The sequence below is a fragment of the Siphateles boraxobius genome, unplaced genomic scaffold, assembly GCF_051911475.1.
Source record: "Siphateles boraxobius isolate OS27281-9 unplaced genomic scaffold, OSU_SipBor_1 46, whole genome shotgun sequence".
NCBI classification, from domain to species: domain Eukaryota; kingdom Metazoa; phylum Chordata; class Actinopteri; order Cypriniformes; family Leuciscidae; genus Siphateles; species Siphateles boraxobius.
Genome location: NW_027509097.1, coordinates 12,084,676 through 12,228,854, shown reverse-complemented (window position 1 = coordinate 12,228,854; position 144,179 = coordinate 12,084,676). Strand labels below are relative to the sequence as shown.

General features: G+C 39.0%; 2 protein-coding genes and 1 long non-coding RNA gene across 4 annotated transcripts; 2 read left to right on the top strand and 1 right to left on the bottom strand.

The window, feature by feature from the left end:
• Nucleotides 1–7,881: 7,881 nt before the first annotated feature.
• On the top strand, nucleotides 7,882–18,063 carry LOC143710278 (uncharacterized). Its single transcript, XR_013194510.1, has 3 exons — nucleotides 7,882–8,506; nucleotides 17,374–17,631; nucleotides 17,843–18,063. It is a non-coding gene; the product is annotated as an uncharacterized LOC143710278 (long non-coding RNA).
• On the bottom strand, nucleotides 11,042–14,376 carry zfp36l2 (zinc finger protein 36, C3H type-like 2). Its single transcript, XM_077200839.1, has 2 exons — nucleotides 14,059–14,376; nucleotides 11,042–13,461 (listed from the first exon to the last, which is right to left on the bottom strand). Exons 1-2 carry the CDS (start codon nucleotides 14,098–14,100, stop codon nucleotides 12,364–12,366), a joined length of 1,140 nt encoding a protein of 379 aa, XP_077056954.1. The 5' UTR covers nucleotides 14,101–14,376; the 3' UTR covers nucleotides 11,042–12,363.
• A 34,267-nt stretch (nucleotides 18,064–52,330) lies between the features above and the next one.
• Nucleotides 52,331–112,989, top strand: ppm1bb (protein phosphatase, Mg2+/Mn2+ dependent, 1Bb). 2 transcript variants are annotated; one of them, XM_077200838.1, is made up of 6 exons: nucleotides 52,331–52,714; nucleotides 102,564–103,409; nucleotides 105,351–105,468; nucleotides 105,985–106,096; nucleotides 106,780–106,837; nucleotides 110,898–112,989. In XM_077200838.1, the coding sequence occupies exons 2-6, from the start codon at nucleotides 102,579–102,581 to the stop codon at nucleotides 110,925–110,927; spliced, it is 1,149 nt and encodes a 382-aa protein (XP_077056953.1). In that variant the 5' UTR covers nucleotides 52,331–52,714; nucleotides 102,564–102,578; the 3' UTR covers nucleotides 110,928–112,989. The 2 variants fall into 2 exon arrangements, with proteins under 2 accessions (XP_077056953.1, XP_077056952.1); XM_077200837.1 differs by lacking the exon at nucleotides 110,898–112,989 and adding an exon at nucleotides 107,502–109,644 and having other exon boundaries at nucleotides 52,338–52,714.
• Nucleotides 112,990–144,179: the final 31,190 nt, after the last annotated feature.

The following is a 144,179-nucleotide window of genomic DNA, read 5'->3' as shown; positions in this document are numbered from 1 at the left end:
GCTGCCAAGCGCTGGGAATTCATGATTGGGTTTTCTTCCTCCTCATTGGCAGTAGTTCCTGCTTGAAAAGAAGGTCGAGGGGGTAAGTTTGCTTGAAGCGACAGATTGCAGATGTCTGTATTGGAGTCTTTGAAAGTGTGCCCCCCTCCTCTCCTCCACCCCCAGGAGAAAAGCTCCATACAGTACTGTTCTTTACTCATTCTATCACAAGAGCGCAGGAGGACCAGACACTTTTCTAAAAGAGTTACCCTTGAAAATCCCCAGAGCTGAACACAACATAGGATTTTAACCCTAGCTTAGTATGCTGACAGGGCCATAAGCACCATAGAGATCGAGAGGGACACGTTCCCAATGCTCAGAATAGCGGTAGAAGTATAGGTGGTTTCTTCTTAAATAATTACTTTTGGTCCCCCGATCTAAAATACGTGGTTTAATCCTCGTCTGTTGAGATAATATACATTACATTTATTTGTACTTTGCTATAAACTAACATTACATTGAAACCACAAACTAGTCTACTCAGCCCTCTTGTTCTGCATGCTTTTGAGCAGTTCTCAAGTCCGTGTGTACGGCACATGTCAAGTGTTGACAGTGTAACCCAGATAGAGGGTTGAGAACGCAGATCCCAGTTAACCTTTCCCCTACTTTCACACATACTACAAAACCCATGTTGCCATTTCAAATGCTAGAAAGGTAAAAGAGACTAGTCTAAAAATGTGTAATTTTTGCACAACTAGTGGCACCAAACAGAACTGCAGTTTGTTTGTTTGAAACTTGTAGAAAAAAACAACAACAGTACACTATTTTTTCTGTTTGGTTGCGCAAATTGCATTTTATTAAAACAGATCTGACATTTTCACGTCACATTAAAACTGACTTAGACATTTTACCATTGCTTCCTGTAGATTTTATTGTTTTACTTGCCCCAGAGCTAGAATTTTTAATCTTACAATATGAACAACCATCATAAAAAATACAGACTATTACAGGTTTAAAACTAATCTAAAGAATGAAATAGACATAAACCATTTCAATACTTTTTATGTGAAAATGATTTATTTAGCCCACAGGGACATACTTGAAGAAACACCTTTTTTAATCAGTACTCCTGTGCTTAAATCTCTTCATGGATGTGTGTCAAATAAGTTGTGTGAGGGATGATGTGGTGGCATTCTACTGCAAAGCCCATCGGGCTGTTGGCCTGAAGTGGTTCACCACTTAATTTCACACCCCCTGAAATTACGAAGGCAAGGTGAGTAATGGCAGCTTCCTGCAGAAGTCCAGATGGTAAGGCACCTCTTGGAACGGAACAGTATTGCTCCACTGAAGGAGCCTCTGCCACACTGCCTCAAGAGTCATGACACACTAATATTTTCATCAAACTGCAACACGGATTCTCACGGGGTTTACAGTTCCTCTCCATTCATCAGTGGTGAGTCAGCAGACCAGGTTCTAATGGCATGACAACTTCTTCTGATTAGTGGTTATCTGGATGATTCTTTCATGCCTTATCATCACTCTGACCACAAGACTCTTTGCTTCTGCTTCTCCATGTGCCATGTGTTGCAAACAATAATCATGGCCATTTAGTCTGTGAGTTGACCTCTCATATTATCCCACTGAAGAGCGACAAGAGTCACCGGTGCAGAGAGATAAAGAAAGAATATCAGAACAAGTGTGGACAGACACACAGGGCCTTAGATGTAAAAATAGAACAAGAAATGTACACAAGCTGAGGGCATGCAAGGTCATGAAACGACACCCCAAACATAAGTCACTCACAGTAAACTTGTGTCTCACTTCCTTCTGTCCACAAGTGCTAGCAATTCTATCTATCTATCTATCTATCTATCTATCTATCTATCTATCTATCTATCTATCTATCTATCTATCTATCTATCTATCTATCTATCTATCTATCTATCTATCTATCTATCTATCTATCTATCTATCTATCTATCTATCTATCCAAAAATGTTGTTGCCTTACATTTTTAAGTACAAACAATTTGGATGTATAAGTCATTTCAATTTAATTTACATTTAACTATTTTTTAAAAAATTAGTTGAATCTTGTATAACTTCTATAAAAAAGTTGAAAATTGCTTAACTTGTTCTTCATGTTGATGACTTGATACAATGTAAAAACGTATGTTGTCATAACTTATTGATCTATTTTCTTTTACAGTGTATACCGTTCTGTCCATTCTGACGTTCCATTTTTTTTATCTTTTCATAATTCCTATAAATCTTCAAACTTCAAGGCTTTTGAAACTTTTTTTCAGATTTTTCAAACAAAGCTTTGTCAAAACAACATACATTTTTTTGTCCTGACACACTTTGCTCTTCTAGTTTAAAATTAAAGTCATATGAAATCCTAAATCAATTGACTTCATTCTACTTCTAAACATTCGAATTTGATTTACAATTCTGTTTCCTGTACCTCATTTCTAATTAACCCTGCATGGAAAGTTTTGCTACCATATCAAAGCTTGAAATAAACCTAAGGCTTGATCCATGAGGCAGATCTTTGTTGACATTATACCAGGATTAAATCCAACAGTGTAGTGTTGTTCCTTGCAAGAGATTATTACAGTAACACTGTATGACCTTTATAGTCAAAACTGTTATTTTTCCTCAGTATGTTTTTTTTTTTTTTTTTTACTCTTGGTCTGAACCCAAGTTTGATTCTACGCTCCTCCCCCCATGGAGACATTGCAAGAGTTGTGAAGTATGCGAGCTGCTCTGTAATTTATTTGGAGACAAACAGCAATGAGAAATTAATCGGATCTAATGGGGAGAATGCAGAGATGCAGATTATATTATTTGTTCACCACATTCATATCACATTCAACTGTGAACTGTTTCAGAGTTTATATGAACCATGCTTCAGACAGCCTTTTCAAACGGTCTCAGGTGTGGTTCACTGGCATGCAACCAATGTTGAGAAACCATCTACACATCAATCAAACGAACTGAACTCTGACGTCAAAAAGACTCTGGTGTAAAAGTGCGAGAGGGATTAAATGATCAGAGAAATTGAAGAGAAAATGTGACCTTTCAGAACAGATGTTACCATGGTATTTTTCCATTACTTTATAAAAAAAAGGTCCAAGCCAATAAAATTATTTGAATTGCTTAGACATTCTCACATCATGTACATTTTGTCTGGTAATAATTTACCTGTCATGAATTTTGTACATACGCACACAAAAGAAAAGCATGTGGACTCAGATGTCTGGACAGAATTATTCACAAAATTACAGCCACAATTGAACTGTTGACCTGCAAAGGTTTACAATTCCATTATCTCATGGTCAACCATTAATCATGGGTGTACAGAGGGAATAAGGTTACAAGGCTTAAACTACCTGGCATACCTGAAAAACCAACACTCTGTCTTGCAACGCAAGTCTTTTAAAAACACTTAAATGTCACAGGTAAGACATGCACTTGACGGTAATTCATGCTAATCTTCGTCCAGTTGTAGTCCACTAATTCCCTGAGTGCACTAATTCACTTACCACAGCTGTTTCGCCATTTTATGGTCCTGCAATGACGGCAGAGCAAAAGTTTGTCAGTCTAGCCTCAGTGCTTATCAGGTGAGGGAGATATTATGAGACGGGCCTGTAAAAACAAGTGAAGCGGCAGCAAAACACAACCCAGAATCCAGACAACACTGTACATGCAGCGTGACTACACCATAAAATTCATATTTGCTTTGTAAATATAATTTCCGGATAAAATTAGTTATATTGCAAATTAATGAAAGAGTTAGACATTTATACTGGTGCTGCTCACTGTTTTCATTATAAGGCTTTGTATGCAAAAAGTACTATATTTTTTTGTCTAGGAATCTTGAACATTTCCACTATATTTCTAATAATGTTCTTTCTTTATTAGCATTCCGTGATGGGAAAGACGATGGTAGTGATGGCCATTCTATAACGAAATGTTTACAATGTCAACTCATTAGTCCTAATATGGCTACTTTTATAGCTAGATATATGTAACCTAAATAAACACAATTAAATAATAGTTTTACACTTTGTGCATGATTTGACAAATTACAGCTTAATTGCAAATGAGGAACAATAAACACTGAAAATAATAATGCCTATATGGATGCCTAGAGTCGGTATTTGACTGTCAAGCAAGTATTTTCACCTTGTCAGTTAACTGAAAAATAATAATTAGTATTGTTGCAACCAAAGCTGCAACTTTAGCTCTGCTTCAAAACTTAGCGAGTACCTAATACAAAATATAAAAATATCAATACATGAAACAAATGATTGATTCTAACAGAGGAAATATGAAGGGGAACAACATGATTCTCATAAAAAGCATTAATATACATGGCACACATACACAAAAAAAACATATATTAAAATAAATAAATAAATAAATATAGGCCTATATATTACAGTAACTGAACTAACTTTTGTTTTCATCGTAAACAATACTAATTTATTTTGAAACTTTATTAGGCCCAAAATTGTTTGTTTTGAAATAAATAATAATGTAATCGTTTTATTTTTGTTTTATCATGTTTTTTTCATATTATTTTCATTAGTTTTTTCTTACATGGATAAAACAATGAAATCAAAGTTAATAGTGCCTGTAGATTCTGATTTCTCTACATGCGTTGTGTGCATGCATGTATACACATGCATGTATACACTTCCACACAGCCAGCTTATGTAGTGTCAGTTCTTTCAAGTTCTCTCCTCAAAGTTGTAATGACTTTGCGGTTTAGCCTATAAACACTTCAACGTGTTTTCATTTCTTTATCATTACATCAGATGTGTGGTTTGAGACACATCCAGTTCAGAACAAGCCTCCCCAAAAGCAAATATAAAGCCTCAGTCTAGTTGAATCCAGAATTATTCAAAGTAAAGACAGGTGAGTTGTTCATCGCCTTAGCTAGTAACCTTAGATTAGACTCATCTTCCCATCTCTTCTCCTTCAAGGGTGAGGTGCTGTGTGTACATGTCCTACCTGATGCTCAGATGAGCTGTCAGACTGACTAATACAGCCTGGAAGCCCTGAGGGGTTTGCTAATGTAAATGCAAAACATGTTATTTAGTGAAGGCAGAACTGTAGTTCAAACCAGTGACCAAAATACTATGTGAAGCCAGTAACTTACATTGTTACAATACACTGTTCTTTGGAACTTTCTACTCATCAAAGAAAAATGTATCACAGTTTCCACAAAAATATTAAGCAGCACAAATCTTTTCAACACTAATAATACAAATGTTTTCTTGAGCACCAAAATGCTTTTAATGTAAAGCAAATTAGAATGATATGGTCATGTGACACTGAAGACTGGAGTAATGGCTGCTGACATTCAGCTTTGACAACACAGGAATAAATAACATTTTAAAAAATATATTTTAAAACAGTTATTTTAAAGTGCAATTATATTTCACAATATAGTACAAATAAATGTAGCTATGGTGAGCAAAAGAGACTTGTTTTCCCCAAACGTTTGAATGGTAGTTTAAGTATACACACAGATGAACCAAAACATTATGACCACCTACCTAAAATGCTGTTGGTCCTCCGGTGTGCTGCCAAAACAGCCGAGGCATAGACTCTACAAGACCCCTGAAGGTGTCCTGTGGTATCTGTTACCAAAATGTTGGCAGCAGATCCTTCAAGTCCTGTAGGTTGCGAGGTGGTGCCACTGTGGATCAAATTTGTTGGTCCAGCAGATGCTCAATTGGAATAAGATCTGGGTGATTTGGAAGCCAGGGCAGCACCTTGAACTTTTCATCATGTTCCTGAACAAACCATTCCTAAACAATATGTGCAGTGTGGAAGGGTGCATTATACTGCTGAAAGAGGCCACTTCCACCTCGGAACATCATTGTCCTGAAGGGGTGTACCTGGTCTGCAAGCTTAGGTAGGTGGCATGTGTCAAAATTACGTTCACATGACTGACCGGACCCAGGGTTTCCCAGAACATTGCCCAGACTAGAGCATCACACTCCCTATACTGGCTTGTCGTCGTCCCAAAGTGCTGGTTCCATCACTTCCCCAGGTAAACGGTGCACACGTACACAGCCATCGACGTGATGTAAAAGAAAACGGAACTCATCGGACCAGGCGGCCTTCTTCCACTGCTCCAAGGTCCAGTTCCAACGCTTGCGTGGCAATTATAGCCGCTTTCGACGATGGATATAGGGGTCATTCAAATTTTGTGTGACTTGTGTCACAGTAGACCTTCTGTTGGTTTGGGCCAAATGGGATAGCCTTTGTTGCCCTCTTGGATGAATGAGACTTGGATGCCCAACACCGGTTTGTGGTTTGTCTCTCCTTGGATCACTGTTGGTAAATTTTCACCACTGCTGACCAGGAGCAACCCACAAGCATTGTCGTTTTAGAGAGACCCAGACCCCTTTTCAAAGTCACTCAGATCTCCTGCATCCAACACATTGACTACGAGAACTGATTTGCTTTCCATCTAATCTACCCAGACTGTTGGAGATGATCAACCATATTCACTTCACCCATGACTGTTCATAATGTTTTGGCTCATCAGTGTATATTATACGCAACCAAACCTTCCTCTTTATTATGGGATAAATGTGTGAACTGTTGAGCTGGCTAGCAGTATTACAGAGGAACCTCAAATGGTAAACCTTTATATTAAATCTTAAAAGTTTCCATAAACCAAAGCATCTATAACTTAATCACAGGGTGTTATTGTCTATTGACTTTATCTTTTACATGCAATCAACTCAAAGAGCTGTAAAAGTGTTTTATCCTGCTCTCCTCGAGGACCAAAGTCCCAGATTGTGAGTCAGACAGGAAATTGTTTATATGCACTGATATTCGCTCTGAGCTCAATCGTCCTCTAGCCGTCTCATGCCTGTCTGTTGATTTGTGAGGGCTAAGTCACAGTGCGATGACTGTGTGGTGTTAGGTTTCTTTCCAGTCCCTGGAGTATGCGAAAAATGAAGCGCATATGCAGCACAAGTCCAGAAGAACATTCAAACAGCCTGAGTTGTGTAAACATGAAACAGAAAGGATGGAAGAAGTATTTGAACGAAGCCTGAATGTGGATTCAAATAAACATCTGTGGAGTGGTCCAGACTCAGTGTCTTTGGCTCTCTCCCTGTTGGTTTTTACCACTGAGCTGTTGCAAAAGGCTGCGGCCAGCACTGTGGCCTTCAGATGGTGACTGTTCCTTATTGTTCAAGAGTTGAGAAAGAGTATGTCTATTCTCTTTCAATAATATTTTCGTGTGTGTGAATTATTTGTTGACAGATGCCTGGGTGTACAAGTGAGTATCATTCAGAAGAGCGAGGTATGTACAGAACATCTTGTGAAATTCAGAATATGTCCATCGCTCAAGCCTACAGATGCCTAGAGTTACTGTCAAGCAAGTATTTTCACCTTGTCAGTTACCTGAAAAATAATAATTAGTAATGTTTGAGTCCAACCCAAGCTGCCTACAACTTTAGCAGTGTTTCAAAGTGAGTAAAATATACAAATATCAAACTATACGTGAAACAAATGATTGATACTAACAGAGGAAATATGAGGGGAACAACATCATTCTCATAAAAAGCATTAATATACATTGCACAAACACATTTTGGGTAAAATAGTCAGTTTTAAAACTTATATATATGGATGAATCCTTGAAAAAAAAAAGTAGAAAAAAAATGTTTATATATATATATATATATATATAAATATATATATATATATATAAATATATATATATATATATATATATATATATATATATATATATATATATATGGTAATGTTCTGTATATTTTTTAATATATTGCTCCAAAATATATTAAATAGTGTGTTGTATTATAATTTGGCATTTAAAGTTTTTTAAAGTATTTAAAGTATTTGAAAAATATATTTCCTTAAATTGCATTGTTTACATCTATGTAGCATGTATTTGAAATTAATTTTAGCCAGAATAAGCAGATTATTGTTTTGCTTTATGACCTTGTCTTGTCCTTGGTCCTTGAGCTTTCGTAGTGCATTCTGGGATTGCCTACATGTCAACATGAAAAATATACATGTTGCCTACCTTTTGAAAAAGCACATTTGTGCCAATAGTGTATTCAAATGCAGCCTATGTATGTTTAACAACAAAAGCAGTTACTCGTTCATTAAACACAAATTTGGACTTTTTTTTTTTTTTTGGTGTTTGTCTGCAAACTACACATCCATGCATCTTTCTTTACCCCACAGAAGTAGGTAGGTAATGATTACATGTGAACATCCCATTTCCAGTCAGAAGAAACAGAAAGGCTATTCTCTCTCATCAGCCTTGTGCTCAAGGTCAGTTTCGTGTACGCTTCATACTGACGTCAGTGTACACTCTAGCATAGCAAACCGTATGATAATGTGTGTGTGCTTGACCTATTTAACAGCCAGGATAGCAGGAGGATCAGAAAGGTGACTTACTCCTGTACGAGTCAACTTCATAAAACTCAGGGATGAGGCTGGAGAGCTCCATTAAATATACGGTAAGTAATTTTAAACTGGCATAGTGAAAAAAAAGCATCTGGCAAAACACCAATCAAAAGAGTCGATCAAGCTTTGTCTAACAGTGAGATTTATTAAGTCACTAACTATTAAGTCACTCCACATCTGCAAGTTATGGAAGTTAATTTCCACCTCAGAGTATGTAAAAGAAAAAATATATTTAAGTTAAAATGAGAAATAGTCACAAATTATGAAAAATAAACTCTTAATTTCGAGAAATAGTCACATTTTTGAGGAACAACGTCATATTTGTGAGATCTAAACACACAATTCTGAAATCGTAGTTGTTTTTGTAACACTTTATTTTACAGTGTTCTTGTTACATATGTTACATGTACTTACCATAGTAATATTATGCATAATTACATCCTAATCCTACCCTATCCCTATAGTAATTACATGTAGTTGCTTAATATTACTCAGTACTTAAATATATAATTACACTGTAACAATGGCACCTTAAAATAAAGTGTAACCTTGTTTTTTAATTAATTTTTTTTTAGGTGGCAACAGTCTTCCGTAGCAGGCAAACATCACCACATGAATTCTGTGGAGTGAACAGGTTGTGCCATTGTTCTGTGCTGTAGTATTTTGATAAAATCCCAGACGGGCCTCTCATTTCCTTTAGTTTAGACCCCTACTGAGTGCGTTGCTCTTTATGGGGTCTTTGAATTCATTGTTTTGCACTGAGGGTACTGCGTGACACGGCAGATTCATCATGCTCGATGGTTTATTTCTGTGTCCCTGATTCTATTATGCCAGTGAATCCATCCACTGTAGAGATTTCCTGTCCCCTTGAGTCCATATGGTATAGTTTGTGTCAATCCAAGCATCACTATTGCTCCATTGGAATCAAGCCCATCTTGGAGGGAACTAAATCAAGGAGGGCGATATCAGGCCAGTAAACTCTTAGCCCGCCACACCCCTCCGATTTCGTGTTTATGGATGTGATTTGCTGTAACTTTTCTTATGACTCACTGAACTATATTGTGTTGGGTTTCCCCTGGTTGCTCTCAGATAACGCTTAAGACAATACGGCTACTGCGGAGGCAGAACACATGAGGTTATGAGTATAGGACTGTTTGCACAAGGAAGGAAGTGTTCACTTAGTGCTTTTTAGACTCCAGCACTTGAGGAAGAGGAGGAGGAGGGTGGGACTTCCTTGCCTTGTGCATGGAGGCACTGAAACTAGCACCAAGCATACATTTCTGACAACAAAACAGGAAAGGCACAGACCAGTTGGTTTGTTTGTCACAGGTGCTCAGTTGCTGAAGATAAGCCTGAGCCAAAGTGGAGCCTGTCCTCTATCCTTCAGTGCAACAACCCTGTTTCTCAAAATATAAAAATAAGTGGTCTTGTATTAAAAACAGCATAAATACAAATCAAATCATTTTCAAAACGATTAATCTTAGTTAATTACATACAACAAAGGTTTGTATGTGTATATATATATATATAACGATATATGTGTGTGTGTGTACGTATATATATATATATATATATATATATATAATGTATAGAGAACTATGAACATGGATTATAATAAACCTCAAATTATTATAATGAAAATAAAAGACAGATTTTTATCTTTTGTAATGACTTTTATTCGAACTCAAAAGTTTGACAGAATGTATGCATTCATATATGAAAAATGGCTCTGTGCCTCAAGCCTACTCCATATAAATCACAAAAGAGGGGTAGTGGAAAATATCCAAGAGGAATAGCTCTGCTCCCACGAGTCCCTAATCAGCGAACAGAGTGGTTTCCTGCTTTTGTGAGATGTGGTTCATTAATGGCTGACAACCTTTCTTTTACACATGCACACTGACACGCAAAAGACCCCCACTACTCTCACACACAAGCACATTGGATCCAGACATAAATGTTCACATATAGGCTAACGCAATCAACTTGATCATACATATGCTTGTGAGAGGCCATACATTAAGCACCCTCTAACTTAAACAGCTTTGTCTAAGAAGTTCTTAGGATGTAAATATTTGCAAAGCGCCTTATCTTCACGAGCAGACCCTTAACACTGATACATATGTCTGCATGCGTTTTCCTGATTCCATTTCTTACCAGCATCAAGACGTTCAAACATTGGCATGCCGCAGGAGAGTAAGTAGCTTTTATATGATGATACTGAACTCATCTGCATAAACCAATGGTTATTTCCAGTGAGGAGACATTGGACATTGTTGCATTTATAACCGGGAGGGTCTATAAACTTCCTCCCACAGATCGCTGTGCAAGGCCACTGCACCACTCTCATACTTCACTTTCTGCCATTCACACAATGCAAGCCTCTATTGAACATTCTGCCAGGAGAGACCAAACTCCAGGACATTGTAATAGCCATTTTTCCTGAAAGTAAAGCAGGAGGGCGGGAAAACAGACTAGAATAGAAAGTAGACAATCATTTACAGGACACTGCATGAATATGCCCTCTCTTGAGCAATAGACAACTCATATATTCCACTGTTGACTGAATAAAAACTCCTCAAAACATCATCTTGTTCAAAAATGCCTTTATTAGAAGTTCTATATTAAAACAAAAAAAAAACATACAGTACAACTTTACTCTGCACACTTTCTATACACACTCAAACTCCAGCTGACGTTCACTTATTACATTCAGTGTTGCTTTACTTCATCAAAAAAGTTAAAGTAATCGTTATTAACCAACTACAAACCTTAATATCCCCAGTCAGCATGTGTATAGAAGCACAGTTGAAAGGCAGAGTTTCTTTCATTAGGAATGGTGTGATCGAATGATCTAAATGTAGAAAAATAAACAATGAAATAGCATCTCGTTCACCATAAAAAAGGCATTTTGATCTATGAGCTACATTCAATTCGATTGGCTTTAGATATACACCAAAGCGACTGCTTTATTAGGTTAAGCTATGTGGGATCCTCAACCCCAGCAGGGACATATTAGCTAGTTATTAACCTCTAGATAGGAAAGTGCTACATTCTCTGGCACTAGACAGCAATCGTCATGCAACTGTGTGCAAATGGATACTTTTTTTTTTTTTTGGTTGTCGTTATAGTTACCATTGATAAAGAAAAAAAAGAAAAAAAGGAAACAGTCGTAGGTGTGAAGTCAGTTAGTTCTTTACGGCCAAAAAGACCTCATAAGACAGGCTACATTCTACAAATGCCCATAGATCCTCTGACGCTCCCCTCTCTCCCAAGAAATCACAGCGTGACCTCATCAGACACTCCCACTTTTTAATATAGATACACACACAGTAAACAATATCGAAATAAATAGCATACAATCTTAAATTATTTACCTATTTACAGTAAAATAGACAAGTTAACAAAATATATTATTGTGAGACAAACCCAACCGTTTCCAGATTAATATTGGCGATCACAATTTAAACAGGAATATAAGTGTATTGCTTTAGATTTGATAAATACCATACGGACTCAATTTATCCTTGAAGGCTATACTTTCAAATGACAATAAATAAGTTAAATAGATTTCAAAGCATGATGCAAAATGCAATGATACCACACAGTTTTAAAAAGAAAAAAGAATCTGCAGTGACATTCCATGGCCAACTTATGAGTCCCGGTTCTTCTGCGCTCACTCCACTTTCAAACGTATGGAATGTTTCCTCAAAAACTGGCTTCTAAATAGGCCTTTTTTCCTGTTTTAGACTGTTGAAGCCATCATCTTGGTATGTCATTGTTAAGGAAAAAACGAGAAAAGAAATACATAATCGCATCTCAATCATGAGAAAACCAACGGCTGAGACTGATATTTGACCTGAAACTCATGTTGGCACTATTTTTTGTAAAAGGCTATAACAATAATAGCAAGTCAATCGTCTGAAATCGACAGCCTGCTGAAGATTGGCAAACGTCTATTGGCGTCCATACTGGGCGACTCCGAGCCACTGATTGTGCCGGAGGAAGAGCAAGAGCCGCTCAGGTACCCCTCGGGATCAGAGAGGGAATCCGGCGGGCTCGGTGGAGAATCGAACACGGGAGACTCGGAGAGTGGATGCATGGAGGGCAAGTGGCTCATTTTGAAAGGTGGCGACGGGGGGCAAGTGTTGGTCTGAATGTTACCGTACAAGCCACCGCTGGTCTGATGGGTAAAAGCACGTTGGGTCTGAGGGATGATGGGGGCAAGAAAAGCCTTAAGATCCTGATCTGGGAAAGTAAACGCATTCAGACAGGGTGAACTGGGAGAGAGTGCACAGGTGAGCGGTGGGGGTGTGCGGGATGTTAGGTTGTCGGTCAACCCAGACTCGTTGATGCAGGAGCTGGAGAAGCCGGAAAAGCTCAGGCTGTGATGCAGCTTCGGTCTTTCCCGCTGTCTCAGGAATGGGTTTGATGACTCCTTCTCTCCCAGGACACCACTGAGCCTCGCTTGAGTGTTACTCGTAGCAGCTCTGCGCTCATCTGCATTGTGAATGAAATGGCAGCGGGGGCCGTACGGGCAAAAACCGATAGTGTGGAATGTGCGACACGGCTCAGTCTTGTACTTCGGGTGGCGGGACAGGTTTCTTAGTTCGTGATAGCCGTGAGCAAACTGACACTTTTCTCCATACTTGCATGAGCCATTTTCCTCAAAAGGTCTGCAAAGTTCAGTTTTGTAGCGGGTTGAGTTGATCTGAGAGCCGGGCTTTTGCTGAAGGATTTCCTGAAGTTGTTGACTGCGTTCACTTGAGTCACTGAACGCACGGTCTCTGTACTTGTTTTCTTTATTCATGAAGGCAGGTGTTGAGCTCTCAAAACCAATCTGGAGCCTGTTGCTCATGTTGAAGTCCATGTGGTTTGTTGAGTTACTCCTGAAATAACCAAAAGACCTGGTGCTGTTGGTATTGGTATTGGAAGCAGCAAATGGGACCCCGATATTCCTCTTTTCCAGCATATTTTGGAGAAAGATTGCATTTGAATTCGGGACTTTTTCCTTAAAGAAACCAAAGAAAGAAATTCCTAAGCACAGATGTCAAATAATTTTAGTGGGTACATGTTTAAACAAATTAGAAAAGAACTCCAGAAGTGAAATCACTATTGTACATGACCATAACCCTCCTGAGGTGACAAAAGTTATAAGATGCAAGTGTAAAAAATATTCAAGATTGACAAGACCAAAAACACATTTGAATAGCAAAATGTGTGTAAAACGACAAAACTGATCTGAATCAGCTTGTCTTGCCATTAAATTTACAATTTGTGTCTAAGAAATAGATTTCAAGAACTACCTTAATTTGTTGAATACAAATATGTAAATATCATAGAAAAGTGTGTGATACATAGCGGGGGAAAAGGAATTAAAAAACAGAATTCGTTACTCGCGTTCTCCCTTTAGAGCGCGTCATGTGCCACAAAAGCCAAGCGAGTGGTAACATTTAGTAAACATTGAGCTCTCACGTTACAAGTTTGCCAGCGCGGATAAATTTAATAAACAAAACAAGATCAACAAAATATCAAAATAAGTTGAGAAAACAAACAGAAGTTAATTTAAAACAACTTCTAGTACTCGTTTTACAATATAAACTCTTACCCTGTCGAAATCATATATGGAAGACAGCACCGAAGCAGACATTTTCTATAGTGGGTTCCAGCTCAGAGGGGGGGAAAAGTTTTCGGACCGAGAAGATATCCTTGTGCTCTCAAAGAAATCCACGGTTGAACGGGGTTTGCGTCTTCAAACAGAGTTGGTAAAGGTCGCTGGAGTTCTTTGGAGTTGAGCCGTACTGGTTTTGGGGAGTGTCGTTCATGGGCAAAGTTTGCACATGTGTATAAATGCGTTGCAGCTGTTAAAGGGCGGAGCTTGAAAAAGTTTCAACAGTGCGCTGCCCGTAGTCCCTCCCTTGCCGTCACGTGGTTTCGGTAACTCCCCCTCTAGTGCCCTAGTGAGAAGAACTGCGTGCCTCAAGACAATTCAACACAGCAGAAATTGACCTCAGGTGCTTGAAATCCTATTCTCATCTCCTCCTCCTGTAGCTCACCGCAAAAGGTCTGACACTAGATTCTTTATTTTTAAGGCTGAATTTCTCCATCTAAGCTACTTTCAAAATTGCACATATTTGAGTAGCCTATGTGCCATTAAATGTATGGGCCTATGCAATGTTGTTTTACATATTTTTTTACATAGCCTAATTGTAGCCAAGTAATTGATAGTGGTTATGGGGGACCCCAGGCAAGGAACTGAACAATTTGGATGACTCCCTAATTTGACACATTTCAGGTCTATCGACCTCTACACTGCCCCCTATATGTTGAAATATGATGTTTCGTTACAGTAAGTTTGGCAATGCTTGGCAATAGGCCTGGATTTTTTGGAACAGATTATTAACTATTTTTATGTATCATGCATAAAACATGTATCACTCTCTCTCTCTCTCTCTCTCTCTCTCTCTCTCTCTCTCTCTCTCTCTCTCTCTCTCTCTCTCTCTCTCTCTCTCTCTCTCTCTCTCTCTATATATATATATATATATATATATATATATAAAGTTTGGAAACATTACTATTTTTTTTATATTTTTGAAAGAAGTCTCTTATGCTTATCAAGCCAGCAAAAATACAGAAAAAACAGTAATATTCTAAAATATTATTACAATTTAAAATAAGAGGTTTATTTCTAGGTTATTTTTAGGTTAATTTTAAAGAAATTTTTAAAATTTAGGTTATAAAAAAAATAAGCAGCACAACTTTCCCCAACATTGGTGATAAATCAGCATAATAGAATGATTTCTAAAGGATCATGTGAAACTGAAGACTGGAGTAATGATGCTGAAAATTATATTTTAAAGTATATTAAAATAGAAAACCCTTATTTTAAATTGTAATAATATTTCACAATATTACAGTTGTTTTCTGTATTTTTGACCAAATAAATGTAGACAGATGTTTCAGCATCATTATTTCAGTCTTCAGTGTCACATGATCCTTCAGAAATAATTCTAAAATCCCGATTGATCAACACCAGTTTGACTAGTAAACACATTCTATTATATTCATAACTGTTTAAAATGTTGTCTGCCCAAATGGATCATTTTATGCATTATTTAATTAAGTTGAAACTGATTTGTTTCCACACTGAACTCATTGACTCAAAGGAGAGCGGCCTAGTACAGGCTCTGTTTGTGGGATCCAGTTCAGTGGCTATTTAAGTTCAGTCCATGTGAAATTCCCATCACTTTTTGAAATAGGCAGTTCTCTTAGCACTCCTCACCACAGTGGCTTTCCGTATGATTAGACCCATATATTATGTAATATGTAACATGCGTTACACCGTCTCAATTTGCGTGATTCAACTTGTGTATATAAACTAAAGATGAACTGCTCATAGTGAATAGGAAAGTGGCAGAACTCTAATCATAGTAGATGCAGTTCTTGGCTACAAACCCTCAACTTAGAGCCTTAAATGACACACAAAGTGCAAGCCTTAGATCAGCCGTGGTCCATGGACAACTGAATATACCCATCAAAAAATAAAAAAAGGAAGAAAACTCTCAAACAAAACTGTCCACAGAAACCACTCATCCATTACTCTGACTCCGATCATTCCAAAACATTACATCATTGCACAGAGAGGGAACATCGCTACTATGGCCAGAGCGGCTGCCAAGGCGTCTGCACAGGACTGTACACTGACTTCTTTGTGATGTCCACAATGAGTATCCAAGGCGACCCCTAGAAAGGACGGCCCATAAGGGAACGTCTCTTGTCTTCCACGATACACATGGTAATGCTGAACATTCTTTCTCTGACTGTACTGTTGCTGTGTCGAGTCACACTGACTGGACTGTTATCGTTTGAAGATGCTGCTGATGTCTGTCGCAGGTTCACGTACCGTACCGTATTATATTTGCTGAATATTGTCCATTGATCTCTCATTGAAACTACTGACAGATTGGGGCCCTTTTTTTCGACCCAGGAACTTCCCTTCAGGCCGTAGTGCATCCAGAAGCCATGTTTGAGGTCTGCTCAGCTTGTTTATGTACGGTTACACCCAGAGCTGAATTTAACCCAGGCTTCCATCTGTTGCAGCACCCAGGGCCCTGCACGGAGATGAGACCGGTTTGGGTCGGTCTGTGCCGCTCGCTTACTACTAAGCACAACTTACTCCTATGTGTTATTATCGTCAGAGGCGTCTCCTCTGTGGCAATATTCTTTTTTAGCCAGGTTTTTTTTTTTTTCTTCATATGATTACATTGACCTTAAGGTTCATTTAAGGTACTTTGTAGCTGGATTTCATGTCAATTTTATGGTAACTATGAAATTATTTAAATACTAAAAAAGAAAATATTTAACAAAGAATAATAAAAAGGAGGAAAACATATTTTAAAAATAGATTTAGTCATTTTGACTTTCATTTTCACTCATGAAATGTTTTTCTACATTTTATTGAATTGTGTTTTTAACTGTATTTCATGTCAATTTTATGGTAATGAAATTATTTAAATAAGAAAATATTTAACAGAATAACAAAAAGGAGGAAACAACCCTTAATAAAGATAGATTTAGTCATATTGACTGTATTTTTAACATTTTTTTCTATTTGCATTTGATTGAATTGTTTTCAGCTGGACTTTTTTTTTTTGGGGGGGGGGGGGGGGGGGTCCTTTTGGGTCATTTTCACTTATAAGACAACTTTCTATTAGCATTTTATCAAATTTATCAAATAGCCGGATTTCATGTCAATTTTATGGTGAATATAACAAATTATTTAACAAAGAACATTAAAAGGAGCAAAAAACATTCAAATATCTATATTTTGTCATTTTGACTCATAAGACAATTTTCTATTAGAATTTTATCGATTTTTCTCAAATTTATACTCGTCTACTAAAGTACCCGCCCTTGTTTTCAGATTACATTTTGGGAGTCTTTCCTAAACTGGTGCTGTTCCTCCCTCCTGGTCATGCCACATGCTAGTATTCTGGGTTTCAGTGTGCCCTATTGGCCTCGCCACAGCCAGGCAGCCTTTCATTACACTAGCCAAAGGAGGTGCCTTGGACATCCCCATCGAAGACACCATCACCACAGCCCAAAGTGTGCCCAGCTCCTCGCTTCTCTGTATACGTCAACAACGGAGATGAACAAATAGCACTCTGTACTGTATGTCAAGGTAGCTGAATAGCTTCTAAATCTAAAGCTTGAGAGCTGTCCTTGTTGTAGCATGATTTGATGATAATAACTTGTGTCTTTATTTGACATGAAACCACTTTTATTGACAATTTTTGAGGTTTAATGAGAAAATAAAAATATGCAATTACTTTTATTGTCATTCACAAAATCTTTTCAACCTGACATGTATGGGCCTGTGATGGACTGCCCAGTCGTCCAGAACCAGGGTGTTTCTGTGTGTTATGATGCTGCTAGGCTCCGGCATCCCTCGACCCTAAAGAGGACAAGCAGTTTGGAAACTGGATGAATGAATGTCATGGCTGGAACTACAACGCCCTCTGCTGATGAAATAAAGCTTGCAAGGCAGTTCCTTCCTTTCACATTCCATAAGTAGCCTACTTTGTAAAAAAGGTCATACATATTATACATTCATACTGTGATGAGTGAGAATATATCAGCCATTTCAGCTTTGCGGTATTATAATAATGTATAATACCTGATAATAATATGAATAATTAAAGTTGCATAATTAAAGAGATAAAGTGTGACGCGGCGTAAAGTTGGGAGTTTTGTCAAAATTAAAAATATAAGGGTCAATGTGGCGGGTAGAGTTTGAATGTATTAATCGTTTTTATCAAAATATTTACCATTTGATTCTGTTTTATCTGCATGCCAATATTATACCTGTCACCAGAGGGCAATGTGGCACTTTTTACAGTATGTGTGCACTGTGTGTGTGCGTGTGTGTGTGTGTGTGTGTGTGTGTGTGTGTGTGTGTGTGTTTACTAGGACAAACACACCTACACACACACACACACACACACACACACACACACACACACACACACACACACACACACACACACACACACACACACACACACACACACACACATACACACACATACACACACACACACACGTCCTCCTGGTAACCCCTACATTATGTCCCCACAACGACATTTTTTGGTCCCCATGCGGAAAACAGATTATAAATAATACTAAGTGATGTTTTGTAAAATGTAAACATGCAGAAAGTTTTCTTAAATGGGTAGGTTTAGGGTAGGGTAAGTTTAAGGGGATAGAATATGTTTGCACAATATAAAAACCATTACACCTCATCGCAAACCACATATACAATGTGTGTGTACAGGTTTGGCTATACTTGTGATGTCTTCACAATATAGTGAAACGTGTTAAAAAACAGCTTATATGAACATTTGCAGTGGTCCTTACTATTTAAAAGGTAAGTCTTATTTGGTTCATCTCTCTTCTGCTTTAATGACAGTAGCACTGGAGCTGCATGAAGATGATCATGTTCACCAGCATGATTTAAGAATGATCATGTGAGCATCTTGTGCATCAACGGAAGAACATCTGAACTGTAAAAAGGAGTTGACTGTCACTAAATGACTTATGTTACCCAGGTTGATGGGTTACCTACACTATTAAAAAAACCCTGAAATTTACAGTAAAAAAACGGCAGCTGTGGTTGCCAGTATTTTACCATAAAAAAATATGGTGGCAACCTTTTATATTTTACAGGACTTGAATTTAAACACACACACAAAAAAAAAACACAATGTGAAAAAAAACCCAGTGAAATTTACGGTAAAAAAACATCAGCTTGGTTGCGAAGTATTTTACCTTAAAAAATATGGTAGCAACCATACTTTGGACTTGAATTTACGGCAAAAAACAAAGAAAACATCAGCAGGACTTGAATGTGTGGTAAAAAAAAAAAAACATCAGCTGTGGTTCCCCAGTACTTAACTATAAAAAATACAGTAGTAACCTAGAATTTACGGGACAACCCTTATATTTCATTAACCGGTAAACGTTATCATTCAATTTAAGTATTACGGTATTAAGTATTAAAATCTGCTTCCTTTGAAATATACTGATAACCACCATAAAGCATTACCAGCTTCACTGATTGACTTTATTTCTGTCATAAATCAGTTCTGTTTTGAGAATTAACAGAGGTTTAGATGTTGATGATTTATTGTTTTTTTTAAGTTACCATGATGATGATTAGTGACTGTCATCCAGGACCAGGGTGTTTCTGTGTGTTATGATGCTATTAAGTATTAAAATCTGCTTCCTTTGAAATATGCGGGATTTTGGAAGTACACTGTAAAAAACAAAAACCTTACCATTCCATTTACCGTTACCGTAAATGTTTTACATCATTGAACTCAAATTTACGGTGAAAACTGGCAGCTGTGGTTGCCAGTACTTTACTGTAAAAAATGCAGTAGAAATATTTATGTTTCACGGCATTGAACCAAAGTTTACGGTAAAAAACTGGCAGCTGGTTGCAAGCAATTTACTGTAAAAATATGTTAGTAATATTTTAGGTTTTACGGCAGTGATCTAAAGATTATGGTAATATACTGGCAGCTGTGGTTGCCAGTACTTTACCGTTAAAAATAAGGTACAAATATTTTCATTTTACGGCACTGAACTAAAGTTTACGGTAAAAAACTGGCAACTGGTTGCAAGTGCTTTACCGTAAAAAATACAATAGTAATATTTTAGGTTTTATAGCATTGAACTTCAGTTTATGGTAAAAAACAAAACAAAAAAAAACTGCCATCTGTGATAACCACCATAAAGCATTACCAGCTTCACTGATTGACTTTATTTCTGTCATAAATCAGTTCTGTTTTGAGAATTAACAGATTACTTAGTATTAATTAAGAACACATACTTAATACTTAATTAATACTTTGGCTGCTGTAACTGTGTTTATAAGACATGTTGGTTATGGCAAGAAAATCAGAGAGAAAATTATTCAGGTGATGTTGGTTATGTATTGATGATGACATAGTCATCATGTAGTGGCCTGGTTCACTAAGCTCATATAGAGTCTTATCTTTGATTATATGGGTCATTCATTTTACATTACTGATGGTAGTAGCCCTATGATTCTACAGCATGTGATCCATCAGTGTTGTGATAATCTGAAGAATTTTAAAAACATTGTGCACAATAAAGGTTTGAACTACTATATCTTTCAGACACACACAGACATCAAGAATCAGCATATGAATTTCAACAACGTTGATGATAAAAGTGCAGTGCATAATGGGAGCCATCAATCAAAACTCATCAATATCTCCTAATATGTATTGCAGCATGAATAAATTATGCTGAATTGCCTTAGAATTTTCTTTTATTATTATCTGCTTTTTTTGCTGTTGTTTTTGTTGCAACGTTTTAGTAGCTTGTTTTGTGATGTTCAGAGTTTTATCTGATTATTTTGTGGATTGTCACCATTGTTGAGATTCAAACGGTGTTTGTCTCTGCTGGCTCGCATGCGGTAGGGTCACAGAGCTATATTCAAAAACGTGGAATGTATTAGTAAATGTATAACCTCTGGTAATTCTCAATAATAACTTTTATGACAAATTGGTTTGTAATACAATATTTTTTAATTACAGGCAACCACAGATGGCAGTTTTTTTTGTTTTTCTTTTTACAATAAACTGAAGTTCAATGCTATAAACCTAAAATATTACTACTGTATTTTTTACGGTAAAGCACTTGCAACCAGCTGCCAGTTTTTTACCGTAAACTTTAGTTCAGTGCCGTAAAATGAAAATATTTGTAACTTATTTTTAACGGTAAAGTACTGGCAACCACAGCTGCCAGTATATTACCATAATCTTTAGATCACTGCCGTAAAACCTAAAATATTAATAACATATTTTTACAGTAAATCGCTTGCAACCAGCTGCCAGTTTTTTAACGTAAACTTTGGTTCAATGCCAGTTTTGAGCCAGTTCTAAAATAAACGACAGCCGCCAGTTTTCACCGTAAATTTGAGTTCAATTATGTAAAACATTTACGGTAAGGTACGGTAAATGCAATGGTAAGGTTTTTGTTTTTTACAGTGTACTTCCAAAATCCATACATTTAACATTTATTTTACTAAATGAAATGTGCCGTGAGAGCTATTACAGTTTTTTCACTGTATACAGTAAGGGTACATACTGTTAAGCAATTAACATGACTTATCCGTTGCTTTTTTACAGTTTTTTTCTGTTAAAATTACTAAAATGTTTTGCAGTGTATAGAAATAGCACAAATTATGAAATATTTATTAAGTAAATTAATATAAATACAATAATATTATTATATTATTTCCCATCTGCCTTTCTGCTGTTATCTCGGGACGCTAGTCCCGAGGTAAATAGCGTTCGTCAGCTCCAGTTTGTATCCAGCCTCTCACGGAGACTTCAGATGCCCCAACGCCTGTGAAGAGACGACTCGACGCCTGTGAAGAGACGACTCAAAGCCGGCGATATGTTATGCCATAAATTAATACTTGATTAACTAACTGTATTTTTCTATGTACATTTCCGAAATGCAATTTCTGTAAAGCTGCTTTGAGACAATGTGTATTGTGAAAAGCGCTATACAAATAAATTTGAATTGAATTGAATTAATATTACAATAATATTCATATTCTAATATTCTTTGTTTAAATTTTTTAGAACTAGGCCTACTTCATTTTTTTATTTAATATTACTCACTATTAACTATATACATCGTACAGAATCTGAAATATTTATTAAAATAAATAATACAAATATAGTAATATTAATTAATGTTATTTACAATAATTATATAATAATGCACTTTCTTTTACACTTTTCACAAACCTAAAATGTTTAATTTATTATCGCTATTACCTAAATAATGCAGAATTTGAAATATTTATTATTTTTAAAAGGTTTAATAATATTAAGAAATACCATTTACAAGAATACTATAATAATGTTCTTTGTTTTATTTTTTTTCCAAATGCTACAATTTTCAGTTTATTACCAGATGTAAGTTAGAAATCCCAAATTTGGTGTGAACAGGAGTTGAAAAAATATCCCACATCATAAACAATTAAAAACAAGTAATAACCGAAACAAACCATGTTCACACAACTGCTTGCCCTGGCTTTATTTGTGACTTAAAAGCAGTGACTATTTGCTGACTATTCGGCACATAAAACTTTCATTCGACACATTAATGCTGCTGAGTGGATTAATGTGCAGGGCGAGGGAGCTGGTTCTAACGGACACTGGAAGTGAAAAGCTGTCTCATGCTTGATTGGACCTCACCTCCTTGCAAACTCATGCAACCTGGCAGAGTGAACTCTGACCCCCGTCTGCGCCTAAGCTGTAGTGACACGGTCAAGGTGACATGGAAGAGCAGAGCTGACTGAGGGAAAGGCTGTGCGCTGGTCTGTAGCCCAACGTGGTCACATTAAGAGTCCACCAGTAAATAATTCAGACCGAGCAGTCGCAACAATGCAAACATGTTGTTATTAGTGTTTCGCTTCAATATTCATAGCGGCGAGAGGGGATGGGGTGCTCGGAAAGTAGTGATGGAGGGTAGTGATGCGTTTATGCGTGTGTGGTCTATATGTGTATTTATGTTTGGTGGATTAGGGGGTTTGCACAGTGCAAGGCCGTTTTCCTTCAAAGCCATGGGCACCTAACCCAGTTTAAAGAAACATTCCAACTTTAATGCATATTAAATGCAATTGACTGCATTTATGGTATATATAATGCTGATTACCACAAGATAAATAATTTCTTATAAAAAAAAGCTTTATGGCAAATGGCAATTTTTGGAAGAGTTTAAAAGCAGTAGCTATTCAGTAAAAGTAGTAGTATTTAAGCTGTAAATATGTTTAAATAAGTTTTCCAGTTGTTTTAGGTTTATGGCAATGCATTGTCATGGTGACAAGGTTGTAAAATGTAATATATCTTTACACAGACAATGTCAGTTAGCGATATTTTACACTACAGTCAGGGTAACGCATCTTATGTCTGTACACTCTATAGAAAAGGTTCCATATGGAACCTTGAAGGGTTCGGTCAGATTTAGTTTTAATTAACAAAAAAGAACTTGTTAAACATGAAAATAATATTCAACCGATATATTGGCCGATAAATCAAAATTTTTGAGAGCCTGATTATTACAAAAACAAAAGTCTCACAATTAAAAGCCATGTCCTTACCACACAATTGTAATGTTCTCATTATAATTTAATGTAGCCTATGACAGCCTATCCAATAATACTTTAAGCAGTTCAAAAACATAATTGGAAACAGTTCGCATCAGCTGATGGAAATAATCTATTATTTATTGCCTTTATACTGGCCTAATTTTCTTATTGGGTCGATAACAATGACAAAAAATAACATATATCGGCCACTACTGATATTGTGGCCGATATATCATCCATCCCTATCTTTTTTTTTCTTTTTTAAATGGTACTTTTGAAGTTTTTCTTTACAAATCTGCCCCATTCGCTTCCTTTGTAAGTGTCACACAGTAACTGTCACACAGAGAGAGAAGTGGTAATTCATTTTTGTGGCAATCAACATTATGCCACTAATGCTGTCAATTGACAGCTTAAGTTGTATTGAACCCATAATGTTTCTTTAATTCACTGAGATTCCGAAGTCTTTTCGATCTACATAGACAAACAGGATTTCATTTGATACACAAAATAAATTCCACTACTGCAACTTTCATTCTCATTATGCCATTTGCCATGCTCTAAATATGCTCCAACACATTCTTCAGCTAAGCCGTTGCCAAGCTGCTTAGGAAACGCTACAAAACCATATACAATGTGTTATTTAACTTAAATATCATGGAAAGAATAATCTTTCCCAGATAAAGATCCAGTACATCTCAAATATAGATTAGGGAGTGTATTTTTTATGATGAAACTAGAGATATATCCAGTGCTCTGGATTCGACCCACCCCCATACAAGCAGAATCCAGATCCCTTCATTTTTCCCTGAGCTTAAGTCTCAATCAAACTTGCTCTGTGCCTTATTTTTTTAATACAGAGTCTCAGCGGATTAATCGGGTTGCTGAACTGAGCATCAGCAGCTGCTCCTTATCCTTATCACTGCCGTAACGACCGACCAGCCGTCGCCTCCCACAGAATCCTGCGGGGACCTGAATTAATACTCTGTATAATTCCACACAATCCCAAGAAAAAATCTCATCCTGCTGCCAGGCCACTTGACTTGTGTGTTCCAGTGGTCTCTGGATGGCACCGGCAATCTCTGTAATCATTCAGTAAGCCTCTGTGCTGCTCAGTTCAGCTGCTTCTTCAGAGCATTAATAAAAGAAAAAAAGAAGAAGAAAAAAAAGAGCAGAGCTGGGGTGCACTGTGTGTCAAACATGTTTATCCTGTCCAGTAATTAAAATGGGGTCACTTGACAGTGCTCCCGTATGTAAACACATGAATAGACATGCAAACAAACACACATATGGACCATGATCACCAAAATGAGTTATCGACACCATGTCTTTCAAAACCATTTGAAGAATTAAACTCATCCATTAAGACGAGTCTGTTTTCTTGTCAAACAATCCATGTCAAAGAAAGTGTAAAGAAGAAGAATATCTTCTCATTTATTTGCATTTATTAAAAGACAATAATAGGAAAATGTAATTTAATATTATTTCATAAAATGTGATATTTCTATTGTTTATGAAATATTGTTGTTTTTGTTGTTTTGAAATATTATTTAAAATATATAATATTTTTTATTTGATCAAACTTTTGAAATGTTTTGATTGTGCTTTCATTCTTCAAAACGAATGTAAGGGTGTAAGGAAATAATCGATACTTTTAAGTGTGGGTTAACTGACCAAATACTTTTTGGAGCTATACTGTATATTATTCATAGCCTATTCATAAAAAAACACACACAATGACTCGGTGTATGTCTCAAAAATACTCTATGGCTGCTTTCAAAACTATTTGCAGACATAAGCACACCCATTAAGACGATTCAAGAAAGTGCGGAAAATTGTTAGATTTGAAAAATATTATCTGCTCATTTACTTACATTTATATTGTCCCTTTAAAAACAATATTATACCAAACAGATCTGCGTGAATGTGCCACCATCAGGACTTCCTACACCTGGTATAGAACCCAGAAGAATAATTCGTCTCTGGTTCCTTCAAGATTTTCCAAAGGTTTTTTTTTTTTCGATTCATGTGTAAAATAAAGCCTGTGGTAAACATCTTTAACACCTCATTTCTTTAGGCCAAAACGCGGAAGCGATTTAGCATTTTAGCACTTCTGGTACCATCGTCCTGAAGTCAATGGGTTTTTTGAATGGGGTTCTTGTTAAATGGCTGAAATAAGGTATGTGGTGAACACAAGCTCAAGATACTGTCACGTTCCCTTTCGAGAGGTCTCTCCTATTGCGTAAGTAGCTTACGCTATGGGAAAACTCCTTTTCTCGAGAATATTGAAGTCTTTATGTAAAACGCATTGCAGCTGCACAGCTGACAGCAATGAACGAAGGCAGCTCGGTCATTGGCTGTGCTGCGGCAACTTGCTCGAACCAATGACGGGGCGACTCTGAATGCGCGACCAATGAGCGCGCTTCGCGCCCGCGCGCGTCAGAGCCCGCCAAGATGGGCGTGGCCAAGAGCTATATATTGGGCGCCCCGTCATGAGAGTTCTTTAGATTTAATCTCCTTCAGCGAACACCTTCTTCGCTGGATCCTCCGGATTATTGAAGCTTCGCCGTCGAAAAGCATACCAGCGGGATTTGCTACGAGGACGTCGGCACCTTCAGCCGCCTTCTAACGCGATCCTACTGAGCCATCCGGCGTACTGCTCACGCAAGTATTTACATCTGTTCGCTCTGTGACACTTGTAAAAGAGCAAATTTTCCAAGGCGTTGTTTCAAATGCCTTCCTGCGCGTCGTGCAGAGACCTTCTCCCGGACGGGGATCGTCACATCATCTGCGCTCGCTGCCTGGGCCGGGACCACGCAGAAGCTGCTTTGACCAAGGGCGGATGCCCCGAATGTGACGACCTGGGTCTCTCCGCACTGCGGGCTCGCCTCGCCGCTTTCGCCGTGAGCGAGCCCATCGCCGCCATCCCTCTGTTCGAGCCGCGCACTAAGAAAAAGCGCCGCTCACAGAGGCTTCCTGAACCTGAGCTCAGTGACGTCACGCCGAGCCAGTCTCCGCGTGCTTCACCGCCGCTCTTGCCTTCCCCACCGCCGGTTCAGTTCACCCAGCCGGACCCACACCCCTCTAGCAGAGCGGTGGGCCTTGTGACTTTCGGCGCGTCCGAGGACGACGGGGGAATGGATGACAGCTTGTCAATCGACGCTGCATCGGACGACTGGCCGGGCTCCACTCTCGACCCCGCCCCGTCGACGCTAGCTAGCGCGAGCGGGGGCTCCACCATGGATAGCGAGATTATCCGCGTTCTCTCTAAGGCCGTGGAAGACCTCGGGCTCGATTGGTCTTCTCCCGAAGAACCAACCCGGAGCCGACTGGATGAGTGGTTTCTGCAGGGGCGCCAGCAGGCCCCTCGGCAAAGGCCTTCTCCCTTCTTCCCGGAAGTTCACGACGAACTCACCAAGTCGTGGAAAGCCCCCCACTCTGCGCGCCTAAAGCCTTCTTTTTCTTCCTCGCTCTCCTCTGTGGACGGCGCGAAGGAAAGAGGCTACGAGGGAACACCGCCCCTCGAGGAGGCCGTGGCCAATCATCTCTGCCCGCCCTCCACCACCGGATGGAAAGCCAAAGCTTCCCACCCCTCGAAGCCCTGCCGCACTACTTCAGCTCTCGCCGGTCGCGCCTACGCCGCCGCCGGCCAAGCTGCATCAGCGCTTCACTCTATGGCGGTACTTCAAGTGTTCCAAGCCAAGCTTCTCCGCTCTATGGACGAGTCTGGCCCCGAACCCGAAGCCTTTAAGGACCTACGCAGCGCGACTGACATAGCCCTGCGAGCCACGAAGGCCACCGCCCAGTCTATCGGCCGTGCCATGGCTAATTTGACTGTTCTCGAGCGCCATCTGTGGTTGACTCTGACTGAGATGAAGGACGCGAATAAGGCGCCATTTCTCGACGCGCCTATCTCCACCAGCGGGCTGTTTGGACCGGCGGTTAAGGGTTTCGCCGAACGCTTCACTGAGGCCCAGAATGCTTCACAAGCTATGCGGCATTTCCTGCCTAAGCGCTCCAGCTCATCGCAGAGCAGACAGAGGCCGCCGCAGCCGCAGCGGGCTAGAACAGCCCCCACCGCCTCTCAGCCCGCGCCTCAGGCTGACGCTCGACGCCGCTCGCGCTCTCACAACCGCAAGCCGCCTTCTGAGCGACGGGGTCCTCGGCCCAAGATTGTGCTGAACCCCGAGCCTCGAAAGCCGTCCTAGCCACAAGAATGAAAAGAGAGAGTGCGTGTCTCGCAAAAGCCGGACCACTCTCTCTGCAAAAGCTCAAGCATTACCCAGTCCCCTTACAGGCGGCTGGATATGTTCATACAGCAGTCAATGGGCCAGTCACAGAGCTCGCTCACCTGCAAACAAACGCCGTTTTTACGGCGACGCACAGAAAACACAAAAAGAGTCTTTTTCTGCCTGTGTCACTAAGGGTTCACATGTCCACAAGGTGTGCATTCCCAGATACTGTCAAAACAGTGCCAAATTCATTCCCAGCTCAAGCTGCGCACCCCATGAATGTAGATCACGTGCCTACGGTCATGTACGCACCACTACACACAAGCACTGTTCACACAGTTATAAATTCATCCCCAGTAAAAGCGGGAAACATTATAAAAGTGACGCGTGTGCCTACCACTGTTTATGCACCCCTTACAGTGTCAAACACAACCCCAGCCCAGGCTGCGAGTTTTACAGACACAGCGCGCGCTGCTGTAATCACACACGCGCCCATTCACTCAGCTGCTCAGCGCGCGCCCGCGCCTCTGAGAGCTATGAGCTCAGGCGATTCGCTGGCCGGGTCCCTGCGTCACAGCGGCCCGCCCCTAGCCTGTATTCAGCCCATATCTGTACACGCAGCGGCATGGGAAAATATTCCAGATATGCCGAAATGGGTATTGAATATAGTAAAGCACGGATACTCGCTCCAGTTCGCTCGCAGACCACCACGTTTTACGACTGTGGTCGAGACGAAAGTGAGAAAAGAGTGCTCACATGTTCTACGCACCGAGGTGCGCAAACTAATAGAAAAGGGCGCTGTGGAAACTGTTCCCCCCTCTCTGAGCGAGGCAGGTTTTTACAGCCGCTATTTTCTCGTCCCGAAAAAGGATGGCGGTCTCCGCCCCATCCTAGATCTCAGACACCTGAACAAAGCACTAATGATTCGCTCGTTCAGAATGTTAACAACCAAGCATATCCTCGCGCAAGTACGCCCAGGAGATTGGTTTCTCTCAGTGGATCTGAAAGATGCTTACTTTCACATTCCAATAGCGCCTCATCACAGGCCGTTTCTGAGATTCGCTTTCGAGGGACAGTCGTACCAGTACACAGTACTTCCGTTCGGCCTGTCCCTGGCTCCCCGTACATTCACGAAATGTATGGATGCAGCACTTTCCCCCCTAAGGCGAAGGGGAGTGCGAATACTGAATTATCTCGACGATTGGCTGATTCTAGCACAATCAGAGAGTCAGTTAATAACACACAGATCTTGGATTATCAGCCATTTAGAATGCCTGGGTCTAAGAATCAATTTTGCAAAAAGCATACTATCTCCCAGCCAGAGGATTTCTTTCCTGGGAATAGTTCTAGACTCGATGCAAATGACAGCGCGTCTCTCATCAGAGCGCGCGCTCACCATCCGGCGCCTTGCAACATCATTCAGGGCGGGCGCGCTCGCCCCCGTCAAGCGGTTTCAGAGGATGCTCGGTCTCATGGCCTCAGCATCGGCGTACTCCAGCTAGGATTGTTGCATATGCGCCCTCTCCAACGCTGGCTCAAGAGCCGCGTCCCTACTCACGCGTGGCGTTCGGGCCACCTTTTAATCAGAGCGAACCACGGCTGTATAAAAGCCCTGACGCACTGGAAAGCCGCCGACTGGTACCAGTCAGGCGTGAGTCTGGGTGTGAACACAAGGAGAAAGATGATAACGACAGATGCCTCCAAAATAGGTTGGGGGGCCCTTTACGAGGGCAGGCCTGTCTCCGGCTTTTGGTCAAACCCGGAGAAGCGCCTACACATAAACTGTCTGGAAATGAAAGCGGTCGCTTTGGCTCTCAGAGCCCTGCTCCCACAGCTGAGAAACGAACACGTCTTGGTCCGAACGGACAACATGACGGTAGTATCGTACATAAATCGCCAGGGTGGACTCAGGTCGAGCTCCATGCATTCAATGGCCAGGAGACTCATTTTATGGTCCCAGCACAACTTGCGCTCGCTGAGAGCAGCGCATGTGCCAGGTACCCTGAACCAGGGGGCGGACATGCTATCCAGAGACAAAATTCTCCCAGGAGAATGGGCTCTCAACCCGCTGACGATTCACTGGTTATGGAAAACCTTTGGCAAAGCGGAGATCGACCTCTTCGCCTCCAAGGAGAACGCGCACTGCCCTCTTTTCTTCACGAAAAGCATGGATGCGCTCGCCCAGAGCTGGCCGAGCTGTCCCTTATATGCCTTTCCCCCGATCGCGATGCTACCGCAGGTCATCAGTCAGGTCAGAGAGGAGAAAGACGCAGTGCTGCTGATAGCCCCACTCTGGAAGAACCAAACATGGTTTCCAGATCTGATGCAAATGCAATCTGCACCACGGCCGATTCCACTGAGGCCAGACCTCCTCAGTCAGGCCAACGGGATGATATTTCATCCCCGCCCCGATCTGTGGGCCCTTCATGCATGGCCCCTCAACGGGTTCCCAGGAACCTCACGAGCGGAGCACTAAAAACCATCGCTGAGGCGCGGGCGCCCTCCACGAGACGCTTATATGCCCAGAAATTGTTCAGTGTCTGGTGTAATGCCAAGGGCCTGAACCCTGAAACATGCGAGATTACGAACGTACTAGCTTTTCTACAAGGGCTTCTGGAGGCGGGCCGCGCCCCCTCCACGCTCAAAGTATATGTGGCGGCCATCACAGCATCACACGACCCTGTAATGGAACGTCCATTGGGAAGAAACGACCTAATTATTCGTTTCCTAAGGGGCGCTAGGAGGATGAACCCTTCACGCCCCCCCTCAGTGCCGATCTGGGACCTAGCTACTGTCCTAGACGCTCTTAAAGGGCCTCCGTTCGAACCACTCCGAACCGTGCACCTTAAACAGCTCTCGCTCAAGACTGCGCTCTTGCTGGCACTCGCCTCGGTCAAGAGAGTGGGCGACCTGCACGCGCTTTCGACAAGCGCTGCCTGCCTAGAATTCGGACCTAACGACTGCAGGGTCGTCCTTAGACCGAAACATGGGTATATTCCTAAAGTGCTCACCACTCCCTTCAGAGCACAGGTTATCTCCCTAACTGCGCTATCGTCCCCAGCAGACGAACACGACGCTAATCTACTCTGCCCCGTTAGGGCTCTCAGAGTGTATTTGGAGCGTTCTGCCCTATTCAGACAGACAGAACAACTGTTTGTATGCTTTGGCGGCCGTACGAAAGGTTCCGCCGTTTCAAAGCAGAGAATCTCTCACTGGATAGTTGAAGCTATAGCGCTGGATTATGAAGCTAAGGGACTTCAATGCCCCTGGGGAGTCAAAGCACACTCCACCAGGAGTGTGGCTTCTTCCTGGGCATGGTCGAGCGGGATACCGATCGAGGATATTTGTGCGGCGGCAGGCTGGGCCTCACCGTCCACATTTATCAGGTTCTACAACCTACAGGTCCCGACACTGCATTCCAATGTACTATCAGCATGATGCTAGTTGAACTACGAGTTCGTATCTAGATTATGTATGTGCTTGTGTCACACTGAGCGCCTTCTAGCCGCTCTGTATTCTTTCCCACATATAAAGCTCGCCTCTGCCGGCTAGTTGGATGATAACTTTGCTTTTTTAGCTCAGGCACCTGCCTCTGGCTATCATAAGGCGAAGTTCAGCACGCACGGCGTTTTGCATGGTGTTCCCATAGCGTAAGCTACTTACGCAATAGGAGAGACCTCTCGAAAGGGAACGACTCGGTTACTAACGTAACCTCGGTTCCCTGAGAGGAGGGAACGAGTATTGCGTAAGCTGCCGTGCTTGTGCTTGGTTAGTTCGCTTCAGTCGTTTTAACCTAAAGAACTCTCATGACGGGGCGCCCAATATATAGCTCTTGGCCACGGCCATCTTGGCGGGCTCTGACGCGCGCGGGCGCGAAGCGCGCTCATTGGTCGCGCATTCAGAGTCGCCCCGTCATTGGTTCGAGCAAGTTGCCGCAGCACAGCCAATGACCGAGCTGCCTTCGTTCATTGCTGTCAGCTGTGCAGCTGCAATGCGTTTTACATAAAGACTTCAATATTCTCGAGAAAAGGAGTTTTCCCATAGCGTAAGCAACTTACGCAATACTCGTTCCCTCCTCTCAGGGAACCGAGGTTACGTTAGTAACCGAGTCGTTTTATTCTACGGCATAAAATACATCGGTATTATCCTACTTCCATTTTTTAAGCTGTTATGTGTCTTGAAAAAGGCGTTTGCTAACAAGTGGCTAAATGGGACTAAAGAGGCAGTCGAGGTGATTGCACATCATCAGCTGAATAGGTAAACTAAGTATAACTTTCCGGGAAAACGTTTCCTTAGATAAAAACTGAAAGAGTTGCAGTCATGTGGCTGTGGTGTAGTTAGTTTAAAGCCTTCCTTTAGCTTTTTACTTCTGGCGACTGCATTTAGGCTTCGAAATACATAAAAGTTGGGTTCATCTGTGAAAATTATCTTGATGGAAAAAACATGTAAGTATCATAAACTTTTGTTGATCACAGAGCTTTTTTTTTTTTTTTGGTGATAATCCAAAAGACTATGGAAAAATTCTGTTGGGTTTTTGTCGAGGAAACCACTGTGATGCTAACTGCGATTGGCCTACAAAGTGACGTCATTCCTGCACCACTAAGACAACACCACGACAACAACTAAAAACGCTGTATTGTGCTTCCAGGCCAGTAGTTGGCGATGTCACTTTTTTCTAAAGAAATACTACGCGCCTATAGACTGAACACGTAATCCGCAAGCGCATGACTTCACCGTTTTCACAAATTCATGTTTTTGTAGTTTACACGGAAACAATAACAGTATTGTTTTCAAAAACGTGTACTTACGGGTAGTTTACACGGAAACAATAACAGTATTGTTTGTAAAACGGTTTTCAGGCCCCCAAAATGCCTGTCGTGTAAATGAACGACCTAATGATATGTTTACATGACAACGATGTACTAAAAACGGAAATGTTTTTCCTTTGGGATGTTTTTGTATACAGGTGACACAATTGTCCCACGGATCCATGAAAACGACTAAAAACGCTGTATTATGCTGCCAGGCCAATATTTAGGGTTCAGTTTGTAAGGAAACACAACTCGCCTATAGATTGAACACGCAATACGCATGCACGTTGCACCGTTTTCACACACAAAAAAATTCAAATAGTTCCCTGCAGTTTTTATTCTGTTCTAAATATGTGCATTAGACAGCAGATACAGTTGCATATGTGCATGGACAAACATGCTATATATCTGACCTAAATGTATGTCTTCAGGAGGAAGTGAAAATGAGAGTGTGTCTTTGTGTCTCGTCTCCGCTGTGACATAATCAGAGCCCCAGATTTATGAGCAACCAGATCCCTTCTGAGGCTTAGCTCTGTAAACAACTTGGATCAGGCCACAGATTTAAGAACATGTACCACTTGCACTTGGTACTTTTGGTCAAAGAAGATTAGACATGACAATTTTTAATTTGTTTCTGAATCAGTTTTATAAGTCGATAATGCCTCCACTGTCTTTTTATAGCATAGGGTCTGAAATTCTTATAAGAAGAAGCCAAATCAGGGTTTGAGCAATCAGAGATGAGAACCAAAAGAGAAGAGGATCATGGGAATCACTGGCACATTACAAATTAAACTGGTGCAAATTAAGAATCCTGCAACAATGCTGTTGTTGCTCAAATGAAACTTTAAATCTGTACCACTCATAAATAAAAACAACATCACACCGATTTGAGGCAAACACACACACATTACAAATTGCATGAATTTAATTTATCATCATATATAACAAATCCAAAACATTTTGAATAATACAATATATACATTTAATTTTATATAGCAAATAATATATTATTTTAATATAATATGCAATATATAAGATTATAAAAATATATATAAAAAAATTATAATATTGAATGTAAATATATGTAATATCAATATATGATATATAATTATATAAAATTAAATATATAAATATATAAAGTTTTATAATTTTGTCTTTAGAAAAAAATACATATACAAGAAATGTATATAATTTTAAAGACAAAATTATAAAACTTTATATTTAGTCTTAACATTAAATTTTATATAATTATAATATATTTATATGATATATATAATTATATGAAATGTTTTATATATTTTTATAATCTTATTCAATATTAGATTAAAATAATATAATATTTGCAATATAGAATGAAACGTATATATATATATATATATATATATATATATATATATATATATATATATATATATATATATATATATATATATATATATATATATATAAATATATTGATATATCTTATTTAATATTTTGTTAAATAATACAAAGCGCTTTGGCCATTGTATACTATACCATGTCTGATTTATAATCAAACAATATAAACACTCTTTGGATGTGACTGCATTGTTCAGCTTTCTGATGTTAAAGAACAGCATTCCACTGTGAGTACAGAGAGCATGTTCTGCAGAAGTGAGACTTCAGTCACTACAACCCTGCCCTGAGACACCCGTGATAGCTTATCTTGTAAACTTGAATCTCTGATCCATGCAGACAGAATTATTCAGGCCTGGCATGTATTTAAACGTTGCAAATCTCTCAGGGACCTTTCCCAGCTTTGCCCTCTGTCTCATAAACATTTTCTTATCCTGCATGAGCAGGAGCTGACATCCGATGAGTTTTTCATTATTAAGACCTGACTTAATCGCACTATAAACAGGAATAACACAAAATGACAATGACAATAATAATCATATTTCTGCAAGGATAAGGCAAGGAGAATAATCTTGGCGTGACACGAATGTAATCCCAGCTCTAGCACATTGTCTGTAAAGATCTAAAGCCCAAACATGCACACAAAACCACCTAAATGCTGTGCAACAATTAAACTCTGCTAATGAGAAAAAAAGTGTTTGTAAGCGCTATTCAAATGTGTTTCCATTAAAAATATTGGTTTCAAAATAAATAGTGTGCTGTATCCTTAATTAGTCCCCAGACGAATGAAAGGAACGTTCTCTCTTTAACTGACCCATCTGACAACATATTATGAGGCCTGGAAGGCAATTATAATTTAAACATCAAATAAAAGGCCCCAATCTGACAAAACATCTCGTCACGAGTCCTAATATCTGGGGTACTTCTGAATGGCTGTTGTCGGGAATGTTTTTGACCACATGGAAACCAAATACAACTGATGAGACGTTTAACCTTGCCATCTTGCACCAGAAATTGTGCAGCTGACAAAGACGTGACTCAGGTGCAAAATTTCCATTTTTGGGTTAAATTAGAAAGGAGAGAGCCATAAAGAAGAGGGGTTTCACAAAAACAAAATGTAAAATGTGATACATGTTCTTTTATCTTTATGGAAGGTAATTCTTATACCTAAAACAGAACATAAGGATCATTTCTCATATCATTTAAGTGTAGGTGTATGTAGTTCCCATCAACTCAAGCGAACCCTTGAATGATGATGGGATTATGAAGGAGATCATTTGCATGTTGTAACAGGCACTGTTTTACGGTGAGGAGCGGCACACTCTCTTGTTGTTGCATTCCCATTTATTATGCAAATGAAGCACCGCTTCTTCCTCCTGTCTGAACAATGAGAACGGGCACAGAGGGGGGCATCATCTGGGTCATGCTGGGTTTTAAGGCTCCCGCTTTTGTTTGCTTTTTGGCACGGTCTTGATCTATCAGAGGGTCATTAAACAGTAAAGTAGGACATGCCGGAGCTCCGCCGCCGAGGAAGATGAACGGACCGCTGGAGCTCTGCCCAGGTGGTTGAGTGGATGGTTAGAGATCAATCAATTAGCACATGCAGAAATTCATTTAAATCGGTCCTGACATTGTCAAAGAGCGGCATCGAGCGCTCTGTACGCGACCCTCTGAGCTGAGTGGGTGACGGTGTGTGTTCCTGACGTCTGGAGGTGGCAGAATAGGCACAGATGCTATTAACCCTCAGCCTGTGGATTTGCAAAGCCGCATTGGCCCGGACTCCTCCTCAGAAATGCCCATCTCTGTGTCTGCGTACAAACTCCCCTCCACACATACGCCCAGTGAGGCACATTAAACAAGGGTGACAGGTCTGCTGGTCGGCAGCCAGGCTAATGGCGCCTCCTGAGAACGCAACGCTTTGGCTCTATGTGGACTTGGAGTGTGTGAAATGTTTAAAACATTCTCCCATTACCATCTAAGTCGCAGTCACACAGAAGTGTTGAGACGGCAGAGCAGAAGGAATACGGCTTTGGAAGGCCAAAAGGGCCAAAAGGTGTGAAACTAACGTTGCAAAAGACGTTAGTTTCACACGTTTTGGTGCTGTTGGCCTTTCATATCAAGCAGGCAGGAACAGGAGAGATAAGCAGAGTAGGCCTGTATATGTTCATTTATCGGTTAATTAATGCTTTTTGTTACGGTTACAAGTCATACAGTTTTTCTGAAACAGCTTATTTAATGTGATTACTAGCAAAATATTTGAAAATAAGCAATGAAACATAGGCTTATGTGATGCGATCTGGGTAAACCCGTCAGATGTGCGCTGGTACGTTTTCAGTAAGAAGCAAAATATGAATCAAATGCTTTTCTATTGAATTTGGGGTGAAAGGACTTCGATTCAAAAATCAGTCTAAAAATAAGTCGAATGTCAGTTTTTTTACATTTTATTTACATTACATTAAATTTTACATTAAAGTTTACATTAAATTATTTTTCTATAACATCTTGTCATCTCTGAATATATCTTGGCAAAATTCACAAGTTTAGTGCAGAAAAATAGCGATATAGTGGCAAGCTGAAAAGACTGTCTTTCTCTTTAAGAACACGCATGGTGGAAGTGCAAAAAAAAAAAAATTCACCCACAGCTCTTCTCTTAACACTACAAAGACAGTTCACCTATCAAAATAAACCACATAACATCTAGAATAAATGTATATCAATGCGCATTTACCGCCAGTCCTGTGTAAACTACAACAGTTTTTGTAGTTTTTATATTTATTTTTTAAATAAAAAGTAGTTTAGTAGTAAAAAGTAGTAAAGTAGTTTTTGCCATTTTTTTATTAAATTTTTTTTTATCCAGAACATTATCGTGAGATGCGGAGCACAAGAAAACGCAGTCTGAAGTAGCTGTTTGCTTAATTTAAAAGATCTTGCTTGCCTCTCAATCGTCCAATTTGAAATCGGTTTACACAGGATGAATTTTGAGTTCGTAAGCTTTTGAATGATACCTAATCTATGATAACTACTAAAATATGTGATATGAAAGAAAGGCAATAAAAAAGAGTGCCAATCGTCCCGCTAGCAGGACGTGACAGTTAATTAAACCTGTTTTTCCTCAAAATTCCATTCCCAAAAATCGATCAGCCAACTTCAGATAACCATAACTTTTGTTACCAACAAACGATAAAATAAATAAAAACAGATTTGGAAAAGGCTTGAAACCAGCTTTAATAGTATCAAACCTGTATAATAGGTAAAATGTCACCATGTGATGGGTTTTCCCAGATCGCATCATCACATATGTTTAGAGAATAAGATAATTTTATGTAGGCCTATTTAAAGGGATAGTCTACCAAAAAAAGAAAATTCTGTCATTTACTCACCCTCATGTCGTTCCAAACCTGTATGACTTTCTTGTGTCACACAAAAGAAGAAATTTTAAAGAATGTTCGTTACCAAACAGTTTTGATTCCAATCACTTTTGTTATATTTTTGACTATACAATGGAAGTGAATGGGAACCAAATCACTTGGTCACCAACATTCTACCAAATCTCTTATTTTGTGTTCCAGAGAAGATGGAATATCCTACAGGTTTGGAACGACATGAGAGTGAGTAAATGGTGACAGAATTTTAATTTTGGTGTGGAATATCCCATTAATTATATATGATTTGCTGATTATGAATAAATTTGGGTTATTATTTAAATAAATTATATAAGACTATATGTGCTCCTGTAAGGTGAAATCCACAGATGAGTCTCTGCCTCCACAACAATGATTGCTATTCAGGCATACTCCTGCTGGGGGCAGACTTGAACAAAAAAAACACTGTGGAGGAGAACATGAAAACAAATAGTTCTTCACATCCCATTACATTAAATGAGTGGTTGACTTAGAGAAAGCATTACTATGGCTTTTCAGCTAATGATCAGTGAAAGGGGGTGCCTAACATTTAGAAAATGCTGTTTGTCAGCCTGAGGTAGAAAGCAAGATGTGGGACCTTTCTGAATTTTTTTTTTAATCCTGATACGTGATGTTCTTAAATTAAATAAAATGTATACAAGTAATACAAAATGACATTCCATGAATGGATTAAAGTTTATCCAGTGCAGTGAAGAGCAGCTTGTTTTGGACCAAATGTTGGTTTACAGGTATGGATGAAATTATATTTATAACATGTTTTTGACCATTTTTATATACCTTTCTTTTTGTTGGGGATTGCCCCACTGAAAACTGGTGGATTTATTATATTATTAACCGCTGCAGAACTTTGGTCAGGGAGTCGGAGTCATCAGATAGAGTTTAGCCGTTTATTGCACAAGAGTGACCATATGCACATAATAGTGTACTTGAGATCATTTTTTGTCACAAACTTTATCTTGCACATAAACACTGCACATGAATGTGTGCACGCAATGTGATCGCTCAACTTGAGTAGCTTAGTGAATAGGCAATTACACTGAGTCCGTACATGCTGAAACACTGCACTGCGTTATTTGCATACAACGCAATTTAAAACATCACACACCTTAATACTTAAAGGGAGAGAATTTACAACAGCCGTCCCCACAATTGAGCAGCAAATGGGTAATCAAGGAAATTCTCTAACTGTCTTTGGTGTTACCTTCTAGAGCAGGCAACTGTATCACGAGCGCAACTGGTAAGCTTTACCGTCAATGACAACTTCAACGGTTCGCACACATCCATCACTGCTGGGCAATGTCTTCCGAACTCTGCCTATGGGCCACTGAGCTCTTGGGAGTTGCAGATCCACAATCAGTACAACAGAGTCGACCTCCAGGTTTTCTGAAGCTTAATGCCACTTTTGCAGGGTCTGAAGCGTAGGCAGGTAGTTTCTGGTGAACTGTATCCAGAATTGGTGTGCCATGGTTTGACAGTCTCCTGGAGGGAGTCCCATGTCGCCACCTGAGGGTGAGATGCATCCCGCCGCCCCATTAGGAGAAAGTTAGGAGTAATCGGATCGATTTTGGCAACATCATTTGAGGCATATCCCAGTGGTTTCGAATTGAGGATCCCCTTCACTTCCACTAGAATTGTGGACAGAACATCCTCTGTGACTGCTTGGTTACCAACGGCTACCTGGAGAGCATTCTTTATAGAGCAGACTTCACGCTCCCATATTCCGCCAAAATGTAGAGCGCTGGGCGGGTTGAACTTGAAGCCATGCTACTGACTAATGGCTAATGGTAATGCTAAATGGCTAATGCTAATGACTTCAATTCAATGCGGGTTGAACTTGAAGAACTTTAGACTCCATGCTAAAGAAGGCTTCCCATAGCTCTCTTTCTGCCCCGCGGAGGTTGGTGCCCAAATCTGAACGGATCTCGCGGGGTTGACCTCTTCTGGTTATGAGCCGGCAAGTGCAAGAAGAAAGGCATCGACATCCATCGGATTAAGAAGCTCAATGTGAACTGCCCTGGTTGTGAGACATTTGAAGGTCAGGCCCCAGCGTTTCTCATTCCGCCTTCCTATTTTGACCAGGTATGGGCAAAAGCAGTCAACGCCCGTTGAATAAATGGTGGACAGAGCAGATGGAGGCGTTCTGGTGGAAAATCTGCCATTTGAGGTACCTTTGGCTGCGTTCTCCAACGCTGACAGGGCTGACAATGGACTTGATGGTGCTTGATAGCCTGGCGTCCTCTGAGAATCCAGTACTACCTCCGTATCTCAGAGTAGACTCTTTCAGCTCCCGGATGTAACAGACGCTCATCAAATTCTTGAATAAGGAGCTTTGTTACTGCCTGTCTTGGGTCCAGTACAATGGGGTGGATTTGTTCTGGGTCTGAGTTTGCAAGCCTTCTTAGACGCCCCCCAACTGGTATCATGTTGGTTAGGGGGTCCCACTCTGGAGCGAGGTTGACTAGTCGACTGTGCACAGGAATCAATTTCTGTGCCCGAAGGGCAGCTACCTCTTCCGGGAAGCTCTGAGCTTGACATGACCTCAGCAGGACAGCTTCCGCCTCTCTGTTAGTCATTATCACACTGTTCGATGCGGCTGCCCCTTTACAGGCTTGTAGAGTTGCCCCCACTAACTCTTGCCAGGTCTTCAATTGCGTAACATCGGGGAGGTTGGACTCTTTTTCAACTGCCATTACGGAGTAGCAGGTTAGGCCTTTCAATTTGGATACTACTTCTGACTGTGCAGGTCTTTTAGGCCAGTGCTCAGGGCTCTGTTTCAAGAATGGAGGCCCTTGCCTCCATCGACTGGGCTCGGGTTTTACCTCTCGTTATGTCATCAGCTGGGTTATCCCGCGTATTAGCATACCTCCATGAGCTGTGGTCTGTTAATTCTTGGATCTCGGTGACTCGTGTTCCAACAAACACCTTGTACCAACAGGAGTCTGACTGAATCCACTCTAGCACAGTCATGGAGTCTTTACACAGAATTGTCTGATTGATGGAGAGTGTCAGCTCATCCCTCACCAGTTTGGCCAGCAGAGGTCCAGCTAAGGCAGCACAAAGCTCCAGGCGAGGTATAGACTGCTGTATCTTAGGAGCAACCCGTGATCTGGCCATTATGAAGGAAACATGAATGTCACTGCTGGTTTGAAAGGCCAAATATGCCACTGCCCCGTACGCTCTTTCAGAGGCGTTGCAGAACACATGAAGGGAACTGTGCTGTTCTGCTGCAGTTGTGGATGGCTGGCATGTAACAGCGAGGAATGGAAACTGCAGTAAGTTGTTTAAGCTCACTTTTCCAGTTGGTCCAGGCGGCCTGAAGGTTTGGTGGTAGATCTGGGTCATCCCAGTCTCTCTTTTTAGCCCACAACTGTTGGATAATCACCTTTGCTCTGGTGGTAAATGGTAGTATGAACCCCAGTGGATCATATTGGGATGCCAACACCTGGTAAGCAGCTCTCATTGTCAGTTCTGCATGCTCAATGAGCCGATAATAGTAGCTGAGGGTATCAGCTGCACAATTCCACCGGAGGCCTAATGTGGGCTCCATCAGATCAACACGGTTTTGCACTAACCACTGCTCTGTGGCTGATGACCGGGCTTCCGTCGGAAGATGAGCTACCACCACTGGATGACTGCTAGCCCACTGTCTGAGGCCAAACCCTCCTTCCTCTAACATGCTGCGTAACTGATCCACAGTTTGCTTGGCTGCTGGGACAGTAGGGAAGCTTGTCAGGCAGTTATCCAAGTAGAAGCTTTGGTGGACTAGCTGTTGTAGTCCTGGATATTTGGCTTCAGAATTGCAAGCATGATGTTGCAGAGCGAAGATGGCACAGCATGGACTGCTTGTTGTGCCGAATGGCAGAACCTGCCAGTCGTATACATCTGGAAGGTTTTCACTCTGCAGATCTCTCTAAATGAAACGGAGAAAGGGCCTGTCCTTCGGCAATAGATGGACCTGATGGAACATGCCCTTGATATCTGCGCTTACTGCTACAGGATGCTGTCTGAATCTCAGGAGTATTCCTAATAGAGATGGTCCAAGTGTGGGACCGGGTAGGAGCTGATCGTTCAAGGACTGGCCATGGTATCTGAAAGAACAGTCGAACACCAGTCATTGCTTATTGTTATGACTCAAGAGATGATGAGGCAGGCACCATGCCTCTGTTTGTGTCACTTCCATTGGTCTGAGTTTGACTACGTAACCTGCCTCAATGAGTTTGGCAATCTCTCCTGAATAGATTGAGGCATTTTCAGGGTCCTTCTGGAGTCTCCTTTCAGTGCTCCTCAGATTTGCAAGGACGGATTGCATGGAGCCCTTAAGTTCTAGAGCACCTGGGTTCCACAAAAGAGGGGTGGCGTAACGCTGTACTCCCTTGACATTGACTCGGTGTGTTTGAGACTCAAGCAACTGCATAGCCTCTTTGTCTTGCCTAGACCGGACAACCAGTTTCTCGTTACGAAAGGGCAGCACATCCAGTTGCCATAACCTCTCCACATTTCTGTAGAGAAGATCGTCTGGGTGGTCCGTGGAGATGAAGAAACACTGCTGCACTGGGTCTCGGCCTGTAGTACTCATTTCTGCCCCTTGGAGTGCCCAGCCGAGAGCTGTACAAACTGCCACGGTTCCCCCTTTGATGCCTTGACGAATAGGCTCTTTAGCAGTAATAAGGTGAACTTGGTCTGAACCTATGAGCACCAATGGACGTACCTTGTGAAATGGCTGTAACGGAACTCCTCTTAGATGTGCATACCATCTCTGAAGAGTTTGAACTGGGTATGACTGTTCCACCAGATCAATGCCAGAAGCTATGAATGCTCCAAACACTTGATAGCGTTTCTCTGGGTTACCTCTTGGAGAGATATCAAAGGTGACTTTTGAGCCATTGAGGTGAGTACTGTCTGGTCGGACTGTACGAAATGCTAGAGTCTCAGGTTCACCTTTAAGCTGGAGCTGCTGGACAGCAGTATGTAGGATCATCGTGCGCTGTACTCCGTCATCTAATATAGCATAAGTCTCTATTGTCTTTGATTTGTGGTGCAACAGCACAGGCACCACTTTCAGAAGGACTCTGCCTGATGCAATGGATGGCAAGAGGTAGATGCGGCTCTCCGAGGTAGCTGATGATGTATCGGTTGCGTGCCTTCGGGCCACGCCATGAAGCACTTGAAGGTGAATACCACCACAGTCACTGCAGGGTTTCTTCAGATTACAGGTCTCAGGCGGTTGGGAACGGGCACATTTCCAGCAGCGTGTCCCCTCTGAAATCCACTTACAAAGATCATACACTGACTGTTCTTTAATACTGCCGCATCGAGTGATGTAGTTGCCTTTGCTGCCACAGAAAAGGCAGTTGACTTTGAGGGGGGTCTTCTTCCAAGACACCTTAGGACTGGGGGATGGTTTATCCTCAGTGGGTGCTGCACCATGATACAAAACTGTACTTTGGCTTTTTGGTTAAGCTGCACTCTTCTCCTTTGGACCGCTGGGATCTCTTTCATACTGGTGGCGTTGCACTGACCTACTAGACAATCTCTGTTGCTGAGCTTTGACGTGGAGCCACCCTGCCAAGTCTTGTAGGTTGTACGGGTTAATACTGGGGGAGTTCCCTTGTAGCTGGAGAAACTCTATGAAACCATCTAGCAAGTACTTTGGCAGCTTAATAACCAAACGATCCACATGCAAGCAGCAATTCAACTCCATCCCTCTGGGTCCCTCCAAAGATAACAGCATGCTAACTAAGAGGTGGACACGGAGAGCGAAACTCTGAAAACTGAGTGCATCGTTTTGTTTTACCTTTGGTGCTGTGAGGATTGCTAATATTTCACTCTGCGCCAGCTGATGGGGTTGGCCATATTGTAACTGAAGAGCTTGCATAGCTGCAGAGTACGGGTATGGATGATAGCGGTAGGACTGGCCAATCATTTGTGCTTCAGGCAATTTAAGGTGTTCCAGCAAGATGTGGTACTTGTATTTCTCATCTAGCTCTGCATGAGGTTCCAGAAGATTGTCCAGTGCTAATTTCAGGTTAGCGAATACCCTTTCATTGTCATTTACAAAATCAGGAATCTTTGGCTGGGGGTCAGCATGCAAAGGGCGGCGAGGAACCAAGTATTCTGGTCGCTTCAGTGGCTGACTCAATGGATGTAGAGAAGTGCCTGCGAGAGCAGGAATGTTCATGGCAGGAACTGAAGCACTGTGCAGGGTTTGAGGCACTGATGCTACTGGAGGCATTGTAGTATAGTGAGGAACTGAAAAACAGAATGCAGGTGGAGCGTCGACAGGTTGTCGTGGAGAATGTGCCACTGTTGTATAGATGTAAGGCACTGTGGGATGCTGGTAGGTTGGCGTGGGAGCTACTAGCTGTGGCTGCACCTGAGGCTGAAATGCAGTTCCAGCATCGTCATAAGGGCAAAACGGTGTATTAAGCAGTAGTGGCAAAGTGTCTGCTCTTGTAGCATGTTGGTGTTGGCGCACGGCGGCAGGTAACGTATCAGATGAAATTGGTGAGTATTAAGGGAGTGAAGTGACTGGCTGTATTGGAACAAAACCAGGGTTAAAGTGCTCTGCCTCTGCAGTAAGTGTGCTTACATTTATTTGTTTGGCACTCACATGTCCTTGTCCTTTGGTATGTAACTCAATGTCAGGTGACTGTGATGAATAGGAAGAATGACTTGATGAAGGGGTCGGGTGAGGTGAATTTTCTGGAGGTGATCTCGTCATGGTGTGGCAGGCTTAACACTTTGCACCTCTTCATCCCCTTCTTCCCTCAGGAATGATGTGATATGTTTCATCAGCTCCTGACGCCGATGCTGTCGTTTTTCATACTGCTTGATTTTGGTCTGAAACGCAGCCATATCAGCAGCCTCATCTCTTTCCTTCTCGGAGATAGACTTCATAAATTCCCTCAGTGAACTCATACTTAATAAGTCTGTGGAGCTTGTGGCTGGATGCTCATCCTGGCTGGAAGCTGGTCGTGATTGACTAATTATGCCCACTGCGGCTGCTGCTCCTCTCTGCTCCGCTGGCACCTCTGCTGTAGGTGGGGAGGAAAGAGCAGGTCGGTGATGGCTGTAGTCAAGGAGATACTCCTCCAGATGCTTGGGTGTGCGATGATGCCATGAGGGTCTGTCTGACGTCTCAGCATGAGGGACAGAGGTTGATATCCGGCTCGAAGGACCATTTGTTGGGGATTGCCCCACTGAAAACTGGTGGATTATATTATTGACCGCTGCAGAACTCTGGTCAGGGAGTCATCAGATAAGAGTTTAGCCGTTTATTGCACAAGAGTGACCATATACACATAATAGTGTACTTGAGGTAATTTGTCACAAACTTTATCTTGCACAATAACACTGCACATGAATGTGTGCACGCGATGTGATAGCTCAACTCCAGTAGCTTAGTATAGGCAATTACACTGAGTCCGTACGTGCTGAGAACCTCTGCTACGTCCCTTTACCTCTGTACTGATAAAACGTTGTCGGTATAACTCAGATCCACGTGGCTACGCGGAAGCGATAAAAAATTATCAGAGCCACCAGGCACTGTTTTATGCAAATGAGCGGCCGGATCGCATTAAAGAACTTTATGTTAGAACGGTGTCTTGTTAGCGTCCCCTAAGTTAATAACTAATGATCTTTGCGACGGAGGTGAATCAATCAAAACAAACCTTAGCTGGACAATAACTTTATTCTAGAGCTGCTGTAAAGCCAAAACAATCTCTGTTACTTTAATTTCCTATTATCACTGTAAAGCTGCTTTGAAACAGTCCATATTGTTAAAAGCGCTATATAAATGAACGTGACTTGACTTGACTTGAGAACGCTGCACTGCATTATTTGCTTACAACGCAACCTAAAACGTCACACACCATAATACTTAAAGGGAGAGAATTCACAACACTTTTAATGTGTGTTAAAACTGAGAAAATGGATTGAGATAATTTACTTTATTTAAATTATGTGACAATATTTAAGAATGTTTTTATGGGGGAAATCATACATCAACAGGAGCAAAATGTGAACCGCAACTAAAAACATTTTAAAACATTTAAATAAATAAATAAATATGGATAATTGTTTTACTCCAATATATATCCATACAGCAGATTATAAATAATGGCGCTGATGTATGATCTTAATTGTTGATGCCTATGCACCAAACCCTTGCTACACTTTGCTGGAGGCCTGGTTCCATCTCTAAGGTGTGTCATAGGACTCTCAGCGTGGGCTGAACAATTGGGGCAACGGGTGGTGGTTGCCAGGGTGGGCCAAGATCATATTTAGGCAGGCCAGTCCCACGCAGGCCTTTGCTGGAGCCAGGCCTGCTTTTCTGATGACACATGTTTTATGTGCATGCTTTTGAGTAAAACACAGTACAACCTACGCATCACTATGTCACTATCAAGCTAAAATTATAACCTCAACATTCATTAAAGTGTTAGTTCACCCAAAAATGAAAATTCTGTCATCATTTACTCCCCCATGTTGTTCCAAACCAGTAATACTTTTGTTCATCTTCAGAACACAAATTAAGATATTTGTTATGAAATCTGAGAACTTTCTGTCCCTCCGTTGACAGCTACGCAACTACAACTTTGATGCTTCAAAAAGTTCATGAAGAGATTGTAAAACTATTCTATATGAATTGAGTGGTTTAGTCCAAATTTTGCCGAAAAATAGTACAAACATGCTTGAGCTTCCGTTTACCAGGGCTGATGTGTGCGATGATAAATGTTTATATGTGGATAAAAGCCTAAATTAAATCTGTTCATCATATAAGGCAATAGTTTTTTGGACTAAACAGCTCAATTCATATGAATTAGTTTTATGATCTCTTTATAATTTTTTTTTGAAGCACCAACTTGGTAGTTGCATAGACTGTCAGAGGAGGTACAGAAATCTCTCAGATTTCATTACAAATATCTTCATTTGTGTTCCGATGATTAACAAAAGTCTTAAGGGTTTGGAATGACATGAAGGTGAGTAAATGACAGAATTTTCATTTTTGGGTGAACTATCCCTTTATTATGAATACTTTATTATAGCTTGATTGTAGAATAACTATTAGACTCTTATACCTTTTAAGAGTTTAATGGCAACCACCAAACATACTGTTAATTGTTCCATCAGTATTAAGGGGTAAAATATGCTCATCATAAACGCCTCAAGAAGACTGGAGATGCCAAAGGGTAAGAAGTGAGATCAACCATACACTCATCACATCACTGGTCCACTGATTCACACCATCAAGTGCGTCTGGGCCCCCCCAGCACACCCGAGATCAAGGCCTTCACATTGAGGGCCTCGCCTAAAGACAATCCATAGGGTGGTGAATAAGCGCCCCTAGCCCTTGTAGCACAGAACCTAATGCATATGCAACAGGGTATATAGGCTATGGCTTCGGCTCGCTTCTTGTTCAAAATGCGAAACATTTTAATGTGCTTCCAAGAACCTTGGTTTAAGCAAGTGCATACTCTGTTTCAGCACTTCAGAGAAAGAGAAGCCTGCTAAACACTGACCTCCGCTGCTTTAACATCTCGCAGCCAGAATATTCAGCCTGCGATGAATAAAAGATGAATTTGCTTTTATACTCTATGGTGCCGCTAAAATGTTTGGGGGGAAAGGGGATATGGAAAGCATGTGTATTAAGAACTAGTAGTTATACACAACATGCCCCTTCCATATCTCAATGGACTGCCATCCATTCATTCACACGTTAACCAACGAAATATGAAAGTAGACTGACCTGGACCTTTACACTCCAGAATCAAGTTGTTGATTTCTTCCCACCACTCCACAAACCATGCATTTCCTTCTTGGTTTGGCACAGTGCACGGTAAAAAACTATTTTCTTTCTCTGCATTTTTGACTTCTTTTGCAGTATGAATGTCTAAACATTCTTAAATCAAGATACATTTACATGTCAAGCAAAATTACTTAATGATAGTTCACCTAAAAATTAAATTGTTGTCATCATACTCACCCTCATGTTGTTTCAAACCTGTATGAGTTTCTTCTGTTGAACACAAAACAAGATATCTTAAAGAATGTTGGCAATCAGACAGTCGACGGTAGCCATTGACTTTGACCGTCGACTGTCTGGTAACCAACATTCTTCAAAATATCTTCCTTTGTGTTCAACAGAAGAAAGAAACTCATACAGGTTTGGAACAACATGAGGGTGAGTAAATTATGACCAAATTTTAATTTTGGGGTAAACTATCCTTTTAAAGTCGACATGAAACGGAAGTTGCGATAGACTTCATTTTGTCTATCGGAATTTGATTGGATAGTTGTCGTTTGCTATTGCTGTGATGTTATGTAAGTGACAGTATGAGTTTTTCCAGCCCTCATATTAGTAAACACTTCATCAGAGCCATTGCAAGAATGAGATTAACGATTATGAGTGCACATTATTTTATTTTATTTTATTTTATTTTATTTTAAATAATAATGTACACGGATAACTAATTTATAATAAATACAACAATATTCTATAAAAACAAGAATTGTTCATTTTGATTTCATTGTGACTTACTTAGGGAACATATGGCACAAGGGTGATTGAGAAAGAGACTTTCACAAGCGCAAAAGTGGGCAGAAACAAAGGCAAGCTGGGAAGTGTTGACTATCCGTGTGCATGCTCTGTGTCACAAGCGATGAAATAAACTAGCCTGCCTGACTAAAGCCTCCAGCCTGCTTTGTTCACTCATTTGACGGCTCATCAAAATGCAGTTACCTCTCGAGGTCTCCAAGCTGGTTCTGCCAACAGCACCTTTGGCAAGAGAAATTATAAAAACAAAACGACACGCTCGCTCAATATTTAACGCTGTGTGGACGGCATGCTTAATGTGAAGTGAATCCCCTCAAAGCATTCAAAATTCACAAAGAATTATCTATGAAGAATGAGCGAGGGTCAAATTGAGTGTAGCCTACGTATGGGGTGAGAATTGTTGCATTATTCCAAATAAATAGATTGAGGTCCACAAATAAATGTAAAGAGATTCACAAAAAAATATAAAACTCACAAATAAATAAAATGAGATTTGCAAATAAAAATATATATTTACAAATGTGTTTTATGCCACAAACACAACTCTGCCTGGCATTTATTTGTGACCCACTTTCTGTGCAATTGTAAATCCCCTCACGCATTTGTGAATCGGTTCCTGTGCATTTGTAAATGCCCATCTATTTATTTGGAAAAATGCAACAATTCTCACCCCATACTAACGAGGTATCGTGAAATAAGTCAGAAAGGGGTTTGACTGCCCATATGTGGGCTTATCGCAACACCTCCTCTGTACGCACATACACATGTAATAGGCCACATAATTACCCATGCATACTAGATGCATTAATGCAGACATTCACAAATATTTAAACATGATGTTGCTTCCAGGCAAAACTGTCCAGTCAGCAACAGCTGCATGATGTCACCAGTAATAATGATCTAACTCTGCCTCAGAGGAGCACCTCCTTCAGAGGAATAGGAGTGTTGGAATGTTCACTCGGCTTTTATAACTCTTTGTAGTCGGACTACGCAACTTGTTGTGTTTAATTATTTTGTTTAATCATTTTCAGTTACTAACAATGTAAGTTTAGAAAGTTGGAAGTGAACATGACAAGGTTTTGGGGGAACAAAGGGAACTCTGCAAAAAATAATTTTCATCCTCAATGTTTTTGTCTTGTTTTTTTTAGTAAACATTCTTAATCAGTTAAACAAAAGACATAATTTAGCAAGTCTTGTTTTCTGAAAAAGGTATTAAAATGAAGTGACTTCACACTTGACCCCCCCCCCCCCCCACACACACACACACAGAAAACAAGACTTAATTAAGTAATGTTGCTTCTCGAGTTAAAAAGTAAATCTTGATTTAAGAATGTTTAGGTATTTGTATGGGGAAAACAAGATAAAAATACTGAGGAACTAAAACTCTCTCTCTCTCTCTCTCTCTCTCTCTCTCTCTCTCTCTCGCAGGTGACCACTTGATGGTGCTGTCAAGCAGCCAATGATGGTCTGTACTTATACAGAAGGTGATGCAAGATTCATAAAACAGCATAAGGACACCTAACCATTCAGCTCTCAAGACATGAAGGCATTTGTGTCTCTGGACGGTTAACCACAGCATGATGTGGACACAGTGGCCATCAGCTGGTGGATCTACAAGAAGCACTGGAAGAAGTGTTTCGCGAAGGTTGAAAGAGAATACATTGGTTTTGGAGCAAGATCATTGGGAAATTAGGCACTGTAGGCTATTTGGTTATACCTTGGACTCATTGCTCTTTATTGACAATCTGACACTTTTACTCAAAAGCTGCTATGTGTTTGCCAAAAATGCATTTTACTTAGTTGAATCAAGAATAAACCCTCTTTGATTTGTTCGAAAAGATCTTCAAAATGCTTCAGATTCAGTGCTTCAAAAGGGAATGTAGATACTATACCTTTAGCATATTTGGTCTCCTTTTGTTCCATAAGTGTATCTGATCCGATGTGCTATATTTGAGGGTGGTTTGTTTGTTTTGATTTGATCTAATTTCAGTCTGCATGGTGATCTTGTTTTCTGTTGAAAACAAATAAAGATTCATTAAAAAAAGAAAGACAATGCATCCATTGTTCTCTACCTTTTATAAAAGATCATATAATCCTACATTTAATTTACCCATACATTTGACTTCATGTATTGAAGTCATTGTTTAGAGACTCCTTTGTAAAGAATGATTCAATCAATAAGTAAAAGACAAAGAAGTATGGTATAAATTTGTATAATTTTATTACAAAATAATGACTAATAATAAGAAGAGTAAATAAATAAATAAATAAATATTTTTTTTGTTTATATATCTAAAACTCTCGGCATACATTGCCTACATACATATCCATACATATACCATTTAAAGTTTGGGGTCAGTATGTTTTTTTATGTTTATGAAAGAAGTCTCTTATGCTCACCACAGCTGGATTTGTTGGATCAAAAATATAGTAAAAAACAGTAATATTGTGCAATATTATTACAATTTAAAATAACTGTTTTCTATTTGAATACATTAAAAAAAATGTATTCATGTGTTGGCAAAGCCGTATTTTCAGCAGCCATTACATTAGTCTTCAGTTTCACATGATTCCTCATAAATCACTCAAATATGCTGATTTGGTGTTTGATTCTTTAAATAATAGAAAGTTAAAAAGAACAGAATTACTGTCATGACAACTCTGACAAGTGTTTGGCATTGTAATGGCAATGACAATGTTATAATATATTTTGGGTTTTTTTATGGGGGAAATCATACATTAACAGGAGCAAAATGTGAACCGCAACTAAAAACATTTTAAAACATTTAAATAAATAAAAAAATATGGATAATTGTTTTACTCCAATATATATCAATTCAGCAGATTATAAATAATGGCGCTGATGTATGATCTTAATTGTTGATGCCTATGCACCAAACCCTTGCTATACTTTGCTGGAGGCCTGGTTCCATCTCTAAGGTGTGTCATAGGACTCTCAGGGTGGGCTGAACAATTGGGGCAACGGGTGGGTGGTGGTTGCCAGGATGGGCCAAGATCATATTTAGGCAGGCCAGTCCTATGTCTTGGTGGAATACATCTACTACGCTGCTGCTGCTGTTATTGCTGCTTTTACAACTTGAGCAAGTATACGGGACTTGCTACTGCCAATACACACGACACGCTGCTGTGAGCAAGACAAACTGCTGCTGTACAATATAACGAATTACCCGTAGCAGATCTATACCAACCCGATCTCACAGCAATTCTTATGAATTTTACGAGGTGGCTTATTCGTACGACCTCACTCGCATGAATTTGTAAGATTTTTGCTAAATCGTACATATTACCCAATTAGTATGAATGACCTACCCCTGACCCCGCCCCTAAACCTACCCATGGGTTTTATTCAAATCGTACGAATTAGCCACTTTTACTCACTCATTCGAATTCGTTGAAATTGGTCGTGAGATAGCATTGTCTATACAGGTGGAGCTGAGGAAGATGGAGGGTTTCTGAAAGCCTCATTTCTTGCTTCTGATTCAGAAGGACCAATCAGCTGTGGCTGTGCCCTATAAAGAATGATGTGATTGCAAGGTAGGTTTGAAGGACATATTAGCCTGTGCCATCTAAAGTTTCATGAGAGAACTTTATATTTATTAAAAGCAATTTAACGCATCCCTGATGCATAAGGGGGCTACTGACAAAAACGGTTTACACAGAATTATTAAGCAGCACAGCTGTTTTATAAACATTGATAATAATAAGGAACGTTTCTTGAGCAGCAAATCAGCATATTAGAATGGTTTTTGAAAGATCATGTGACTGAAGACTGTAATGGCTGTTTAAAATTCAGCTTTGTCAACACATGCAGGAATAGACTACATTTTAAAATATATTGAAATAGAAAACAGTTATTTTAATTTGTAACAATATTTCACAATATGGCTGTTTTGTTACTGTATTTTTGATGCAATACTTGCAGCCGTGGTGAGCATAAGAGACTTATATAAAATCAAACCATTGAACGGTAGTGTATATTAAATAATATTGTATATAATAAATTACTAAACTACTACCTACTGTTTGCTTAATACTGTAAATAAAGCACATCGCCCCAACTGTGACCTCGAGATGCATTGGAGACACTCAGCATGACAAACTAAGCGCTGCGTTTTGTACGTAATGTAAACTACTGTTCAAGCGTCATGACGGTAAATGACAAGACGAAAGCCAATCAAATCGTGGGATTGGCTATCTGTAGTCTTTGCTGTCAGCAAAATAATCCAATTAGCAAACACGCCTTGTGGAGTTTTGGCCAATCATCGAGCCACTTGAAGAAGCTATCCCTCCCCTCCATCAAGACGCACAAGACTCTGAACTAAAGGATATCTTGGCCTCCCTACAGAAGCTGATTATTCGGATCTATGTAATGATTTATCCCACACCATGATCCCATATTGATACGAAACTTAGAAAGATTTAGACAACAAGTGGATAGATTTGTTCAGGGAAATCTGCGTTGGCGTCAAACATGCGCAAAAATTCACGCTATCAAAGCAGAGAATCACCGCAAACGGAATGATCGTTTCTCATGTGAAGTCACCCTGATTGTTTGTTTTTAAAGGAAGCGACAAGCATATCGACTCCGAAAATATCCACAACCAAGAGACCGAAGTGGGAAGAAACGCTGACATCCACAGAATATCTGGAAATGTAAGTATGGGGACGTGTGGGCCTCGGGATTGTTCGACGAGAGCTCGTGCTAAGCTAACCAGCGCGAGCCTGCGCGTGATTTCATTGCTAAGTATGAGGCTTGTTGTGTAACGAGCGAGTTGACACACAAGCGCAGCTATAACGATATTAGACTGACATTACCCCCCACTTTCCATTTGGATAGAACAAAGAACCACTGTTGTTGTTTCTGTGTGTAGGTTCCGAGTTTTATTGCTTTTGTTTGTCCGGGAGCTGCGACATATAAACAAGCGCGCGTCAGAAATAATCCCATCGGCTCGTGCTCACTGTTAGTAAGAGAATTCAGTGCATTATGTAATCAACTCGGCTCTTGTCAGCTTTCATTCTGTTTCTCTGACATGTTTGAATCTTTTCTCACTCAAACTTGACGTTTCATTTGTCCTTTAAACCTACAATGTGTTTGGCTCACAATTCTCCTTGATTTCATGCGTACCATAGTTGGTTACTTTTACCTTACTTGGGATTTGCAAGGACGGCCTGATTTATGCTGAAATCTTTGCAGTTTAGCTCCTGCAAGGCCTCGTAATTTTTACTATTTACTAATATTATTTTCACAGCTAGTTTTCCTGTAATACAATATAATGTGATTCATACATAAGATAAAGTGTTTGTAATATGTCTCTTAACTGATATCAGGAGTAGCAATTAGCAAAAGCTTGAATGGATATAAATTGGGGACGTTCATGGTGATTAACAATACTTTTACATGTTATATCTGGCTTAAAGTCGAATGGTGGCAAAAACTTTGAGTGACTGTCCTTCCATCACCACATTTTTGTGGCGCATAGCATATGCACCCTTTTTTAAATCTCTGATACAGTTTTTAAGTGTAATTTCTGATTAAAAATCTTTCAAATCTTAATTTCATAGTAATACTTAATACATCTTAATTTATAATACATCAAACCTCACTTACTTCTAAGCATTGTGGTACATGCTTAATGTATAGTTTAGTTGCCTTTTGCAAGTCCTTTTGACTTAGATTTGTAATCTTTTGCTTGACTGAGTTTAACTATGAGTTAAGTTTCAGAAGTTGTTCTCTGATACGCCACCAAAGTTTAGGGTCAGTAAGATTTGTTTTCTTTTTAAAGAACATAATTTTATTCAGCAATGATGTGCATTGAATAGATTAAAAGTGACAGTATAGCCATTTATAATGTTAGGGTAACTGAAACACACACTTGACTCATTGCTCATCTGCAAAGAGATTAAAGGTCTGATTATAACTGTAGATAAAGGGCTTTGGTTACCACTTGTAAACTCGATCGGTGTAACTGTGGACTGTGGACATGACGACAGTAGTTAATGATGCTTTCTTTATCATGATTTAAAACTGTGAAACTTTGACCAAGCCTGCTGTTCAGAGAGAGTGCTGAGTTTGCAGTTGTTCATCTAATGCTGATTGCTAAAGGATGGATCTGCACAAGTGTGGAGGACAGTGTGAGGACAGATGAGTGTGGACCCGTTTGCTCAGTGGCTTCCTTTAAAGTCCATCCAATATTGGCAGGAACCAAAGCACAAGTCTACCATGCAGATCTCTTGTGATGGAGATGGAATGGCGAGCTCTGTGGGTAAATACTCGGGCACTGAGGGTTGCGCGCTTGTGGAAGTCGTAAACTCCCTCCTTTATCACTTGCTGTACATGTGAATGGGGTACTTCATGTGAAAACGAAAAATGTCATAATTTACTGTCCCTTATGTCGTTAAAAACCGGTATGATTGATTTTCTTCAGTGGAACACATTAGAAGATGATAACTGTTCTTCAAAATATCATCTTTTTTTTTTTTTACAAATGAAAACAAAGTCATACAGGTTTAGAACACCATGAGGGTGAGTAAATGGTCACAGAATTTTCATTTTTGTGTTACTGCTGTGTAGGGTTGTCACGGTGCCAAAATTTCAGTAGTAGGTACCAATACCAGTCAAATTTCACGGTTCTCGGTACCAATTGCGGTGCCATAGCAAAACTATTGTTACTTTTGTTGTAATTTTTTATATTTAACTATTTATATAAAATACTAAATGAATTTTTAATGCCATTAATGATTATATCTTAAAGGGACATTGTGTAGGAATTTCTCCCATCTAGCGGTGAAATTGTATTTTGCACTCAAATGAATTGTGCTCTCCAGCGCCTCGCTTTTCCAAATGCGTGTTGCATCTACGGTAGCAGTTATGTACCAAAAAGCTATGACAAACAATTCAAGAACAATCATATGCTCTATTAAAATATATTCTTATCGAATTTCTAGGTTACATAAAAAGTAAACTTACAAACCTTATTTTTAGCGCCTTCTCAACTTTATTCAATAGCTGCTATTCATCAAAGCGCCTGTTTAACTTTTAACTATAAATGTTCTACTGTCTATATAATAAAGTACACAACCAAGCAATGAAAAAAAGCATGTCATTAAGACTGTAATATTGACTTAGGCTACCTGTCGAGGAGAAAGCAGCAAACTTCAGCGTCTCTTTTGAAATCTTTCTCCTGCATTAGTTCTTTCCGCCTGGAAAAGGCTATCCCGACATTGACTCTTGTTTTTTTGTAATCTCCGGTCAGGTTTCCTTTTACGTTCAATTTTGGACTTTTTGGCGACGAGGATTTCTTCTCCTGTGGCTCGGCATTAGCCTGGTAATACCAGACTCTGCTACTTCACTTTGCTTCGTACACAGAGTCTGGGATAGCATAATAGAGAAGTGTTTTCTCTCTCGCTAGGGGGCGCGTACTGAAGTTTAAAATCATTGGTTACCCGTAAGCCAATCAGATAAGTTTGTTTATGACGTATGTTATGCGCCGACACAGCCGCATCGAACCACAGACATCATGCATCGAACTCAAATCTATGATCGAACTTCCACTGTAAACACTTGATGATGCGAGCGAAATACCCGAGTGAACATGGCTGCGCTTGACAGGGCACAAACGAGCAGAGAGAGAGAGAGAGAGAGAGCCCCGGTTGCGCGCGCGCACTCCCACGTCTACAAACAACACGAGCGCTGTCTTGCTCTCTCTCCCTCGCGCATATTCATAAAAATCAATCGACAAGATAGTAAGAGGTCGGAAGACCGCGGTTTCACGTGGAGCATTTGGAGATTTTTAGAGATTATAGACTCTAGGAACAACATCTCAATGAACAACATCTCAACTATAAAGGCCTGTCTCATATAAGTTAGACGCCTATCTCAAGTACAAGCCGGTGCAGTTCGACGATTTGGGCAAATAAAAGCCCGGGCTATTATTTGAAGTTTTACGGTATTTAAGACCTGGAAAAGAAAAGAGACACTGACCTGTCAAAAGGCTCCCCAGTTTCTCGCTGACGATCGGTAATAGTTGATAAATTAAACTTTTCCCAAAGGGAGTAGGGCCACAACATCACCTCCATTCAAAATGTTTAATACACACTCTTCGTGTTCGGGCTTCAGTTTGCTAATGCCGGGAATATTCTCCACAACAGAGCGAATTGCATCCGCGTCTCCATATCAGCGGTCGTTTTCGATTTCCCTGACCTAATCTTAAACACGGCGCTTACCGACTACGGCTTTCAGCCCGCCCTCTGTTCGTTGATTGGCCAGGCTGTTTTCAGGCCGGTGGAAAACAGAAAGATAGGCTGCTATCTCAGACTGACTACAGGAGCGAAATGAAATTAGCGGAAGTAGGAAGTCTGACGTAGTCAGGCTAGCTCGGCATATGTATGCCATTAAAAAATAACAGTGCATTGCAGCCTTTTAAACTTGCCGGGGCAGTGACAAGCGCCTCTCACTGCTCTGCTCCTTCTGCTGCGTTCAGTCACGTGACGCTGGCTCTGAATGAAAACGCGTTATGGAAACGAGTTGGCCTAGTACTTTTTCACCCTCTCTGCTATTATAGTTTTTCAAGATGGCGGATAGACATGGAAGCCTCCGTGAACCTACCCGTGACATGTATATAAAGATAATAAATTCTTTATCTTCGAGGATAAGTCAGATAATTGGCAGAGGTATTTGTACACCATTGAGGACATATTTATGAATAAAAATATTGATTTTAGATAATAAAATACCTAAAAAACTACACAAGTAAATGGATAAAAAATTTAGCGTTCAGTTAAATGAACATTGCAAAAAAAATCGAATGAAATTTAGTAGGAGTGTAACAATACCCTCATGTCATGATTCGATACATATCACGATACTGAACTCACAATACAATATGATTGCGATTACTCCAAGACATATGATAAAAGGTTAACAAAAATGTACTGTTGATTAGAATGCTTAATTTGGGTGGAAATGAGTAGGCTTGGACTTTGTGCTGATTATCCAATGCACAGGACAATGGTGACACCAGAATAAAAATGTTCATGATTCTAAAGCTGAAAACAGAATTATTTTAGACTAATATGCTTGCACTCTTTCACTGACTATATATTTAAAATAATGTAGGCCACTTTTTACTGCTAACATAAGACATTTGCCATTATCAGGATCTACAAATATTCCCCCATTGCATTATCATACATTATATTCAATATTATATATAGCTGTTCAATTTAGTACCGACACTAAAACTCTGTAAAATTGATTTTTTTCCTCACGCAGAAATTATTTTGGGTGAACTATGTACAATACAGATTGTCACCATCTACGATACATATTGCATTTTTGTGTTGCGATGTATTGTGCCGCAATATATTGTTAGTAGGGCTGTACTCAACCAAAGAAAATCTTGGTTGACTGAAGTCCTGAAATGTTTGACTAAAAATTACGTTAGGAAAAAAACACTTTAAATTAATTAGCTGCCCAGTACTTGGTAGCCTTGTTGTCCGTCTAAATGGATTATAAATAAACATAAAAAACTAGTAGGCTATTTGCAGTATATAAAATCATTTTTTACCTAATTATTTTTGCACTGAAATGAATGAGTCTGACACACGAGTCTGTCGGCTCTGACAGCATTGCATCACGTGCACCTGCGCAATATCACAGCATATGATTTCTGAAAATATGTAGTCAACTAGTGATATCACAAGAACTGTTGAGGAATATGCAACATAATTTAGACAATTCTTTTTGTCATATGTTATAATAATAAGTTATAACTGTCATTCAGTTCATCATTTCAGCCACTCTGTGCATGTCCTCACACAGAGCTCAGCTTCATGGCTGAGACACGAATAGACTATTAACTTAAAGCTTTTACTCTTAATAAACACAAAAGGCATGTCCACTTTAATAAAAAAAAAATATTTATTAAACAAACCAGATCAAGAGCAGAAACGAAATAAAGTGTATAACTGATACGCCAATTCCGATATGTTCATAATGGCCTACTCAAAACAGACAGGGCAACCTAACGCAGACAAGTTAGCTTACCGCTTTGTCGTCGAGCTGTGGAAGGCAAACTGTTGCTCGCATACTTTGCATTCGACCTTTTTCCCGTTATCAATTTTAACAAAATGCTGGCACACTGTCGATGTCTTTGTTGTTGACAGGTTAGAAGAAGACTGACTATTAAACGCTCTCACAATTAAATAAATTCTATTCAGCATCAAACCTTCTATAGCCTACTTATCTGTCTCTCTTCTCCAGTGGGTTGGTTTAATCCAAAAAAAGTGAAAACAAGGGGGTGTTGTGAAGACAGACTGTAACCTGTGAAACAGGGGTACTCTGAAAACACCCCCATTAGTAGTTAGTGCTTTCACCCTGATGAAATGAGCGCGGCAAAGCTGATGAAATGAACGCGCAAAAAATCGACCAATCAGAATTTTAGTCGAACCAGAACGTATCGACCAATTAATCGACTGGGACATTACAGCCCTAATTGTTAGCCTACACCCCTAAAAGTTAGTAATTAAAATAAAAAAGCAAAGAAGCACATTACATGTAACTGTACAAGTGGCAGGTCTTTTGCATACACTTAAAGCGCAGATTTATTTTAACATCAGATTTCTTTCCCCATCCGTTGTCAAACTTCGCAACTTCAGATTCAATTCTCCATTTAAATGTTGTTGTCACTCCCGAAACTTTTCAGAGTGTACTTGGCAGCATGAAAAATAAAACGTTATTCAAATTATGATTGTTACAGAAAGTGAGCAAAGGGTGCTCTCTTTATTTATCTCTATATATCTCTCAAGCGTCCTTGAGCCCTGGAAAGGCTCTATATAAATAAAACTTATTATTATTATTATTATATTCAATGCAGCTGTATTACTTCAGATCTGCTGTAGCACAAGCTCTGTGATTCAGTGAAAACTCACATTATTAGCGGTTTAACATCGTTATATCGCAATATCCAAATGCGATATCGTTGATGTAAGCAAAATGATTTGCAATGTAAAGTTGGTTTTAACCAAGACTCAGCTTACTGTCTTTACAATTATAATTTCTCACAAAAATGTCAATTCTGTCGTCATGTACTCTCCCTCATGTCGTTTTCTATAGGCTAAGATTTTCATTTCAACTTCCAAAAAACAGATTTTTTTTTTAATGAAACCTGAGATGTAAAAATAACCAATCAAGTTGTCTCATCCAAATCCAAGTCTTCTGAAAAGACATGAGGGCTATGATGAACAGATTTACAACGGTGTGCATATAGTAAACACGGACATTCAAATGTGTCCGTGACACGCGAAAACAACATGAGTGAGTGTTTTAAATGGTTTATTCTTATAGTGCATTAATAGCTGGAGAGGTAAGCGCAAGTAATGGTTGAGGAAAAAATTAAAGTTTAGTGACATTACTACATACAATAGGGGTGGAAAGGTACACAGAAGTCACGGTTCGGTTCATTACTCGGTTCAGACATCACGGTTCGGTACTAGTTCGGTACAATGGAGGGAAAAGCAAAACAAAAATGCAGAAGGCAATTATTTTTATTTTATTATTTTTTACACCCAGTTCTTCCGTCTAAATTAGTTGCTTACATTAACAAAATGAGCCAACCACAGCAGACATAAGCCCTTTAAATAAAAATAAAATGGTCAAAACTATGAAGTGAGCGTATTCTGACAAACTTAAATTCCACTGCATTGGAATTGATTGGCCAATTCCACGCAATGATTGGCCATTGCGTTCATATACTCAACAAACATGTCTGTGATTGGCTTCAATGCTCTAAAAACACGTTATAAATAGAAACCTTTGACGGCAGCGTTTGAAAGCAGCCGCCTATCAGCAGGTACTGGATGGACCTGGTGCTCTGTTCTACCGGTACTGCAGAAAGACTGTTGCCATTACTCTTTTAATATTTAAGTATCGACTTGGTACTAAATAGGTCTGGGTAAAAAATATGTATATGAACAGTCTTGGATTTAAAATTGTCAATTTTATTACGAAATTCAAACCGCTCTTAAATGTGGCGTGACAATTGCCGCCTCCGTTCAAGCTAAGCAGCAGCGCGAAGCAATCAGTTTTTCAATGGCGAAGACGTAAATAAAACGCATTGTAAACAATATCGTGTAACATCACACAAGAAAAGCCATTCAGTTATCATAAACTCGTCAGTCAGCTAGAAAAATAAACTCTACAGTGGCACATTTTGCTAAATGTATGCACCATATTACTTATTATTTTTTTCTCAGTATTTAATGTATGTTTGAATCAATCAGTCAATCAGGCAATTTGTTCCTTAACATTGGTAATACTGCGCACACATTTAAAAATATACTCGGGTACTTAATTACTTGTGTATTTACTAATTATTGAATTGATATCGAAGCTAATAAATCAATATCGAATCGAAATCGAATCGAATCGAAGCCTCAAAAATCGAATTGTGAAATTCCTAACAATACTCAGCCCTAGATTATACCTTTCAGATGTTGTCCTCATGATGTTTACGATTGGATTAAGCCTATGTAGATTGTCATGTTTAAATATGCATCATCATAATGACAGTCACAGGTAGCGCTCTTAATTTTCTTGGGATGCTCTTAATGTGTATGGGTCACAATCAGGTCGTGTGGATCACCCTCTTATTGCTGTCATCGTGCTGTCACCGCTGAACCAGCTCTCCAGATCACAGACTAATGTCAGGGGATTAATGTCAAGAGGCCCGCATAGGTGCTGTGTGAGGACTACGACAGTGTGAATACATGCAAGATGTTTCCTATGCTTTGAGAGTATTTGTATGTTTTATGGGTTTGGCAGGGTGGTGTTCAGAATGACTCAGGATTAACTCTTTCCTCACCTCTTCCCTGTGGGTGTGTGAGAGGCGTGCACAAGTGTTTGCGCTGAACGTCTGACGTAAAGAGAAGCTTTAGTTTGGCTTAGCCTAAAACAATGCATTCAACTTTTTTCTTTCAACAAGGATGCAAAAAATAGATCAACTGACAGTAAAGACATTTATAATGTTACAAAAGATTTCTATTTCAAATAAGTTCTGTTCTTTTGAAATTCAGCTTTGCATCACAGGAATAAATTATACATTTTAAAATATAATAATAAAGTAGAAAAGTTATCTAAATCTTAATTTCATAATTTAATATTACTGTATTTACTGTATTTTTGATCAAATGCCTTGATGAGCATAAGACTCTTCTCTCAAAATCGTTTAAAAGTATTGATGGTAGTGTAGATCTGTATTTTTTTTTGATTTTGACTATTAATTCTTCATAACTTTATTTTAAATTTTCAGATTGTGTTCCCCGATACAAGTAATTGTATTTGCTTAATTGTATTATGTTACAGTTTCAAGGTAAACAACTTGGATTGCAGATGGCTTGGTCCATTGCTTTACACCTTAATGGAATCTACCAGCTGTGTTTTGTGGATTATTTCTGAGTTGGCTGTATGGGTGGTTCAGTAAAAGCAATAGCTCAGGTAGCTATAAAAAGCAGGTTCAGGCTCCTTGTCTTGTATATGGAATGATGGTAAATTCACTAATGGATGTTAAGTAGCCTAACCATATTTGAAATCAATAATAATTTCTTATGTAGATTTTTTGATTCATAGTAATCCTACTACAGTGTTTATCCCAGTTGATAATTAGATAAATAGAATGTAACAGTTCTGCTTTGCACTCAAAAATGATATGTTGGCTTTAATTATTTTTTTGTCAACAGGTTCCACATAACTGGGTTACGTTAAACATAATTTGTTCATATAACTTCAACATCATGGAATAAGTCATTTTAAGCTACCCAATTAAAGTAGTCTCAAAGTGAAATTTTAAAGGCTTCCTTTATATATATATTCATTTATCCATTAATATTTCATTTATTTTAGTGACCCATGATTAAATTGATAGACTATAGCTAGCTATTTGCTAGCAGTAGCACATATTAGCATCTTAAATGCTAAGATTAATGGCGCTTTTCCATTACCAGTTTCAGCTCAACTCGGCTTGCTTTTTGCTCCGTTTTCCATTACAGCCCCAGGAACTACACGACACACATCCGCTACCCACACACACACAGGAGAATGTAGGAAATCGAGTGAATGCTGTTTATGATCTTCGGGATGTGGCTATTTCTCACAGCAAGAAGACAAACGTTGTTTCAGGAGAGGCTGAGGGCAGCAAAACGAAACTCTTCTGAAAAAAATAGCTCTGTCTGGTGCGTGCAATGATGACGCGGTGAATAGTGACGATTCTCTCTGACCAATCAGCAGTCTGCAGTGTTTTCACGTCACATTTTACTATCGCCTCAGCCCGCTTAGAACATCGCAGGAGGTGATATGAATAAAAGTACCCGAAAGCAGGTACAGGTACAACTTTTACACAGTGGAAAACCAAACTTACATGCTCCTTCAACCAAAGCAGTAAAGAGATAATTAAATCAGTCTACAGTCAAACAAAATGCTCCACTCTTCTCCACAATGGTAACCCACTGTAATTTAAATGGTTCTAATAATTCCAATGTAATTGAACATTAAACACAATTCACACTATCAAGTCTTCCCCTTTTCTAATTTTCTCAAAAAAACATAAAATAACACTTAATTTTAATATTTATTCTCTCTTAATTCAACCATATGCAAAGCTTGCTGGAAACTAACTAGCACCGCCCAGTTTCAGTTAATGCAACACAAATCAATCATGTAATCCAACACAAATGGATTAAGTAAACTTAGATTTTACATATTTTTAAGCATATTGAACACAATCAAATTAAGTTAGGGCAAAATGGCAGTTGGCTTCACACTATACTGCCACCCTCTCGATGTAAGAATTTTTTACTAAATATAAATGGTTTGTGTTTAGACAGCATTAGGATTTAGTACTGTTAAGTTGAGACATAATTACGTGGATCTTTAATAGAAAAAAACATTTCAAGTCAAAAAACACAATTATTATAAATAAACTAAATATAAATATATTATGTAAAGTGCACAACCTTCCTCATTCATTTTTTTGAGTGTGTCTTTACTTTGTATAGACGTACAGGGCTCGCAAAGTTTCAAAATCACTGGTAGCCCTTTGGGCAGGCACTCTTCAGATTTTGGTTGCACAAAATTAATTTTATTAGCCCAAATAAAAAGACAATTTTTAATTAAAAAAAAATTTGGTTAGGAGTCAAAACATCAATCAAAAACTTTTTCAAAACACAAAAATCAACAAGTGCGCAGCTCTGTTGTTTTAAAGTCTGACAACACTAAAAGTGTTAATTTTCTGATGGAATAATTCACATATTGAAGTGTAGCAATAAAGAATAATACCAATACCTGACTTTGTTGAGGCAAGTAAATGGTGCTCTAATTATTTTATGCGGTTTATGGCAGAATATATGATGGTTAAGTCACCTTTATTTATGTAGCACTTTTTACCATACAGATTTGTTTGATTTAAAGCAGCTTTACAGTGATAGTATGTTAGCACATGGATTCAAACATTCTGACAGGCAAAGTAAAGCATTCATGTGAAAATGGAGCTTTAATTTTTATTCTGCATTCATAAGTGTAATTTATGTACTGGAAACCATGTCATGTCACCACCACTTTTTCTCAGGGTCGATATTGTCCCCCACCACTTAGTGAAAGATTTCGAGGCATGGATGTACCTAATACAAATAAATAAAACCTCTCCAGTTAACTAGCAGAGCATTAATTTAGTTCGTTATTAAATAAGAGACACCGTAGGGCCAAAATGTGTTGTTTTTTAACTCAAGCTGAGCACTCGTTGCCACGGCGATCAGTTGCATGGATGCGTCGTTCTCTTGTGGCTCGCCCAGTCTTCACTCGGACGTGCTTCAATCTATCGCCGTTGCGGAGACTCTCTATTCATTCCGGTGAAATCAAAAAAAAAAAAAAATGCACACAAATGTGTCCCTGCTTGATGCTGTAACCACTGATGAACATATTCGGTTTTGATGAGAAAAAAAAAATCTATACGTGTGCGGATTAGAACCCAAAACCTCTGACATGCTTGGCAAAAGTTTTTACCACAAGGACCATTAAGGTAAGTAGATCTCATTAAAAGACTAATTAAACCCAATTTAACATTACTCTTGAAATTGATTTCTAGACATCGTAATATTATTTTTTTCTAAAATTGTTATTGTACATATATCTGATTTTGCATTGTATTAGCAACATCCCCCCCACCCACTTTTTAAAACATACTTACGCCACTGATCATGTGTTTCTCTTAAAACGGGCATGGAAATTCATGAGAAATTGCGCTGCAGGTAAATCAGCATGATCAAAAACTTGCGCGGTCATATTTTCTTAAAATAACTAGTAATGTGAATAAAGGGAGCAATTTGATCACACTTTTTCAGATAGCCCGTCGGGCAGGCCGGTTATGCATTTTGGTAGCCTGACTAGAAAACACAATAGCCCCGAGACGTCGGGCAATCGATTTTGCAAGCCCTGATATATGAAGTGGATATTTTTTAGGTAACAGCAGGTTTTTGCTTGGTTGACTGACTGATGCCAAGTGTATGTAGGGCTGCACAAATAATCGAATTTCTAATTGCGATTACGATTACGGATGCCACGATTACGTAATCGTTCAAAGCTGCGATTACAAAAGAAAATCCACTCTGTGTGTGTGTGTGTGTTTAGAGCATAATTATGTTGAGAGGTGAATCACGACTACTTCAGAAAACCCAGCACAATATGACATACCAGGCAGTGACGTAAGTGTACGCTGAATTAAAAAGACTTTCCCCTCAGAAAAACATACTTTACTGTCCTGTCCCGTTATACTGTGCTCGTAGCGCGCACTCTTCCATTGCACGCGCAAATGCGGCGGCGCGCGCTGTGTATCGCTTTACTGTATAAAGTGCAAAAGAAACTACGAGCAACGTCGTTACAATGTAAATTAGTAAGTCACGAAATAAAAGTAAAATACCAATAAATCATGTGTTAGCTGAGAAGGATTTACATGCAGGTATTTTCATTCTATTCACCAGGAGCTGTTTCATTAACAGTTCTTGTTAGTATATTGTATTCACCATGGTAACTGTCGTTTCCATAACCACCAAAATGCCACTTTATTTTCACTTTGTGTTATTTTTTTATATTTTTAAATGACTGTGGTGGCTCATATCAACATTGTATTAACAAAAACTAGTTTGGGACTGCTATTTAATTGCTTTAGCATAGTCCTAATGTTTATATATTAGTAGTCTTTACTATTAGTCATTCTTACAATTTATGTGTATGTTAAGTAAAGGGGGAGAGTACTTGTGTGTGTGTTAACAATTTTTGTGTAAACATATAATACGCCTATATATATTCAATGTAAATTGTGATAATCGTAATTAATAATCGCAATTACAATTTACAATACAAGGGAATAATCGGCAATCATGATTTTTGTCATAATCGTGCAGCTCTAAGTGTATGGCGTGTTTTTCATTAGACCTTGATTCAGAAGTTACATTGGAACTAAGATGATGTCTCCTTCATATTCGCTTGGCCTCTTTTAGTAAATCTATCCACCTTTATACACCTTTGATAGATAGTTTACCCAAAATTGGAAACTCATCATTATTTGCTCACCGTCATGGTTTTCAAAATCTGAATGGCTTTCTTTTTATTCTGTGGAACATAAAAATATATTTGGAGAAATCTTTTTTTAAATTTTTATTAGCCTAGAAATCTAGATGGACCCTAGCGGCAGCAAATGTAATCTGCAGCCCGGGGCGTCTAGCAACGCTCCGTTGACTTGCGAGCTGGAAAAACCAAACTCTAGGCAGGACAATCACATTGTGTATATAGTCGGTGGGCGGGCTTAACATAATGACGCCAGAGTTGCGACGGTTCTGCGTGAATTCCCTGCTACTTGAAAACAAAGAAGATGGCTGCTGCTGCTGCTGGCGAACAGTGGCCTTTCAAATCGGCTTTGGCCACGACTCTGGAAGACTTGGAGTTAAGCTTTACTTTGAGAAAAGAACAAAGAACTGTACTGAAGTTCGTCGCGCTGACTACGTCACCTTCTTCGTTGCTCTGGTTGGTTGTAGCGCCATCCTATTGCGTGCAGAGGTAATTTGAAAGACAACCATTTATCCCGCCCCTCGATTTGAGCCCTGCCAATGGTGTGTTCCCAGACCCAACATCTTGATGTGGGTCTGGCTTGTCAGGCTAGAAGTCAGTAGTAACCTGCTTGTTTGTCAATATTCTAAACCATTATAAACCTTTCTTTATCTTTTTGTGAACCGTCTTATTTGACAATGGTTGAAATTATTATGATGAACTATTGCCTTTACAAGTAGCAGGGCTTATAATAGAAGGAAGCCATCGCTGGTTTTGAATGTATACGATGGCGTCTTCATGACTCTTTATGAGGATCTTATGATCTTGTCTATCGTGCAAACAGTTTCAATTTTCTTCTTTCTTACAGCACAAAGTTGTCTGCTTTACTGTTCATGTTTTATTTTTTCTTCCCCAGCAAACCATTTGGTTCACATAGGAACTTCTTCTTTGCGTGCCTGAGCACCACAATTGTGGCAAGAAGGAAACGAGCGTCTGCTGCGAGTGTGTTTGAAAGTTTCACAAGGTGCAGAGTTTTGAGGGAATTTGGGGATGCCATGTTTTGAACTTAAACTATTTAGAGGACCTATCAGCAGTGTTAGGCATTTTGTATCCCAAATGAAACCTGTTTGCACTGTCACTGCACCAACTTGCTTTAGCTTACTGAACTGTTTTGTGTGGCCAATACAGGGCTCCAGACTGGGACTAAAACGGACGCATTTGCGACCAAAAATATTAATATTAAGTTGGGAAAGGAATTCAGTTACTACTTTAAGTGGATCTTAGTTCCCAGGATATCCATAAGATGGATAAAATTGCTGATGCTGTAAAACGAGGGTAGACGTGACAAAAAAAACACGTTTATTCTTTTGTTGCACTTAAATAATTTGGTGCCTTTTTTAATTTATTTAATTTTTTAATTTGTAGGAGCCAATGGCTCTTTTAATTGACCAGACCAAAAACGCTTAGCGTTCACAGTGACATTTTAACACCAAACCTGCTACATATGATGGTATTTTGACCAGCTGAGTACTCATGAAGAGCTTCTAAAATGTGTAAAGGAGTCAAAACAGTGGCAGGAATCCCAACATCACACACACAAATGAAGATCTGCAGTGAGGAGACGTGGCTCTGATGCCTGTACCTAACTGTGATGGTCAAATTTGCAACTGGCATCTTGTGATGTCATGTCCCGTTTTTGGTTCGTTTACATGGTCCATGTTGCGTTCATATATCATTTGAACCGCACCAGGGTTCGTTTGTAATCGGACCGAGACCCATCGTTTGAGCGGTCTCAATCAGCTTGTTTGGTGCACATCAGGGTTTGCGTGGCAGCGTTAACACTTATGGAAATGAACCGCACTTACAGCATAATCGCACCAGGGTTTGTTTTAATCGAACTAAGCATGCCAAGTGTGAACACACCGTTAGTGAAGTAAGACTAAGCTGTGGTTAAAGCTGAGTTAATCTGTATCACTGGTGCTAGGTATCTGTTTTTGATCTTACTGTAGTCTAACCCTCAAGCGTCATGCCCACAGATCGTCTGATTCATATTGCATACAAAAATGGCAAGAGCTCATCGCTACCAATCTTGATTGGCTTTTGCCCAATTTCTAGGATTGATTGTAAGCCGATAGTTGGAAATATTTTTACGTGAAACTAACAGCACTAAGGTCAGTGAAAACCATAAAAATGAAAAGCACATGTGCTGAATATGCAAGTGCAAAAGAAAAGTGAATTTTTTAAGTATTGTCATTTTGGGACAAAAAAAATGTCATGACTTGAATGTATTTTGAATCTTACACTGTTTGCATTGAACTTCATCATAAGCTCAATACGTGTTGCTATGCTGTACCATCAGTGGGACTCGTTGCATGTTTGTTGTACCTCTATATACTTTTTTGTTCACATGCTGTGATCACAACTGCTGCTCCTGCTGAGACCAGCGATTTCCACAAGAAGATGCTTGTCTCGAGTCTTTCAATGAAGATTTCAAATAAAATCAGGTTTTGCTGAGTCTCCAGTTGTGCAGTGCCTTGTACCAAAGAGTTTCAGGTAGTTAATTGCCATTAATTTGGAACTTTCTTGTCTTTTTTTTTTACCCTCGTTTGTCTCTTATTCCCCTTGCACAGACCTTTTAGCGAGCAGACTGTCAGCTCACACCCTCTGTGGTTGTGTAAGCCTGCCAAAATCCACTTCCCTCTTATGCCGATACAATGTATTTTGGCTGCATTTTTGCAGTATAGCCCTGTGCTTTAGGTTTCACCGTGTGGTTTTGATACAAATGACTGGCCAGTGACAACAGTTTCGAGGGGAAAGATGGCGAAAGTTTGCGGTTCCAACTGTGATAGGGCGGTGTGGGAGTTACAGTGTGTCTGTGAGGGGGCGGATAATTCGTACAGTAGATGTGAGAGCTCTTCTGTGCTTTACATGTGTGCATGGGGAGAGGAACCCGACATCGCATCTTTCATCCTGCCTCCAGTAGAGCAGAGGCCACATATGGTATGAGTGATAGAAGAGGGGTAGGTTGTCGTTCTCCAAACTCTGTGTTTACTCAGCTGAGGCTAGCTAGACAGATATAGCTCTCTCCATACAGGGCCTTGTTGCGCTTCTTTTGTTTTGGTGCCTTGTAATGCAACACATCTTCCTTTAGCTTAGGGAGTGCCCTGAAACCATATGATCTGGGTCCTTTGTTGCACTCTAACCACATAAACACCTTTTTGTAACGGTTCTTGTGTGCTATCTTTGAAGCACTGTCAGAACTGGCCCATGTCTCACTTGTCACTATCCACTGACTTGATCACCAAACAGTGATGTAACTGCCTTTCTTACTACATAACCTGCCTATAAATACACATCATGCATCATAGTCTGTTTATAAACCTTTCAAAATTTGAATATGAAATGTTATTTTAGTTGGACAGGGAACATAAAGTAGCTGGAGCAACTGTACAGTGCATACAGAGCAGGGGCGAGGCAAAAATGTTTAAGTGGGTGGGCCTTTATAAAACAGGGTTGGCAAAGCGTAGCTTATGAAATATAAGGAGTGAGTTCGCTACATTGCTCTGCGATTTACCACATCTCTGTGAAAAATGAAGAATATAGATCTTCTTTAAAGTGAATTTTACTGCACAACTATAGAGTCACGATTATAGTGACCAAAGTTATCACGATTATCAATATCACGGTTTTGTTAAAATGAGATGGAAATGTTAAAAAATAACTGATACACACACTGAAATCATTTCAACAAGTTTTATATTTGAAAATCAACAAACAACAAATACAATTATCAGCTATATGCACTTTTTTTAAGCATACAATTAAATTAACATTAACATGGATCACTGAGAGTGAGAGGTATACGTTTTCCTAGAAATGGCTTCATGTCCTTTGCAATGAAATATAAAATAGCTGCAGTGAGGTCTTGTGCATTTTTTGATGTGGATGCATAAGCAGTCTTCCTTTTAAATGCTTGTTAAAGTGTCTGTCACAACTGTAGATGAGGAGGGAGTCGAGGGACCAGAAGCATCACTTGGTTTGCCTGCTGCACCCCCACTCTCTAAATAAAGGAATAGCGAATGTATTAGTATTATTATTAATAATGATAATAATATTCACTCACTTATCCATGCGTGTATGACTGAATATTATTAATATCAATAATTTTAATAATAAATCACTTTTTCTCTCTCTCTCTCTCTCACACACACACACACACACACACACACACACACACACACACACACACACACACACACACACACACACACACACACACACACACACACACACACACACACACCCTTTAAATGATCAAAATATGTTGGTTGGGTCAGGGTGACTAAACTACTGGAATACTTATAATGACTGTTGTCAATAGCAACACATTAGCAACGCAAACACAGCACACATACATGTCTCGGATCACCGTGGGCGCGATCTCTGGTTAAATTCAAATGTGCATGTCTTGTGTTTCAGTTTTGGATTGTATTGAAAATGAAATCAGAGTAATTTAGTATTAATACTAATATAATATTGTTGTAGTCATCATATTGTCTTGACAATTGTTTTGTACACTGTAAGTTAACTTACATAATGAATTTATAAACCGGTAAGATTTAAAAACATAAATCACAATTCTATATTTTGTCCTTGAAATTATTTCTGTGGTAAAAAATAAAATAAAAAAATCTTTGTATAATGATGACTATGAATGAATACAATACATTATCATTTAAATGTCTGCCCTTTTGATAGGGCTGGGACGGTTACCGCATTACCGCGGTCACGTGACTCCAACCGCGGGTCTGAGCTCGTCACCGTCATCACCGCAAAAAAAAAAAGAAAAAAAAAAGAGTGCCTTGGCCTGCACATGTGTGCACGTTGTGTCTAATGACATGGATTCATTGATTCTAATGACATGGATTATGTCTAATGATATTGTGGCTTACATGGATTCAAGGTTTTCTAAACAAAACTTATCATCAAAAGATGGAGCAAATCCGACCTTTCGCGATATTTCATCCGCAACCGCATCACAAAACTCCTCATCTGTCCGCCATCCATCCGCACCAAAGTTGTTTGATCAATTTGCGAAACCGCATCCGCGGCGCTGACTGTTTTAAGGTCTATGAGCAATGCGAGGCGCTGCTGTTGCGATGCTAGAAAGCTCTTGGCTGTTCTAGAAAGAACACTGATCCAATGCAGCAAAGATATTTAAAGGCTAAAGTCCCTAGTATATTGGCTATGTTGTATGCCCAGAATATCAGCAGTGAACTCCGTCTCCGATCGGCGCCCAGGGATAAATATGAATATAGCCTATAACGCACATCGGCAAACCTGACCTTACCTGACTAGGCTACTGTAGACTAAAATGTTATCATTTCGTTTTGAATTTTGTTTAAAAGTAGACATTTAGGCCCAGCCTACACCAAGTTTCGTTACAGCCACTTGCTGTAAAACTCTTCTTCGCGGAAGCTTTGCGTTAATTACAGGTGAGATAATGAAATATTTCATCTCTAATCAATTTTTTTTGTCCAATTATTTGCCCAAGTTAGTTTTGGTATTGAGGTAAAAGTTAACTTACCTTTCATTCGCTATATAAAGGTGGGTGGCTGTCACTAAGATGATTTAGCAGATTTGACGTGTATCCTTCCCCCTTTTGCAGCGACTTTCCTCTTGCAAAATCTGCAGACAGGGTACCCATCCTCGATTAAATTGCCCTCAGGACTCTTGTAATAGCCAAAATATGACCATACCTCAGATTTTGTCCTCTTGGATGGCTGAAAAATCTCCCGAGCGCTGTCACTGCCTTCCGCCATGTCTTCTCGTGCAAAAAAACAATGTAGCACGCCTGCGTCAGACTGATTCTGGCTGAACAGGATTTACCACGAGTTTTCAAAATCTCGATAATCAAACACCGTTTTAATGATAATTTCATTTTAAACGATAATACTAACCGTTAGGACATTTTATCGTGGTTTATCGCGAAACCGGTAATCGTCCCATCCCTACTGTGGTCCAAACATCCTAAGTGTGCACCTTATACGAACGCAATCTTCATAGTTTGTGTATATACTATACATAGTTTATTGTTCTTTTTAGTTTTTTTTTTCTTTTAAATTACACATAAATAATTGACACATTTAAAACATTTAGACTTGATTTTTTTAGATTTGTCTAGGAAACTTCTGGACTTATATATTTTTCTCACTGAAGATATGCAAATGAAATAAATTATTTAGGTAACATTTACCTAAAATATTATGTTCTTTGTGTTTTAATTTTGATAAAATTAAAATGGTAGTTGTAACTGAAATTAAAATGAAAACACGTTTTAGTTTTTTTAATTTCAGACCAGAGGTGCACCCCTGAATATTAGTGATTGATGGAATCACCCGGATTCATTGCTAGCCTTGGTTTTTTGCAGCAGTACAATTGGGGTTTCCAATGTGGGCTTTTTAAAGTATCAGCTGATTGATATGTGACCGATCACAGAAACTAGAGACACAAGTCGGTTCTGGGGCATTTTGAGTTATTAATAGATTCAGAAAGTGAAGTGTCTCCAAGTGTCTCCAAGCTTTCCAACGATGTGTAACACATGGAAATCTGATAATATTTGGAGAAGTTGTGGCCATTTGAAGATAGGCACTCAAAAAAGCTAAAAGGTTAGATAAGGGCCTCTAAAGATTGTGCAGTTCTCACCTCTCTCTGCTGCTAGGAGTGACAATAGGGCTCATTTACATCTCCCTGAGCTAGCTAATAACAATAGGTAGGTATGGGAAGGTCTAAACATGGACTAAACATAACGTGTACGTGTTCTTAGAATGAACACAAAACAACAAACTTTGTTTATGGAAACTCACCCCCAGGACCGTCGAATGCACTTCTGCCGCTCTAGGCGAAAAACAATTGTGCCGCCCCTCTATTTGCAACGTATACCAGCAACAACACACAAAGACCAATATGCCACATACATAACGCAAAACCAGCAACAACACACAAAGACCAATATGCCATACATATAACGCAAAACCAGCAACAACACACAAAGACCAATAAGCCATAGGCCTACATATAACGCAAATAGTGCGCAACGCGCGTGTGCCCAAAATGTCAACAATATTAAAGTTTATGCAGGAGGCAAATGCCTGCTGGCACTTTTCTTTAAGCAGTTATGACAGGCATTTTCCAAATAATCACATTTCACCTTCTCAAATTACTGTTGCAAATCTCTTTACACCACTTTCTTATGTGCGTAAAACACACACAAATGAAATGTCCGCAAGCACATTATATAATCAGCAGGTTCAGCATCTTAAATAACGACTAAAGAGCAAATGAAGCTTAACTGACGTTTCAGAAGAGCGCACGGCGGGCCTTCATCGCAGCAAAGGTCTTAACTGCATCCTCTATTTCGATTCTCTGTGCCCGTTCATGTTCTGTGGAGATATGTGCCCGTTCATGTTCTGTGGAGATTGTTGCCAGTCCATCAAGTCTGTTCCCTGTTCACAAAACGTTCCCCATTCAAAGCAATCGGGATGTCACATATGAAACAGCCAGCCACCGCTGTCAGTGAGTCGTCGTATTCAAGCACCGAGGGCGCGCGCGCCGCGCCCATACCTCCGGTTCAGTTTCCCAAGCCCACGAAGTGCGGCAATCGTAACCCGGAGGCCATTCTGCCCCTAGCTGTACATGTAAAAGCATGGGAAGCGGTTCCAGTGATCTCAGAAAGAGAAGGAGGTACCGGTTCTATGGCCCCTTTGCAGAGTGAGGCTTTTACAGCTGGTTCTATGGCCCCTTTGCACAACAGTTTCGCTATTTCAGCGTGGTTTGTCGAAGAAGTACTTCAAAACATTTTCGGTGTAACTGCCACGGTTCAGCTCGTCTGCGACAATCTTTGCGGCGTCGATCTTCATTGAATTTTGATATCGGATAGAGCCGGCCAGAGCGCAGCATAAGTAGCCACGCTGTTCACTTGGAGGGCAAAGGCAAAAGCCTGCTTATCCAGTATGGAAATACACAGACAATGACACGCCACGCCCCTACTGCATGCTAGAATCTCCGAAAACAAGCCGATTTCAACCTCAAAATGTAAGCTTTTAAATATACAGATACTGCTATCTCAAACATGGAGATGCTTCTTCGTGATTTCAACTAACAGATTCTGCAAAAAATTAAAATTCACCAATTTAAAAAATAAAAAAAAACGCTTCTTTCTCATTTTGCTCAAGTTGTGCTGCCGACTTCTGTGTCTAGTTTCCGTGATCGGTCACATATTTGCCTCGCCATTTTCAAATTCAACTCCACAAATGTGCAATTCTTACTATAACAAATTTTATAATTTTGCGTTGTAAGATAATATTGTGGGCAGGACTAACAGAAACTGACTAATCATATTTTGACAAACAAATGATATGCACCCATATACCTTATGCGCCAAAGAAACAAGTGTGCAGCCATAATTCAAAGTGAGTGTGGTGCCACTGATAGAGAGGACTGCATTGGACGTGTCCAGTCATTAATTTTAAGGGTATTGGTGTAGTTTTGTGTCAGTCTATCCAGTCTAAATTTGAAATCCATATTATTCCCTCCAATCCGCTAATGTGTTATTTCGCCATCACTTCGTGGCCTATGCACACTAGCTTGTTTGATTTACGTTAGCTACGCGCATTTACGCGTTACGTTAAGTGTTTCCCGCGTAAGGTGCTTTGTGTTGTACGTTGCCATGCCGTTCACGCACTCAAAAACACCTACGATGGAACCTCAACATTTGTTGATCGACTCTACAAATGTGTTCCCAGATTAAGTCCTTGAATTTGAGGGTATTGGATCTGGAAAGTCCAAGGTGTGGGAACCCTACAAGTAGGGCTGGGCGATATGGCCTAAAAAAAAAATCCCAGATTTTTTCACAAAAAATCCGATTTACGATTTTTTCTTCCCCCTCTACTTAAAATCGATCTGCAGATGACAAAGAACTTGTTCAAAACAAGTTTAAACTTTTTGTTTTGATTTCTCCCTTCTAGGATTTGATCTGGATTTCCCCTTTGAGGTTAAAGTGCAATCAGAAACAACAAGCCAAAAAGACAAGCTGGCAGTCCCTGGCTTTGTAAACAGTGAAAACATAACATAACGTAACATAGAATGGCTGGATTGAGAATGGGGGGGGATGTAAAAAAAATAAATTACTTGCATTACAATAAGTGTATTAGGATTGTCAAAACATTTGGTAACTAAACATAATTTTAAGTTTAGTGACAACACAATGTTTACGTAGTAAAATGACTGGTATGCTACCGTTTTTATTGCTTGTATAATTAATACTACTCTCTATAGCAATTTTTTAAAGTCCAACTAACGTGCTATGGGTCATTAAATGGCTTTCCTGAGGTAAATGTAACGTTATGTGACATTATTCTCCAGCTGCTTTATGGACCTCTTTCTGCGATTGAAAAACACTGATAGATCAATTTCATTACATTTCGGTAAGTTGAACTGATTGATTTGAAGTACAAATTACCTATTGATCATTTGTGTGTATTTACTCTTAACTAGAAGTAGAGAGTAACAGATGAACGGTTCACGTGCCGCTAGATCTGTCACGTCACATTAACAAGCGTCAAAACGGTGTTTGTTTGAATTTCGTAATTTACGTAGTTGACAGAATCTGAGAGCTGAGAATTTGTTTCATATAAATAGTAACCTTCTGTCTTGTCTGTCAGTGAGAAAATGGATGTGTGGCGTGAGAGCATGTAAAAAAGTAACAATTGCCTGAGTCTCACGGTGAATTCGTGAGAGTTGGCAGCCCTGCAGATTCGGTTTGTACATTTTTTGACTGGCGTGCTTGTGCTGCCACGGTCTTGTTCATTTGCCATGTTGTTTGTGTATCTCTATGGCAAACGCTGAGCCCGTTCAGAACTACTGGAGCCCAGAGGGGAGTGTCGGCGAATGTTAAATAGAAAACCGATTTTCATTCTAACAAGTCGACGTAAACTACACATTAGATTTATCGCCCAGCCCTTCCTGCAACCAGCTTTCTGTTGGTCAAAATGGCAAATCCATGTCATCAACTTGAACCTGTTGTGATATCTGAGAAATCTTCTACACACATGCAAAATTTTCGATCACGTTGATCCCTTTTGCAATGACTTCGCAATGCGATTTTTTTTTTTAACAAATGTAAGTGTGACCTTTTATTTGTTGTGAAGATAATGTTTACAGATTGAGCACATGATACCATATTGGTGGTTTATTTTACTTGAATTTTAGTATTTCCTAGGGCTGAACGATTTGGGGGGGAAAACGAATTGTGATTTTTCTAGTTAAAATTAGATTGGCAGGGTTTTTTTTAAATTAAAAACAAAAAATGTATAAGGAACACCAGGTTTATTATGTTTTTAAGTAGGGCTGGGTAAAAATATCGATTCATCAATGCATTGCAATTACTTGTTTCTCAATTCAATATCAATTCATCAACTCCTATGAATCGATTCAGCCCACCGGCCAGTGGCGGCGCTGTGGGCAACACTCTAGTGAGAGCGTTCAGTGTTGTACAAGACGCGCTTTAACAAAACAGCAAGATGACAGACAGTAGCTGCACTCCGTTCAAGCCTGCACCACCAACCAGGGACGTCGTTAGGCCTATTTTAGGGGGGCTGAAGCTACCTCAAAATGTTCCTAAGCCCCCCATAATGATAATAAGAACAACAATAAGTCTCAGGGAGTCTCCCGCATATTGATAGCGGCTCCCGGATGTCCGCAAATTAGTTCAAATCTCCCGAAATCTAGAGCTTGCGAGCTCCAAACCGCGTAGCGCGCGCATGACAGAGGAAGAGAGTGAGAGATCTTGCGTGTGTGTGCAAATGTGCGCGCGTGTGCCTCACGAAGCGCTTTTTTTTTTTAATGAGAATGCACATTTTGTATTTCTGTTTACATGTCTTTTATAACTTGAATGTATAGGAAGAAAAAAATATACTTTCTATTACAGTTACATGCACTTTAGAGGTGTGTTAATAAAGCACCTGTTTGTTACAGTTGTGGTTTGTATTCAACACATGTACAATATTGTACAGTTTGTTCTGCTAAATAAACCATGACAGGAAACATGCTGGCATCAATTTGTTCTTAAACATTGATAATACTGCACACATTATTTAAAAATATACTCAGGTACTTAATTACTTGTGTATTTACTAATTATTGAATCAATATCAAAGCTAATAAATCAATATAGAATCAAATCGAATTCGAATCGAAGCCTCAACAATCGAAATCGAATTGTGAAATTCCTAACAATACCCAGCCCTATTTTTAAGTCCTGTCCGTTAAAACATTCAAGCAAGTTTAAAGTATTTAAGCACAAGATGACGCAAAAGAGAAATCAGTTGGGAACACCTGCGCTGTTTTCTGTGTGCGCTAACGGAGCCGTGCATACAGCATGCAAGCACCAAATTCAGTTCTCAGGGTTCGTACGGGTGCCTGAAATGCTTGAAAATGCTTGAATTTTGATGTGTTTTCAAGATTTGAAAAGTGCTTAAATTTTGGATAAAATGCTTGAAATTTTAACTATTTCTTTCACAACAAATACCTATCTGACTGAATAGTTTGTTTATTAAATGGAGAAATAAAATGTAGCCCTTCAGATACAGAGCGATTTGCACTTGATTTCCACGTTTGTTAGGATCCCCTGTTTTTATTGGCCGTGCAGGTAATCGTCACAGAGCGCAGCGGCAAAAGTTGAACTATTTTTAACTTTGAACCGCGGCGTGCGCTCGAGCTCGCCAATGCTGCGCTCTGCTTTGGTCGACTCGGCAACAAAACGCCCTTGCAAGCCATTGAAATAAGCCCGTGTGTCCACCAAAGCATTTTTCACGCAGGTGGTGTATAATTCCAATTGTTTTCAACGGAAGCGCCGCGTTTTTTAAACGGCATGAGCGTACCGAGGCGCTGAGCGTTTTTTTCACGCTGAAGCACTGAGCGCCGGCGTTTTTCTTATTGGTCGCCGAGAGTTGAAGAATGTTCAACTTTGGGTAAAACGCAGCGCTCATCACTAGCCATGTTTCCATCCTCTTGTCAACCGAATTATCTGAAGTTCGGTAAAAAAACTCATGCGAATAAAGCTGGTGAAAGTGTGTTTCCATCCAACGGCTTTAAAGCGAATAAAAACCTGTACGTAATGACGTCACATGCTGTTTTGCGATCAAATTGGTATATCGAATTGATTTGAGACATTTTAAGTTGTTTCCATTCATTTTCGCACTGAATCGAACAACATTCAAGCAAACTTTTGCGAACAAAGTTTTGCTAGACAAAACGGAGCCAAATAGTGCTTATGTGCCAGCAGATAGCGACATATGTAAGGGAAAATGTATATGCCAGGCGGTTGTTAGCCTGAAGGGGTTGTATTCGCTAACAACCGCCTCGCTATACATTATCCTGCTTATTACATGGCTACCTACCAAATAAATCAATAATTTGACACAAAATATTAACTTAAAAAGGAGTTTATTGATTTAAAACGAGTAGTGCTTCTGCTAAAGAAAATAGTCTGTTCCGTCTCTGAACTGCGTCCATGGCAACGGTGTGTTATACTTAGCAGCTCCGCAGTCTGTTAACAAGAAATAACACACCGCATTCTACATTAGAATTCAACCAAGCCACGTAATAACAAGCAAACCTAACATAAGAAAGCAACGACTCTATAAACACATTGCTATGATGATGCAGATGCACGTAAATGCCCGACGACAACGGAGGCAGCCTGTGGTGTGGGAACGACAGCGCTCCATCAGTTCTGGGAGATCGTGGTTCAGAGACACTTCACGGAAACCCTTTGGTTGAAGCATTTTTTTGCTTTGTCCACTTACATCTGTCTTTGTTGACATCCGCCATGTTTGCGCAAACAGAGCGGGAATACTGGCCGGAAATGAACTCGTCTTCTTCTATGTTTTGTGGCGTGTTGCAACTATAAAAGGGCCTAAAACTTAATCGCAATTCATTATTTATTCGGCAAATAACGTTTCCATCAGCTTTTATCGCATTGTCCGTATATAGATCAAGATAAAATCCGATGAGACCGAACGCATTTCATTTGAGTCGATATTCATGAAATTTAATCGTATTTTACTGTTTCCATAAGGCATTTTTCATTCGATATCACTTAATTCGGATAAAAAGGTGTGGATGGAAACATGGCTACTGTCACTTTTTACCCAGCCGTCCAATCAGAGTGGAGGAGGGGCGGGACAAATACCACACTGACCAACGGTCACAACATTCTTTCTGTACAATGACGTCAACCAGCAGAGCTAACCGAACAAAATGGATGAAAAATAAATTTTTTGTATGAAACAAATTATCTGCAAAATCAGTATGTAAACTGCTGCGGATATTCTGTATCATAGCAACGAATCGTCTCAACTGAAAAAACGCTGCGCTGCCAAAATGCTCTCAAGCGCCCACAGCTAGGCGATTTCAGCATAGTGCCTAGCGTTTTCAGCCGGCTAAAAACGCTTTGGTGGACACACGGCCTAAATGGGTTCCATAGCACAGCGCATTCCGCGTCCTGTCTGAAAGGGCCATTAGAGACTGAAAGTACTTGGTGTGATAATGTAATGATACTATTGCATGTCTGTTATGGCACGTTCATTTGTGGAATATGCAGTGAACATAGCCAAAGTTACAGCACAGTAACTATAACGTTAACTACCCGCAAATTAAAACCTGCAAACGTTAGCCCAGTGCAAAACAACAATCGTTGAATGCTGAACAGAAATCGTGTCAGATGGAGTGTCATACAAGTAGCCTACTGTAAGGTTGAGGATGGCCTTATGCAATATTTACACTGCTCTATTCCAGTAGATAAATGTATATGTTTTGGCAATGAAATATTTTTTTTTTCCAATTAATATTGGCTATTTATCAGGCAGGTGCCTGTGCACTGTCAGAGTCTTCTTGGTTAAAATTAAATTACAGGTTGTTGCACTATCTCAGTTTTGTTCAAACCTTGTCTATATCAAGAAGAGCCCGATCTCATGAAAGTACTTATCTATACAACGAATGTTATTTCTCGTGCCATTTATACGGCAAAAAGTTTTCGTGTGCATATGCTACGTAGTTTTCGCGTGCATATGCTACGCAGTTTTCGCGTGCATATGCTACGCAGTTTTCGCGGGCATATGCTACGCAGTTTTCGCTTGCATATGCTACGCAGTTTTCGCGTGCATATGCTACGCAGTTTATAGCGTGTAATACGCACGCACTCCCCACCTTAATCCTACCCAAGGGGTTTTCAGTGCGTAGCATATGCACACTAAAACCATTGTTGGCGTATGAATGGCACGAGAAATAACATTCATGGTATAGATACGCACAATGTGTCCCAAAACCAAGGCCTATAAAATATTTCTGTTCAAATCCTGTCTTCATATTTTCAGCCCTTGATATTTCTTCTGTTTTACAGCCTGAAAATCATATCTGGGAAGCAATATTTGAACATTAATATAATGAAAAGTATTATTCATAGGCATTATCTACTTAGACGGTGATGCATATCTGGTCTTTCTGCTATTAAGAAACACAATCTTGCCTGTTATAGCATTATCTCTTTTAATGTGATAAAAACACTAAATATTAATTTTGACTATGTATTGGTATGTATTTACTGTGGTGTAAGGTGAAAGTACTTGAAAAGTGCTTGAATTTGACCTTGGAAAAGGTGTACGAACACTGAGGTTCTGTTTGTCATCTATTTGTGCCTGAACACATATGCCACAAAATTATGTCAAAGTGGCATAGTATCCTCATTTGCTTATGTCTTAAGTGATAACATTTTCAGTAATAAATCTAGTTACAAACAACTTTTTTTGTTATTAAACCTGTGTTGATCCGACTGTCCGTGGGTGGGGATTAGGGCTGCAACTAACGATTATTTTGAAGATCGATTAATCGGACGATTATTTTTTCGATTAATCGGATAAAAGTTTTTAGAACATTTTAGTTTGATTGTTTGTTTATTATAACTAAATAAAACCCTAAATCATGGTATTTATGTGTAAAAGTGTACTTTAAAAAGTGCAAAAGCCACACATTGAGTTTTACTAATATAATCTTTATTTTTTACATTTTAAACCTTGATATATTGATAAATTAAATATAGAAAGACTGAAAACAAGCATGTGAATGTAGTAGAGCCGCAGTAGATTGCGTTTGAAAAACAATTAAAACTTAATAGTAGACAAATGCTATAAAAAGAGAGGAATGGAGGTACGCAACAACCTAACAGGCTTGATTAAAAGGGCAGGAAAAATTATGCATTAGTGCACAAGCATTCGCTGAAAACCACTGACTACAGTGACTAAAAAACAATCTTTTACTGCTGCTGTTATTAACTGCCTTTATATTTAGTGCTTCACTTTGTAAACACTGTTTTAATTTCTTTGGTAGCACTATTTTAATCCATAACTTATGTTGCGAGCGAACTGATTGCGCAACCTGATGCTCAAGACAAAAAGATCTAGTGTGACTGTCCCGAAATTAGTAAACAAAGCTGTTTACACAGTAGCATTGTTTTCTCAGATCGGATGGCTATCTGATCGTGAAAAGACGAGGTGTAAATGCCCTCCGAAACGCATTTGAGACGGATTTGAATCTGATTGCTCAAACCGCTTCAGGAGGAGATCTGAGACTCATTCCAGACGAAACTGGACAAGTGTAAATGCATCTGGTTGTTGAAACCACATGTAAATTTTACTCCTCCCATAAATGCTAAAAAATAAACATGTGAGAGCGTGTTATAGAGGCTATATGTAATATGTAAAAATGTTATAGCCGGATATGACGGCTCTACTGCAACAGGCATCACCGCAGATAAGAAGCTGAACATTTATTTATTTATATATTTGTTGGTTAATTCGTTCGATTAGTTTTATCTTCCGCTTTTTTCTTTCTCTTTCTCGAGCTTACTCCACTGCCGCCGCCGTCTCGCTGAATGCTGCAAAGACGCAGAGCCGCTGTGTGGGAAGCACGTGACATAAAACGAGGCCAGCTATTGGCTTATTCGCTACTTCTCCTGCTGTACTGGCTGAGTAAAACCTCCGGTGGCTCATTACTGCCACACTTTGGTCACCGCAGATTTAAAATATTTACGAAATGAGACGCTTACAGCAATTAAAGTTATTTAGCAACTAATCGATGACTAAATTAGTTAACTATTTTAATAATCGATTTTAATCGATTAAATCGATTAGTTGTTTCAGCCCTAGTGGGGATACAAAATGTAGAAAGTGCAATCTGTAGTTTTCATGAAAGCCCTGGAGCTGTCAAAATTCCAAATAAACTTGAATTGTATCTTTTACGTGTATATATTTGCTAGGGGTGGGAATCTCTAGGCACCTCACGCTTCGATTCGATTACGATTCAGAGGCCTGCGATTCGATTCTAAAGCGATTATCTGAATATTTGTGTGTGTGTGTGTGTGTGAATATAAATACTTTGCTTTAAAAGTACAAAGTAATGACCCATAAAGAATTAAAGTACAATATATTTTATTAACATTGCAAAGAACCAACAGGAAAATAAATGTGTGAATGAACTAGCAGCATACTTGTAGTAAATTAATAATATAACAACAACAGGTGTTCTGACGATTCATGCTACCCATTGAGATGTGCTACTTACTGGTTATGCGCATGTACAGACTCATTTTTCTTCTGCTTACCACGCCCATAAATCTATGCATCCTTGCTGTGGATACTTGTAGGAAACTTTGACAGGTCAAAGATGAATATTTGATGATAATTTTTACTTTTCACACGTTTTAAAAATAAAAACAGTACATTATAGTAGTACTTATAGTAGTGATAATTGCTAGTTCATTTAAAATATCAAAATATGCTCCCCATACACTTACCCTGATTAAAATGAAATAACGATGTCATAATATTGTGAGTTTTACACCATTATGGAAACAATAGAGAATGAATCAACATTATCTGTGATCGATTCGCGCTTGGGTAGCATTTTTCGACACGGCAGCAGAAATCGTCTGAACACCGCAACAGCCCAGAGACATAGAGAGAAACGCCTCTGGTACAGCCGAGTGTTTTTCCTCCTCTGGGTGGAAACGTGTCATATGGCTTCTCATATTTGTCGTGTTGCCGAAATATTTTAGTTTTATTCTACAAAGCTTACAACTAGTGTGGCTCTTGTCCATCTCCTTTCCCCCTTCAACTTCATAGAAGCCAAAATATTTCCACACGTCAGCTTTTAACGAGGAGGGTGTTTGGATTTCGCACTCAGCCATTGCGTCTCTGTTATTTGCACACGCCACAGACAGACGACCGGGCACTGCACTTCCGCGCTTCAGAGTTCCGTCCCTTGCGTTCCGTCAATATTACGTCATTATAATTTTTTTTTGGGGGGGGAAATCGATTTTTGACATTTGTGAATCGATTCAGAATCGTCCACGTCCGCATCGCGATGCATCTAAGAATCGATTTTTTCCCCCACCCCTAATATTTGCATACCATATATATTTGATATAGCAAAATCTCTAACAATAGACAGTTTATTTCGTCACCATGATATATATCGTCATACCGGCCAACCTTAGCCTCTGTACAGTTTTATAAGCATTAGTGTGGCTTTCAGGCACTCAGAACACCAACAGTGGACTGGCAAATACTGCCAACTTGCTCATTGTTCATCACATCAAAACAGAAAGCTAAGTGATTTAGTCAGAATACTATCAGTAGCTTACTCTATACTAGAGGTTAAGCTCGATGCCTGTTTTCGTGCAGAACTAAAGCATCTCATGTCCCGAGAAGATGCAGAGCTTGTAGCTAGGTCACTGAATGAAGCTAAGCCCCCTGTTTACAGTGCGGCACTGGAGTTGCTTGGTGACGCCACAGTGTTAACTTTATTTTTAGAATGAAGTCTTGTATAGAAAATGGGGGGAGAAGTCATAATTGTGCCTCAACAAGATGAGGGTGGGATGTTATGACGTAAACTTGGACCAGTTTTATTTTTTTTAAATGTTCATGTACTTGTATACACTAGGTCTAATTAGACTAAGAAAAAATAGCCCCCTTAGCATTAGAATTAGGGATGGTCATTTTTCAAAAATGTTGTATTCAAATATTCGGGTTCATAAAAATCAAATATTCGAATATTAGTTTATTTAAATGTTGTTTTACGAGAAAAAATTCTTTTTCTTTAAGTTTTTTCACCATTTCTGAACAAGCTTACATAAGATATATAGTAAACTTGTTGTGTATATTGCCTAAAGGTTTTCTTTTAGATGAAAACATTCAACAATATGTGTAAACCAAACATATAAAAAACAAAAGAATTTAAGCTCAAGCAGCGCGAATGGAAAAAAATGCTAATAAAGCAGACTGCGCAGTTATTGTACAGAACGTACATGCACTCGAGTCAGCATTATCGTGTTTATATTGTTTCACGTTCATGGTGAGAAAAACAATAATATCCACATGCACGAGTGAGAAAACGCGCTGCGCTGACAGACGTTGCAGAGACACAGTGTGCAAAGTGAAGTTACTAACAGCACTTTGCGTTTTCTGTTCTTAAACCGGTCTCCCTCAGTGAAACTTAAAGGAGGCATATGTCTCAAAATCATTTTGCTACCAGAAGATATCATCTCGGATCACGATTCCCTGGGGGTACACTTCCCTACAAAGGCAAAAGACCTTAAAGGGTTAGTTCGCCCATTTAAGACATGAAGTTGTATGGAATCCTTACCAGCACTATAGTGCATACACACTGACCCACTCTGTAGTCACCTCCCTGGTGAAAAAGAAAAAAACTGATTTTAAAGAGTTTTGCTGTACCAGTACCACGGGTAAGCTTTATTTACTAACTTTATGATCCCATGTCTAAACTGTATGGTAAACAAGCTGATGTTTAGACTCCAGTGGAAAACACGTGAAAATATGTCTAATATAAAAACAGTATATAGGGATATAAGTACAATTTGCTGAGAAAACTATTTGATTTAGTTCACTCTCTCTTCCCGTTCTATCTGCATCTGTTGAAGTTTCGGCATCGGTATACTCCGGTTCATAAAGGTATCCCTTTGGCGTTGTGCTAAAATTACTTTCATCCTCATCTGTTCCGTCTGACATTGTGCTAAAATTGGTTTCATCATCAGAAGTTTCGCAGTCAGACATGTTGTCAGCGAGTCGCGCTATCAACAGCTGATCGGAACGTGCGCACTGTTGACATTGACAGCAGCGCGGATTGATAGAAATGGAAAGAAAATAGTGCCGATTAAAACTGAGGTATGAAGTTTGACCGGCGTGTTTTTTTTTTGTTAAATTAATCAAGCTTTGAAAAGCAAATAATTTTTTTACGTAAAAACGCACAGTTTTGAGGCCTCGGAAACTTACCGGGAGTACTTTCTTGAAAAACTTCCAGCGGCCAAAACTCTGACCAGGGAGGTGACTACAGAGTGGGTCAGTGTGTATGCACTATAGTGCTGGTAAGGATTCCATACAACTTCATGTCTTAAATGGGCGAACTAACCCCTTAACTCGCTAGAGTGTGGAACTGAGAAAAATGAGTTTAAAAGATTTTTAGTTGTCCCGTCAAATTAATTACAGGTAGGACACTGAAAATCGGGCAATTAGATGTTTAAGTAATAAATTATCTACAAAAAAAAAATCTTGAGCTCAAACTTGACTTTTGACCACTATTTTAAAGTTACTGTACTCTGCCTTTGTATTGTCAGCAAAAAGTGAGAAGTCATGCCAAGGCAAAAGGCAGTAACTTCCACATTATCAATATTTGGTTGCTGATGACCATTAAAAAAATCATTGTAACACCTGTATAAAATCTTGTGATCATGGCATTTATTTTGTACGATTTACAATTATAGCCATCTACTTATTGCTATTCTGTGCTTTGGTTGCATTCTGGTGGCCCTATATTAATAGCCTACATTAGACATGACAAAATACATCCATGGAGTAAAGAGTATTTTCAAGTGGTACCGCATGGCATAAGACTTGCTAAACATGCGTTCAAAATGATCACGATAAAACAGATCCTTGCGCACATTCGAACCGGAGACTGGTTTATAGTGGTGGATCTGAAAGACGCATACTTTCACAGGCACTTACCGAGGTTCGTGTTCGAAGGTGTCACGCTCCTCGTCCATTCGCGAAAAGTAGCCTATATAGTGCTTTCCCCCTTGAGACTCAGTAGGGAGCACGTTCTGGACTACCTAGACGACTAATGCATTTATAGCACAACCTTCTGTGTTCCGCGTCTTTTCAGTATGCGGTGGTTTCAGCTGTCTGCCCTAATATTGTGCTTGTGCACTTTGCTCGTCCCGCGGATTTATTCCGGACGCTGTGATTGTATTTGTATAGCCTAGAAATCTAGACGCACCCTAGCGGCAGCAGCAAAGTGTGGTCTAGCAACTCTCCATTGGCATTCGAGCTGGAAAAACCAAACTCTGGTCAGGCCAATCACATTGTGTATAGAGTTGGTAGGCGGGCTTAACATAATGACAGCAGAGTTGTGACGGTTGCGCGTGATTTCCGTAGGGGATTTCCCTCTGCTACTTGAAAACAAAGAAGATGCTGCTGGCGGACACAGCGGTCTTTCGAATCGGCTTTGCTCTGGATGATTTGGAGTTAAGAGAACGTCACTTAAGTCATTCTTAAAAAAGGAAGATGTGTTCGGAGTTTTGACGACCGAATATGGCAAAAGTTTAATATATCAACTAGCTTAGCTGGTGGAAAAACGCATGGGACTGGAGTCTGGACTCACTCAGCCACAGCTGTTCGTTTCTCTGGTTGGTTTTAGCGCTGTCCTATTGTGTGCAGAGGGAATTTGAAAGACAACCGTTTATCCCGCCCCTCGGATTGAGGTATGCCAATTGTGATTTCCCAGACCTAACATCTTGATGTAGGTCTGGCTTGCCAGGCTAGTATTTGTCTGATGTTGTATGCACCAGCACTTTTTGCTTCTTTATGTTCTATGCACCAATATACCCTTGTTGCTTCATTATCACTCCCTGTGATATTAGTCCCACTTCGGCTAAACCGTGTTCAGGGCGGCGAAGTTTTGGCACTCTGCCAGCTAGATGCATGATTGTTTCAACCAGGTCCGGTATCCGAACTGTGTGAGGCGGGGCTTTAGTTCTTTGTTGTATTCACTTGCTATGGCATGTGTAACACTTTTCTGTCATCTCTGCATATGTCCTTCACGATCGTTATCGCACGTTTGTCGATGGAGCGGGTTCATACCATACTAAATGTTCTGACCGCATTAGTGCAGGACAAAGCTCTGAGGACATCAGAAGACAGGGAGTGATGGCAGCTGTACACAGCTCTACACTGACTACATCGTAATTTAAATTTTAAAGGAGAGTAAAACAAAGTCAGACCACTGTATAATCTGGTAGGAAGCATTATTTGATAGAACGCCGGCACCGTAACTTCATATTGACGCGCGGCTAAACAAAGGCAGAGTACCGTAACTCAAGCGTGAGCGTTCCAAAACAAAGCCAAAGAGCGGTAACTGGTGTTACGGTGTTCTGCCTTGGTTTCTCATGGGCTTTTAGAAGTTATGGTTAAGACAACCCATTATTTTCTCGAAAAAACAACAGATTTGACTCAAGCTACTTATCCACATGATAAAGGAGGTCTTGAATGTGCCAAAAATATAAACTACTAAACTAAAACTAAAACTAAACTAATTTTTGACCAAAAACGAAGTTACGGTCTTTTGCCTTTGCACGGCAGTACAGCTGTACTTACCTACAGTCTTTAATGCAGTGATGGACAGCTGAAAAAAAGTAAAAATCAAATAGTATTTTATTTTTCGAATAATAATTACAGATCGAATATTCAAAAATGTGAATATTCGTGCACATATTCTAATTAGGGATCACTTTATTTTCAATAGCTCAATTCTTCACAAAGTGTTGCTACAGCAGTAAATCAATGGTGTTCTGTGCTTCTCTTTTAAGCTCTTTATTGCACAGTTGCTATAGCAGTAGTGATCCTTATGAATCCTTATTGTGTGCTACAGCATTTCCTACATAATTCTGTTTTAATGTGTGTCCTTAATTACATGTCATGCACTATATGTAATTTCACAGATTAGTTTTATGAACCTTTAGTAGGACTGAGTAAAAATAGTCCTCCAGCTCTTTTTAAAATTAAATTATCGTTTCACTGTCATTTTCAGTGGCTATGCAAAAATATATTTGTGACTCAACTATGACTCAACTGCATAGTTTAGCTTTGTTGTCAATTTTTTTTATTAATATTTTCATAATCCATGCTGGAAGGTTTAATTTTGATCAGTTTTCTGCACCACTTTTTTTCAGGGCTCTGGTAAAATAAATCATATTTTAATATGTGTTGTTAATTTGTTTTCTTTACTTAAAACTGTGTGTCACAAAATAAGGCAAAAGAACATCTTTCTATTGAGTTGTTGGAATTGAATCGAGAGTCGAGACCTTGTGAATCAATGTAATCAAATGAGTAAATCTGTGTACCCACAGATTACTAGGGGTGGGAATCCCCAGAGGCATAAGCTCTTAAAGTGATAGCAGCCTAATAAACCTGCTGCAAAAGACAGAGGAAATTACTCGCTGCTCTGTTTAATTGTAAGCATTAATTTGTATGCAATTTTTACAATGAAAAGAAACTATCCAGTGTTATTTTACTTTTTGAGTACTTTCATTTCTGTAGCATCTCTTACCTGAATTCACTGTTATACTTGAAGCCATGTTTATTTAATTTGTCTCTTTACTCTATTGTATTTATTTTTGCTATAGTTTGTTTATTTGTTCTTATTTTATGACTGTTAACTTGTCTATGTAAATGTAGTTCAACTAGGGGTGGGAGATATTGACAAAAATGAATATCTTGATTTTTTTTTTTTCAATATCTCTATCGATATTCAATGATATTTTTGCAATCCTTCAAAGAAATGTGTGCAAACTGGCAAAGAAGGTCCAGTTGCTCTTTTGACTTGCTGCATTTGACCTATTATTGTATAGAATTACTAGTACATAAAGATATGAGACCTTATTGATTTAAAGACTCCTAAACTTTTTGAAATAATAAAATATTATTCAATAAAGTTTTTATTGTTCTTTTATATTTTTAATAGGGGTGTAGCAGTTCACAAAATTCACGATTCGATTTGATACGATACAGGTGTAACGGTTCGGTACGTTTTCGATATACAGCAAAAATAAAGAAATGCCATAGAAATTTCCTATTTATTAAAAGAGAATTTTTTTTTTAAATAAGTGTGAGTTTTCCTGCATCTTCAAACTTTTAGTTTTATAAATGGGGGTAATCTTTGAAGGATGAACAAATATTGTTTCTCCTGGTTTCCACGTCAGTGCTTTTTGATCAGTTAATAAGGGAGAAATTGTAACGCTTCTCACTAGATCTCGCAGCGATGTTATTACTTAAAGTGGCGAATTCAAATGCTTTGTTTACTGGATCTCTTATGTAGTAACGGTGTCGCTTAATCAAGATTGGCTCGCGCTGCTCTGACATTCGTCCTAACTGATAAACGGTCCGTGAAGCACAAAATAATGAGTTTCGTTCCACTTTCATTACATTTGCCATTTGATGTTGCGCAACGTACCGAACCGATCTCTTGGGAAAATGTATTCCATCTTTGGGACTCATTATACCACGCAATTTTCTAACGATGCAATCGCGAAGCTCGCCACTTGAGGATGCCACAGACATTTAAGAAAAACTTTAACTTTAGACTTAATTTTTCTGCAAACAACGCATATTTTGCCTTTTCTAGCAGCTATTTTATTAATCGTACATCGGCTTTACTCTTTACGATTTTGGATTGTTGCTTCAACCTAAGAAATGTCATAAAACACAGGTAAGAACTTCGTAGTTGTATATTGCAAATTAGTAGCAGCTTACTCTCGTGCAATTGAGGATCGTTCGTGATTTTTTACAAAAATAAAATAAAATGCAGTCAAACAAACCCCTACAGTATTAAAATCGCTACATATAATTGTTTAGAAGATTATAGTGTGCGTTATTTGTTTTCTGAACTTCCTTCAGCTCTTTTCATGTGTGGGGGGTCGGATTGTACAAATGATAAAATAGTCGATATCCCAATTTTGCATATCGTCCAGACAACAATTTGGATATTATCGTCTAAACGATATATCGCCCACCTCTAAGTTCAACTTTTCAAATTAAGCCTCCCTGTGCCGTGTGTAAGCTATCACAACTAAACATCGTTGCACGTTCGTACAGACAGTATTCGAGAGGCTACTGGGTCATTCCGTCTCAAATCAACCAAATTTTGAAAACTTCCCCGGCTCATTTTTTATTTTAATATTTTTTCTGTACTTGTAAACATAAATGGGGAGGAAGGCCAAAATATTAAATTATTCTTATTAGAGGGGGGTCAAAATGACCATTTTCACCTGAGATTTAGAACCAAAGAGGGGTGTAAAATGGCTTTAGAAAGATGACAGCATCATTATTTTATGTTTTACAGTGAGATTGGTAGATCTGTTAGTAAATCTGTTGGCTTTAGCAATATTTGTTATAATTATATGAAAACAGTGACAGTTCAAAAATGGCGATGGATTCAAACATCGAGGGCCTTTAAAATGAAGATTCCAATAGAAAAGTTTAAGAGCCAGTATCTAAAAGGATATTAAGATATGTCTAATATTTCTTGAGTTAAAGGCATGCAAACATATTGGTCTAATTTCAGAAATATGCAAGGACGCCCTTCCTGTTCACACAGAACAGTGCATGACATGTTTGTAGGATATCATTGGGCTGGATGTGAAATAATTTTTTTTTTTTTTAATTATGTTGATATTGAAGGATATGGAAACAACTATAGTGAATGTAATGTAGGCTGTGCAATATTATGATGTTCAAAAAGGTGGTTAAAATCACATTACATTCTAACATTGTAACATTACAATCTAAAAACAAAAATTAATGCTTTTCCTTTTTAAATTGACTTAAGGCTAAACTAAAAATGAAAATAAAAACAAAAGCCAAAAGCATATTAGCCTGCATTTGGTTACCCCATTATAATGGCTACTTTCATAAAAATATACTTACTAGTAGGTTTAAAATTCCACATATGGCACATTTATTATCACCAACAACAAATATTCTAGAAAAATGTATATTTTAGTCAGAATTATTGCGTTACTATTGTATTGTGCTCCGTCTGTTTGGCGCGCATGTGCACGGTGGCGGCGCTCATTAACGGAAGCTTGAATTTTAGCGGAGTTTACTTGCAGAAGGCTCGTCCTCTCCCGACAGTGAAATGGACATATTTGTTTGACTTTCTAACATTTACAGATGTAGAATATACCTGTGAAATGTAAGTTAAGCACTGAGGAAAGCACCACATCTCAAACGCATTAAACAGCGCAAGTATTTATCTGTCAGTCAGCAACAGTATCTGTCAGAGCATCTGACTGGGAAAGCTGCTTTAAACTTGTTAATTAGGCCTATATGTTACCAGTTATTTTGAAGCCCTTAATATAAGCTTGTCATGTTTAGGACAAATTGTACAATGTATTTTTACAGCAGCAGCTGACACTGCGTCCCCCCGCTATTTTTCAGATGTGCTAGTATCAAACTATGTATCGATATAAACAGTATTGCCTCATTCTATATCGTTTCTAAAAAATGTATTGATATATTGTACAAACTCTATATACCACCCAGCCCTACAGTACACCGTTTATGAAATTACAGTCTGAAAGAAATGTTTCAAATTATCATTATTTCCTAGATTATAAGTGCAGAGCTTAGGGTAAAATTATGCACAAGACTCGCAGTCGCGAGCCGAAATTCACTCCCTTAAAAATATGTATACTTGGCGGCCATGTATCAATACAGTATCCCCAATATAATATAACCTGTAATTTAATCCATAGCACTTCCAGCCAGGATTAATACATCAGTGTCTATTAGGGATGCTCCGATCCGGATTTTTGCAGCCGATACCGATAGTCGATTTCTTGTCATGGTGATCGGCCCATACCTATACCGACGCTTAATGTACTTAATATAAGACAAAGATAAATATAAACAAAATGGAGCAGTCTGATGCAGCCCACAAGGTTTAATTAAACATTGTCCAATAGTAAACTTTGGAGGACAACATAAACATTTAATCACCTAAAATAGAGAAGTCTGATGTAACTTAAACCTTGTCCAATACAAGTCTGAGCAGGACAAAAATTTAATAATAATTTAAACTCCTAAAAGAACAAATTGGAGTAGTTTGATGCTACTCATTAGAAGGAATGGGCATTTCAAGCAAAAATAATATTCGAAGATAGCTGGGTATTATTCGAAAATTGCACCCCCCTCCCACATATGCACGCACACATGCATGTATTAAGTGAGAAAAGCGGAGTGGTCTGAAGTTTAAATATAACTTAAAAAAACGTAAATATACATTTCATATTTGTTTTATATAATATAATTTTTAATTGCATCTATGTTGATTATATGAAAAAGGAACCGTATGAGATGAGTAAAATAGGATCATAAGATGCCCAATAGATCAGGAGACATTTGGAGTGGGTCAGACATGATTTTGACCACGTAATAGATACAGACGGTTGGTCTGGGAATGCCCCCGGGAACGCCCCGTCACGTGATGTGAATTTAGCCCGTGGGGGAAAACATTGCCTTGGCGCTCATTGAAATACACGTGACAATCATGCCGAAGAGGTGCTGTGTCGTTTTCTGTACCGCCAATAAACAAAAAAATTATGAATTGAAGTTCTACATCCTTCCTAATAAACACACAGAACCAGAAAGGAAGACAAAATGGCTACAAGCAATAAATAGTAGTGTAATACTTCTGTGATGTTCTGTAATACCTCTATAGTACTTCTATAGTATGTCCCAAAATACTATAGTATTCCTATAGGATTACTATAATATTTTGTCCTAAAATACTACAAGATTCCTATAGTTGTTTTTCATAAGGGATGTCTCATTCACATTAGCGTTATCAGCTGAAGGCTTGCTTGATAGGCCAATCGCTACGGTCTACACTCAATACAGACAGACTGCAGTCTGTGAGTTAGGGATAACTGTCAGCACAGTCCCTCGGCAACCTCGTACTACTGATCACTGGTTTACAAAAGGATTAATTGTTTGGAGTGAAGCATACGTACAATTGGCAAGTGACAAGGTTTTATGTAGTTATAGTATGCAACATATACGAAAGTTGATTGAGTTATAGGCTAATGTTACCGCTACAGCTACCGCGATGTCTTGCCTGGAGATTCAACCAGATAGCAAAATATGTCTGGAAACGACACCTCCGGCCATTTGGTTGTGTCATTGATCCAGTTTTGAATTAAATAAGGGCAATCATAATGTATTGCTGTTAATTTTGCAATGTACAGTTCCCGGTCGGCAGGCGTCAATGACATGAAATACGACATTTTGTCATTCAAATACACACGACGTTCGCGGTGTTTTCCCCCACGCCGACCACGCCCCCAACTATGACCAGTTGCTGACTGTATCTATTAAGTTTTGTTTTGTAGAAAGCCATTCTTTAAAGTGAATTTCGTTTTGTTTGTATCTTAATTTCAATCAATGTTTCATCAACCAATTGGCTGGGTTTAATAAATAAGAAGTGAAATATAGCAGACAATATAATAGGACACGGAGGCGCCCGCACGTGAACTGGAGCGCCTCTCATAAATGAAACCGAAACTAAGCGTATAAACGACATGCCTCAGACCTGAGAAAGTATAGAAAGCTTGAAATGTCTACTTAAAAAAAACAATTCAAATCGATAAGAAATGGGGTACTCTCTGCTTATAGGCTAATCCGTATGAAGGTTGCATTTCTCTCTATAGGCACGTTTACTACATGCGAAGATGGCGTCAACATCACCAACTGTATCTTTGCAGCCAGAAAACACTAGTTTATTAGTAAACAATTATAATGTATCATGCTGCATAAACATTACTTTTGCCTGTTCTTTGTGGGAAGCTTTATGCATGCGCTTGATATGCGGAATATGCAATATTACGATAACGCTCATTATGGTTTAGTATTTTCTCCCATATATATTTAAGTAATTGAATTAATATAACTATGAGATTAGACTAATGGCTTAAATGAACTACTCTTAGTCAACTAGAAAAAAAACTTTAGTCGTGCACGGGCAGCCCAATTTATTTCACATAATTCCTAACCAGCGAGTCACTGCGGGCGTTCTGAGCGAGCAAAGCATAATCTTCATAAAAGTCGATCTCTCTGGAAGACAGTGCTCCTCTACATGAGATTCCTTTGAAACATACATGGCAAATAGCAATTTTTTTTCATTATTTCTCGACACTAGAGCCCTACCGATATGGATTTTTGGTGGCGATACCGATAAAAAAAAGCTTGATGCCGATATATCGGCCGATATTATTTGTGTACAGTAGCAATATTATTTATGTTTATTATAGTACAGTACCAGTCAAAAGTTTGGACACACTTTCCTATTGGTGTGTACAAACTTTTGATGGGTACTGTATATAGAATACAAAGTATTTAAACAGAATAAATATATAAACGTTTTGCAATGATCACTCAAATGTGGTGATCAAACACTTGTGTGACAAAGATATGTAATGGAGGCAGGCTGAATGATAGAATGAGAATGATACATTTGAGCTGTAACCAAACTAGTTTGCATTGCATGTTATATTATATTCCAAATACTATTGCATAATCTTCACTAACAACTTTGTCTTTTAATTTAGTCACGTTATATAAAACAACTTGTATCAATAAATATATCAAAAGTGTCACTGACATTATCTTCTATTTTTAGTCTTAATTCCTCTAATCTCCACAAGTGGAGCAATAACTCAGATCTTTTTACAAAAGTAAAATTTATAATATCATGAAAACGTTTTTAATTACATAATGGACAGACTTTTATACTATTTTAAATTAGTAAGCAAAATGTACCTACTAAACGTGAAACTAGGCTACTCTTAATGCAAAATGGCCCTATATAAAGTGTTATAATTATATAAATTATTGGAACATTGCTTGATGTTGTAACGTAGCGTTATAGGCAGAATGAGCTTTAACACGGTGTCTACACACATGACGCGGCCGTTATTCCTCGCGTGATTTGCAACAGCTGTTTGCCCGAGACGCGGAAAAGCACCCGTTACAAAGCAGAATGTGCCATCCGTTTACTGTCGGAGATTAGTTGCTCGAGCCACGCATTTTAATCAATGTTTAATCAATCAATTGCCTGGATTTAATAAATAAGTAAATATAGCAGACAATAGGCTATAATCAGGACTTCTCAGCTGCGCGCTTGCAATAGTCACAAGCTCACACAATACGTGACAGAGGCTGGCAGCAGAGAAATCAATTCAGAGAATTACACTGCGCAAATCAAAAGTAATAGTCTACTACCCACTGGATGAAGAAGGGTTGGCTCTCAACAGAACATATAATATTCATTTTATTTAATTTTTCGTGTTCGCATTTATGAGGAAAAAACGGACATGACAAGCTCTGCAAGCGGCACTAAAGTGCTTTAAAACTTTCACATAGACCTCGAACAGAAAGCACAAAGCCTTTCATTAAAGTCAATTTCGTTTTGTATTCATTATATCTTAATTTTAATCAATGTTTCATCAACCAAATGTCTGGATTTAATAAATAAGTAAATATAACAGACAATAGATCATCTCGAAACGGAGGCGCCGGCAAGTGAACTGCAACTCGTCTCATAAATGAACCGAAACTCAGCGTATAGACCTGAGAAATATATCTATTGAAATGTCTACTTTTAAACAGAACAAATCAAAACAAAAGACATACTGCTCTCTGCTTATGTAGGCCTAATCCTTCTGAAATGTACAGTTCTCTCTGGCTCGTTCAAAGATCGCGATTCCGCATCCTCAACTTCATCTTTGCAGCCCACAATGACTGAAAACACTTGTTATTAATAAACAATTAAAATGTCTCCTTGCTATATTTGATGTATTCATATCATTGCTTTTGCCAGTTCATTGTGACAGCTTTTAGGTGCTTTATTGGCAGCGCCACCCGTACATGAATCACTGCACGCCGCATTTTTTGTATATTAATTTATCGGCCATTATAAATGGCGATACCGATAGTTATGAAAATGCCTAATATCGGCCGATAATATCGGCTCGCCGATATATCGGTCGGAGGCGCCGGCGAGTGAACTGCAACTCGTCTCATAAATGAACCGAAACTCAGCGTATAGACCCGAGAAATATATCTATTGAAATGTCTACTTTTAAACAGAACAAATCAAAACGAAAGACAAACTGCTCTCTGCTTATGTAGGCCTAATCCTTCTGAAATGTACATTTCTCTCTGGCGCGTTCAAAGATCGCGAGTCTGCATCCTCAACTCCATCTTTACAGCCCACAATGACTGAAAACACTTGTTATTAATAAACAATTAAAATGTCTCCTTGCTATATTGGCAGCGCCAGCCTTACATGAATCACCGTACGCCGCATTTTTTTTATATTCATTTATCGGCCATTATAAATTCCGATACCGATAGATATAAAATGCCTAATATCGGCCGATAATATCGGCTCGCCGATGGTCGGGCTCTACTCGACACATCATAGTAATTCCACACCGGCGATGACATGACTGCCAAATCATTTAAGTCCCCACGCATCATGTACCTTCTCACGTTTTGACGTAATCAAATTGTGATCGGTTTGTGAGATCAGCCAAGTTTAGTGAGTACCGATCGAGTCATAAAATGTGATTATCGGCCGATACCGATCTCCGGCCGATCGATCGGAGCATCCCTAATGTGTATACATAACATTGGCTGTAAACTGAAAATAATTTCTTTCATTTAGTTGTGCCAGACATTCATGTTTAATCTTGCCTTTAGTGTGTGGTGTGGAGATAATGGTAAACTGTCCAGTTTCAACCATCCCTTCCTCAGGTCCACATCCAGCCACCTTTCCAAACCCCCCTCATTTCCTGCTGTTTTGGCTGTTTATTAACGTTTGATCTGATACATTCATGCGTTTACTGCACCTGGTCTTGTGCTCTTGTTTTGAAGCCTGAGCATTAACAAAGCTTCCTCTTGAGTGTATCTGCCATGCTAATGGCAGGGTTTGATCAAAGCGAGCACTGCATGATGGATCAGCCCTTTAACCCTCTGAGGTCTAAGGGGTTTTTGGGGTCCTGGAGGTGTTCTGACATACTCTGACATTTGTGCTTTTTTCAGTTATTTATAAACATGTTAATGGCAAAGGTGTAAATTCACTCTATATAGCGCAAACGGGGCTACCGTAATATGTGAGCAACATGTTTGTATTTTTTAGAGAATAATGTTTATGCGTGGTTATTGAAAAAACTAAAACTTAAAGTGTCTGAAATAAGGCCACAAAACACATACTAAATTTGTGTCCACAAGACTTTTGACTAATGAGTGTTGTTGCCTAGAATTTTTGCTTCAAAATGATCTGAAAATCATCCTGCCTAATCATTTACACAAAAAAATACATTGATTTAAATTTTATAAGACACCTTTTGTTTGGAAAGGCAATATGCATGGAGGCGTGTTCAGACCTGATAAGACAAAGCCCAGATAATGTGCCACATTCATAATGAGCTGCATATTAATTAGCCCTTTCACACAGCTGTCTCACAGGGTCCAAAAGAATGCAAGGACAAAAGAAATCATATATAAACATATTTTACAATTAGAAATTGTAACCAATTACAAATAGGTTACAAATACAACAACAATTACAATTTTAACAATATTTCAAGTGTATTTCTTTGTAGAACGTATACATTTTATCATGCGTATTAAAAAGGGTAAGGATTCATTAGTTTGAAAATTGGAACAAACACTATAATAACATCTTAGTTGATAATTCAATATACCTACTTTATTTTTGACAAAACATCATACTATAGTATATTTAACTATGAGCAGAAATTGGTGAACAAAAGCGTACCTATTTAATGTGACAGTAGTCGTTTTTTACAGTCAAAACTTTATAATCTATCCAAAACTAATCACAAAATCTTGCCTAACATTCATATTTAGTCTGTTACAATATTTGTAACATATTGTGTATGATATATTAGCACATACATGTGAATTTGCAGTTTGTTGCTTATACAGACATTTTATTTCAACATATTTCAGTCTATTTTTACTCATCTTAGTAGGCTATAACAATATAGTTTGGATGTGTTCATGTAAACAAAACGTTTACTAATGTAGGTGCGAGAGTGAATGAACGGCACAGACACGCGCTGTATAACTGTAGTAAACAAAGCGCGTGCGCGCCTGTGCCGTTCATTCATCATTTAGCCTACACACAGACACGCAATTCATATTTAAATAGTCTTTTTTGCGGTTTACAGTCAGACACTATTCAATAAAGACTTACATCTCTCTCTTTTCATACAGATTACATAAACTGAGAATATTTGTTTTTTTATATAAATTAATTTTTTTTAAAGAAGAGAGTTCAAGCTTCATTATGGAAAAACACTCGTGCCTGTATGACAAGTATTCGCGGAATTACAGTTAATTTTCGGATGCGTTTCAGAATGGACTTAACTGACAGAGAGAAGGCAGAACGCGCATCATGTTTTTTTTTCTTTATTTGGCGACAAGCACAAATCTTTATTTTTATTGTGAGTATCCACAAAAACAATAGACACTTATCAGGATCTAATGATGTACAACACTTAATATGTAAGATAAAAATCAACAGAGTATTTTGAGTTTCTTTTACACTGATAAGAAAAAAAAGCGGCCGACCTCAGAGGGTTAACTGCTGACAGAGATCATCCCAGCCTCAAGGCCTCAGAATAAAGAGGATCTGACAATGACGTCTGAACATGAATGTTGGGAAGAAGCCCCCCATGAATAACACCCATAAAGATGCACCACTTTGCCCCTGCCCACTTTCAGAAGCAAGTAACCCAATCTGAGTTTGAAAGGATATTAATAGAGCCATGCTCAGAGAGGAGGACCTGCCAAACCGACGGCCTGGCCAGCCGAGCCATGACACTGCACAACAACCTGTGCCCTCATCCAACCACACACACACAAACACACACTCGAGCTCCCAACCACCTTTTTTGGTCACATGCCTTCCATGCCTGTCATGTGTGGAGTAGTGAGCAAATATCTGGCCCTGGGCACCACCCTTCTGGGTAAGTCTAGTTTAGTCCTTGATGGTCAGGTTTGGACGAGCCCATGATCCTCTGAATGCTGGAACTTTCACTGGATCCCGGCCCTGCTGACCACTGCCAGTTCTCTTTCTCCCGATGGATAAACAGACCTGTGAAGAGGGACGCTTCAAGAGAATGAGAGAAACTGTAATTTGACCTGTCCCATGACCCTGGTTGTAATATCTATCTATCAAGGCAAACCTTGACTTGTTTCTAGTTAGTAGCCTACTGGCTTTTTTGGGTTTGCTAGGTCAAGGTCCCAAGTTGTGATTGCATAGCTTACGAGGCAGCTCTCGTTCCATTTGTCTAATGGCTTATTTGGGCTTGTAATACATTTCAGTGGCTATTCCTGGAGTCATGTAATGGTCTTACGGTTGGGGTTTGGCCAAAGCGGCTTAAAGCTTTTCCACACTTTCTAATCCTGCATTCAGATGGGGAATCAGACTTATGAAAAATATATTTTGCCTTCTGTCTTGGTAGTTTGTAATCAATAATACTTTTTTTCTCTGGTCTTGTAAGTTCTGCTAAGCTCCTTTAAAGTGTGTTTTGCATGAATGTGGCGTTTGTGCAGTACACAAATGATTTTGATGTCTGTGTGCTTGCTTGTCTTGAGGATGAGGTTAAGATAGCCAAAGCCAGTTTGTTTTTTGTTTTGTTTTTTCCAAGCATGGTTCATGGTAGAGATGAAACTCAAGATGAAATGTGATGCAGGAGCTTGAGTTACCGTCCGGACACACCCCATCTGTCTGTGTAGATTATGTGTCCAGAAGCCTTTTTTTGACATCCTTATGCTTTCATTTAGACACTGCTTCTCTTATACTACTGTGAGGGTTTAGATCCAGCTTTTTACAGGAAACTTTCTTTCATGCTATTTAGGGTTGGGCGGTATTTCGGTAATATCGTATACCGCGGGGTCTTAAAATAGCAACGGTATCAGTTTCAATACCGTCATTACCGGCACTTATATATAATAAATAAATATAATTTATTCAATGCCTAAAAATGCTTATGTAGTTGTCATCAAGTGACAGTGTGGAGGAGAAAGAGAGAGAGAGAGAAGGGAGAGGCGGTAAATACTGACGAGGCAATTTGTAAATGTTGTAATAAAAAAGGTGACTGCGAGAGATGGAAACACCTCTAACCTAATGTCGCATCTCCGAAACAACCACCCACTCACTGCTGCGAGCATGCATTTTGCCCCGAGTTCATTAAATAAGCGCATTAGTTTACATTTGTTAAAATATTATAATGTTATTTTTTTTACGTTGATAATGAAAACTGAAGAGCACTAGTAAGATGGGATGCATCGGGAGTCAGACATTGACCAATTAATTAAGTTTCATTTTGTAAAAGGCCTTTCTTTAAAGTGAATTTCGTTTTGTATAAATTGTATCCTAATTTTTTTTTTTTATCAACCGATAATAAATAAGAATCAAATATATCAGACAACATAATCATGACTTGATCATGCGCTGGCGCGCCGCGGTCACTTGCATTGAAATCTCATTATAAATTAACTGAAACTCAGTGTATGTCTCACAGACATGACAGATATCTAAATAAAGCTTGAAATTTCATTAAACGAAACAATTCAAAACGAAAAGAAAGAGGCCACTCGCTGATTATTTAATCCATGATGTGCATTTCTCTCTATGCGCGTTCTATACGGAAATGGCGATCATCAAATTAAACGAAACTATTCCAAACGAAAAGAAATGGGCTAGCCTACTCTCTGATTATGTAATCCATGATGTGCATTTCTCTCTATCGTTCACTATGGAGATGGCGATTCATCAATGTCTTTAAACAAAACAATTCAAAAGGAAAAGAAATATAGGCAGCATACTCTCGGATTAATCCAGGATGTGCATTTCTCTCTATAGGCGCGTTCACTGCGGAGATATCAATCGTCAATTTCTTTAAACGAAACAATTCAAAAGGAAAAGAAAAAGGCTAGCCTATACCTTCTGATTATGTAATCCATGATTTGCATTTCTCTCTATATATGCGCGTTCACTATGTGATGGCGATCGTCAGTTTAATCTTTGCAGCACTGACAGAAAAGTTGTATTAATAAAAATCAATGGACGCGTGTCACCGGATTTACAAATGCACTTGTTGCTTGTTGCTTGTTAATTTAATTTAAATGAATTAATAAAATGAATACAATTGTCATAATTAAAATAATTAAATATTATTAATTGTCCCATTTTTGCTCATTTAAAAATAGTATTTATATCTACCACCCAGCATCTGGGTTAAACAATTATTTGGCGCCACCATATTATAACGGCCCACGTATTAAAAATAGTCGAGTCTAAATAGGGCTACGGCTCATATTATATTTAATGCCGTCAACAGGGATCAGACACAACGTGCACGGGTTGGCCTTGATTTTTTTTGTTGTGTTTTTTATGCCCGATCTGGTATTCAGTTTCTGAACGGTGTAGACACAAGCCAACAGTTTGGTGACGCTGTCTGAGCCTTATGTCATAATTTTTAATTAGTCACGGTAATACCGTATACCCCGGTAAAATAGGGAGGCGGTTTGACGGTATCAAAATTTGGATACCGCCCAAGCCTAATGCTATTTCACTGAAATCCTACAGTCATGCTCGCAACTATCTTACAAACACTCTTACATTTTGTAGTATTTTCACAATAATACAGTTTTATTGTATTTTATTACATCAATGCAGCATTGGTGAGGAGAAGACTTAAAATAAATCTTTCTCACCCCAACTTTTCTCCATTTGAACACATCTGCACATTTTACATTGCATAGTGCCTTTCATGGTGGGTTATGATGATATGGGTCTAGTTAACCAGTGATAAGTCAATTCCGCAAAGAATTTGTCATTGAACGTTATGCTAAATGTTTTAAATGTACACTATTTAATGTTATGTTATTTATTTTTCTGCCTACTCAGGGAATTGACTTAGGATATTTAGTCATATATGCTTGTATGCTCATTGTATTTAATTGTTCTTGATTAACATAATTGCTGAGGCTTTTTTGAAATATATATTTTCTTTTGATGAGCTTTTGGCAGTTTGTTATTATCTTCATATCTGCTGTTGCAATAGCCTTTAGATCACATCAAGATCTGTCAGTAACTCCGTAGGCAGTTGTCACTTTCATAGCCTTCAGTCTCATACGTTTTTACATGCAATGTTTTATGAACAAAAGAGGATTGATTACTGTGTAATACCTAAGAACATTGTCGTCAGTGCAACGGCTTTGCTGGTGTGCTCAAGTGTTTGTTTGGCTGATGTCCTAAAAAAGCCCAACCTGTGTTTGTGGATTAAATTGGCATTAACATGTTTAGTATAACATGGCATGATGTTGTTTAAGGGTTAGTTCATCCAAAAATGAAAATTCTATCATTATTTACTCCTCATCTTACGTCATTTTTAAAACACAAATTAAGAGATTTTTTTTTTTTAAGAAACCAGGTTTCTTTTAAAATATCGCAATTAATTTTTTGAAGATTAACCAAAGTTTTAATGGAATGACATGAGGGTAAATAAATGACCATGGTAAACTATGCCTTTAACCACTCTTTGTTGTTGTAATACTTAAGCATAATAAAATGCTTTTTGACATGTAAAGGAACTTAAAAGTTCATCACTCACTCTTTCTCTTGCAGACGGTGTCCTGAGCCATGGGGGCCTTCTTGGACAAACCGAAGACCGAGAAACACAATGCTCATGGGGCGGGCAACGGTCTGCTCTTTGGCCTGAGTAGCATGCAGGGCTGGCGGGTAGAGATGGAGGATGCACACACGGCCGCAGTGGGTCTGCCTCACGGCCTGGATGACTGGTCCTTCTTCGCGGTGTACGACGGTCACGCTGGCTCCCGCGTGGCCAACTATTGCTCCAAACACCTGCTGGAGCACATCATAACCAGCAGCGAGGACTTCCGCTCTGGCCCCGACTCCGTGGAGGGTGTTAAAGTCGGCATTCGTTCTGGCTTCCTGAAGATCGACGAGTATATGCGCAACTTCTCGGATCTACGTAACGGCATGGACCGTAGTGGCTCCACGGCAGTTGGTGTGCTGGTGTCCCCTGAGCACCTTTATTTCATCAACTGCGGAGACTCGCGTGCCGTGCTAAGCCGTGCCGGACAGGTCCGGTTCTCCACACAAGACCACAAGCCGTGCAATCCACGTGAGAAAGAGCGCATTCAGAACGCAGGAGGTTCTGTGATGATCCAAAGGGTGAATGGTTCTCTGGCAGTGTCGCGCGCACTGGGGGACTATGACTACAAGTGTGTGGATGGAAAGGGCCCCACTGAGCAGCTGGTATCTCCGGAACCGGAGGTGTTCGAAATCACACGCGTTTCAGAAGAGGATGAATTTGTGGTGCTCGCCTGTGATGGTATCTGGGATGTGATGACTAATGAGGAGCTGTGTGATTTTGTACGCTCTCGGCTGGAGGTGTGGGATGATTTGGAGAAGATCTGCAACTCAGTGGTGGACACCTGTTTACATAAGGTGAGGAGATCACAACAGATGTCTCTAGTGATGATTAGTGCCATAAAAATTTGACTGTTTTAGAAGAATATAACACCATGTTTCAATTTAAACGTACAATAAAAATACTACTTTTTTTATTTATTTTTTATTTAATTTTATACCATGATCTGAATGCTTGTTTTTTTGTTATTTTTTGGCTGGTAAGTGGGCGTTAACCTTAATTGCTCTCGCACACAGAGATGGGAGATCGCACTGCGCACACACACAAACATTTAGGACCACAAATACTTGTTTGTCAATACTGTCCCGTGACTAAAGTAACTTCACTACTGAATTGCTAAATAATATTGTTTCAGCAACGAGGTGGTAACGTTGCTGTTTTTGAAGTAAATAAACTCACAGCTTCATTGTTAGTAGAGAAACATTGCACAGGTGCAGGTAATTTACACAAGCTCTGTTTGTCACTGCTGGCAAGGTGGCCATGGTATAAGCAGGGTAATCAATGAGTAGGTGTTCATTAATTAATAAATACCAATTCATTTTTACAGCAAAACAATTTTGTGGATGTTTTTAATTACACATTGTCATATGACCAGCCAGTCAGTGAATACATTATTTGTAAAGTCTCATGGTAACGTTAATTTAATATCTAATTGGTCAGTTTGGCTCTGAATAATGCACTGACTATTTTGCGTTTGCATTTAACTGTTCAGACAAGTCGTTTTTTTCTCTCTAACCGGACATCATGGTTTGCGCTGTTATTCAAACTGCCAACTTGCAAGCAAGTTCAAAGCTGTTACTTGAATTTTTTTGACTGGCTTAAAAAGCTGTTGACAGTCAGTCATTTGTTTACAAATTGGACATAGAATAGAATAGAATAGAAAGCCTTTATTGTCATTATACTCTTGTACGAAGAAATTAGTAAGTGCTTCCCTTGGTGCCAGAAAAATTATACAACCAACATAAACAATATTACATATGACAAATATTAAACGTATAGGCCTATTACAAAAATAAACAGTTTGTAGTCAAACTTAAATATTGCACTAATAATATATTGCACTAAACCTTTTCGTTGCAAGGTGAAAATTGAAAAAATAACACCCTGAGACTGTATGCATGTATGTATTTATGTAGCAGAGAGGGATCAGTGCATATTAGAGTTCATAATGGTTATGGCTCTGGGGGAGAAGCTGTCCTTGAATTTCATCATGGTTTGCGGCGCTGAGTTTGCTTTGTGTCAAGTAACTTGTGTAGAGTAAATGCCATTTTTTTAAACCCTAATTTTGTACCTTTTTAGTCTGTTTTTTCTGTTTTTCATTAGTTGTACAGCTTTATGAAGTTGTCATCATTGAGTCTTTACATAATGACTAGTCCTTCTAGTCTCATTAGACAAACCAGCTGTGTGTAACTCATGATTTTATAAAAACAATCCTTACTCCCCTTTTCCATTCTTAAGCGTATCATTTTTTAATTTATTTGTCTCATGGCATTCAAGAATCCAAATACCAAAACCCCAAATACCCTTTTCAAAAAATACTTGTGCCCCTCGGCCTGTGTTGACACCAGCTTTCCAGATGATCAGACAGAGCCAGGGACCTTGTAAATGAGGTCACAGCTCTGGATCTGGCATGGATTTGCTCAAGTTGATGTCAGGGCTTTCCGTATTAGTCTGTAACCTTCTTCATACCTTTTTATGATGTATGGCTCACATTGGAAACAACCCCCCCCCCCCCCACCATCTCTACGATGGTCTGCTTAGTGTCGAAGTATGAATAAATGTCACAAATTTTCATCTGGGGTAAACATTGGCAAAATTGGAAGCGGTCTAGATTAATAGTGGTTTACAATAGAAGCTTGTGGTGTAATAAACACTTGCTCGACAGATTGGACTTTTGTCCAGTGAACTGCCTTTTCTTTAACCTACCATCTCTTTTTTTTTTTTCTCTCTCTAACCAGGGAAGCCGAGACAACATGAGTGTTGTTCTAGTATGTTTCCCCAATGCACCGAAGGTATCAGAGGAGGCTGTCAAGAGAGAGGCCGAGTTGGATAAGTTCCTGGAGGCTCGTGTGGAAGGTAAGAGGTGGCACCTGGTGGCATTAGTCAGCCAGTTTTCTGCATTGTCCATCGAGCGTTGTGGAAATGGCCATCTTTTAATTCAAAAAGACCTAATGCCAAGACCTTAGTGTCAACCATGTGGTTTTAAAATGCTCTCTGTGTAAGTTCTGTTTAGATTGCAGTCCTCCTCTTCTCCCTCTGTTTCTTCTCTGTCAACATCCTGGAATGTTCTGAACAGTGTGGAGGCTCGTAGGAACTTTTCTGGATGGGGAATATATTAGTTCTGAAAGAATTCTTGTATTTTCCACTAGAGATGTAGTCAGGACAGCTGTGATGAAACTTGTTTGGCGTTCTTTCTCCAGCTGGAATTTTTTTTTCTTTTTTTTTTTACACAATCGGTCTATAAGTGGGATGGCTTATCCAATGCCTACACCGTTTTCACAGCTGTAGTCATGGTGGAAAAAATACACCAGGCTTCCCTTATCACACTCTTCCATTATCCCACATTTGCAATGTAATTGTCTTTCTCTGCAGAAATCATGGAGAAGTCAGGGGAGGAAGGCATCCCAGATCTAAGCCACATCATGCATAACCTTCGCCCTGAGAGCATCCCCAACCTGCCACCAGGAGGTGGTCTCGCTAGCAAGTACGGATCCAAAATTAAGTAACATTTGTCCATTTCTGCTGAGAAGAGCCGTTTTGTAATTTCCCTACTTTTGTATTAGGGGTGGGAATAAGCAGACACTTGGTGATGCGATATTGATGCATGATTTTGGTCCAAGATCTTTGTTTTTCTTTTCTCTTTTGTTTAATTTTGCATTTAGATTAATACTTTAATCTCGAGCAGATGTCTAAATGATTACCCATTTTTCTTATTGTAAACATATGTTAGCCATATGGTAATGTTGTAATGTCTAAATTCAGTACGTTTTTACAGTTTTTCTCATTGATTTAGACGCAATAGTATAGTTTTAATTTGAACCATCTATCAATTGTTGTCCATAACATTGGTATCCAGAATTTTATATTAAACATTAAATGTGAAAATATTTTATAATGCTGCTATTATATAATTATAAAACCTAGTATATCAAATTATTTTAATGTGAAAATTAACTTGAGATTGATTCTTGGTGTGAGAATACAGCTGTGAATGAAATATAGGAATCGAGTAAAAATATTGCAATGCGTAATGTCTTTACGATATGAGAATAGTGATTTATTCTAAATTTAAACATTTGAGCTTTTTCTGTTAATATTTTCCTGTCAGAGTCTTCCTTAGGGTTTTTAGAGTTCCGTCTAATCTGTCTCTTTTCTCTTCTCTTCTAGACGTAGTGTAATTGAAGCTGTTTACAACAGGCTAAACCCACACAGAGAAGAAGATGGGGTGAGTGTTTTTTCCTTACTTTTTTGTTCTTATAAGAATTCAAGACAAAAGGTCCCTTGAGTCTTCTTGCTTAGACTTAAGTCCATTCATTTACTCATCATCTTATAATACTTTTAATGCACACACCAGCAAATAATTTGACTTTAATCAAGTTCTAGCTGATGCTACCTCTTTTGTACATACATTTACTGCCGTGATTAGCAAATGTCCTGCTTAGGCAAGTGTAACTGGTTTTCAGCGATAGCTTTATATATAGGGCAGGTTAAACATCCAAACACCACTATCTTTAAGAGCACTGCCTCTGCATTTAAGATGTAAATGCAAGTCTTTTTTGAAGGCCTTGGCTTTGTTTGTCCGTCTGTGCCTGTGCCACTCTGTAAACGTTTGTATTTGTGTGGTCGCATCTTGGTAATGCTACTTCAGCAAGATTATTGCTCCTAAGACTTGTGAGAAAAGACCCGTGTTGACAAGCTCCTGCATCTTTTGTACACTCGCACGCACACACAGACGAACACACATTCGCCACCACTTACAGCTTATTTTGTCGCTCCTCAAACGTGCTTCTTTCTAAATGAAAGGGCAGTGTAAGGTCAAGGGCAGGTGGCCCGCTCTAAGCGGGGTCTCTTAACCTGCTCTGTCCACTGACACTGGCGTCTTGCACCAGGACAGCCAGGGGGGAGCAGTTGGCGGTGAGGAGGAAGAAGGCGGCTCTGCTGCCGCCCAACTGCTGAATGCGCTACGACAGTTCCGGCTCAGCCACCGAGGCGAATACCGCCACGTACTGGAGCAGGCACTCTCCAGTTACCGGCTGTCCTACGGGTCAGGTGCCACGACACGGACCGACCCTCAAGAGGAACCCCGCTCACCCCCACCGTCCCCGGCCACTGAACCCCTCAGCTCTGAGGAAGGACAGGACGAAGCCACCACATCACCATCTCTGGACAAGCTCTCTGACGCCCCCACTGCATGACCCCTGATTAGGACCCACTAAACCCAGCCCTGCTATCAAACCCTTTTCCCCAGATTGCTAGGTTGCTTTCGGCAATGTTCCTCCTCAGAGCAGTTTCAGTGCAGGTTTTTGGTTGTCTTTATGGATTTGAAATGGCACTTTGGGTCTTTTTGTTTAGTTTGTTTAGTGAGCATTGCTCACAGTAAAAGTCGCTTACAGAGTAAGTTTTGCGCAAAATTCTTATCACTAAAAACCTGCTCTGCAACTTCAAGTGAGGCTAACCTTGGCATATCCCAGCTGTCCCAACAGTCTGCAGTAAGCACTTTCTCGTATCTCTGCACTTGGCCTAGTGTTTTTAAAATTAGACCTGGATGAGTAATCGGTTGAAGGGATATTTCATCCTAATGTGAAAATTGTCATTTACTCACTCTCGTGTCATTCCAGATGACTTTCTTCTATGGAACACAAAATAAAATATTTTGGAAAATGTCTTGGTTTTTAGTTTTGTCTAGTTTAGTAGTTTTGTTTTGTCCACATAATGAAAATCATATTTTTGGATCCCTTTGACTTTCATTGCACAGAGTAAAAATATTCTTCAAAATATATATATTTTTTGTGTTCTGCAGAAGAAAAAGTTATACAGGTTTATAATGACTTTTTTGGGTGAACTGTCCCTTTAAGGAGATTTGAAAACTGTCACACACACCTGAATGATTTGACCATCACTGTTTCACACCCAAAGAGTTTACTTATGCAAGTAGTTGTAAGAGGGAATGGTTTAACTGGACAATCTGGGTTGTGCCAAGAATACACACAACTGTTTGCTCTCGTGCCATGCGATGCATGTGTACTCCTTTTCCTGGGTTGTCTCGTGGTTGATCATAGTTATAGGATATTAACATACTGTAGTAAACACCAGGTACAGCTTTGTTTGTGCTCTTTGTTTAGTGTGTGTGTGTATAAATCCAATGTTTGAAATACTATTTTGCAAAATGATTAACTGTTCAAAAGCAATTCTTTTACCATTTAAAATGGAACTCTAATGTTGTGTGTGTGTGTTTGTGTGTATATCTACTCTCTCCATATCAGTTTATAACTTGAGCTGACCTCTTGACTGTGATTGTCCTGTGTCTGCTCTTTGAGTTTTCACAGTTATCCAGGTGTGTCCTTGAGGAAAAAGCACAAAATGGAAATGCACTGGCTTTATAAGCATGGACCATATGAGATTACAGAAGCTTACACAAGCTTACACAATCACATGTTCTCGCGAACTCTCATTTCTCCTGTTGTGCTGTTCTATTCAGTCAATTACTTTACATTTGCAATATAAAACTCATTTGTTCAAGTGGACTGCATTATCTATAGGAGTGCAATCTAACTTACTGCAATCTACAAGTTAGGCAACGCTGCTACATGATCATACATGAATGTCTGTACTCTGCAGTATTTGCACAGTGCTTCTTATTGCACTTATCTTAGTCTTATGACCCAGGATTTTGGAAAGCAAGCTGAATTCTGTCCACGAGGATTGTGTGTCATATCGCAAGAAATCTGTTCCAAACTGCTTTTGTGATGCGTTTTCTTTGGCTGGTTTATCAAGCCACTTGAAGCTGATTACTTTGCTGATTTCGAAGTTAATGCATAATACAAACTGTGTAATCTTCTTAACAGTTAGAGTGAGTGCATGCATAATGTTGCCATTGTTATATTAAACTCATGTTACTAATATACCCCCTCAGCAGTATCAAAGAGCTTTACTTAATTGTCCATAGAGCAGTATTTCCAGGTCAAAGGTTTATATTTGTTTTGTTTCACTCTGTGAAAGTTCTTTGAACAAAATAAATCAAATTCAACTATTGATATCTGTCTTGGCTGCCATTTATTAAATGTCATAATTTCTCATTCTGTGACACAGAATGCAGATACAATAACATGAATGCTTTTTATGGCTCTTGTAAGAACTTGTACACTATTAACTATCATCCATACTCCGATATTTCCATATGTACTCCTATATGGCTAATGTTCTTACTCATGAGCTCAGTGGAAGTTTGAGGCTTGAGGTAAGTGAGCTTCAAATGTGCATAAATCAGTCTTTATGCTGGGGAAAATAAGTTTTCTTTTCAGATGGAAATGCATCTTTAAATCATAAAAAAAATGCTGGCTGTGCCTTGCAGGTCTTTTTCCACCCATTTGTTTGTGATTGTTTTAAATTTTCATTAGCCTTTATCATTATTATGTGTATTATGTTTGAGTTTTTTTTTTTAATGAATGAAATCTACTACACCTATTTTGGTTTTATGCAGTTTTTATGTTATTGTTTGTGGGTTTTTTTTGTTTTTTTTGCCGCCCTCTGCCTACATTGGAGTCACCTGTAGGTTAGAAGGCACCTACACTTACTGTTGAAAAGTTTGAGGACTGTAAGATTTGTTAATGTATTGAAAGTCTCTTATACTCACCAAGGGTGCATTTATTTGAGCAAACAGTAATACTGTGAAATATTATTACAATTTATAATGTATTTTCTATTTGAATGTTTTAAAATGTAATTTGTTCCTTTGATGGCGCAAAATCTGAATTTTTAGCTCCATTGATAGAGTTTTTATGATCCTTTAGAAATCATTCTAATATGATTTGGTGCTGAAGAAACATTTGCTTTCAATTTACTGGTTAATGTTTTTGTGGAAACTGATAAAAAAAAATTCCAGGTGTTTTTGATTAATAGAAATTTCCAAAGAACAGCATTCATTTGAAATGGATTCATTTAATTTTACCATTATAAATGTCTTAACTGTCACTTTTGATCAGTTTAATGCATCCTTGTAATAATACAACCATTTAAAAAAAAATGTATTTTTTTTACTGACCTTAAACTTTTGAACAGTAGTGTATTTTCTATCAGAAGTATGTAAAACTTACTTGGTGGGTACCATTACATGGAATTCAAACATTAATAAATCTTGTTTTCTCTCCTGTTCTTGTCTTTCACATCCTCACACATTTCATTCTGTTCCTTTTATTTCCCCGATTCTCACTAGCGAGTGCTCTACCCTTTTAATTTTACTCTGTTTGCTCATTTCTTTCCCTTTCTTGTTTTCTCCCCTGTTTCAGAGCGGAGGTGACCTGGACGACCCCTGGTAACCGGAGCAGCCGACGGCTTCTGAATCCACATGAGAATGTCCTCAGTTCACACAAGAAAACCCTTGCTCACACACTTTTTTTGGTTTCGATTCGGAGAGCGTCATAGGAAATGTTAAACAACGAGTCTGGGAATACATACGCTTGTTTTTAAAGATGAGAAAACTACAAAAATGTTCAAGATGATTTTTTTTTTTTAAACTGCATTATACGGTAGAGAGATTTATTTTTACTCCCCTCCCCATCCCCCCTCCTGAAATCTGTGTCGATTACGAGCAGTGACGAGACTGCTTGAGCAAAAGTTGCTGATGCTAATTTGGAGGAATGAACTCAGCTGGAGGAGGACGGGGCCAGCGAGCTCCGAGAGGGACAGGGACCCTCGTTCAGAAGCCTCACTTTTAACCCCTTCACACCACGCATGGGCAGCTTTTTTTGGAGGCATGATCTCTGCCACCCTCTACTTTAACCCTGCGACTCTTACCCGACCAGCTGGACAGCAGCAACTGAAATATAATGTATCTGTTGTGGATTTTTCTTTTTCTCTTTTTGGGGCAGAGGCGAATTTCTTCTTGTGCCATTCATTTTGGTGCTTGCTGTTTAACACGAAAATGTAAAAAAATAAATAAAAGTACACTCATTTTGTCGGCAGGAGATTATGGCAAACCCCGATTGGAGAGAACTTTATTTGGAGGAACTTTTCACGGTGACTTCCTTTTAGTCGCCCCAGAGACAGTACATGAAAACTGAACTCGTCTTCTTCTGCTCCGCACTCTTCATCCCCCACCGACTTTCTCCCATCAGCTTGAGTTCTGGTTTGTGGTTTTCTCTAACAAAATTCTTGAATTTAGAATAGTTTCCCCCTCTATCATTTTTGACTCGGCATTTTTAATTTTTTTTCTTTTTATTACAGATTATATGGCGTAATTGGTATTGTTTGATTGCACTCACATTTGCTTACGAAAAACAAAAAATACTAAAAACTATATGAAAGATAAACTATGAGAAGGTAGAGTATTTCTAAAGTGAAACTGCAGAAATATGTATGTGTATATAGCTATATATATATTTTTTCTCCTTTAACAGCAGAGTGAAAGAGTGGGAGGGGACGCTCTCTCCTCAGACTGGCTGATAGGTACTTGAATATTCATTATGAGTGGTTCTGATTTTTAAATTTTTTTTTTTTTTTTTTTGGTAATCCTTAATGTAGGATTGTTTTTGAACCGTGCCTGTAAAAGGTGAACCATGCTGTAAGGGTGTACTTACAGGACAGTTGGCTATGGATGAATGTACCCCTTATTCACACTGATACACATATACCTTCACGCATCCATTTGTACTTGCTCATGCATACCACTTTCATATGTACATTTATCGTTTGATCAGCTTCATCGTATACGTTCACGTTCTTACTCCATTTACTTCACATATGTTTTTTTTTCTGCCCTCTTTACATCTGACATAGACAGACATGCTTTGGAGGCCTTCTTTTCTTCCTCCCTTTTTTGTTTTTTATTCATCGACTTCACCTGCTCTGGTGTGTAGCTTTAAAATGAGTGTGTATTTGAATTTTAAGAGATGATTGTGTGTTTATGTATGTATATATATTTTTGCAGTTTTCCCCTCTTCTGGTACACATAATTTGTAGCCATACTGTATGCTGGAAAGCTTCATTTTAAGATGAATAGATTGAGTCTGTTTCCAGTTTGAGATGGTAAAGAGATATATTTTGTGCTGTGAGTGTTCAAGGACATTCATTTGCATTGTGTATATCAACAATTATTGTTGAATAATTAGAATTGAAACAAAGTATTTTATTTATTCCAAGTCTGTTGGCTTGAGAAGAGAGGGTTTCACCGGAGGGGGAAACTACTGTCCCTTGTATTTTGGAGAGTGTGATCAAATTGTCTTTCTCTCACGTCCTTCCTCTATTTCTCTCTTGATTCTTTCTAACCACCCGACAAGCCCATGTAATGAACGTCCCCAGTATGATGTTGTGATGTTTCAGTAGCAAACAGTGAATATGATCTGTTCTCCTCAATAAAGGATTGCTAAAGTTTGATGTTAACACAATGACTTGCTTGTGTTTAAAATGTTATCTCGCTATATTCCAGGAGGGCAATGAAGGATTCACACCATGAATCAATCAGTGAAAGTGAAATTACTGTTTTTTTTTTGTTTGTTTGTTTTTTTCTCCTCTCAGGAAACCTCTGGCCACCTTATTTTCAAATCAGAATCTGTTTTCTATGAAAGTGCGAGACTTCTGATTCATTAACTGTCGTTGAGTGCAACAGTGTTCTACATTTTCTGCGGCCTTGGTTCTTGAAGTATTTTCCCATTGAGATATTTGAAAAGTCTTTGTTAAAGAGTTAAGCTCTCAGCCAAACCAAACAGCTACCAGGTGATTCATAACATTGCAAACTTGAAGCAAAAAAAGTATTTTAAAAATCTGACTAGAAGACAAAGGTAAAAGTCTGCTTTGCAGCTTTAATGTGAGAAATTGACAATTGACAATGCTTGTTTAATGCAAAATATGCATATATATATATATATATATATATATATATATATATATATATATATATATATATATATATATATACACACACACACAAATATTTGAGGGTAGGGAGTGCTAAAGAGGTATTTTGTCACTATTAGTTTGTTGTGATTCTCTGATTGGTGGAGAATTCTTATGAATAATGTTTTTCACCTGGAATTTTGCAGTTGAACATAATTTGAAAAAAATTGCAAGAATATAGGCTAGTGGCTTTAACAAATGCATACACTCCTGGGCAAAAAAACAAAAAGGCCAGGGCAAAACCGGCAAAATATTTAGTGGTCTTTTAATCATTTTAAACAAATCACTGTAGATAAAGCACGGAATAGCCTTCCCCAATTTGCAGTTACAGGAAGAAGAGTCAGTGTTGTTCACTCAATTTTAAAGGCTTCAAACCGTTCATGAGTAGTTGAAAAATGTCTCCCAGTTCGTTTGAGTTTATTGTGAGACCAAATATTCCCTATAGGTTTCAAATCTGGACTCTGCCCAGGACAAAACATGAGCCTGATGAACTTGTTCTCAAGCCACTTCTTGGTTATCTTTGCAATGCAGGAGCATTGTCCTGTTAAAAAATAACATCTGATCATTCCTCTTTGGATAACTTTCCATTAGTAGGAAGCAAGTCATTCTGCAATATTCTCCTGTACTCCAAAGCAGTAAATGTCTTTTCAGTGTGAAGCAGCTCACCAAAGGATCCCCACATTTGCTAATTTCATGACCAATAATTTATGGTTAAGACAATTAAAAGCTGTATAGCCATTTTGGTCTTGGCCACTTTTTTCTTTTTTTACAAGTATACCATCAGTTAGGAACCTCTTAGCTCAGTAGGTCTGTCTTTAGAGGTTTATAAGTAATCATCATAAATCACTTCCCCTATGGATCAAATTAATGCCATTTTACTTTTGGAACCCAACTGCTGCACTCTAACTAGAAGAATAAAGTGCAGTTAGCTATTTGCACTATACAAACCAGTGTGTTTGTTTGCGTTAATGAATTAAAATAATGTAACAAATACCCAGTTTGTAATCTCAAGCTGCATAAGTGTTTTTGTACCGCTAAAATAACTGGAAGTGGCTGACACTAGAACCTTCAAAAAATAAAATAAGGTGAATTGAACTTCTGATATGTTCAATGCTGTTTTTGAGGTGTGAATGGTTATATCAGTGGATTGACACAAGAGGGCGTGATAAATGAGTTGAAGTCAAACTTTCCTTAGAGTAGATGTGAGTGCTGAATAAGAAAGCATGCTGTGATCCAATGAGTTTCTTGCACAGAATCTAGTTTCTTGTAGTTTCAGTCTTGTCTTTGCACCAAAGCCGTAAAAACATTGATGATTGAAGTTGACTTAATTATAGAACAAGAAACTGGTTTAGGTTTAGAGGGGCAGCAGTGTATTTCCTCTTGGTGAAAAACAATTGTGGTTTTGAAGCTGAAAAGATTCTGTTTCATTAAGAGGATGTATGTCACTTTAGCCCTGTGGTCTGTGTGAATGACATGAGAAAAGATGAGGAACAGTGTGCATTACACCACAGCTGACTGCACATGCTCACCTGACTGTAGGGTCATCACCTCTCACCCCTTCTGCTAATCGACAGCCTCTGAGCAGAGACATCCTGAACTGGCTTTTCTTTTCTTTTTTAACATCTGTAGCTCATTACAATGTCTCCCACTGCAAAGCCTAAATCCTCTTAATGATCTAGTATAGACCCACCCCATCTAAAAAGTGCCCCTGCATGGTTACACAGTATTGTTGCCCATGGATCAGGATGCCAAACGTGTGGATTAAGGTAATCCACACTCTTCAGGCTGAAGCGGTGGGGAACTTGACTAGATTGCGCAGAACCTCTCAGGTTTGTGGATTGGGAGATTAAGGAAGGTTAGATGACGGTTAAACGGTTATAGGGAAGATAATTTGGTCAAAATACCTGTTGACAGAGTGTGTGTGTTTGTGTTTTAACATATATAGTGAAAAACAATGTTAAATGCCTGGTGTGGAGCAAAGCAGTAAGTACCAGAGCTATAGATTTGTTTTGTTTTTCCTTTTTTTTCTGTACAATGAAAGTCAATGAGGACCAATGGTGTTTTGGACCCCATTGACTTTCATCATATGGGCAAAAATAGTTGACATTCAAAATGTGTTGGTTTTCACAAACAATGGAAAAGTAGCGCAATGGAATGCAAAAACACATTCGGTCTGAATGGCCCCTAAAGGGCAGTTCACACAGAACGTCTTTTTGTAGTTAAAAACATTAGAAACAAAGCAGTGGAATAAAAAAAATAAAAGCTCCAGAGATGCATTTTTTAAAAGTTGCACTTCTGTTATAAGTTGCAAAAGACACAAGGGTCAAACACGTCCATTTAGCATGTTTTCATTAAAAAAAAGAATTGAACAGTTGTGCAGTGGAATGGAAAAACTTGTTCTGTGTGTGTGAACGGCCTTTAACGCGGCATGAAATACTTAACTGTAAATCAAACACCTAGCAGCTCTGTTCCAGACGCACCTAGCAGCTCTGTTCACGCTAGAAAAACAAACAGATATCCGGTGTAGAGGATGTTTTAGCTGTTTAGCAAATAAATTGCCTCAACGTGTAACTAAAAAAGTCCTTTAATTGTTCAGCTCACCTCACCTCACCTTTCAAACATCCAATATATAAAGCTGGCATCATCGGTTGTGACGCCCTGCTAAAATACCTTGGCTCGTGTATATAGAGTTAGCAGTGGGGGTCTGAGCGGTTGATCGGGAGGGTGGGCATGGGGGTGGGGGTGGGGGTGGGGGGGGGGGGTCTGTAGGGATTACCCTCTTTTCCAAAGCCTAGTTACATTGCAGAAGTAAATGAGCTGTTGAAAGAATGCATCCAGGGCAGGAACAACCGTACGTCCTGGGGGCCGAAGCTTAACCGCAGCCCAATTGGTGGGATTACAGAGGAAATGAGAGGACAGAGCAGGGGACCGAGAGCCAGGTAATTCAGCTCTAATTAACCATATTCACCAACCTGCATGTATTCTTCCCCACCTTTTCTTCATTCCTGCAGGATTTGTTCCTACCTGTTGAGACAAACTGTTGCCCTGTGCATTCTCAGACATCATTGTTTGGGAGCAGAACCCGGCACGTTTGGATTGAGGCGAGTTTACTTCGTCTCGTTCCGCAGGTCTCCGTCAAAAATCGACCAGCAGGTGTTGTACGGCTAATGTATTTGTGTGATAAACTTTCTCTCAGTCTCATCTGACTTCGTATTTGTCAAGTGACATTAATTACGACTCTCCCCTGCTATGTCTTTCTCTGTTTCTCCCTCTCTGAGCTGTCACCTCTGTGTCAGTGGATATCCCTGAGTCTCAGCATGAAGCGTCCATTGGAGCTGAATGCGCCCTCCCTCTCAGCCACCGGCCCACCAGCCGGCGCTGTCCCGACATGACAGCCCATTGTGTTTGTCCAGCCAGGCCGAAACCCCTGGCCGCAGGAAGGAATTAAGAAAGGATAGGAGGGGAGAAGTAATTATGTTTAGTCACTGAATTCTGTAGATCCCTGTGTTAATTATGCGATTCACCACAAAACACTGTCAAGTCAAGTGAAAAGAGCAGGAATGCCGGTGAGAGCGGATCAGAACATGACACCTCGGAGCCCCTGCGAGGTCAGGGCAGGACCGTGTGTTTGTAAGGGTAGGATAAGCCGCTCACGTACACCAGGCTCCAATTACAGGCCTGCCCATTCACATGCATCTCTACTCGGCTCATCTGGTTTGTCAGCAATTTTTTGCAATTAATAGGGCGTGAGAATCAATATGCTGTAAGAACGTCTGCAGAGTAAAAGACAGACTATGTTGTGTAACCGCCCTGCAGTACGTTTAACTAGATCAGGTCACCCCAGTGCTCTCTGCGACTAGTTTTAAAGAGTCTCTGTAGTACTGTAGTCTAGGGGTTTTCAAATTGGGGCCCAGGGACACACTATGGGGTCTGTAGAAAATGTGGAATATAAAAAGAACATATATATCAGTAACTTTATAAATCAGTAAGAAAGACAAACCAAATGTATATATATACTATACATTTATAAATTAATGTAGGTTAAATAATTAGTGTGTGTGTGTGTATATATATATATATATATATATATTTGTATTTATATCTGTATATTGTTTATATATATATACATTTATTTTTGTAAATATTATATAATGTGTATGTATCTATGTATACATGTATTTATAAATTATTTATATTATGTTAATGTATGTGTGTGTGTGTGTATGTATATATATATATATATATATATATATATATATATATATATATATGATGTATTATGTTAGTATATGTTAGCCAATACACATATTTATGGTTTTCCTTATATATAAATAATTTATGGCACTATATGTTTTACTCGGTAAAAGTTTAGAACAATATTTAGAATGAAGTATGTTATAATAACTGTAAGTGTCTTTAGTACAATGACAAAAATAACAGCTAATCAAGCTTTTAATTCAATAATTAACATGTAAAAATTCATTTTGAAAAAAAAAAAATCTTTTTAATACCTAGCTTGATGTTTATTATCATGTACGAAATGTTCTACTTGAAAATAGACTGCTGTATTCATCCTATAGTATCAGTGAACATGCTATTGTGTAAAATGTATTAATACTCTCCTTCACAGATGTGCTCTAGCCTAGGGAACCAGACCAATGTGCTCCTAATATCTGTCTCCATATTATGGTTTCTCTTTTGTAAGTGAGGAGAGAGAGGCCGATACGATAAGGTGCGGGAGCCTTGGTCTGCAGGCTCAGAAGAAAACAGGAGAGAAGAGGAGGAAGTCATTTATGGGCTGAGCATGTTTCATGCATCAGAAGCCATGTTGAATTAAATAGAGTAATCACTGCTTGAGGCCACCCTCTCTCCGGTTCACTCTCTCTTTCGCTCTTTGTACCTCATTTGTGGCTGAGAGGAGTGGATTATCACTAGATCACCGCGGAGGCCGGCCCAACAAATGCGCACACACTTTACTTCGTGTTTAGAGACGCTGAGGCCTGGTCTACTTCACTTTTTTAGTTGTTTTTTTTTTCTTCACACATTGTAGTCACTCACTTTTATTTAGCCAATCAAAAGCTCGCAATCAACTTTCATTGCGTTTGATTTGTCCACCAACCTGTTAGTCATTTGACCCTGTGTCCTCCAGCCAAATGAAGGAGAAGAACCACAAGGTCAGAGAGATAAAAATAGTTTTGATTCAGATCAACTGAAGCGTTTAATTCTGGAGGAGCCCTCGGGCCACTTCCGTGAATGCTCTTAATCCACTTCTATAATGCACATTGCCCAATTGTGTATGTGCATTATCTGGACGCAATGTGCGCTCCTTTGGGCGGTCATTGTGAAACACAATGCTGAGTGTCTCCCGTGAGCCGTATGAATTTAGACGATGACAGCTGAGCATAGAGACATGGCCATATATCTTATTTATGGGGTGGAGGGAAAGGTAGCAGAAGGACATGGGTGTCATAATTGAGAGAATGTGATGAGGAAGCTGAGAGAATGACCGTGAACTGTTTCCGCCAGCCCAAGCCAGCCCAAGTTCTAGACAAAGAACTGCTGAGTAGGGGTGGTTGTAACATTTTTTTACTGTTTGTAACTCAATTTATTTGGTGCTGCTTCCCTCAAAATTTGATTTGATCTTCCCATGCTTATGTTACCAATTACAGTTGGTTTAAATCTGCAATTTATTCCTAAACTGTATAAATTCACGTCAAGTACAAAAATTGCTGTCGTTCAACCTATTACAATAGTGAGTTAGTGGCCAATTAGAATTTTCTACGTGTTTATTTATTAAAGCTGCACTATGCACCTTTTTTTTCACAGTTAAATTTTGAGTCAATACACCATCAATCCCTCCAAAACGTGTTTGTCTTACCCTGATTTACTATGGTAAGTCTGTTAGAAGTGTTTGTATTTTAGGGCGGGATACTTTTCGTGTGAAATTGTGTACCTACGTCTCTCGTAATAGAGAAAAGTTGCTCTGGCTACTTTGACGCATGTGGGAGTAAACGAGCCAGAAAGGTTGACATGGAGCCGCTAAATCTCGAACCTCTGGGGAATCACTTTTTTTTATTTCTTTTTTTTTAAACGGAACAGAGAATCTTGCTTGCATAAAGAGAAAGCGACAGAGATCGTAATAAAACGAGAATCAATAGCTGGGCTTTTAGGAGATGGCGAGAACTAAGGGATTTAAAATGTTGTAAAAGAGTTAAAGCATTATCTATTATGAAGGCTCATTTAATTTTGGTTGTTATAGCGATGTGCTGGAATTTATTTTCAAAGAAGTACCATGTCTATTGATGGGTGTAAAATACAGTAACGTCTTCAGATAGTCAGCTTGGGATCATTTCCATCTAAACTGGTTATGATCTTATATCTCTTAAGTCTAGTTGTGAATGATTTATGAGCAGTAGGATAATCATATTAATCCGCACAGTCATACATGCAGAGCCGAAGCACAACCAAAACAATGTTCATCTGCAAAATCCATGCATTTGCCTAGAGGGCCAAAAGTTATAGAAAGTGCACCTTTAATAAAATATTACTTATAATTTTTATATAAATTGCTTAACGTTCTCCTACTCGAATTTTAATTTCTATTTTATTTTTTAAAGAAATAATTTTATTCAGCAAGGATGCTGTCACGGTCACCAGCTAGCACCACCTCCTCACTAAATGTCCCATCATCCTCCCTGGCCCTCACCTTCATGCACTTCCCAATCACAGAGATCGCTGTAACCTGTCACCAATCTTCACCTTCAGCCATCTGTTTCTTGCATCCGTCTTCAGTCATCAACTACGTTCATCTGTCTTCAGTCATCGGCCTCGATCTCCATTTCAGAACCTGCATCACATATGATCCGTTATCATCCAGATATCCATCCAGTACCTCACCTTACTCTAGTTACTCACCTGTTTCCATCGTGATCTCATTCTTCTGCTAATAAACCTGTTATTCACATTACCTGTGTGACTCCTTCTGTTTCATGACATGCATTATATTGATCAAAAGTCAAAGGAGACTTAATTGTACATTGTTACAAAAAAAGCAAATGCTGTTTTTCTGAACTTTCTATTTGTTAAAGAATCCTGAAAAATACCATTTTCAAAAAAATATTAAGCACCTTAACTTTTTTCAACTATGATAATATATGATATGTTCATGCATGTGACACTGAAGACTGTAGTAATAACGTTTCTATTTGCCATCATAGAAATAAATTACTTTTAAAAAATATATTAAAATAGGAAAGTTATTTAAAATTGTAAAAATATTTGACAATATAACGGTTTTTAGTGTTTTTTTAATCAAATAATATCAAATAAATACAGCCTTGGTCAGCATAAGATGTTTTACTGACATTAAACTAGTGTATCAAATTAAATTAAATTAAACTTGGTAATGTATACAATGTAACATGAAAATCTCTTTATACAGATATATTGTTCTTTCATTTATACTGTAGCTACACCCATTTGTTAAAGGGATAGTTCACTCAAAAAAATTAAAATTCTTTCATTTAATCCCCTTTAATTTGTTCCAAACCTGTAATAATTTCTTTCTCTGATGAACACAAAAGATGATATTTTAAATAATGTCAGTAATAAACTATACAGGTAACCCCATCCACATCATTAGTATTTTCCTCCCATAACCATCAACCGTTTGTTTACCCATACTTTTACATATAATATTTTGTATTCAGCAGAAGAAAGTAATTATTACAGGTTTGGAACAAATTGAGGGTTAGTCATGATTGTAAATGATTTGTAACATCCCTTTAACATGATCACAAAGAAAAAAAATAATTCAAGTGAAAAGTTGATGTTCCTATCTGAGTATCTCACAATTTTTTTTTTTTTTTTTGGTCCTGTAAATCCGTACAGAGCTTTCAGGAGATTGGTGGAAACCCTGTACCTCATTTAAACGGTCGGTTTTACAATCTCCACCCTCCTTTACTTTTAAAGCAAAAATGGTAGGCTATTAATTGCCTATAGAACCATGTACAGCCAACCTCACAAGTGTATAACTTAACTTGAATCTAGTCCGATGTGAACAGCAGTACTACACCATCACTTTGGCCTCTTTCTGGGCATATCTCTATTTACACAATTGGATTGGCCACAGTAAGCAGTGTTAATTGCACTTACCAGTAGCCCGTGGGCGTCATGGGGATTATCGACCTGAATCATATTAGTGAAGCTTCCCAATGATCGGGACATTTACGCATCTGTGGCTGTTAGTGTTTTATCCTGCTTTACTGTTCAGTGTGGAATGTTTTAATCCAATAACAGAAGCTGTGCTGACAGAAGTAGCCTACAGACCGCGTGCTTCCTCACCGTGTGCCACCAGTGGGTGGCAGCAGTCTCCACTTTTTGCATGGTGTGCTTCTTTAGGGATCCTCTGGTGGTCTTGTCAGTAAGTGTCCTGTAAACATGTAACATTCAGAGCTTCTAATTTAGGCTTTTAGCTGCGAGCTCATTTGCAGGGTGCCTCAGAGCAAAAGCAATCTCGTCAGGAGAAAGTTTACTTTAAGACAGGCGCAAAAAACACTTTTCGAATTACCAAGGGACTTTGTATATGTGTGTGTGTGCATCTGATTTAAGGGACAGTTTAATTCAGTCATTTACTCAGCCTCTTGTCATTCCAAACCTGTATAACGTACGATTTCTGCTGAACAATATATTTTGAAGTATGTTTCAACTGTTATTTTCCATACAATAAAAAGCCAATGGGGTCAAAAACAACATTAGACTCCGTTGTTTTTCATTGTATGGAAAAAAACCAGCAACATTTTAAACCTTTCATTACACGTTTCATGCAAAGTTTTCAGATGACTGCAACTTTGGATCGACATACAAAAACTGGCAAATATTTTTCTTACATTGTAATCATACAAGCTGTAGTAATTGTTCATTATGTCTGTTTAACTGAGGTTTATTAACCACATAGTCCGTATTGTTTTAGCTGTATATTATTTATTTAAAATTAAAATGTAAAATATGTGCTTTTATGTTCCTCAGAAGAAAGTAAATCATACAGGTTCGGAACAACATGAGAGTGAGTAAATGATTTTCATTTTTGCGGTGATTAAGTGTCTGTACTGTGGTGAAGAGTGGCAGTCACTACTGCATAACCAGATGACTGAGGGTTAGTTAATGCATATGGAAGATATACTAAAGCCCTCTACTCTCAGACCTGTTCACACAGCACTCAAGAGGGGATTTATAACTCCTCGCATCCTCTCGCAGTCCCCCATCACCATTCAACCTGTTACCTTACTCTCTCTTCCACGGACAAAATGCTTCTCTTTCTCGCTTTAATCCCTGAACTTTGTCACCTTCCAAAATCTCCACCTCCCCTTCTTTTTCCGCTCTCCTCTTCCCTCAGATACACCTGTGGCGGTCTTATCTGCGCCTGTGCTGTGTGAGTGTGGTATTATGAGATTAAGGATGGAGCTCTGATGATCGGATGCAAGTCTTAATTGGAGTGGAAGGTGTGCTTGGCTCCAGACAGTGATTTTGGCTCAGGGATATGATAGTCGAGTAGGGCTCAGAGCACTGATACGGGACCTGGTTGGTGGAAGGATGTCAATATAATTCTCTAATCATTTCTGATTGGTCCAGGGAGCTTGGTTGGGATAGACGGATAAGGAGAATGACTCCCCGCTCCCTTGTATTCCGATGTCTTCGCACTCTCTCTGTATCCACGAGCTTAATGGCCGGCTGTCCATCATAATGCAATCATAACTGAAAGGTGTTCCCAATCAGGATTGCGGATTATGAGATTACGTTCGCATTGTCGCTGCCCATTGTGAGGGGTCAAGCCCGCGTAATTTCGGTGATGGAGGACTGGTGTGTTTCCGTGTGCCATTACCCTGGTCACCCTGACGGCTTGTGGCAGGTGTGGCCTCTCTAATGACAAAAGACCATATTGATATAATTGCTCTTTTTATGATTAATTTCATATTGTAATGGGATGGGATTTAGCAAAGCTCTCCTCAAAACTCCCAAGCTTCTCATTACAGGAAGAGCTCTGTCGTAGCATCTCACTGCGATGTTAATATAGGCCATCGTAGTAAATGAGCTCCCATTAGGTTATTGTATTTCATTTATCTTTTAGAGGTGGAACAAAACAGCCCAAATTGGGGTAAAGGCCCATCCACACCAAGAACGATAACTATGACTATAAAGTTTGAATAATCATTGTAACTCTATGAGAACAGGAAAGTTCAATAACGGTAATAGGAATGCTATCGTTGGAATCTTTTCTTTTTCCAGCTGATTAACAATAAAAACATTAACAGCCAATCAGAATCCACCTGATTAAAGAGCTCGTTAAAGAGTGCATGCTTATAATAAACTACGTTATCATGATTTGGTGTGGATGCTAATAGTTCTCTTTATAATTGGCGTTTTTGGTGTGAACGGCCCTTAAGAGGCTCATGGGAAGATTAAAGAATTAAAGTTGGTTCCTCTCACCACTTCTGCATGCACAACAAGTCCCCGGTTGATGCGTTCAGAGACTCGGGGACCGTATCGACCAGGTGTTCTTACTGCACAGATTGAACTTGCTGCGGGGCATCCTGCGAGCATCCGCCGCGGCCTCTAAAAGCCTGAATTAGAGCCTCTGAATATTACATGCATGTAATGGGGTTTTAATTTTGGAGATCGCCAGTATTGTTCATTATTCAACAGGGCATTTTACACTAGAGATCGCAGCCGAGCTCCACCTGAGGATGAAAAGCCCTGCAGGTAAAAATTGGATTGTAATTACAGCGTGACCTCCTATCAGCTGGTCAGTCCCATTCACTTTTCCGCGTGGATTGTGAAATACGGGGCATTGTGAGTTTGTGAGGCCGTTAACTGAAATGGCCTTTGACAAGAACCCCTTGTCACCACGCACCGCTTATTGGGCCTTTTTTGCCCTGTGCGTCACTCTTTCCTCCATTGCTCTCCATTCATTCCTCCCTCCTCAGCAGGCCTTCATAAAGAAACAGGCCCAGCCGTTGACCCCGCCATTCAGACCGGCGCTCTCTGCTGTGCCCAGCATGCCGTCTAACAGGCATTCTTGGTGCCCCATTTCTGATGGCTAGAATTGCATGGGACCCTCTGGGTCAAATGTGGGCCTGGCATATGCCCCTAATTCGAACCAGTGTGGAGTAGGAACACCTGAACCCTTGCCCTCTGAAATCTGTTTTCAGAGTTACTTTGAATTTTAAGAGCACTTTTCAATTAATCTGGATGGGATGAACTGAGCTAATCTCGAAAGGATGTGCTAATTAAAGTCCATAAAACAATGACCGTCACTTTTTAAAAAAAGTTAAAAAACTGCTCTCTGTCAAAGCCACGACGTGCCTGTTGCGTCCCTTCATAAAGACGCTGTGTGAAGACATTGCTCAATTATTGCTCTTAAGTGCCTCTTAAAATTTAAGTGCTGCTCTGTCTGTCAAGCTGCCATTATGTTTAAAGGCTGTTCCCCTTGTGTCTGTTCATCTTATCAGTTTTATGGCAATTTCATAACGGAGCAATTTAATCCACTGTGTGGTTTCAATCCATCGAGTTCTCCAGCGGTATCACTGGAAGTAAACACACGTATGCACACAGGCAGCGAAGCAGGAGAACACAGTGTTTTCTACAGTATGTTGATGGCCGGTGAGGTCACTCTCTCTCTCTCTCTGATAGTGAAGAGTGGAAGATGAGCAGGTCTCTGTGGAGTGAATAAATGTGTAAATGCAGGTCGTTCTTCTCTAATCCACAGAGGTGGAAAAGCACTGAGCCGTTAAATAAGCAGAGAGCTGAGCCGCTTTGCTCTTCGCCTGCATATTGACCAGAGACTTAAGATGATTAATGCAGCACTTTAGCGCTGCAGAGTAGAGAGAGAGCGAGAATGTGTGAAAGACAGAAAGATGGATGGTGAGAAAGAATAGAAATATTGAGAATTTTAATTGTTTTGTTTTAACGATAAAGACTGCATGAAGTCTGAGATGAGATTTGCCATGTCTGGTTCCAAGTTTTCCAATTAATTTTTTTTTAAACAAGATCAATTTAGTTAACTCAATTGTGTAAGATAAGATTTAAGTATAAAGCTAACAACAGTTTTCAGGCTTATTAAAAACACAAGAAAATGATATAAGAAAAATACATTTTCATTCATTACATTCTCAAAAAAATCACATTTTATTATATTATTATTAAATATTGTATATTATATATTTATTATATTATTTATATATTATATCATTACACAAAAATCACATTGCTTGGCCTCTATGCAGTGCAAAAAAACTTCATAATTTCTTATATATATTATTACACATAATTATATTATTACACATATATAATTATTTTATTGTTTCTATATAAAAAAATATTTAAAGCAAAATCAATTAACTTGCAAAACTGCATATGACTTTCAGAAAACATTATATTGAATTAAGCTTATTTCTCTCATATCTTTGCAAAAAAAATCTTGTTTTAAGCATGGGTTTAATATAATATTTTATAACAAGCCTTAATGTCTTACTTATTTTGCGAATAATTTTTTATATTGTTTAATTAATTATACTTTTAACATTTTTTATCATAAATGAAATTGCATTTATATTGTTTAAAACATGTTTTTTACTGGAAAATAAGATATATAATGCACAGCAGACACATTTTGTGAATGTATGACTGTGAAAGGCCCATTGTCATAAAATTCACTGGTAGTCAGCACATACCCAAATAGCGAACAATTCCCCAGTTTGTGAGATGAGAGAAATGACAAGTATAAACTGTGCAAACAGGTTTTGCGGAGCTTTATCTGAATTGAAGAAGTTGCTCTTGACATCCCAATCCCAAGGTTGCACCGTGTTCGCAGAGAGGGGTTGTAATTGGCTACTGACAGCAGGGTGAAGGGTCAGATGCAATCGGGACTCAGGTAATTTACTGGTGGAAGTGATTTACGTGTGTGTTTGTTTTTCATATTCACCACTCCATGAGAAATTGCAATTTTAACAGGGCGGGGGGAATGCAGAACAGTTGGATGCTGATTGCAGATATTCTCTGTGTGTGTGTGTGTGTGTGTGTGTGTGTGTGTGTGTGTGCGTGCGTGCGTGTGTGTTTTCCCTCTACACAACCATACAGAAAAAGCGTGTGGACTTTTGCACTGCATAAAAATCTGAATAAAGTAGTAAATGTAGAAGTATGCTTTTTGTGCTAAAGATATTGAAATCGGAAATACTCAGCAAAGAGGGTAAAAGAATATAAAGCATTTGATAACAGGCTTTTGATTGCAATGGACTGAACAGTGCATGTAGAAAGACACTGTCCTTTCATGTAGCTGCATGTCACAATAGGCCAAAAGGTGAATGCCAGTATAGACTGAATCAAATAGGCAACGTCAGATCTCGCAAAGCAATAAACCTTTAATAATACAAGGGGTCATCTTTCTCTCCCTAGACCTGTACGGCTGCAGATCCATTAACCTTGAGTGGAACTACACATGACCGTTCTCTGAGCTTTCTGGTTGGGAAGCCAAATCAAAGTTGTAAGAGAGAAAAGGGGAGTGAATATAGAGCGGTGAAATCTAGGGGAAAGGGTTGCAGATCTAAAAATTACATTCTTATATTGTTCGATCACCCACAAATTGTGAAAGAATCAGATGTGCAAACGTTTTATAAGATCCTATTTTGGGTTGCGGAGGTATTTCCGCATGTCAGTGCCCAGGACCTTGATTTGAGTGGTCTAATCATTTGTAGTTGTAAACGGACTATGGAATCCTTTTCTGTTCCCTTTACTCATCTTGAAAATGTAAGAGTCCAGTTTTGACATACTGATGCCAAAAGAAGCATGAATCCTGGGAAAACGGATTTAGACTTCTCAAATGTTGCCTTCTGGCTATTTGGAAGTAAACCTTGATGTTGGAAATATTAAACATTTATTTTATTATAAAACTATATTAGCTAACTAATTGAGCTCTTGCTTTGAAAAAAAAAAAAAGTGGTCAATTGAAATTAGGTTTAGTATATTTCTCTTAACACAGTCTTAACGCTTTACAGTAAGGATCACTCCTTTAACATTAGTTAATGCATTTGTGAATTTACGATACAAACACATTAATTAATAGGATAATGATTTTAATTTCTACATATTTTTAACATCTCAAATGATATAACAACATGAGCATTAATTACCAATGAAAAATATTTGTATAAATAAATTAACATTAAACTACATTAAATGCTGTAAAAAGTCTTAATTGTTGGTTCATGATACTAATGAATAATCTAACGTTAATGAATTGTAACTTATTGTAAAGTGTTTCTCAGTAGCCACATGCAACCAAATGATGTGATTGCTTAAAGACATCTTTCTTGCATCAATGACAACTGTTATGCGACAAGTTAGCTACACTTACAGTCATGCAAGTTTCTGTGCCAATTGTGTCTCCTGTAATTAGGGGTGTACGGAGGTGGAAAATTGTGAATTTTGGATCTGCCAGGCAGTGAAGAAGAAGCGTCTGTGGGGAATAGCTGGAAAGAAAAGGCAGGAAAATGCAAAGTGCTCGAGGGTCCCTTGGAGCCATTTCAGCACTCTCACAAAATCATTTCTACAGATAAAATATTCAAAAAAGCAGTTATGTTTTCATTTAAAACATCATGTCCTCTGTAAGTTCTATTTAATGTCAAACCAAGCACTTGGGTTTATCTCCAACTTTCGTAGTGTTTTTGTAGCCGCTTGTTCACTGTCCATTTTAACAGTTGAAATAAAAAATATTGATAGCTCTTGTTTGGTTCCCTGCATAGTTTATGTACTGTGTAACAGCACTTTATGGATCAAGGCTAAAAAATTGTGCCGCCTCCTGCTCAGTTTGAGTTGTATTGTGTTCAGATGAATGCTCTCATTTGAAGTGTTACAATATCCTGTTTTTAGAATGCATAGTGTACTGGAAGTTTGTGCTGCTGTACAGTCTTAAACGTAAAGGTGCCAGGAAAAAAAAAAAAAAAAGAGAGAAAAAACACACTTGGTTCATAACAATTTTTCTCTATTAAAAATAAGGATTATTTACTGGCATCTATGTGGAACCTTAACTATTCTTTTAAAAAGTTCAGACTAATAAAATGAAATGATCTTCACACTAAGAAAAAATATTCTTTTAAAAACGGTTCACTGAAAGGTTCTTTGGGGAACCAAAAATGGTGGTTCTATGGCATCACTGGGAAAAAGCCCTTTTGGAACCTTTATTTTAAAGACTGTACTAAGAATCATTTGTGCAATTGTAAAAGTCTTCAAGGTTTTTTAATGGAACCTTGACAAAGAACCGTTTAAGAATGTTTACTTTTAAGTATATTATTGTTAAGATCCATTATTACATTTTGGCTAATATGATATTTTTTTCATTTTGGTATGAAATAGATTAGCTTTCATTCCCTCAATTTTTATATGAAAAATTGTCAATATATCAAAAAGTATATGACTGTACAAAAAAAAAATAGTAGTCAAAAATAAGTGGGGAAAAAAGAGTAATATTCTCTCCCAGTTGCCCTGCGCTTCTGTCAAATGGTAATTGGGGCCAGTAATTACTGTAAGTGGAGGGTTAACAGGCAATTAACCTGAAAGAAACAGTAGAGAATGTAAAAGATCAAGAGAATAGCAGAGACAATGCATGATGAGTCCAACTAGAGTAACACATTTCCTTTCAGTATTCTGATCTTTGCCTCCACTGTCAGCCAAAGGCCGGCTTTGTCATACAAAAAGAGAGCTTTAAATCATAAAGGCAGTCATCAGCGCTCAGAAAAATCTGGACAAGGTCAAGTCAGAAAGGGACGAAAATTTCTGTTTACTCTGATGTATGAAGAGATAAGTACACCTGCACTCTCGGCTGATTTGCTTTAGTGCGTTCCTTCCGGTAGTCGGTGAATGTGCTCTGTGTCATCTCAAAACACTTTGAGAAATGATTCTTTGTCTGACCTTTTAAGAAGATTAGCCCCGTTAAACGAGCGCTCGGAGATGTTGTGATTCAAACCTTGCAGGTCTGGTAGGTCAACTAGTAAAAAGAAGTTAAGTGAAGTCCACTTTGACTCTACAGGAAGTGTAGATGGGCCTGTCCGTCCGTCGCAGGGATATGTTCCTGGATTGAGCCCCTGAGGTCTCTGACACTCCACACAGCTTTAAAAACCTTAACCTAAGCTGATGTGAACGATCTCCCCTCGGCTCCTCTGAGAGAGCGCGTGTGCGACGGTGGGGGTTAGTTTATTGAAGCTGAAATGATTTTAGCCTACCTCTATGTAAGGATGTGCTTTGCCAAGCAGACTGGCTGAAGCTCAGCTTACTTTTTTCCTCTATGCATTTACATTCCCAACACCTGCATCACTTATTTATTTCTTAACCGCTTCCCACACTTTTTTTTTTTTTTTTTGCTCTATTAAACCCTCTCATTTGAATACAGCGTGCTGGAGATACTGTATATTGCTCCTCCATAATCAGGGACGCTACAGACCTCTCTGAGCTTTGTGTGCGGCTGTGCGGGTTCATGAGGTTCTGTAATCGCACACATTCAGAGCGGAGCTCCTCACCTGTTCCCTCTCTCCGCTATCGGAAACTCATCCGTCAGTAACCTGGACAGTGTTAGAGGGCCTTTAATGTATCTGCTGTGGCTTATTGTCCTTCCAGCTTTGCCCCTCAAGTCCAGTGAAGTGTGGAGCAATCACGGGCCTCTGTGGAGAACGGATAGAGCAATTTTTTCAGAAAAGGGGAGGGTGGGGAGGGTTTTGGGGTTACAGTAGTTTGTGCATGCACATTTCCAGAGTAGCAATCTTCCCTTCCTTTTTCCGCTCTGAATAAAGGTGATGAAATCCCTCTCGCTGCCACTAATCTTGAGCTGACAGAGAGGGCTGCTATACAAGACTCTCTCTATCTGTTGTGAGAGGCAGTGGACGCTTGCTTGTAAGCCGCTTATGATATTGACTGCCTGCTTCCTTTCCTTTTCAGTGTGGCCCAGCCACTTATGGATATACACACACTCACACAGTCTGCCATGTGTCGTCATGAGGAAACTCTTATTCTGTCCCTCATGACTCGAACTGTATGAAAGTTGAGAAAGCTATGAGAATGTTGCTTTCTCTGTTGGACTGCATTAGGCATTGATTAAGATAGGGAATCGAGAATGGGTTCTTATTCAGAATCGATTCCAGTAAAAAAATAAAAATAAAATAAAGCACGTGAAATGAATGAATGGCACATTACTTATTCAAGAATGCTGCAAATTGCAATACCGCAACTATACTCTTAATCTATAACTCCCAAGATGTCTGACTCCCAAATAAATGACGCTTGAATCTGTTCATTTTAGTGAATAATTTGGTCACACTTTAGATTAGGGTTCAATTCTCACTATAAACAAACTATGAACTACGGCTTATGCCTCAATAAACTCCTAACTACTGCTTATTAATAGTTAGTTGTTACGTTTTGGTAGTGTAGGATTGGGAATGTAGAATAAGGTCATGCAGAATAAGGAATTCATATGTGCTTAATAAGTACTGATAAACAGCTAATATCCCAATAACATTCAAGCGAATAAGCAAGTTAATAGTGAGAATTGAACCCTAGACTAAAGTGTTACCAATAATATGATAGTTTCGTGAATCAAACCCATAAAGACAACCAATGTAGTCTGATTCCCAAACAAATGACTATTATGAATTGGTTCTTTTAGTAAATCAAACCCATATTGTGCAACTAGTTTAGTCTGACCCCTGAACAAATTACGAGCCTGTTTTTTTTACTAGTCTGATTCCTGAAAGAATGACTCTTATTGGTTCTTTTTAGTGATTCTCAAAAGAATAAATCATACTGTGAACAAGGTTTTGGTGACTCATATAGCTTACAACTTACTTTGAGACTTAAATCATTTGTTACTGACAGTAGTGTAGTTAACATTATGCTTTTTGCAGCGGTATTTTATAGATATTAGCTAAGGAATTATTTCCACTGTTTTATTTGTTTAGCATTGTTTAATATAAAGCCAAGGCCAGTTATTGAATTGCATTTACCTTTAAGACAAAAGAAAGTAATTAAGGTTGTGTAAACACATCGTTTGCAATAATTATGTACACTTTTGTCCCTTCCTTTCATCATTTGTCAATGGAATTGCATTTCTTTTTTTCAAATATTTACAAAGTACTAAAAGAAGCATTGATGGAGCTGTTAAAGAACCCGAATCATTGATTTCTTTACTATTCCCATCCCTATACTACCAGCTGAAGGTCAGGCCAGCATTGTTGCTCTGATAATTCAATTTGTACAGATGAACCGTGGTGAAAAGTTCTCCTGTTGTGATGTTGTGCTTTTATAAAATGTGGCTATTCCTTCACAGCGAGTGAGGACAAATAGATAGCTGACACTCAGCTTTTGTCCTGAATGTCTTGTACAACCCAAAGGCAATCTCACAATGTCATACAGTGGCTGCTTTGGCATTGAATTGTTCAAATCGTATAGTAAAAGAACAGAAAAGGACAAAGATGAAATCTCGGCTGTGATGATGACAGCTAGAAAGGGGTGAGGTAAATTGTCAGTGAAGGAAAGAGGGGGGGGGGGGGGGACTAGAGACTGAGAGGAAGAGAGCAGGTTCATAAAACACAATCAATCCACTTTGGCCTGGGCTCTATTATCCCAATCAAGGTTAATTCTTTTGAACCTGGGCACCGTTAAAGGGCACGAATACAAAAGAGAGAGTGGAATGTAGAGAGGATTTACTAGGGAAGAGGGACACATTGATAGAAGACCATAAATCAATGATTTCTATTCAGAGGCACTCATATCAACGTTTTGCTGAGAAGGGATGTCTGGAATTGTGACACCAATTGCGCCAGAGCTATTGATTGGCACATTTACTTTTTAATCTTTCAGTGTTCATGAGTGTCAGTTCACATTAAATCATTCAGTTCATTCCAGGTGAGTGTCTGTTGTTTTCATTTTGCTTTATAAAGGCAAGAAGGTTGCAGTGCAGTGGGGTCCAAAACTCTGAAAGCAAAGAAAAGTCACTTCAACTTGGAAAAAGTGTGAGTTTATTTTTATTTTTTTTTATCTAATTATAATGTAAAATAAAGAAGAATTCTGCACAATTTTAGGCTGAGCTATTGATTTTCTTCTTATGAAGAGCAAGATGCTCTTTGAATCATTCACAAATCATCCATGATGAATATGATCATCAGCTTTGGCATAAATTTATGGAGTACATGCACATTATATACTAAAAAAAACCCTAAAAAAAACATGTAATTGTTTCTACTCTCTTAAAAATAAAGGTTCCAAATGTTGTTTTTCACAGTGATGCCATAGAAGAACCATTTTCAAGAACTTTCAGTGAACAGTTCTTAAAATATGTTTTTTCTTAGTGTGAAAACTATTTTAATAATCTATAGAACCTTACACTTTAAGGAGTGTATTCAACTTTTTATTGAAATTGATGCTGATAATATTATTTCTAATGAAAAATGTTGTATGAAATTAGAAAAATGCATCTAGTGGTCTCAGACTTTTAAAACCTGTTGATTTGCAATATGATACATTTGTCACACATTTGATCTTTTAGGTCTTCTCATAATTAATAAAAAATTGTATCCATTTTTAGTGACATGGCAACATGATATTTTGCTATGTAGAGTGGAAAATTAGCACAGCTCTGCAAAAATCTCTGAAATTGTTGACATTAATCCAGGATCCTTCCTGAATTCTGTGCCCTGGCCAAACACACACCTCTATAAACACAAGGATAAAGAGGCCAAAATGAAAAAAAATTGCTGTCGTGCAAAGTTACATGAAGGACATCAGGCAGGCCGAGCGAGCCGATGGCAGAGTGACAGCCCCGTGCGATGGCTCTGCCTGATAAACGCTAACCTGCAAATGAAAGGCTCTTCAGTCCCCATCATCCCCTGTCACAATGCAATTACTCTACAGGGCGATAGCAAGATAGAGGCTCACAGGCAAGCAGATAATAAAGCTATTGACTGATGTGACTTAATGATTAGAATGTAAGAAAAAAAGAACATAAGGACAGAAAAGCGCTGCCAGATTGTCAGGATTTGTGACCGTTTTTCCTCACCGACACAGATACAGTTCAAGCCAGATGAACAATCCTATCGGAGCATCTGAATATGTCCTGCTGCACCGAGCTGAATTTGAGTGAGCCGGATACTGAGGGCGAGAAAAAATACGTTGGACTTGAGGATCTGCGTTTAAGTGTTTCATTGTGTCCTTCAGAGAGCTTTTGACTTTGAACTGTTCGACAGCGCTCCTCCTCTTCCTCCACTCCCTCCTTGTCATGTATTTACACTCAGAGGAGAGATTGAAGACATAAACGTGTAATTAGTCTCCATTGTTGTCTTTGCAGATTAGGAGCACCGTGGCGTTCGAGGGGGCCGTAAGTTTGCAGCGTGATTGGCTGAAGGGGGGCTGGTCCAGGCACCCTGCCGTGGGCAGAAATAGTGTTTCCCCCAGGCGTAATTTTAGTGTAGTGAGTGTGAATAACGAGTGATTATTAATCAGAGCCCGGCAGTGTGATCACAGCTTCCTCTCCGAGAGCTCAGGGTTGGTGTTCAAATTCCCTTTACTCAGTGAGGAACCATGATGGTTTAGAGTAAGCAAGGTATAGATTGAGAGCAGGCTGGAATAAGAAGCAGAATGATTGACAGGCGGCTTGTGAATGTTTGTGCGTGAAAAGGCCTTACTGTCAGTTTTAATGCTCTGACGCTCTGATTGTGTGGCACATGTGGTGATGCTGGCCAAAGGCCACTAAGGCGGGCGCACTCTTGCCACCCCGTCTGAGCCCGGGGGCATTTCTGCCCCCCCCCCCCCCCTTGTGACGCCCAAGAATGACACTTATCAGATGCTCCATGTAACAATGAATATTGCTTCATGTCATTTCCCCTCTGGTCTGATATGACAGCATTATTTCATTGTTTTAAACATCTTCATGCATCAATAGTCAGGGAATAAGCATTTGAGGAGAATACCCAGAGCCGCAAATGAAAGAGAATGAAGCACTGATAGTGAGTACGAGAAAATAAATAGTTTTTTTTTTTTTCAAACACACACACATATACACACACATACTATTATACCTTTCATCTATTCAGTGGTTTCTATGATCTGGCGTATGAGGAATTTATTATATCTTTAATGCGAAGGACATTACACTCCACTCAGCATAACTACACAGTCTTGAGTTTCCTGTGAAAAAACGGCTATTGTACTCCAAGTTCATGTGGAAATGGAAAACTTGGAAAGTTTAGACATATGAGCTGCTTGTAGTAAATGCAAGCAGTTTTTTTTTTTTTTTGGAGGAAATTCCTTAAAGAAAATATTCAGGGTTCAATAGAAGCTAAACTCTATCATCAGCACTAAATAAATAAAGGGTTACAAGTACTTACAATGGAAGTGAATGAGGCCAATCCATAAACAATAGTTACAAAATAAAAAAATTTAATCCATAAGACATAAACCGTATGTGTGTTAATGTGATTTGTTTGGGGGGAGAAAATTCTCACTATCCGTTTATGTGTAAAGTTATATTATTGTACAACTTCACTTCCATGGTAACACAATGCCTATATCACATGAGCTGAATATTTTTTTCCAATTAAGTCGTAAAATATTATAATAACAAATAATAATAAAATGAATGTAAGTGCTTTTGTAAAACAAGCTTCACATTCACTTCCTTTGTAAGTAGCTCACTGTAACCTTAATTTCTTTTAACGAAAACAATAAGAAAGTCAAAAATATGTTTTCAACCTTATGCTATAATGCCGTTGATTTGAGCTGAATCAAGAAAATTCCTTTAACGGTGTTGTAAAGGAAATTACACATCAGATTCATATAGTTTATGGCAATCGATATGCTTGAGAAAGGAAAAAAACAACAACAATACACTAGTCATGGTTAATATGCAAACAAGCAGAGCTCATGGTGCACCAGAAATGCAGATCACATGATAAAAATCTATTCAGTGAAAGTGAATGAAAAAAACCCTGTCAACCCAATTAGTTCCACAAGAGCACACATACCCATAAACACCTAATCGGTTATAACATCAACTGGTAACATAACTGACTGGAATAAGTGGGCAGCACCATATGATTTTAGCTGAGTAATTTAGCAAATGCTCTTCTCTCCCATTGTTCCGGCTGATCACTCAGGTTTCATTGCTCTGATTAGGTGAGCAGGACAGAGATTAAGGCAGATTATGGGGAGATGTGCGGCCAGCGTGGCAGACATCAGAGATGACCTGACAGTTCCTCCCCTACCCTGCTGAGACGAGGGCTACGAAACCGTGGAGGTCACCAGGGGGTTCAGACGGACAGATGCATTTAATGATGTGTTCTTCAAATTGTCATCCCTTACATGCAATGTACAGTAGTTTCAATATGTTTGGAAATGCTAAAAGACTATGGCAGCTGCGGCTGGGAATGAAAGCGGGCGCTAATAGCATAGGCACTCTTGATACGGGTGATGCAATTCCTCTCAAACCCATCACAAGATGAGGTGTCCTCTCTCACTGTGCCGAGTAGCTTGCACACTGCCACTCAACTATTAAGATAAATAATGCAATGACTAGATTAATACATCATAATGCTTTAATATGTTTCATATGCAATTTGGATTTATAGTCCTTATCTGTCTGATGCCTTTGGCTAATCTACGCCGAGACCCTTGGCACCCAGGCAGTGAGATAAGAGAGGGCTGAGTTGGGTGCAGTGCAAGGGGAAAACATTAAGCGCTGAATGAGATTGTTGTTTATCTTTCCTGGGTTGGACTATTCACTTTGATAAAGAGACACATTTGTCTGAGAAAATAAGGAGCAAATTGAATACTCTCTGGGGGCTGACTCTCATTTGTAACCCTTTTTAGAGGTACACGCACACGCAGGCGGGAAAAGAGGAAGAGGGAGAGACAGTGCTCATATTTACCTCACTCAATTCTCATTTTTGGACTTGAAAAGCAAGATCGCAAATTGAATCTGTATGTGCATATTTTTTTTCACTGCCAATGATTACATCCGTTGTGTTTTTGACTGTACGTACACATGGAAATTTGGAGGAGCAATCTGTTGTCGTGTCGGATGAATTTGGCTGGCATAAAAGAATTGTTTTTTGATTGCTGGGGTTTATGGTACAGTTTATGATGTATCGAAGGATTTTGTGTGTGTGTGTGTGTGGTGAAGATGCTAATCTCTTTGGTAAGGAAACAGCTGTGTGTGGCACACCGGACAGCTGTTTTTGTTTTTGGATATTTGTTTATCAACCTTAAGCTCCCCTCTAATTAAAAACAACCACAATAACATCCGTGAAATATCATGGAGAATTTGCAGTCGTTTTTTTTTTAACAAAATAATTATTTAACAACCTGAAATGTTAGACATTTGCCCCAATCCTCTTAAAGACAGAAAATCAGCATGTATCAGTGTAGGATTGACTCTTTAATCTAATAGAGCGTACAGGAAGAAAAACATCAAAAATCTGTTTTTATCTCATTTGATAAATAAGAAACAATAGGATTTTTATTCCATATTAAAAGCAGACCCTAACCTCTAAAATAATATTAATCTTTAAATATAAAAAATATGTTTCATATATAAAATATATTAATTAATTATATTTCTATTAGATGTAGTCACTTTTGTTTTCATATGATAATTGTCAGCCATTTTGTATATATATATTCCCAAAAATGCAATGTGTTTGAGTTTTTAACAATATATCAATAACTGGTGGGCTGATGATTATGATAATAATATATAACATTATTATCATTATTATTTTGTTATGTTTGTTGTAACTGTGACCGGCCTGGAGGGATTCCTTGCTCTCTCATCATGCCATGTTTTTGATTTAAAATCGTCAGTCTCTATCTGTCAGTATCTCTGCTGAGAAACAACAGCACTCTCCAACACTTGAATATCACACTTTCATCTATGAACTCCTGCCTCAAATCGCTCCAGCAGCACATATGCTGCAGATAAAAAAGCTGAACTGTTTAAATTCTCTTTTGTCAAAGTGAAAAGAAATTATAGATGGACACTTTATGCATTGAAGCAGAATTACTCCTTTGTCAAAAATATGTGTATAATCATTCAGCAAAATGAATCACTGGCCTAATGAGAATGAAAAGAACCGATCCAGAAGATAGTCAAGTTTTATTTAAAGACGATGCATTTTGAACCAGTTCAAGTTAATTTGTTGTCAATTGTTAAAACACATTTACAAACATATCTACTCACTCAACACTATCGGCTCCTATTTTTAAATCAGTGGCATAACAGGACGAAGAGAGTTGATAGTGCAGGTATGAACTTGTAAAGGTGTGAGAGAGTGTGGGGAAAATCAGCACCTTTGAATAGAGTGACATAGAATACCATCAGTCAGTGCACTGATAGATATTTTTGAGACACATGGCACAATGTGTGGCACTTAGAAATTCACATTAGTTCACCAGCTAGGGTTACCAGCCAATTAGAATGCAGGATTAATAAGTCAGGTGGAGTTACCCTCCAATTTGAGCCCAGGATCAGGGAGACAGGTAGAGTTTCACTCCAATTAGAGCCTGGGATTAAGTACCTGGTAAGGTTACCTGCACCTCTTTCCAGATTTGTGTAGCAGCGGTGAGGTTATACCACGGTCAGCTAGTAGTCATATTGTCACACCTTTGTTTTGTTTGTTTCTGTTCTTTTCCCCCTTTGTTTTCGTTTGTTTGTTTGTTCTTTCAGTTTGTTTGTTTTTATATGCTTTTTTCAGTTTTTTGCCTGTTCGCATGTTTGTTGTCAGGTTGTTTTCTTTTTGCTTCATGTTTATTTGAGTTTGTTCCTAATTGTTTGTTTGTTTGTTTGTTTTATGTATGTATTTGTTTTTGTTTTATTTATTTATTTATTTATTTATTTATTTATTTATTTATTTAATTCTTTCTTTTTTTCCTCTCACTCTTCTCACACCTAGGTCATTTATTCACTCATTCCACCCATTCATGTACAAACAGTGGAAACTTGACTCTCATGGCCAGGATGCTGAGGTGAAGTATGCAGATGAACCCATGCGGTCTGGGACGGGCAGGTGAGGATTAGCCCCTGATTGAATCGTTCCTCTTATCTGCTGTCAGACAGAGCAGGCGGCAATACTGAGCCTGTTAAGATGGGAGCTGATTTTGTTTGCCTTGGGAATACATGCACACATAATGGAGCAGCACCTCTCACCAGTCTCCGGAGAATTGCCTAACAGCTCCATTTTGCAGAGGTCGCTAATACCAGACCTTAAGACCGCTCACTCTGCTTGAACTATTTTTTATTTTTTTATTCTCACATATTAACACTACTTCACCCACCCCGCCTGACTGTTCACTATGGTGAACTAAAGTGTACATAAATTGTAATTAGTATATACAACATTGACTGACCTCTGACCTTGTAATGTTTTATTAAAGGTAATATCAAACAAAGCAATTAAACAAATTCTTATGTAAATTTTCAAATGCATTCATATGTACCATTTTTAGTTCACCTGTATTAGAAATAAGTACTGTTTTGTTTCGTTTTGTTTCATTTCGTGTTGTTTTGTTTTTGTTCCATTTTGTTTCATTTTTTGTTTAGTTTTTTGTTTGTTGTTGTTGTTGTTGTTTTCAAACTATGTGCAATGCCCATCAGGCCACATTCATTAACCTATTTTAATGTTAGTAGTAGTACTAGTTGTTGTTGTTGTTTGTTTTTTCCCCCTTCTCTTTTTTGCCAGTTTTGTGTGAATGCATGTTGTTGAGTGAATACTCTATATCCTCAGGGACTGATGTGATGTGTCTGGAGCAGGATATGAGTGCAGAGGCAGCTGTGGTGTCCAGCAGAAGGGCAGTTATCCTCTTAACCCCCGAGTCTTAGCACAGAGAGACGGGCTGCTCAGTGCAGGAGAGAAGCTGATAATGCTGCTTCTTTCTCCACCCGGGCCCCTCTTAATCTTTTTCTTATACAAATGCTGGCGAGAGTCATGAATTTTAATATCGCCCACCCCTTCAGCCCCCCTCTCCCGTTTTTCCTCAGCATACTTATATGGCAGTTCAGAATCAGAAACACACATTTTCTCGCCGTCGCAAACTCTTTTAAACTCTCGTTGGGTGATTTTCTAGGCTCTAATTTTCTGGGTTGCTAATCGTTCTTCCCTCTAGAAACCTGCGATGGCTGTGTTTTCTCCATCGCTAATGCTAGCGTATCATTTCAGCCCTTGCCTTGATAATTACCAGAAACAGTTGCACAACAAAAGTTGTCTGTTATCATCTGGGGTTTGTGGGACGCGCTGGGGGTTCCTGCGGCGACGGCGCTGAAGTGGCAGTGGCCCCGCTCGTGCCCCAGGGGGGCCTCTCTCAGAGCCGAGACCTCGCTAATCACTACCTCTAACGAGGCTGCTAATTGAGCGCACTCCCCTCCTTCGCCGCCTCTGAAAACATCATTCAGCTCTGCAGTTTGAGTCACCAATGAATCAACACAAGGGCCCTCTCCGTTAAACAGCGCACCCATGGTAACCGCAAAAAAAGCGTGACGGAGGTGACCGTTGCGCCCTGGAAGGTGTGGCGGTTGATGTAACCTCCATGTTGTGACCACAGTTGCACGGACATGTGCGTTTTGAGCTGGAGTACATGAATAGAGCAGTATAGGGACCCGAAAGAGAGGGTGACATGTCTTTATTGTTACCCTCCATCTTGACACAGCACACTCAGCCTAATCACACATAATTGGATGGGAGGAGTTGAGGGCTGCAGCCTTTGTGTGGAAAGGGCATGTGGTCAAGTTAATGGGGCCCTCACTCTGAGTAGATAGAGATCGCTCTGTGCTTTCCCTCTTTTCCTGCTTTTCTTGTTTTACCTGTTTGTTTGTTTTCCACGCGCTTTTCAGGTATGAAAGATTGAACTCGTTCCCGTTGCATTCTCCTACTTGTTTTTCACCTGCCACTTCTACTTATTCTGCCAAGTTCATTTCATTCTCGTATTCTCGTAACAGAACAGAGATAAGAATGTTTCAATAGGGGGAATAATGTAAACCTGTAATCCTTTCATTCTGCCACCACTCAGCGTATATCTAACTAGAGGAATATAAACACGATGATAATGCTGTCAGACCGTGTTATTTTCTTTGTCTTATTTTCCTCCGTCTGAGGTTTAATTCAAATGCCAGAATGGAGCTTGTCACGCAGCAGCGTCCTCTTGTTCCGCTCGCTTTTCCCCTTTCTTTCGTCGCTCCATTCATCGGAGGGAGGGAAGAGAAAATGTCAGTCTCTCCGCACTGTCCTCTGGCGCTTGTCATCTTAACAGCATCAGAGTGACATCTGCCCCCGCCAGGAGAGTTCCCCGAGTGACAAGCACCCATCACGACGCTGGCGTCTGATTGGATAATGAACTGTAAAATTCCCCATCAGTCAATCAGTCCAACTTTATTATTGTATGCGTGACACCTTCCACAATTGAATTGTCACTGATTGTGTTATGATTTACACAAAGGCACTTGATTTCAGATTCCTTAAACAGTGACGGGAAGGGGCGAACGGAGAGCCAGAGATGTGCGTTTTAACCACTTCCTGTGTAAAAAAAAAGTACTCATTACCGTGCATCCCTCTCTCCTGGAAAGTTATGGGTCGTATCCTGGGCTCTGTCCTCGGGGTTCAGACCCATGCTGCTCCCAACAATCAGAACCACCTTAAAGGAGATCATGTTATACAATGTCCCTCTCTCCTTCTGTCCCGCACTACAACAATGCCCTAACTGAGCTTTTCAGTCTGACCAAACACAGCACAAAAGCAAAGCGGAAATTGGGGTAACTTTTCGGGGGCTTAGAAGGCCACTCAATAGAGACAGGGGCCTCTTGGGTCAGAATGGTGGTTAATTTGGAAGCAGGAAGTCATTGTCCAAATGGTAAAAAGAGCTGGGTTGGAGACGAGGCTGAAGGGTGGGGTAGGCATTTCTTAATATCTTAAAGAGATGGCTTCTTTTTGTCTTTGTTTGTATTCTGGGTGTATCAGAGCGCTGTTGTCTTTCTTGTGAGCTGTGGTTTGCTTTGTATTAGTTGCTTCCTCTGACCACACATGGACCTGTTGTCATCTAGTCTTCTTTTTCCTTGAACACATTCGCACATTTTCATTCAATTGCTTATTTTACTTCCGACTTGGTATTTCTTGTTTTTAATTCACGTTGAAAACGTAATGATACATTAAACGTTCACGCACGTGGCCATGCCATTTGCGGATTACTCATGCCTACTTCATACCTCCTTTGTGCCCCTTGTATTTGTCACCCTTTTGTTTGAGCGAGCCAAATATTTAGCAGCACCTCAGTCTGGCTAAATTGGGGCAGATGAGTCCAGAGTGGGCTTGAGGGTTGGTGGTAGTAAACAGTGAGGCTGCAGTGTTTGCCTGGCAGGTGAGAGAGGTGCTCTTGTGTTAAGTGGTCCATTGCAGCGAGGGGCTGGCGCGCTGCAGGAGAATGCCCTTAAATGCGGCTCTCTACCAGCAGGCTTTGTCGAGCAAGTCTTTCTCAGGGTCCCAAAATCAGCTCTCTCCCTTTCTCTCCAGCTCTCTCTCTCTTTCCTTTTTTCCCCTGGCTCATAAACGCCCATGTGAAGTGGATCATTACCAATGGCCTTCCCTCTCTTTGCTCTGGCCCCTTTGGATTCCCACCACTCCAGATCTGTAACGGGAGGTCTGCTAGAAAAAGAGAGGTGGAGCTGTGAAAGGAAAACATGGTAAAGAAAGGTCCTGTCAGCACTTCCTCCAGCAAATTAGCGGTGCTCAGAGGGGAGAAGTACAACTTCATTGACCCTGCGATTGTGCGAAACGTCCCACGCCTCCCCTCCCTCACCCCGGCACAGCTCTGCCGATGACATACTGGAGTTACTTCCCCCAATTAAGGAGAGAACAGATTGAAGCTGTTTAGGATGGCACTGTCATGTCAACACAGATCCTGGTACGAATGTTTATGGTAGTGCTTCTGACTCTTAACGTGAATCAAAACTCAATCTTACCCTTATTAAAGGTATAGATCAACAAAAAAAAATATTATGCAATTTTATAGATATTAATGCGGTTGTATTACAATTTAAAATAATTGTTTCTATTTGAATGTGTTTTAAAATGTAATTTATTCCTGGCAAAGCTGAATTTCCAGCATCATTATTCCGGTCTTCAGAGTCACATGATCCTTCAGAAATCATTCTAATGTGCTGTTTTGCTCCAGAAGCAATTCTTATTAATAATGTTGAAAACAATTGTGCTGATTATTTGTGCAATTATGCAAATTGTGTTTTTTGAGGAACCGTGATAGCCTACAACATTTTCAAGATTATTTGATTAATAGAAATTTCGAAAGAAAGGCATGTATTTTAAAATATAAATACCATTATAAATGTCTTTACTGTCAACTTTTGATGAATTTAAGGCATTCTTGAAATACAAAAATGTATTTCCTTCAAATAAATCTCACTAATTTCGAGAATTTAAATGTAGTGAATATTTTAAAAATATACAAAAAGCCTAAAATATATTGCTAATACAGATTTTAGAATATATTTACTTAAATATAGTAACTAACATTTTCTAAATAATATTTTAAAAAAGTCATTATCCAAATATGTATTTAAAAAGCACAATAAAACGTTTATATGACTCATGCACTCTAATCTCAGTTTTCTGAAGTCAAATGATAGCTTTGTGTGAGGAACAGAATAAAATTTAAATCATTATTCCAGACTCAATTAAGTCTTTGAGTTCTATAAGTACATTCAACATGCACCTATGCTACAAACAACAAACACGTATTCATTACTTCAATGGACTCATTGTTTCTGCCTTAAATTATTACATTGTTCAATACATTTTTAGCTCACTGTACATTAGTACATTTAATCTAAATGTACTAATGTACATTTCTGAAATACATAACTTAGACAGTTATCTCTGATAACATATCACTCTAAATTGTAATGTGGACTTGTGCATTTTTCTGTAAAGCTGCTTTATAGCTGTATAGCTGCTGTAAAGCGCTATACAAATTGAATTGAATTGAATTGAAATTCATATGATTTATGAATGAATCATTCAGAACGTTATGTGAATTGGACCAAATGATCTATAGAAAAGATCTGATTCAAAATAATAATAATAACTTTTGTTTTATTATAATTATTAGTATTATTATTTGTCCTTTTTCAAGATTAACAGACATGGTCGCTATATATCTGCAAGAATATTCTTAGTAGCAGCTGTTAAGGTATGTACCTGTGGATAAATCTGTCTTTTGACACACTGTATCTGGCCTATAGAGCATTCACTGAGATTTTCTAGATAATGCTAATTAGCCGCTCATTGTATATTAATCCATTATTCACAAAATCCTCAACCTCCTTATTGTTGAACTCTTCCACTGCCATCTATTTGACCTTCTTCGTCTCTCACTTTCCACTGGAAATAAAGCCTTTTTAACAATGGAGATATCTTTCTGCAAGTTCTATTTTGTTCAAAGTAGCCGCTTGATAATGAAACGGCATTTATAAACCTACTTTTTACTACGGCAAAGGCATGCGTCTTACAGCAGATACTTGATGGTGGGGTGAAGGGCTTATACCTCCACAGTGACACCGTAACGTGCTGAATGAAAGAGCTACAATG

Bases quoted from the DNA above. Each gene is read 5' to 3' on its own strand.
- zfp36l2 (XM_077200839.1), bottom strand. From the start codon at position 14,100: ATGTCTGCTTCGGTGCTGTCTTCCATATATGATTTCGACAGG. The intron at 13,462-14,058 runs GTAAGAGTTTAT...GGTTTCTTTAAG, and splicing joins CCATATATGATTTCGACAGG to GAAAAAGTCCCGAATTCAAA.
- ppm1bb (XM_077200837.1), top strand. From the start codon at position 102,579: ATGGGGGCCTTCTTGGACAAACCGAAGACCGAGAAACACAATGCTCAT. The intron at 106,097-106,779 runs GTACGGATCCAA...CTTCTCTTCTAG, and splicing joins GGAGGTGGTCTCGCTAGCAA to ACGTAGTGTAATTGAAGCTG. The intron at 106,838-107,501 runs GTGAGTGTTTTT...GTCTTGCACCAG, and splicing joins CACACAGAGAAGAAGATGGG to GACAGCCAGGGGGGAGCAGT.